Source organism: Oncorhynchus mykiss, chromosome 17, assembly GCF_057628025.1.
Source record: "Oncorhynchus mykiss isolate SJ-2025 chromosome 17, ASM5762802v1, whole genome shotgun sequence".
Classification (NCBI taxonomy): Eukaryota; Metazoa; Chordata; class Actinopteri; order Salmoniformes; family Salmonidae; genus Oncorhynchus; species Oncorhynchus mykiss.
This window is the reverse complement of record NC_143038.1, coordinates 19112128-19236720: the sequence shown is the minus strand read 5'-3', so window position 1 is coordinate 19236720 and position 124593 is coordinate 19112128. Positions and strand designations below refer to the sequence as shown.

The following is a 124593-nucleotide window of genomic DNA, read 5'->3' as shown; positions in this document are numbered from 1 at the left end:
TACAACATACAGAAGTGTGCTGGTTATCAAGGGGCAAGGTATTGACATGCCTTTTGAAATGAGACACAAGCTTAAAGTTTTTTTTACTGACCATAATTTTCACTTATCTGACCGCTTGCATGATGACAAGTTTCTCACACGATTGGCCTATCTGGGTGATGTTTTTTCTCGCCTGAATGATCTGAATCTAGGATTACAGGGACTCTCTGCAACTATATTCAATGTGCGGGACAAAATTGAGGCTATGACTAAGAAGTTGGAGCACTTCTCTGTCTGCAAGGACAACACACAGGTCGTTACATCATTGCATGATTTTTTGTGCGCAAATGAACTCAAGCTTATGGACAATGTCAAATATGATATAGCGAAGCAACTGAGTGAGTTGGGTGCGCAATTACACAGGTACTTTCCAAAAAGGGACGACACGAACAACTGGATTCGCTATCCGTTTCAAGCCCTGCCTCCAGTCCACTTATCGATATCTGAACAAGAGAGCCTCATCAAAATTGCAACCTACGGTTCTGTGAAAATGTAATTTAATCAGAAGCCATTGCAGATTTCTGGACAGGGCTGTGCTCAGAGTTTCTTGCCTTGGCAAATCGGGGTGTTAAGACACTGATGCCCTTTACAGCCACGTACCTAAACTCAGCAAAAAAAGAAACGTCCTCTCACTGTCAACTGCATTTATTTTCAGAAAACTTAACGTGTAAATATTTGTATGAACATAACAAGATTTGTCAACTGAGACAAACTGAACAAGTTCCACTGACATGTGACTCACAGAAATGGAATAATGTTTCCCTGAACAAAGGGGGGGGGTGGGTAAAAAGTAACAGTCAGTATCTGGTGTGGCCACCAGCTGCATTAAGTACTGCAGTGCATCTCCTCCTCATGGACTGCACCAGATTTGCCAGATCTTGCTGTGAGATGTTACCCCACTTTTCCACCAAGGCACCTGCAAGTTATTGGACATTTCCAGGGGTGAATGGCCCTAGCCCTCACTCTCCGATCCAACATATCCCAGACGTGCTCAATGGGATTGAGCACGACCATGACGGACCCTCCACCTCCAATCGAACCCGTTCCAGAGTACAGGCCTCGGTGTAATGCTCATTCCTTCGACAATAAACACAAATCCGACCATCACCCCTGGTGAGACAAAACCCGCGACTCGTCAGTGAAGAGGACTTTTTGCCAGTCCTGTCTGGTCCAGCGATGGTGAGTTTGTGCCCATAGGCGACGTTGTTGCCGGTGATGTCTGGTGAGGACCTGCCTTACAACAGGCCTAAAAGCCCTCAGTCCTGCCCCTCTCTGCCTATTGCGGACAGTCTGAGCACTGATGAACACTGATGTCACGCAGGTGTGAGGTTTGGATGTACCGATCCTGTGCAGGTGGTGTTACACGTGGTCTGCCACTGTGAGGATGATCAGCTGTCTGTTCTGTCTCCCTGTAGCACTGTTTTAGGCGTCTCACAGTACGGACATTGCAATCATGCCTCCTTGCAGCATGCCTAAGGCACGTTCACGCAGATGAGCAGGGATCCTGGGCATCTTTCTTTTGGTGTTTTTCAGAATCAGTAGAAAGGCCTCTTTAGTGTCCTACGTTTTCAGAACTGTGACCTTAATTGCCACCCGTCTGTAAGCTGTTGGTGTCTTAATGACCATTCCACAGGTGTATGTTCATTAATTGTGTATGGTTCATTAAACAAGCATGGGAAACCCTTTACAATGAAGATCTGTGAAGTTTTTACAAATTATCTTTGAAAGACAGGGTCCTGAAAAAGGTCCATTTTTGTGAGAGTGGATTCTCGGCCCTCACTAGCATGAAAACTAAATACAGGCACAGACTGTGTGTGGAAAATGATTTAAGACCGAGACTCTCTCCAATACAACCCAACATTGCAGAGATACAGTGCCTTGCGAAAGTATTCGTCCCCCTTGAACTTTGCGACCTTTTGCCACATTTCAGGCTTCAAACATAGATATAAAACTGTATTTTTTTGTGAAGAATCAACAACAAGTGGGACACAATCATGAAGTGGAACGACATTTGTTGGATATTTCAAACTTTTTAACAAATCAAAAACTGAAAAATTGGGCGTGCAAAATTATTCAGCCCCCTTAAGTTAATACTTTGTAGCGCCACCTTTTGCTGCGATTACAGCTGTAAGTCGCTTGGGGTATGTCTCTATCAGTTTTGCACATCGAGAGACTGACATTTTTTCCCATTCCTCCTTGCAAAACAGCTCGAGCTCAGTGAGGTTGGATGGAGAGCATTTGTGAACAGCAGTTTTCAGTTCTTTCCACAGATTCTCAATTGGATTCAGGTCTGGACATTGACTTGGCCATTCTAACACCTGGATATGTTTATTTTTGAACCATTCCATTGTAGATTTTGCTTTATATTTTGGATCATTGTCTTGTTGGAAGACAAATCTCCGTCCCAGTCTCAGGTCTTTTGCAGACTCCATCAGGTTTTCTTCCAGAATGTTCCTGTATTTGGCTCCATCCATCTTCCCATCAATTTTTACCATCTTCCCTGTCCCTGCTGAAGAAAAGCAGGCCCAAACCATGATGCTGCCACCACCATGTTTGACAGTGGGGATGGTGTGTTCAGCTGTGTTGCTTTTACGCCAAATCTAACATTTTGCATTGTTGCCAAAAAGTTCAATTTTGGTTTCATCTGACCAGAGCACCTTCTTCCACATGTTTGGTGTGTCTCCCAGGTGGCTTGTGGCAAACTTTAAACAACACTTTTTATGGATATCTTTAAGAAATGGCTTTCTTCTTGCCACTCTTCCATAAAGGCCAGATTTGTGCAATATACGACTGATTGTTGTCCTATGGACAGAGTCTCCCACCTCAGCTGTAGATCTCTGCAGTTCATCCAGAGTGATCATGGGCCTCTTGGCTGCATCTCTGATCAGTCTTCTCCTTGTATGAGCTGAAAGTTTAGAGGGGCGGCCAGGTCTTGGTAGATTTGCAGTGGTCTGATACTCCTTCCATTTCAATATTAGCGCTTGCAGCTCCTTGGGATGTTTAAAGCTTGGGAAATATTTTTGTATCCAAATCCGGCTTTAAACTTCTTCACAACAGTATCTCGGACCTGCCTGGTGTGTTCCTTGTTCTTCATGATGCTCTCTGCTCTTTTAACGGACCTCTGAGACTATCACAGTGCAGGTGCATTTATACGGAGACTTGATTACACACAGGTGGATTGTATTTATCATCATTAGTCATTTAGGTCAACATTGGATCATTCAGAGATCCTCACTGAACTTCTGAAGAGAGTTTGCTGCACTGAAAGTAAAGGGGCTGAATAATTTTGCACACCCAATTTTTAAGTTTTTGATTTGTTAAAAAAAGTTTGAAATATCTAATAAATGTCGTTCCACTTCATGATTGTGTCCCACTTGTTGTTGATTCTTCACAAAAAAATACAGTTTTATATCTTTATGTTTGAAGCCTGAAATGTGGCAAAAGGTCGCAAAGTTCAAGGGGGCCGAATACTTTCGCAAGGCACTGTATGTGCATCCTTTCCAAAACACCCTTCTCATTAACCTGTTGTGAGTTATTCACAATTTTAAATGAACAAATAAGGTGTTATATGTAAGATGGTTAAATAATTATTTGTGCCCTGGTCCTATAAGAGCTCTTTGTCACTTCCCACGAGCCGGGTTGTGACAAACACTCATTCTTAAGTTTAATAAATATATCGTATAGTGTGTGTTTGGCAGGCTTACAATGATGACAAAAAAACAACATTTGAGAGTGCACTGACCCTGGTGCTAGAGGGGGGTACGCAGACTATACAAGGTTAGGGAACCACTGGTCTATTGGTATAAGACATGCTTAAAAAAATGATGTCCAGCAAGTTATTCTAGTCTATCTTTTCCTGCCTGGAACTCCAAGAGCTAAGGAGCTCTCAGCGGAGAGTCAAAGGCAATAAGTTAGAAGCCTATTATGCATAACCCATCATTAATTAGACAAATATAAGGCTAATACTGCATTGAATGCATTACCTGAAAGAGGTAGGCTAGAACATCTATATATAGGGCTATATATCAATCTAGAACAGGAGTATCTATTTTGGATGCAATTTGAATGGAGTTGACAGAAAGACTGCGAGAGAGTGAACATGCGTGCACTGATTTAAAGCAATGATAGGCTGTTTTAAAACTCTGCAGCTATTATAAAAATATATATATATAATCTTTGCAATTAAAAAAACAAGGTGACACCTGAAAGTCAGATGGAGATGGATAAATTACACTCAAATGTGGTCTTTATATTACTGTAGCATAGGCTATCACAAGAAAAAAAAGTTACCATGATGAGATGATACTGTAGGTCTACATGCATTGTGAACAGCGCTCCATACAGAGATGGATGTCCCCACCCTGCGCATTGATTCATCATGCATAGGCCGTAGAGAAGCCAGATTTAGACATTGCATGTGTTTTAACAGTTACATTTCACGCAATGCTGTTCATATAAATCATTTATTATAATTAACCAGTTTTTCACAGTTATTTATCCGGCAAAAAGGGTTTGTTTTTGAGCGGTAAATCCTGTGGGATCTCGGAAACCGGGTTCCCTCCATTCAACCCTTGTGTGAATATTTTCTGATGGCACTTTACCTTGTCCATAATGTAAAGTGAAATGTGAGCTGACACCATAACTGCAATGTATCTAAACAACACGACTTTGTCCTCCAAACAACGCCCCTAACGCATGTTTCTCTTCTCTATGGTTTTTAAGTGGTCCCCGCGGCCTTCACACACAGCCCTATGCAGCTCAAGAGTGTTAATTCACACTCACAGCAGCTCATAACGCCTAGAATTGGTGTGAGCGGGGGGGTGGCTAACTATGCAGGTAACCTTCAAATAACTACATTCCTTTTTTTATCATTAATTCTGAGCCAGTTGGAATATCGCCAAATAGAAAGACGTAGCATATTATACCGCACAGTTATTTATAAAGCGTTAAAAGGCCTCGTGCTCAATGCATTAATACTGTATGCTCAAAGTAAAGTGTTACCATTAAGGCCATACAACATAGCTGGTAGGAATGTGACAGACAGAATGTGACAGTGTTTGTAGATTAATATAGATGATGAGAGACAGGGAGGCTGCACAAAATGACATTGAGCAGGTACTGTCAAAGGTAAGATTTGAACAAAGCTAAATTGGTAAGATTTAAATCTTTTCATCTTTAGCTGCAATTTTAGTGGCTTATATTTAAGCAATAAGGCCCGAGGGGTGTGGTAAATGGCCAATATACCACGGCTAAGGGCTGTTCTTAGGCACGATGCAACACGGAGTGCTAGGACACAGCCCTTAGCCATGGAATATTGGCCATATATCACAAACCCCCAAGGTGCCTTATTGCTATTATAAACTGGTTACCAACGTAATTAGAGTAGTAAATATAAATGTTTTGTCACATGGTACATGGTCTGATATACCACGGCTTTCAGCCAATCAGCAGGGACCGAACCACGCAGTTTATAATGCATAACATACTCTCTAGCTGTACTTAAAAGCATGGCAATGCTTTCTGTAGCGGAGTTTGGCGAGAAATACTAGAAGATATACAGTCTGTGTCTCAAATATACAGTCTCTATCCCCTATATAGTGCACTACTTTTGACCAGAGCAAGTGCACTATACAGGGAATAGTTAGCTAAATAACTGAATGTTTTTTGCACAGTCAATCTCCAGTGAAACTGATGCCGGAGGAATTTTTATCCACTATTCTTCATATTCTACATGAATACCGGTAACCAAGGTAAACATTGTCAGAGACAACAACTCCCCCTAATTGGGTAAGAAGATGCTGTATCATTTGCTTTTTCAATTTAGGTATTGAACAATCCACCTGGGGACTTCACTATTCCACAGTAGTCTTTACCTCCAAATCCAGATTGAAATCCAGAATGTGTCTGTTATACTCCTTATTAGGCTGTGAACAGTACACCTACCTACAGTATCTATCCCAAGGGACATTCAGGCAAAGCTGCTGAGTCATGGTCTGCCTCTTGGGGAGTAGTTTATCGTTATTTACGTTCCTCCTCCACCTCCCTACCGCCCACTGTACGCTCCTGCTGAATGTGCACACCCCTCACCCCGTCCACGACCCCCCCCCCCCCCCCCCCCACATTCAAAACCCCACATTAACTGGCAACCCGCAGTCGACTCCCACAATACCTGGCAACCACAGCAGTGATATAGCTGCAGTGGCGGTGCCTTGCTTTCTCTCTCCCAGTGTGGGGATGGGTCAGCATCTTGGCAGGGTCTGCAAAGGCCTGGGCCAGTTCCATGCCACATCATCTTAGCCCTCCGAAGCACTGCTGCAACCCGTTATGCTACACTTTTCTACCCCCAAATCACCCCTTTTCTTCGCAATGTCAGCAGTGTTTTAGAGGATTTTAAAACTAAGAAGGGGGTGGAAAAATGCCCTCTTTTCAGTTTTATGGGCATAGCTGAAAAGTGGAGGACCACCGTGTTGATAAAACCAGGAGGACAGAGAGGATGGAGGGAAAGGACTGCAATATTACATGTTATAAGCAGCCTTTATAATGTCTTATAATAAGGTTAATATGGTACATTTTATGCACCAATTCCTTAAAGTAGAACTGACAGCATTTTAATAACATGAAATCTTGTTCAAATCTGTTCATATACTACACCCCCCAGGAAGAATGACACTTTGTATTAAAAGAATTCTGGCAAGCAAGCGCTTAAATATGGTCATTTTCATAAATTCTTAATGTTTGGGAATTATGGATACTAAGACATTTGTGAAAATTCTACAGCAATATAGAGTGGGAAAGCGGCAGTGCGTTTGGACAATTAATAGAAACTGAACTGGGCTGTGTGTTTACAGGCAGTTGCAACAGCGCGACTTCAGATCATTAGAACGCATTCGTCAAAAGCCACAAAATACACCTGAATGGATTTATGTAAATATGTCAGTAACATTTATGCAAAAATGTCAATAACATTTGGGAACTTTACAGTCAATGAAAAGGTAGGCTCTCTCTCCCTCAGTAACGCACAACAAGATCAACAACTAATGCCAGTCAAAGCAAGATGACCTAAAATCTAATGAAGGAACATTATATAACCTTTTCAGCTAGTTGACCATCAAAATTACATTGATTAACGGTGGGGAAGTGTAGCCTACTCCTCCTTCTGCAGCTTGCCTGCACCCAAGCTAACTGGCTAAAATTGTCTAGCTTGCTAGCTAGCTACTGCCAGACGAATGAGAGAACACCTCACTCTGAACTGTTGTTGCTGTTTACATGTTATTTTTTATTTATTTGTATTTTTGAGTTGAGAACAAGTTCTCATTTACAATTGCGACCTGGCCAAGATAAAGCAAAGCAGTTCGACACATACAACGATACAGAGTTACACATGGAGTAAAACAAACATACAGTCAATAATACAGTATAAACAAGTCTATATACGATATGAGCAAATGAGGTGAGATAAGGGAGGTAAAGGCAAAAAAGGCCATGGTGGCAAAGTAAATACAATATAGCAAGTAAAACACCGGAATGGTACATTTGCAGTGGAAGAATGTGCAAAGTAGAAATAAAAATAATGGGGTACAAAGAAGCTAAATAAATAAAATAAATACAGTAGGGAAAGAGGTAGTTGTTTGGGCTAAATTATAGGTGGGCTATGTACAGGTGCAGTAATCTGTGAGCTGCTCTGACAGTTGGTGCTTAAAGCTAGTGAGGGAGATAAGTGTTTCCAGTTTGAGTTATCTAGAGCGTTTGTGACTAACTATAAAAAAAAAATTGCCTACATTTACTGACACCTGTCATATTCAACAGGTGTTGCGCGTTCGTAAATTCATTGTCTCTTCCTTGCCCTTTGTGCTGTTGTCTGTGCCCAATAATGTTTGTATCCTGTTTTGTGCTGCTACCATGTGCTGCTGCCATGTTGTGCTGCTACCATGCTGTGTTGTCATGTGTTGCTGCCTTGCTATGTTGTTGTCTTAGGTCTCTATGTAGTGTTGTCTCTCTTGTCTTCATGTGTTTTGTCCTATGTTTTTATTTAATGTATTTTCATTTTAATCCCAGTATATGGGCTCAAAGGTGGGTCATAGGTGCTTATGACAAGTCTCACAATGCATTATAACGCAGTACACCTGCCTACATTAAAGGGGCCATATGAGTGAAGTGTTACCGTTCCCTTTTCTTTCACTTCTCTATTTTTGTGCCAGCATGGTTAATTAAAGCGCAGCTTCTATTCGTGAGGCCAACCCCTCCTATTTTCTTCATACATCTCCATTTTATTACATTTGAAAACAGAAGTTCTATGGATTTTTTTGCCTGCCCAAGTATTTTTCTGACACTGAAAGAGGTCCACTGATATTTTATTGAATTACTTATTTGGATTCATTACTGCAATATATGCTTCCCAATGTGTTCATTATAGCAATTCTTGCACCATTACTAGAAGTTTACAATATCTAACAACATTTGAGTATATAACATATGTGAGGTTTCTTCATTCATATTCGCGTTATACGCGTCACAGACAATTGGCTGCATGGAGTCGCATGAACACTGGAATGTCTGGTGTAATCTAAACCTCTACTAGGCTGATAGAAATACCTCGTTATTTAGTTCAACCATTTTCAATGTGAGTGTCATTATTTGGTAGAAGCCCACACTTTCTCGTTCTGAACTTCTAGCTGGAGGTGGACTGCTGTGGCTTCGTGACAATGACCATAGAGCAGCCGCTCACTGATTTGACAGCTCCAACTTAGTTACACCTCGGTCATCTCGCCTAAATAAAAGCAATGATCTGCAGGTACCGGTTATCGCGGGTTAAAGCTGAACTGATTGAATCTAGGCCGGAGTGTTTTATGCCTGTTCAAAATAAAGCCATTGAATGCATGTATGTTGTACTATTTATTCTAACTACACACACACATCCACAAGTCCAGTCTCACCTACTGTAAGCCCAAATATGACCACTCTTGCGTATCGTGGCTTCCATTCCAAATGTGAGAACATTTTGGTTTTTTCACCCTGTAAACAGCCTGTCTATTTTACTCCTTCATGTGCACTCCGGCTACGTTGGAGCAGAACAGTATCCTGGCAAAGGATTCTGGGAAAGCAGGGAGGCCATTGGCACCAGCCAGACCCAGCCTGCCACTGAAACAAGAGTATACAATGTGAACATTGGTATTATTCATGTCTTATGGATGTTATTTCCTATTCAATCAAACACTCTGAAACCCATCTACAATAAATACATTTACAGTACTGGGTTTCAGGGAGAAGTCAACAACAATATTCCTCTTGAGCTGCAAAAATGATTGTTTGGATCCATGTTGCCTACGCAACAAAATCATGCTTATTGTGTGACATACAGCTACATGCATTCAAACATGTTTTCCTACTGTACAATATCCTGACAATCAGATTGAACCCTGGAACTCCGTTATCTCTATAATAATATGGCAGACTATCCACTCAATATCATCGTAATCACAAAATACGTAAATGAGGCATGTATATATAGGCCTACTTGGACTGTTCGGGAACACTTGACATATCTATTGAGAAGTGCGATTAATCCACATATAATGATTGAACAATTTTTCAGAGACCTGTGTGAACTCCAAGGTCACAAATCTATACTGAACAAAAATGTATCCACAACATTTTAAAGTGTTAGTCCCATATTTCATGAGCTGAAATAAAAGATCCCAGAAATGTTCAAATCAAATTTTATTTGTCACAGGCGCTGAATACAACAGGTTACAGTAAAATGCTTAAGACCTTAACCAACAATGCAGATAAGAAAATACAAAAAAGAGAGACAAAAGTAACAAATAATTAAAGAGCAGCAGTAAATTAACAATAGCGAGGCTATATCTAGGGGGCACTGTTAGAGTCAATGTGCGGGGGTGTCGAGGTAATATGTACATGTAGGTAGAGTTTTTAAAGTGACTACGTATAAATAATAACAGAGTAGCAGCATTGTAGAAGGGGGGGAGCAATGCAATTAGTCTGGGTATTAGATGTTTAGATGTTCAGTAGTCTTATGGGGGATCCCTAGTCAATTGTACAACTGAATGCATTCAACTGAAATGTGTCATTTAACCCAACCCGTATGAATCAGAGAGGTGCAGGGGGCTGCCATAATCAACATCCATGTCTTCAGAGTCTGGGGAACAGTGGGTTAACTGCCTTTCTCAGGGGCAGAATGACAGATTTTTACCTTGTCAGCTCTGGGATTTGAGCCAGCAACCTTTCGGTTACTGGCCCAACACTAACCACTAGGCTTGGGGGTAGAAGCTGTTTGGAAGCCTCTTGGACCTAGACTTGGCGCTCCGGTATCTTGCCATGCAGTACTGTGGTGGAGAAAACAGTCTATGACTAGGGTGGCAGGAGTCTTTGACAATTTTTAGGGCCTTCCTCTGACACCGCCTGGTATAGAGGTTCTGGATGGCAGGAAGCTTGGCCCCGGTGATGTACTTGGCCATGCGGTTGGAGGCCGAGCAGTTGCCATACCAGGCAGTAATGTAACCTGTCAGGATGTTAGGATGGTCTCGATGGTGCAGCTGTAAAACCTTTTGAGGATCTGAGGACCCATGACAAATATTTTCAGTCTCCTGAGGGGGAATAGGTTTGGTTGTGCCTTCTTCACGACTTTGGTGTTCATACGCACAAAAAGCTTATTTCTCCAATTTTGTGCACAAATTTGTTTACATCCCTGTTAGTGAGCATTTCTCTTTGCGAAGATAATCCATCCACCTGACAGGTGTGGCATATCAAGAAGCCGATTAAACAGCATGATCATTACAAAGGTGCACCTTGTGCTGGGGAAAATAAAAGGCCACACTGCAGTTTTGTCACAGATGTCTCAAGTTTTGAGAGATAGTTCAATTGGCATGCTGACTGCAGGAATATCCATCAGAACAGTTGCAAGAGAATATAATGTTCATTTCTCTCCCATAAGCCACCTCCAACGTCATTTTAGATCATTTGGCAGTACGTCCAACCGGCCTCACAACCGCAGACCACATGTAACCACACCAGCCCAGGACCTCCACATCCGGCTTCTTCACCTGCAGGATTGTCTGAGACCAGCCACCCAAACAGCTTATGAAACTGAGGAGTGTTTCTGTCTGTTGTAAAGCCCTTTTGTGGGGAAAAACTAATTCTGATTGGCTGTGCCTGGCTCCCCAGTGGGGGGGGGGGGCTATGCCCAGCCATGGCTATGCCCCTGCCCAGTCATGTGAAAGCCATAGATTTGGGCCTAATGAATTCATTTCAATTGACTGATTTCCTTATTTGAACTGTATAACTCAGTAAAATCATTGAAATTGTTCCATGTTGTGTTTATACTTTTTTCAATATAGTTTAATCATTACCTGAAGCTGAAGTGGTGATGGCGAATGAGGCATACATAGTTTCCATGGTTACCACCCCCAACCAGCTTTGTATCCAATCTGGAAGAAAAAAACGAACATCATATTCTATTCGATCATTCTCTATCAGTGGCTCAGTACATACAGAGGATCTTCTCAACTCGACTGTGAATCATCACAACCAACGTTCTCTCGCAAAAGAGACTATATGAGCAGACACCTCTTTTCACCAGGCTGTGAAAAGAGGTGTCTACTTAGTAGTTATATAATTGAAAAATGGTTCTGGGAACAGCGTAATTGACTATTACAGGTATAGACGTTATTGTCAGTCCTGTTAGAAAGGCAGTCTGTGGAAAGCAGCTGGTGCATCTGTGGACTGTGTATTGACAAGATGGACACCAGTGTGGGTTGGAGTGGAGTCTCACCTCGTCACATCTGGCTGTCAGGGACAAGAGGCACAGAGAGGAAGAGGCCTTATTGTTCACTGGGTTAGTTGTCATGGAAACACAGCCTTACTAGATGAAAACCAAACCCAGCACCTTAAAACCAGGGTGGCTCAAATATCTCAATTTCTCTCTATCACCAACTGTCTTTCCTTTTCTTTCTCTTCACTAGTTACATTTTCATCTCATAGGCGACAGATTGTGAATATTCTAAAATCCGCATAAAAGCAATATGCACATTTTCCCAACAGAGGGGTGTTTCCATCAAACTGACTTGTTGCAGATAAAAGCCTGTGCGTGATGACATAGTGCACATAAAAATTTAAATTTCCATGTGATGAATAAAAAATGGTTCTGCATCGCATTTTCAACTCTACTGATGGTTTTGTCGGTACAAATGTGTTATATAGCGAATGTGCCCACTCTGGTCTTGGCAGGTGCACTCTAACAGCTCGCAGATACACTGCAGATATAGCTTACATGATGAGATCGATCACCATGTCACCAGAATAAGACCCTCTGTAGTTATTGGAAAGAAGCGTCAAGCTCATCACTGTGCACTTTCACCACCCTGTGAAGTTCATCATCATTTATTTAATCTGTAGCCTAATAAACTGCATGCTTTCCCCGAGTCGAAGTGGGAGGACCACACAGCATGTAATCCCCTGACTTCAAATTCACTTCGATATGATGGTTATTATATCAACATTTGTGCATAAAGGCGTTTGCACTGCCATTTTTCGCAAAATACATTTTACAGAAAAATAAAATAAAATGTCTAGTGCATTTTGTTTTGTCGACATTTGGAAAGTTTACTGACTAATTAGCTGTTTCCACCAGGAAACAGCTAATTAGTTTCCTTTTTATCCGACGTACTTTACTCGCAGAATAAAGTTGGATGGAAACCTGGTCTTGTCTTTTCTTTCTCCTACTCGGTCTCTCTCTCTTTCGCTCTCTCTATGTGATAAGATACATGTGTGTAGCTACAGTAGGAGGCCTACTATTACCATTAATTGCTGAATAATGCATTACTACTTCATCTACATTTGCATACACCACCGGTCAAACATTTTAGAACACCTACTCAATCAAGGGTTTTTCTTTTTTTGTACTATTTTCTACATTGTAGAATAATTGTGAAGACATCAAAACTATGAAATAACACATATGGAGTCATGTAGTAACTAAAAAGGTGTTATAAAATGTTATATTTGAGATTCTTCAAATAGCCACCCTTTGGCTTGATGACAGCTTTGCAAATTCTTGGCATTCTCTCAACCAGCTTCATGAGGCAGTCACTTGGAATGCATTTCAATTAACAGGTGTGCCGTGTTAAAAGTTAATTTGTGGAATTACTTTCCTTAATGTGTTTGAGCCAATCAGCTGTGTTGTGACAAGGTAGGGGGGTATACAGAAGATAGCCCTATTTGGTAAAAGATCAAGTCCATATATTGGCAAGAACGGCTCAAATAAGCAAAGATAAATTAAAGTCATTACATTAAGACATAATTGTCAGTCAATCCGGAAAATGTCAAGAACTTTCAAAACCAGTTGCAAAAACCATCAAGCGCTATGATGAAACTGGAGAGTTCCAAGCCTCAGAAATTGCAGCCTAAATAAATGCTTCACAGAGTTCATGTAACAGACACATCTCAACATCAACTGTTCAGAGGAGACTGCGTGAATCAGGCCTTCATGGTCAAATTTCCGCAAACAAACCACTATTAAAGAACATCAATAATAAGAAGAGACTTGCTTGGGCCAAGAAACACTAGCAATGGACATTAGACCGGAGGAAATTTGAGAGTCCAAATTTGAGATTTTTGGTTCCAACCGGTGTATCTTTGTGAGAGGTGTGGGTGAACGGATGATCTCCGCATGTGTATTTCCCACTGTAAAGCATGGAGGAGGAGGTGTTATGGTGTGGTGATGCTTTGCTGGTGACACTGAGATTTATTTAGAATTCAAGGCACACTTCACCAGCATGGCTAAGACAGCATTCTGCAACGATATGCCATCTCATCTGATTTAGGATGGACAATGACCAAACACAGTTCCAGGCTGTGTTAGGGCTATTTTACTAAGAAGGAGAGTGATGGAGTGCTGCATCAGATGACCTGGCCTCCACAATCCCCCGACCTCAATCAAATTGAGATGGTTTGGGATGACTCGGATCGCAGAGTGAAAGAAAAGCAGCCAACGAAGTGCTCAGCATATGTGGGAACTCCTTCAAGACTGTTGGAAAAACATTCCAGGTGAAGATGGTTGAGAGAATGCCAAGAGTGTGCAAAGCTGTCATGAAGACAAATGGTGGCTGTTTGAAGAACCTCAAATATAAAATACAGTTGAAGTCGGAAGTTTACATACACTTAGGTTGGAGTCATTAAAACTCATTTTTCAACCACTCAACAAATTTCTTGTTAACAAACTATAGTTTTGGCAAGTCGGTTAGGACATCTACTTTGTGCATGACAAGTCATTTTTCCAACAATTGTAATTCACTATCACAATTCCAGTGGGTCAGAAGTTTCCATACACGAAGTTGACTATGCTTTTAAACAGCTTGGAAAATACCATAAAATGTTGTCATGGCTTTAGAAACCTCTGATAGGCTAATTTACATAATTTGAGTCAATTGGAGGTGTACATGTGGATGTATTTCAAGGCCTACCTTCAAATTCAGGGCCTCTTTGCTTGACATCATGGGAAAATCAAAAGAAATCAGCCAAGACCTCAGAAAAAAATGTAGACCTCCAAATTTCATCCTTTGGAGAAGTTTCCAACCTCCCGAAGGAGTTTGTACAAACAATAGTACGCAAGTATAAACACCATGGGACCATGCAGCCGTCATACCACTCAGGAAGGAGACACGCTCGTCTCTCCTAGAGACGTACTTGGTGTGAAATGTGCAAATCAATCCCAGAACAACAGCAAAGGACCTTGTGAAGATGCTGGAGGAAACAGGTACAAAAGTATCTATATCTACAGTAAAATAAGTCCTATATCGACATAACCTGAAAGGCCGTTCAGCAAGGAAGAAGCCACTGCTCCAAAACCGCCATAAAAAAAGCCAGACTACAGTTTGCAACTGCACATGTGGACAAAGATCATACTTTTTGGAGAAATGTCCTCCGGTTTGATGAAACAAAAATTAGACTGTTTGGCCATAATGACCATCGTTATGTTTGGAGGAAAAGGGGGGAGGCTTGCAAGCCGAAGAACACCATCCCAACCGTGAAGCACGGGGGTGGCAACATCATGTTGTGGGGGTGCTTTGCTGCAGGAGGGACTGGTGCACTTCACAAAATAGATGGCATCATGAGGCAGAAAAATTCTGTGGATATATTGAAGCAACATCTTAAGACATCAGTAAGGAAGTTAAAGCATGGTCGCAAATGGGTCTACCAAATGGACAATGACCCCAAGAGAATTGTTGTGGCAAAATGGCTTAAGGACAACAAAGTCAAGGTAATGGAGTGGCCATCACGAAACCCTGACCTCAATCCTATAGAACATTTGTGCTCAGAACTGAAAAAACATGTGCCAGCAAGGAAGCCTACAAACCTGACTGTTACACCAGCTTTGTCAGGAGGAATGGGCCACAATTTACCAAACTTATTGTGGGAAGCTTGTGGAAGGCTATCCAAAATGTTTGACCCAATGTTAAACAATTTCTACGCACTGCTACCAAATACTAATTGAGTGTATGTAAACTTCTGACCCACTGGGAATGTGATGAAAGAAATCAAAGCTGAAATAAATAATTCTCTCTACTATTATTCTGATATTTCACATTCTTAAAATAAAGTGGTGATCCTGACCTAAGACAGGGCATTCTTACTAGGATTAAATGTCAGGAATTGTGAAAAACTGAGTTTAAATGTATTTGGCTAAGGTGTATGTAAACTTCTGACTTCAAATTTATATTTAGTTTAAAACTTTTTTGGTTACTACATTATTCCATGTGTTATTTCATAGTTTTGATGTCTTCACTATTATTCTACACTGTAGAAAATAGTAAAAAATAAAGAAAAACCCTTTAATGAATAGTGGTTCTAAAACTTCTGACCGGTAGTGTATATTCAAAGTTCTGAATGACTTTACTCCAAATATGATCTACATTTGCTTGTAATAAATATGCATATTTCTGTAAGACAGGTTTTATGTATGTTACGACATATCATGCTCCATATAGTTTTACTAAAGGATTACCAAATCACAAGTCAGTATTTACCGCATGTGAGCTGATTCCGTCCTTTACCCTTTGGAGATAATCACAAATGATTAAAAAAAAATTGGTTCAACAAAACAATAAGGACTATATCATTAATTAAAAATGCATATATATGTACCAATCACAGATTGCCTCTTTAAGGTCTTAAAGGTAAACAACAATGTTGGGGTGGCAGGTAGCCTAGTGGTTAGCGATTTGGGCCAGCAACAGAAAGGTAGCTGGATCAAATCCCTGAGCTGACAAGGTAAAAATCTGTCATTCTGCCCCTGATCAAGGCAGTTAACCCACTCCCGGTTTGCTGTCATTGAAAAAAAATAATTGTTCTTAACTGACTTGCCTAGTTAAATAAATGGCTCAATGTAAAAAAAAATGTTATTACTGGTTATTACTAATATTTTTTATAACTAACTTCCCTTTTTATCGTGGTATTATTGCCATATTACATGGTTGGAAGTACAGTATTCCAATATATCTATAACTATACTTATTCCATTTCAAGTTGTAAAGTTTGACCACAGAGAACATAAATCCATATTTATGCAGAATATATGCATGTAAAAGTCTTGTTCAATTGTTGGTTTTCAGTCCTCAGTTTATGTGCCCACCACAAAACAAACATAATGAATATCGATTGAAGCCCTGGGTCTTTGGTTGTGGTTTATTTTAGAGAAAAGGTCAGGGATGGACTGGGACCAGAAATTGGCACAGGCATTTTTAATATACTGGTCTTATTTTTTTCCTCCAGGCCTCCATTATTAGCCCAATAAATATCATTCTGCTCATCTGGCCTTTGCCCGGAAGGCCACTCAGCCTCTGGAAGAGAGTGATTAAATGTAAAAGGTTGATATAAATTATATTGGCTGACAAAAAAGGTTTAGTACACACACACACGCACACACACACACACACACACACACACACACACACACACACACACACACACACACACACTGTGAATTACACCCCTGAGAGACACTGTATCAACCTATAGTAGAAGACTCGGTAGAATAAATTGAATAAAATGCCCCAACTAGCTTACTCTTAGCTTTAACCTCCATTCTACAGTGTATTAGTGCTAACAAATTATGAGTGTGTGGAGGAGATTCCTAGAGGAACACTGTTTTTGGCTGTCCTAGAGCCTGGTGTTTAAATTCAAAGTCATCAACCCCCCTGCCACTGCCGTTTTTGTGACATGACAACAACAAAGATGTTACTACAAACAACAAAACTATTTTAATTCCTCTGTCATTATTGGACACCATTGCAGGCGCGATACAACATGAGAGTATGTACTTACTATATGATTATGTCTTTTTTAGTCTTGGGCGAACTGTGGTGCTGTTTCACCTTTTGGGGATCTCAGCTTTAACCATTATTGGTGAAAATGCTAAATTAATCCAAGATCACCCTACTCCAGCTTATACCTCTGGGGGGATGGGTTCTTAAAGAGACTTTCCAGAAGATTTGCATACTTTTAGCCAGTAGTTCTGAAAGTAGCGCTCGAGCTAAAACGGGTCCCCGAAAATTGCATATATATCTGCAAATACTATATATGTGCAGTATGAAACTTTTCTCTCTCTCTTTCTCTCTGCTGTGTTACTGAGCCGTTGGGCCCGACCTGGAACATCATTGGATAATGCGGGGTAGGCCTGGGCCAGCCTTCTTTCACTGTGCAACTGTCAATGTGCATCATGCTAGCTGTCACTCAAATGGCAAGTGACTGAAGCTCATTGGCTGGAACTTGAATTGATAGGGGTCTGGACCACGTGGGCCATGCTTGCAGTACTCAAAATGGCGCTGCACAGCTTCCAGTAAACAGTCACTTTCAAACTAGGGATTTTGTTGCTAGATGAAACTGTATTGGCGCCCCTATTTTGACGCATTTCCTGCCCTAGAGTGTAAATAATTGTTTAGGTTTCACCTCCAGGCTCCTTATACAGTACCAGTCAAAAGTTTGGACAAACTCTACTCATTCCAGGGTTTTTCTTTATTTTGACTATTTTCTACATTGTAGAATAATAGTGAAGACATCAACACTATGAAATAACACATATGGAATCATGTAGTAACCAAGAAAGTGTTAAACAAATCAACATATATTTTCTATTTTAGATTCTTCGAAGTAGCCATCCTTTGGCTTGATGACAGCTTTGCACACTTTCCCACCCCTCATGAATTTGTGTGGGAAAGAATGTCCTGGTGATTCCCATGTGGACCAGAGAAACATCAACAAATAGGGAACTGGCAGCTGTCAGTGTAGCTAGCTAGCATGCTAACCATAGCTAGCTATATTCCTAACCTTAACCTTATCTTATCTAGCTAATATCGTCTGTTGTTGCTGTTTTTCTTTTTTAAGTACGTACACCCCATTCAAAAATGAGTCAGCTGGCTACTGGTTCTGGAGCTGGATCTGTCATAAATATAATAAGGAAAACTTTGCCACAAATGGAAACCAGTATCTTTGTCTTCTCCATCTATGGTTATCTCAAGTTTTGGCATCTTCCATAAGAGATGTGTTTTTGTACATTGTAAATAATACGGTGTCATCTTTGGTATGTAGGCTGCTGGCAGGCTTCGGCTATAGTGCAGCAAAGCCAAGTCAGCCCATGCTAATGGTTCTCACAGGGGAAGTGAAATGATAGGCTACAATGACTTTGCTTATGATGCACGTCGCAAATGACATGTGACAACATCTTGAGCGCATCGGACAGAAAACAACATTGCAAATGTAACAATAGTACAACAAAATAAATAAACATGTTCCTTGAATTTTCTTTAGTGGGTGCCTGGTCATTATATGATAGACACTTGGGGCGATGGGGGGAGCAGGGTTGCAAAATACAATAATATCATGCAATTATACCTTTTGTAAAATTGTCATTTTGTGAACATTTACACATTTTAAAATGGATGGTTCATTTTTAGGTAAAAAAGTGGAGGTGTGGGCCTCCCGAGTGTTGCAGCGGTCTAAGGCACTGCATTGCAGTGTTAGAGGTGTTACTATAACCCCGGGTTTGATTCCTGGCTGTATCACAACCGGCCGTGATCGGGAGTCCCATAGGGCGGCGCACAATTGGCCCAGAGTCGTCCAGGTTAGAGGAGGGTTTGGCCGGGGGGCTTTACTTGGCTCATTGCGCTCTCCTTGTGGCTGGCCGGGCGCCTGCAGGCTGACCTCAGTAGTCAGTTGAATGGTGTTTCCTCTGACACATTGGTGCAGCTGGCTTCCGGGTTAAGCAGGCGGGTGTTAAGAAGTGCGGTTTGGTGGGTCATGTTTTGGATGATGCATGATTTGACCATCGCCTTAGGCTCATTTGCGACTCGCGAAGATCAACAACTTTGCAGGTGTTTCTGATAAATAAACAATACCATGCTGGTGGGTGATAACATTCAAATAAAACCCAGCCCTGAAAGAAAACGTAGGCTAAAAATAATTTCCACATCATCTCATAGGAAAAGACACAACATTGACATGGATTTGCACGAAGTGGGCAGTTCGAATTTGTCACTTCAAGCCCAAATACCTGGTACTTTGACTAAACCGATGACTTATTGACAAATCATTGTGCAACATCATGGGTAAGCTCTGGACATCGTCTTTCAGCTCGAAAAAAGTGGATTTCTTCTGGTGTTAAAAAAAAGTATACTTACAAAGTAGCCAAAGTTCCCAAACATCTCTTTATAAGGGCCTTGAATATGGGCAAGGACTGTAATTCAAGCACTATAGAATAGTTGTATTATTTGCTTATGGCATTAGTTTGGAGCTTTAGGCAAATTGGGACAGTAACCTACCACATGAACACTAACTTATGAAGTACTTTGCTATTATTGCTTGAAAAAGACGAGTGGTTCTAACCTTGAACATAGTCTATTTCATTCGGTAATATAATTTTTAAAGATAGATTGCCAAACGTGGAGGAAATCATATGTACACTTTTTGTTTGTAGCCTTTAGGCTACACTGCAAATCAAACTATTGACTGTCAGTGTTTACATTGTTTATATATAGGCTATAAGAAAAACATTTGTTTTCACCTAATTTCCTTTTTGTTGTCAGGTGGCCGGAAGACGCTGAGGTAGGAGAATTGTGTTCATTGCAGATTCTTCTCTGCATTTCAATTGGCTTCTCAGAGAGGCAGGGTAGCCTCAGCAACGTGCACAGTCAGGGTCTCCGGCGCTCTACGAATCATTATATACGCCCAGCACTGCGATGATGTTACCTGGTAAAGGGCGGAAAAAATCTCCAAGCTCCACATGACAGTATTTCGGCAGAATGGTCAAGAAATCCGGCAACGGTGGTGTTTACCCGGGTCCAGCTGCGGAGAAAAAACTAAAAGTAGGCTTTGTCGGGATAGAACCTGGGGCTACGGACTCAAACAAAGATGCGGCGCTGCTCATAGCAGGTGCGGACGCCAAGGCAACAGCACGGGGCAGCATCCTTAGCAAACCGAGATCCAGCCTCTCCGGCAAACCCAAGCCTCCAAAGAGAACTGTATTCTACAGAAGACTGCAGAATTTTCTTTACAATGTTTTGGAGAGACCAAGAGGATGGGCATTCATTTACCACGCATACGTGTAAGTATTTGTTTAAATGGGTTAAAAGCAAGACCAGGGTGATAAAAAATAATGCCCCCAGCCACCAACACGGCCTCGAGAGGCGTCTGAAACATCGTTTCATTATTGTCTTCTTTATATAGGCGGTGAAGACATTCAAACGACGGACTCACCGGGAAGTATAGCGTGAGGGTTGTTGGGCGTGCAGTCATTCATGTATAGTTTCCCAACTGGGCATACCACGGTCATTTCAACGTGTATATTGGGTAATATCTGGTTAAGACATTGAGCAATGAGATTACAATTTACAGGTAACTGCCAAAATAAAGGAAACATTCAAGTTAATGAGGGATACAAAGTATTTTGAAAGCAGGTGCTTCCTGAGTTAATTAAGCAATTAACATCCCTTCGTGAATAGGGTCGTGTATAAAAATGTCCAGTTGCCCATTATTTTTGTTACCATGGCTAGAAGAAGAGATCTCAGTGACATTGAAAGGTGGGTCTCAAGGAAATGTAGGGGGTTTAAAGGGTGTGTGTGTGTGTGTGTGTGTGTGTGTGTGTGTGTGTACAGTACTAAACCTTTTTTTCAACCAATATAATTTATATCAACCTTTTACATTTAATCACTCTCTTCCAGAGGCTGAGTGGCCTTCCGGGCAAAGGCCAGATGATTTAGGGGGTTTTAAGGGTGTGTGTGTGTGTGTGTGCCACCAGATCTCAACCCAACTGAACACTTAAGGGAGATTTCTGGTGCAGCAACTGAGATGGTGTTTTCCACCACCATAAACAAAACACCAAATTATAGAATTTCTTGCGGAAGAATGGTGTCGCATCCCCCCAGTAGAGTTCCAGACACTTGTAGAATCTATGCCAAGGAGCATTGAAGCTCTTCTGGTAGCTCGTAGTGGCCAAATGTCCTATTAAGACACTTTGTTTGTGTTTCCTTTATTTTAGCAGTTATCTGTATATTCACCCAATCAAAAAGACAGCTAAAAGTTAGTTGAATTGCCAATGAGTTATCACTATGCTTTCAACCATCTAAAAGCTCAACCAAATTCCAATGGAAAAACAATGTCTGATTTTAGGTTTAGTCTCACTGCACTTTCAACCATTTAAAAGCACAGCAAAGTTTAAATGGGAATACAAAGTCAGATAGTTTGTTTATTTATACGACAGATGTTATAACAGTGCTGCATCTAATAGCAGAACCAATTACCTGGATTGTGGTTGAGGTTCCCTGGGTGGAAGGGATCAATGCCGTTTAAGATTCTGCACATTATTATTATTGCAGCAATTCTGAAGGTCCCCACAGACCTGCGACGACCTATGCATGCGATCTTGAACTTATCTTGAATATGATTACAGAATAAATGTGTAGTTACAGTAACCTAAATGTGGCCATGAATGTGTTACTCATTTTAAGGTTGAATGTTACATTAGTTTGTAAGACTAATTCACTGTATTACAAAAGTAATATTGAAATTGTGTTTGGTTGACAACGCAACCAAATATCAACATTTTAAAGGAGAAGCAGTAGATTCAGTGCATTCGTAAAGTATTCAGACCCCTTGACTTTTTCCACATTTTGTTACGTTACAGCCTTATTCTAAAATTGATTCAATAATCACACCACCTCCACCATGCTTCACGGTGGGAACCACACACACAGAGATCATCCGTTCACCTACTCTACGTCTCACAAAGACACGGCGGTTGGAACCAAAAATCTAAAATTTGGACTCATCATATCAAAGGACAGATTTCCACCAGTCTAATGTCCATTACTCGTGTTTCTTGGCCCAAGCAAGTCTCTTCTTATTATTGGTGTACTTCAGTCATGTGTTTTTTTTGCAACAATTCAACCATGGAGGCCTGATTCACGCAGTCTCCTCTGAACAGTTGATGTTGAGAGGTGTCTGTTACTTGAACTCTTTGAAGCATTTATTTTGGTTCCAATTTCTGGGGCTGGTAACGCTAATGAACTTATCCTCTGCAATCCTCTGTGGCAGTCCTCATGAGAGCCAGTTTCATCATAGCGTTTGATGGTTTTTGCGACTGGACTTGAAGAAACATTCAAAGTTCTAGAAATGTACTCGATTGGCTGACCTTCGTGTCTTAAAGTAATGATGAACTGTCGTTTCTCTTTGCTTATTTCAGCTGTTCTTGCCATAATATGGACTTGGTATTTTACAAAATAGGGCTATCTTCTGTATAACACCCCTACCTTGTCACAACACAATTGATTGGCTCAAGGAAAGAAAGAAATTCCACAAATTAACTTTTAACAAAGCACACCTGTTGATTGAAATCATGAAACTGATTGCAAGAATGCCAAGAGTGTGCAAAACTGTCATCAAGGCAAAGGGTGGCTACTTTGAAGAATCTTAAATAGAAAATATATGTTGATTTGTTTAACACTTTCTTGGATACTACATGATTCCAAATGTGTTATTTCACAGTTTTAATGTCTTCAGTAATATTCTACAGTCTAGATAATATTGTTTTACATTTAAAAAAAAACTTAATGAGTAGGTGTGTCCAAACTTTTGACTGGTACTGTGCATTATGCTCCATACATACATACATACAACATACACTGTATGCTACAGTTGAAACGAAAACACGATATACAGAAAATAAGGCACTTACTTTGATAGCAATGCACAGATGTCCAAAGTTATTATTTGTAAGGAAAACTTCAATGGAACAATGTGAGCGCCAGCCAGAAAATGTGCCAGTTCATGAAAGACTGCGCAAATGTCTGCATACTTGATGTGCGGAAGAAATGGGGAAGAGCTCTCCTCAAAAAGGGAAGTTTGTCCGGCTCAGTAAAGCCTCAAACATAAATTGTCCGTGAACACTGAAATGGGCTACTTCTATGTGAATTAATGAGGAGGCGGAACACACCTCAATTCAAACTGTTGTTAGAAAATACAACTTGTTAGAAAATAATTAGAAATGAACAAGTTGAAACATAGCCTATAGATAATGAGCATGCAGCGCTTGTTAACTAACATGTTGCGTAACAATCACGTTTTGGAATAGTGAGTGCGTTCTCACATCACGTGCTTAAAACCACTCATGCTGGGGCGACCATTAGAAATATTTGGAACTCACCTATGAAAAGGTTAAATGAAAGATGTTTGGAACCACCAGGACTCTTCCTAGAGCTGGCTGCCGAGTGGAACTGAGCAATCAGGGGAGAAGGGCCTTGGTCAGGGTGGTGACCAAGAACCCAATGGTCACTCTGACAGAGCTCCAGAGTTCCTCTGTGGAGATGGGAGAACCTTCCAGAAGGACAACTATCTCTGTAGCACTCCGCCAATCAGGCCTTTATGGTAGTGGCCAGACGGAAGCCACTCCTCAGTAAAAGGCACATGAAAGTCTGCTTGGAGGCATCTAAAGGACTCTCAGACCATGAGAAACAAGATTCTCTGGTCTGATGAAACCAAAATGTAACTCTTTGGCCTGAATGCCAAGCGCCATGTCTGAAGGAAACCTGGCATCATCCCTACGATGAAGCATGGTAGTGGCAGCATCATGCGGTGGAGATGTTTTTCAGTGGCAGGGACTGTGAGACTAGTCAGGATCCAGGGAAATATGAACAGAGAAAAGTACAGAGAGATCCTTGATGATAATCTGCTGCAGAGCACTCAGGATCTCAGGTCTGGGTGAAAAGGTTCACCTTCCAACAGGACAACGACCCTAAGCACACAGCCAATAGAATGCACGAGTGGCTTTAGGACAAGTCTCTTAATGTCCTTGAGTGGCCCAGCCAGAGTCCGGACTTGAACCTGATCGAACATCTTTGGAGAGACTTAAAACTAGCTTTGCAGCAACGCTCCCCATCCAACCTGACAGAGCTTGAGAAGAGTTGCAGAGAAGAATGGGATAAACTCCCCAAATACAGGTGTGCCAAGCATATAGAGTCATACCCAAGAAGACTGCCAAAGGTGCTTCAACAAAGTACTGAGTAAAGGGTCTGAATACTTATGTAAATGTCATATTTCATTTTTTTAAATATTTTTTTTATACATTTACAAACATTTCTAAAATACATTTTATTAAAAAAAATGTATATACATTTGCAAACATTTCTAAAATGCTTTGTCATTATGAGGTATTGTGTGTAGATTGAGGGGGGAAAAAACGATTTAATCCATTTTAAAATAAAATGTTAACGTCACAGCCAGTGCGCGTACAGTAGCTAATTGTGTGATGCAGCACTCGGCACACTTATCACGGCCGAACAGATACTGCCTGATCATGAAAACTCATTTGTGCTATTTGCTAGAATGTCACTACACTAGCTAGCTAGAGGGAGTATTCAGCATTGTGTGTGAACTGGCATTTTTAGCATCCCTTTTCATTATGGATTGATATGAGACTGGTTCAGCCAGCAAGCAGATGCAGGGTTGGGGAGTAACTGTTTACATGTAATCTGATTACAAAAAAAACTTTAACTGTAATCAGTTACGTTACCAGCAAAAATATTGCAATCAAATTACAGATACTTTTGAAAAACTAGATGATTACTTCTTGGATCACTTTTAAATGTTTGCGAAAAAAACCAATACATTATCACACCTTTCTGTTTTCTCAATGACTTTGAATTCAGCTTTGAAAAAAGGTGCAAGTTTAAGTTTGTTCCACCTGAGAAAATATTTTTTGTCTTCTTCTAATGCACCTTAAGGGGAAAGTAATCAAAAAGTAACAAAATAATCCGATTACATTACTGAATTTGGGTAATCCAAAAATTACCTTACTGATTACAATTTTGGACAGGTAACGAACTAGTATAGTTTACATTTAGAAAGTAACCTACCCAACAGATGCTAACGTTAGCTAGGTAGCACATAAATACTGATTCTACAACCACCAAACACCTTAGCTAAATGTAGGATTAAGTAGTGAATTTGCTCATGAAAAAAAAATGTTTTTGTGAAGATTAACTCTGACTTTTTTGATGATGAAAGGGGTTTCAGAGGATGATGTTGCCTTGGTGATATTTTTTAGTGTTAGAACAGCACATTGTAGCCACCCTCCTTATGAGCTACCCCATGAGTGTTTGCGAGTTATCAGACAGATCAGTGCAGATGGCCATGAGACAATGACCCTGGATGGGAGACCCAAAGGGTAGCTATAGATCCAGTAGGAGGTACTGCCCAAGTTATAGTTTAAAAAATATATATACTGGATATAACGTTGAAGATCTGACGTTGTTTCAAAGGTACAAATTCAACATATTTTATACAAGGATTGTCTCTGTTGAAATTTAGTTACAATGATGACATAATGTGGTTAAAATGTCACACTCAAAACAACGGTTTTGACTTTGGATGACTTTTTTTCAAATCCAATGTATTTTCCACTTAGATTCCACGTCACAATACATTGACAAATGACATTGAAACAACAATTGATCCAACCAGTTTGTGCCCAGTGGGTTGGGCAGAAATCATTTAAATATCATCATACTTTAATTAGGCATGTATGTAGCCTATTCCATACATATCCTTTATACGGGTGTGAATGGCGGTATGGGCTACATTGTTATTAGTTTGTAATAACAATCTAATCTGGGCTACTTGGCATCACTTTGAAATCTGTCATTCCTTGACATTTTTGTTAATGTTGTTGACATAGCGTTTTGATAGTACTTTATCCATTTAAATGGCAACCTAGGCGATCCATGCGATTATGCTTTTAGGAACGTGGATTATGCATTTTTACATCAGATCATAGGCTACTGCTGTGTTAGTGTGAATTCCTTAAATTACACAGATATGTCTCATGTTGAATTGTCAACACTTTACCAGTGGCAGTCACGCCAGAATTTCCCCTCTAACTATAGTTAATAGTCTCTTGATTTAATGTGATTCTAACTGAGCTAATTGAGTGTACTGCTGTAACCCTTCAAGGGCTTTTCCTAATTCAGCACCAAAAGCAACTGGACAGCTCCACTAGCTCCTACTTTGTGTTCCTGTAAAGCAAAGCACATGGCTCGAACACTATTGCATTTGCGCCTAGAGGCAAATGGTTCCTATGTTAGGAACCAAATGATTGAATCATGATATTGGGCTTTTTTTTCTGTTTGGCTGTTTTCATTTGTTTTTCAATGCAGTATGGATATTTTTTGTAACAGAGTAGAGCTTCTGATCAATGAGCATTTATACACTTTGTCTCTCTGTCTTGCCATCGCTCACATCCTATTTCCTCTATAAGTACTGTTGTGGCCTAAGTCAGAAATATGAGATTCACATCCTTAGGCAGTTTTTCTCTTTCTCTTTACCAATGAATACAGTAGGCTTTTGTCAAGTACTGATATCCAATAATACGCCTATGCTGTTTATCTCTCTTCCTCCTTCCTGTAGATTGAACATAGTATACTTTTATCAAGTCATATGCAGTTAGTCTCTCTCTTCCTCCTTCCCATAGACAATCACAGTAATAGGCTTTTATCAACATTGTTTCCTGCAAAAGCACTACGTCTACTCATTTGCAATCTTGGTCCTAGCAAATGGAGTGTACAGCCAATGCATTAGAGTCAGTCTGGGGATGAATAAAACATTGATTAGAGACAAATTAAAAGTCTTGCAAATGATATGGGCGTTTTCACACTGGCACAGAGTTCACCCTGTGGTGAACAGGCTAGTAGGTTCAGACCAATGATTTATATACACACTAGATCCGTGGTTCTAGTGTAGCCCTGAACTAGCACACCTGATTCACTAATCAAGGGCTTATAATGATTTTTAGACAAGTTGAATCAGGTGTGCTACCTCTGGAATAGTTAAAATACATGGAATGGCTGGGGGTCCCCAAGGAGAGGTTTGAGAACCACTGCACTAGACTGACGCTGTGTTATAGCCACCGTGCCTCCAACTTGGCACTCGCCCACCATTGTAAAAAAAAATATTTTGGAAGCTCTAGAAATGCATTTATTAATGTCTACATTTGTTTTTGCCACATGTATTATATTGCAGACAGCTTAATTCATACTTTTAAATTATATTATGTCAGCTAAACATAGATATAAAAATATATATATATAACATTTTCCTTAAAGTATAATTTTCAGAGATTGCTAATGTTATTGTCCCCACTACAACAGGAAAATGATTAAAAACATGTAATTTTGTCATTGAAGAATTTCATTGAAATACTATAGAATTCACCGGAGGTTGATGGCACCTTAATTGGGGAAGACGGGCATGTGGTAATGGCTAGAGTGGAATAAGTGGAAAGGTATCAACAACCTCAAACACATGGATTCCATGTGTTTTGATGCCATTCCATTCGCTCCTTTCCAGCCATTATTAAGAGCTGTCCTCCCCTTAGCAGCCTCAACTGGTAGAATTCCATTCAATCCTATGCAGGACTGCTTCTACTTGGGAGTGCCAATGTGGCCTCTCAATGTCCAATACATGGCATCAGCAATCCATGGTTTATATATGTCATTGGTTCAGACTCCTTGGCATTTTCGCTTTGAACCCAGGTTAACCTGCCCAGGGGTGAAATGGTCCATGTGGAAATGCTTATCAAACAGAAAATCTAATGACAAGAATACAGGCTGTATCACAACCGCCCGCGTTTGGGAGTCCCATAGGGCGGCACTCAATTGGCCCAGCGTCGTCTGGGTTTGGCATGTGTAGGCCGTCATTGTAAATAAGAATTTGTTCTTAACTGACTTGCCTAGTTAAATAAATAAAAAACAAACAACATGCCTTTATCTAGCATAAAACTGCTATCGATTCCAAGCTGACAATAACATAACTGTGAATGTTGTGTTGTTTTGTTTTAGTTTTCTTTTGCTAGAACTCTGTGTTGCCGCTTACACTCGTGTGCAAGCGGCAACATGGACCCTTTGCATTGACCAAACAAACACCTATGTATAGCTAGGCGTGTGCGCATACTGTACATGCATGAATTTGTATTGGGTGCTTGCTGTGACCAACCCAATGTCGCCGCATGGTTTATTTTACAGTGCTGGCGCAGTTATGGTCCCAGGGGGCCTTGAGGTCTATCCTGGGCTGTGCTGGGTCTGAGCTAGTGGCGCCTCAGCACTCTACTGATTAATGAGTCATTCGGGAGGTAGATAGTGAGCTCACCTGAGTAGAACTGATAAGACCAAGGCACTGCCTGCCAGCCTGACTATTACATCTGGCTGCCTGGAACACTAACACACCGCCTAGGAGATAACGACGGGACACATTGATTCCCCCTTCAACATGAGAACCGTGCCTGAAAGCCTGATTGGCGTTTGCAGTGATAAAGCAAGAGGAGAAAGAGAGAGATAAGGAATTGTCTGACAAGATTGTTGAGGGATGAGAGGAGAGTTTCACAGCAGTCTCGATACAGGAGACTATTGTCAGCATGCAACAGATTGTATCTAGAGGGGGACTGCATCCACAATTAAAGCTTTGAGTGATATAAATCTCTGTGTCCAGGTACTCCTGTCAAATTAGTCCAGGCACTCGATCAGATTAGATGTATTTCTGTTTTTGTTTCCTGATCACCCAATACTGATAAGTATTTTAAAACTTTTTAATGCACACTCAGTCATCCCAAAATATACATTTTGCCCCATTCTGCCTTAAGCTAAAAAAAAGGAGCTCAAAAGAACATTCAATGAACCCGACTTAGGTTTCATGTCCTTTTTCCACCTTGGGGATTTACATCGGTGCTTGGCCTAAAGATTCAGCCTTTTGTGTTTCCATGACTGAGGCTGGGGCCAAAGAAAAATATTGGACGGGCCCACATTGGTCCTACTTTGATTTAGTGCCATTGGGAAGTCTCATTATAATGTAGCCGAAGTGTGATTCATTTCAACTAAATTACCAAAATGTACAACAAAAATCTTCATGGGAACCAGGAGGTAGCATTGAGAAGGCGTAATAGCAGCTTGTAGAGGCAACATCTGTCTGGCAAAAGGCTGTGGGCCAAGTGCCTAATGAGGCTGAAAAACAGTGACTGCCATTGGGTAAGGGTGCTACCAGCTCCAGTCTCCCAGTTGGACTGGTGTGCTTGCCGAGCCCAGACTCCAGGCACTCTCACTGCTAACAAGGAAGATGTGTGCAGTATGTTGCAGGTGGTAGTGTGGCAATCCCGTTCCCAGACACTTCTGCCAAATGCTTTGCCCAATAGCCTGGGGACAAGGTTTTGTAGTGTGACAACACTTTACTTAAAGCCAACAGGTAGGTTATAATGCATTATGATGTGGTTATGTTTTGTAAGACTTGTCCTTAGCATATATGACCCTTTTATAATGACTTAGTATCTTTTCATAATAACTAAATGCCGGTCATTTTGAATAACTTAGCAGACGATTTTATCCAAAGTGATTTACAGTCATACATTTTACGAATGGGTTGTCCCGGGAATCAAACCCGCTACCCTGCCGTTACAAGCACCATGCTCTACCAACTGAGCTACAAAGGACCACTTTCATTGGTGGACTTGTCGTTAACATGCATGACCGTTTTATAATGACTTAGTGTCTTCTCATAATAACTAAATGGCGGCCATTTTGAATCAGTTGAAGTGCTGATACATGCACAGACCAAACCATACAGTATAAGCTTTATTATAACAAGTTCTAAACTATGATAGCTGAAGGCTTTAAGTAAGGGTTAGTGGTAGTTTTACTATACGTAGTTGTGTGTTTGTGCGTATGTTTGAGAGCATGTACAGTCTATGTGCGAGGCTGTACCTCTGAGTGTGCAACCATACTGACATTCGTGTGTTAATGTGTGCGTTCATGTGCGTGATGGCCACAATTTGGACCGCGTGGTAAAACCCAGGCCATTTTAATTTCATGCACGTTAACACTCACTTTGCACTATACACATGGCGATACACATAACATATAAAACACATATATGAATGCATACAATTTATCTGTATGGTCCCGTTTTTGTTTCTTATAACGCTTTCTCCATACATAACTTTATTGCAGAATGACAAGTCATGACATTTGTTATCATTGTTTCTCTATGTTGAGTGTACGCTTCATTGTTTACGTGGTAACAGTCACTGGTGTAATTTAACGCATCTAACTTTATAATTTAACCATTATTCTTCTCAAACAAACAGTCAAAGTTCTATGTGATGTCTTGTTTACCTCTGTGTTTCAGCAGAGTTACCGGCACCAGGCCTGTAGCATGTATGCCGCTGTGTTCTGTCTAGTAAAGGAGGTCCGACCGGAATCCCATTGCCTCTGTTCACCGCAGGGAAATGTGGATAATGAAGATAGAATATATAGTGAAATGGTATGAGAGGAGTATTTAATCAGAATAGGAGTAGCAACTACATTCTGCCTTAAATGTTTTGCTAAAGGCTCTAGCGACAAAATTAATAGCGTTGGGAATAGGCCATCTCCTTGTCTACATCCCCGAAAAATAGGGGATGAACTTGAGTGTATGCCATTAGTAGAAACCATAGCAACAGGGTTAGCATATAACACACGAACCATATCGATAAAATTATTTCCCAAACCAATTTTTTCCAAAACAGCCCACAAGTACTGCCATTGAAGCCTGTCAAAAGCCTTCTCAGCATCTAGACAACACAGCACACGGTGTGTCCAGCTGTTGTGGTTCATGTACTACATGCATTAATCGTGCATTAATTGTCAGCTGCAAGGCGACCTTTCATAAAACCTGACAGGTCCATGTGAATCGACTTTGATCCAAATACTTTTCCATCCGTAAGTAACTCCAATACTTTTAAACAACATTTTTGGTCCGAATTAATTAAAGATATCGGACAATAATTTGCACAGTCTGTGTTATCTTTCCCTTTCTTTGGCAGTAGAGAGGTTAATATATATATATATATATATATATATATTTTTTTTTTTTAACCCTTGTCGATGGCCGAATGAATTGACTCCAAAAATACTGGTCCTAAAATGTCCCAAAAATGTTGTAACAGCTCAGGTGGAATGCCATCCGGGCCAGGTGATTTACCCTTTTAGCACCTTTCAGTGCTGACTCCAGTTCCTCTAATGAGATGGGTCGGCCCCGATCCGCAGATTGCATCTCCTCCAATAAGGGCAAATCAAGATTATCTAAAAACTGCTTGCAGTTGTCTGGTTCAAACTGGATAGAAGGTTTATATAACTCCTGGTAAAAAGACTGAAATGTTGCATTCATTTCCTGTGGATGAGAAAGTAAACCTTTAACTGGTGATTGAATAGATTTTTTAGAAGTACAAGATTCACTTTGTTTCAATTTTAAGGCTAGAAGCCTGCTTGGTTTTCTCCCATTAAAATAATAGTTCTGCCTCACTCTATGCATGATGAACTCAGCTCACCTCCTTATTAAATCATTCAGTTCCAGTTTAAACACCCTAAAATCATTGCTGACATAATTTGAGTAATTCCTTTTCAGGATCTGTTCAAGTGATTCAATTTTTTTTCCAACAACTTGATTCTGTGATTCTTGGCTTTATTGAGGTGAGATGCAAAATAATATGTAAAGTCTCTGATAAACCCTTCAGTAGCCATCCATGTAAACCTTGGGTCCTCTACAGAGTCCTTTGTTTTTTAAATGTTTACATTTTACCTTTATTTAACTAGGCAAGTCAGTTAAGAACAAATTCTTATTTTCAATGATGGCCTAGGAACAGTGGGTTAACTGCCTTGTTCAAGGGCAGAATTATTTTGCTAAGAATTCAACTACTTTGGCTTGAAATTCAGCCACGAACAATTCGTTTTGAAGAAGGGTCGTATGTTTTATTTACCTTAAAGCTCACATCCACTTGAGTAACCTTGGGATTATGATCTGAAAGCGTGACAGGCACCATTTGCATTGGCGCGACGCACATACTTAGAGTACGTGAGAATAGAAAACAATCAATTCTAGAGTATGATTTGTGATATGCAGAAAAGCAGGTGTAATCTTTGATGCCCGGATTCTGAACTCGCCACACATCAGAGATGATTGAGATGTTCCGTCATTGCGTTCAACGCTAATGATGCTGATTGATGGGCATGTGAAAACGTTTACGTGGATCTATCAAGTTTGAGATTGCAAACTGCATTCATATCTGCCCCTATGACCAATTTCGTACTCCGAAAGTGATAACAATTCTCATGTAAGCCCAGGGAAAATGCTCTCCTCAAAAACAGCGGGTGCATAGATAGACACAAATGCTACTTTCTTGCCATATATAGACTTGTAAATGTAAGCTAAGCGGCCTGAAGTATCTTTGCTAGTCTTTTCGATAACTAAAGTTTAAATTCCTTTTTATCAAAATAACCACGCCTTTGGACTTAGAGGCTCCACTAGTCGAAGCAGCAACTTTATACACCTTATCCTGTAAGCAAATGAGATTACTGGATGAATGCAATAGCAATATTTTTGGTCTAAACATTTGAGTTCTCTTAATTTTTGCATTCAACCCACTGACATTCAGGCATAAAAGAGACCGTTTAACCATTGTCAAAAACAATCCTGGTAATTACGAGTTGAACTGAAAGTGGTTTAGATTTACCTTCGATAAGTAGTGACCGAGATTAAGAACCCTCCCCCCACCTGCCGCCAGAACCCCCGCCCTGTTTCTGAAAAGTGTGACATCCACACAACGCAGCTCTGTAGTTCTCTAGAACTCTGGCCTATTCCTCCTAAATAAAATATATTCCAATCAGTTTATCCAACATATCAAAAAAATATTTGAAAGTAGACAAGTTCAGGGTGATATAACCAAGCGAAATGACACTTGTGAAGCTGTGTAGCCAAACATGAAAACAAAACCTGGCTACAGTGGTTTAGGAAAATAGGGACACAATGAAGTGATGAATGTTAATCACCTCCAAAGCTATCAAACCCTACTAATTACGTTCCAACTTCAACATACCTCAATTTAAATGTTGTTGAAACGTTAGGTAGTCTGATGATTGCTGTAAATCCAAGAGTTCAAACAGTGAAAACATTACCATATTTTCTGTAATCCGGTACTAAATAATAATAATAATAATGAAGAAATCATATAAAGCATCCCAAATAAAGTCAACAGGTTAAACCAGCCTCCAGCTCCACTAGCCAGCTAATGTTAATCCTTAGCTCCAACAGTGAAGGACAGTGTCCTCCGTTTTCAGTCCCGGCACTAGGTGAAGTTCCTGTCCAAAATAAAGATACAGCGGGGAGAACAAGTATTTGATACACTGCCGATTTTGCAGGTTTTCCTACTTACAAAGCATGTAGAGGTCTGTCATTTTTTTTATCATAGGTACACTTCAACTGTGAGAGACGGAATCTAAAACAAAATTCCAGAAAATCACATTGTATGATTTTTAAGTAATTAATTTGCATTTTATTGCATGACATAAGTATTTGATCACCTACCAACCTGTAAGAATTCCGGCTCTCACAGACCTGTTAGTTTTTCTTTAAGAAGCCTCCTGTTCTACACTCATTACCTGTATTAACTGCACCTGTTTGAACTCGTTACCTGTATAAAAGACACCTGTCCACACACTCAATCAAACAGACTCCAACCTCTCCACAATGGCCAAGACCAGAGAGCTGTGTAAGGACATCAGGGATACAATTGTAGACCTGCACAAGGCTGGGATGGGCTACGGGACAATAGGCAAGCAGCTTAGTGAGAAGGCAACAACTGTTGGCGCAATTATTAGAAAATGGAAGAAGTTCAAGATGACGGTCAATCACCCTCGGTCTGGGGCTCCATGAAAGATCTCACCTCGTGGGGCATCAACGATCATGAGGAAGGTGAGGGATCAGCCCAGAACTACACTGCAGGACCTGGTCAATGACCTGAAGAGAGCTGTGACCACAGTCTCAAAGAAAACCATTAGTAACACACTACGCCGTCATAGATTAAAATCCTGCAGTGCACGCAAGGTCCCCCTGCTCAAGCCAGCGCATGTCCAGGCCCGTCTGAAGTTTGCCAATGACCATCTGGATGATCCAGAGGAGGAATGGGAGAAGGTCATGTGGTCTGATGAGACAAAAATAGAGCTTTTTGTTCTAAACTCCACTCGCCGTGTTTGGAGGAAGAAGAAGGATGAGTACAACCCCAAGAACACCACCCCAACTGTGAAGCATGGAGGTGGAAACATCATTCTTTGGGGATGCTTTTCTGCAAAGGGGACAGGATGACTGCACCGTATTGAGGGGAGGATGGATGGGGCCATGTATTGCGAGATCTTGGCCAACAACCTCCTTCCCTCAGTAAGAGCATTGAAGATGGGTCGTGGCTGGGTCTTCCAGCATGACAACGACCCGAAACACACAGCCAGGGCAACTAAGGAGTGGCTCCGTAAGAAGCATCTCAAGGTCCTGGAGTGGCCTAGCCAGTCTCCAGACCTGAACCTAATGGAAAATATTTGGAAGGAGCTGAAAGTCCGTATTGCCCAGCGACAGCCCCGAAACCTGAAGGATCTGGAGAAGGTCTGTATGTAGGAGTGGGCCAAAATCCCTGCTGCAGTGTGTGCAAACCTGGTCAAGAACTACAGGAAACGTATGATCTCTGTAATTGCAAACGCAGTTGTCTGTACCAAATATTACGTTCTGCTTTTCTGATGTATCAAATACTTATGTCATGCAATAAAATGCAAATGAATTGCTTAAAAATCATACAATGTGATTTTCTGGATTTTTGTTTTAGATTCTGTCTCTCACAGTTGAAGTGTACCTATGATCAAAAATTACAGACCTCTACATGCTTTGTAAGTAGGACACACTGCCGATTTTGCAGGTTATCAAATACTTGTTCTCCCCACTGTATATAAGAGTTGAGTAGTCAACTAAACGTTAGCTAGCCGGTTAACTGCATCTTTAGCGCCCAGTTGCTCCCGTTTCATTTTCCGCCTCCTTATCAACCTGCTGTCTGTTGAAAGTAAGTTGCAGGGTAACGGGATAGATCAGAAAATAGGGTATTTTCTGCGTGTACAACACCCTCTGGACATCTGCAAATGCTTTCCTTCGCTCATTTGTGAAGGCACTGTAGTCTGCATAAAACGTATGGTTCTCCCGGCATCTTGGATGGGCGCATTCTTTCTTGCTTCCCGCACTCCTTGTAGAATAGCATTGCGGTCTTGGTATCTGAGAACCTTGAAGACAATGTTCTGGGGGTTGTCCTTCTTTGCATTTTGGTTGTAGATCCTGTGGGACCTTTCCATTTGAATCGGAGTAGTAACACGTGACGCAATCCATTTCTTGCAGGAAAGCAATTGCATCACCTCCCTCCCGGTTTGTAGTAATCCCCGTGACCCTTGCGTTATTGCGTCTGTTTTGTTCCTCAAGCGACGCCATTTTGAAACGCATCTTCTCAAGTTCAGAAATGTAGATGTTCACCTCCCTTTTTAGGCCCTTTGCCTCAGTTTGAATGTGATCCACTTTTTCTATTAGTGCTCAAACTGATCCCACATGGGTGTCCAGTTTATCTTGCAAGGTAGCAACTTGTTCCTTCACTCCTTGAATTGCTGCACCAACAGCACGTGTAACCACCTCATCCTCTCTTGTTCAGCTAATGAGATGGCATTGCTAAAGCATCATTAGTAACCTCAGTTTTCTGGCGTTTATTTGCTATTTTGGTAGGTGAACCCGTATGTTTCTTGGCCCCAGACATTTCCACCAACATTTAAACTAGAAAGTATAAAACCTTGAAGTAGATAACCTCAACAAAATTTGGAATGAGGAATTATCGGCAGGAGCTTCAGAGTCTTCTGACCATTGCGTTTGTACGTCACATGACCCTCAAGACATTCTTACTATTTCTGTTTTTAGAGGGAGAGAAACCAAAATCCTACATCAGCGACCTCATAAAAGCTTTTTTGTAAGAACACAGTATATGGGATTCATTTTAAGAAATCTAGCTTTATTAGTATGATTAATATTATGGTGTTTCTATAAAAATAAAAAAACATAAACCCTCAGGGTTTCTGTTAGGAAAATATGGCGCTGTACAACATGACCTTTATTTAACTAGGCAAATCAGTTAAGAACAAATTCTTATTTACAATGACTGCCTACACTGGGCAAATCTGGATGACACTGAGCCATTTGTGTGCCGCCCTAAAGGACTCCCAATCAGCCCGGTTGTGACACAGCCAACCTAACTAAGAAATACATTTGACGATACAATTCTCCCCTTATCCTCCTTCTTGGCAAGAGTCTATTGTCCTGCTAATAGCCAATAATGGTGCTGAACAACGTGTCTGGTCGGGAGTAGGCTACACTACTATAGTAAGAGCAAAATAGTCCTAACATTTTCACACCCTAATTGTAGTCTAACCGAGATTCAGGGAAAATGCAAATCTTGATTTATCAAGACCAGTCCCCATGCTTGTCTGAGAGCAGTGCTGTCTTGACCTCTGAATGCTGTCTCTTTCATTAATTTAGAAAGAGTATTTTCCAGTAAGCAACTATTTGTTTACCTTCATTAGCCTACTTTGTTCCAATATTTCTGTCATTCAGTGATATTTATTCCCATAGGAATTCATTATGGATCCATAACGAAATAAACATCTGCATTTTGAAAGAGTATTTTTATAATTATTTTATTAACGAAAGAATACAGATGCTGATGAAGAGATACTGTACAGTATATGCTTTATCCAACATTTTGCGGTTGCATGAGGTCACACACACACTTTAAACATTTGGATAATAAAGCATTTAAGGCATATTGAAGATAGTTTTTGCATTTGTTTATTAGGCTACTGTGCAGTCTGACAAGTAAACAGCCTACAGTACATACTGTAGTAAACATGGTAAAGTGCCTAATTTCTTACATAAGGGAGAGCAGGCCATGTCCATACTTTCTCGGTGACCTCAAGTACTCATTAACTCTGTCTTTAATGCTTTTTCGGGTTGCACCAGTCTTGGGCAGAAACTTCTGAGACACAGTATTAATGATGAACACCTGGACGTTCACTGGCAAGCCACATTTGCCCCGGGATCCATCCCAGTTGGTATTCTGTGTCCACTCGTGGTATCTCGCTTCGGTTACACATCCTTGGAATAGCAGAACAGCATAACGGTACAGACAGACCTTGCTGTGCCTGGTAAGCAGTTTGTCAAGTTATTTTGTCAGAAGAGGAATGGAAATGTCAGTGTGAACCGACGACCTGATGAACCCGCCAGGTATGTTGACTGTTGGAGGTGGAGTTCCAGAGCTCACAGGTGTGCCTGGCATGGATTGTGACTCCATCTCGTTCCTTGCCCTCTTCAAAACATTATTCTCAGCCTGACTCTCCGCCAATGCCTCCTGATTCTCTGCCAATGACGAATGACTCTCTGCCAATACAGCCTGGCTCTGGACCAATGCATCAGCTGCCGCCCGTATCTCTACCCTCAGATAATGTTTCTCTTTCTGCTGGTCTGCCTTCAATGACTCGATTCAGTCTCGACTCAGTCTTCAAAGTTTAAATCTGATCCATGTGCACCTTCATCAGATGAGCAGAATGGTACAGCCCTGAGCCCCCATCGATTACAGTGGCCTATGATAGAAACGGTAGATCAATTAAGAATTAAAAGTACTCTAACACACATGCTGTGTACACATTTTAAGAATCTAGCAAAACAAACCGCTTTCTTGGCAACCATGCATTTTTTTTGGTGCGGCCCGCTGTCCAGCTCTTTGTCCACTGATCTCCACGCATGGTTGTCGGCATGGTTGTACGCTCTGCAAAAACACATTCCCGTTTTTCGTACACAATTATTTAGAATTGCACATTTTTTTTAACCTTTATTTAATTATTAATTTTGTTACACAGTATGACTACACATTGATAGGGTATATACATATTTGTTTAAGAAAATGCACTGAAACCAAAATACCTCTAGTTTTGGTGATCCTCTCAGCTCCGGCTCATTTTCAAGTCCTCTGGTGGTTACTGTCCTAACCCTGGAGTGGGTGGCAGCATAGAAAGAAGCTGGTTGACGAAAGCAATGTCCATTTTGTCTGTTCTCTTTGGTCACAATGTCATTTTTATTTGGATAAACAGCTCTTTTTTGAATGGTAACTGTGTTAAGGGTGGAGTTAGGGGCAGGGTGAGGAGTACTGGAAAGGTGTGACTTTCAGCTAACTATAAGTATACAGAAGATCACCTATTGTCCTCACTTTGATTTTGCTGTAACAACACCATGCACAGGATCTCAATTTAAGTGAGTAGATTAGGGCTTTCAGGAGGAACGGAAAATCTAGTACAGCCAATAAAGTTTTTAAAAAATCAATTAGTATATTTGAGTTTAAGGATTAAACTGAAATTGCAACCAACTTTCTATGGCTTGTTTAAAAAATAATTATATTTTGGAGATTATTTTGTTTACAAATTACCTAAAGTGAGCGAAAGTGTCTTGGACCACTGCACCACTCAGGAGGCCCCATGCACAAAGTTTTTAATGCTGATCAATTGCCTTGCCAACACCTCTCTGTATTTTGATACTTTGTGCAAGAGTCTATTGTCCTGCTAATAGCCCATAATGGGATATTATAATACATGGTGTCCAGGTCAGGATAACCAAAACATTTCTTTATTAAAGACTATCATAAAGAATGTTGGTACTTATTTATTTTGATCCAAAGAGTGAATGAATGAGTCACTCAGCTTTATGTAGGTGCCGAGGCTATATGACTGCGCCATCGACTTGATTATTTAGCAGACATCACTTAATTATATTCAGTCCACACATAAATTGAATATTATTGAACATTTTTGTTTCTCTTAGAATAAAAACCTTTTTCCAGTTTTCGTAAGTAATACTGACGAGTAGTAACAAAAAAATAAGTGTATTTTTCAGGGTGTGCGAATAGCAATTCTTACACTATTGTTCTAAATTCAATCACCTTTTTCATCCTCATCATTCAGTTAATAGAAATTCAATTTTGAAGTCGGGAACACATATCAGTTTCTATTTGGTTTTATGTCGCCCGTTCATTGTCAGTTAGAGACACATTAGCTCCTTGGGACCCAAAAGTATAATCTGTGCTCTAACTCCCCCTTGTGCTTGTCTGGAGCAATGAAGCAGTGACGCAGGGTACCATACTAAACCACAAATTACATCTAAGTCCCCCAGCGTAATCTCAAAACTTGTAGTTGAGCAACCACTGTACAATCAACGGCCAGGTCATCCATATGTCATCTTCAACCTAGGAGTCAAGTTTGATCTTTCTCTCTCCTTCGATGCCCACATAAAAATACAAAAATAAAAAATCCAGCTAAAAGATATACCATCACACTTTTCCAACCAGATGCAGAGAAACTCCTCCACGCCTTCATTTGCTCTCGGATTGACAATGTGCTGTTTTGGGGCCTCCCTGCCAAATCACCACAGAGGCTCCAACTAATCCAGAACAGTGCTGCTAGGGTCCTGACCAGGACCAAAAAGTCAGTCCACATCACACCGATCCTGGGCCAACTCCACTGGCTACCGGTCAACTACAGGATCGACTACAAAATTCTCATGCTTGTATTTAATGCCTTGAATGGATCGAGCTTCACCTACGTCAGCGACCTCAACTCAATCAGCGAGCCACAGTGCACTCTCCGCTCTAGCCACACCCTACTGATTCAAGTCCCCAAGACACATCTCTGAGCTATGGGGGACCGAGCCTTCTGCTTCCTTGCTCCTCACCCATGGAATGCTCTCCCTGACCATCTCGGAGCCTCTCCATCGATCGGAAATTTTAAAACAGGCCTTAAAATCCACCTCTACAGTCTTATTCATAGTCCTGATCCCAATCTAACATGTATTTTGCACCTACCTTACTATTGCTATTTTTACCTGCCTTAATTCTACATGTACGTCGTTTTTATTGTAATTTGTATTTGTTTTTCCTCTGTAATGAAAGCGCTGCACAAATGACATGTCTTATTAAATACAGCAGCCAAAAGAACTCGCTGTTTGAAAGAAGAGAAAACACACAATAGCAATAGGCTATAGAACAGAAGTGATTTATTTTGACCCATCACTCTTTTTGAAGAGAAACCCGTCTGCATCTTTTTATAGACCTATAGTATTCAAGCATGTCATTACAGTGATGAAGATAAGGATAACTGTTGAGAGCGAGGAAGGAAAGAAGCAACGACAGAGAGAAAGAGGTAATACCCACGTCGCACAACATTAGGCAAAATATTATAAAATTTAAGATAGTGCATCAGACTTTTTTATATTTTTTATAGACCATATTATGTTTCAAAATTAAACTCTAAATTGCAAGCCTAGGATTGTAACTTTGAAGGCCTGCACCAGCATCGCGTGTTTAATTTCAGTCCATATAAAATAATACAATACAGTAATACAGTCCACACTCTAAAATATTACTGGAGCTTGTTTCATGTACTTACCCAAGAGAGCATAGCCACATCATGGGCTTTTATGTTTTTCTATCGTCTGTAATGAGCCTATAACCTATGTATTTGTAACGGTCTGAGTGTAGTGGGTGAGGAGTCAGGCGCAGGAAGCAGAGAGTTCAGGGGAGTGCTATTTTAATGCACAGAGAAACGGTGAACAATAAGCCAACCCTCACGAAAACACAGGGCGTAAATGAACAAACAAATGCCCCAAACAGGGGGACTTAAACGGTCCAGGAAAACCCCACAAAATGGGAAAACGCAAAACCCATAGACGTGCACACAAGTACACCAAACCGACGGTCACAATAATTAATCCCGCACAAGGAACCATGCGGGCCGGCTGACTAATAAAGCCTTACTACTAACTACCTAACTCAAAACAGGTGCACTCAATAAACACATAAGGAGGGGGAGGAAATAATCAGTGGCAGCTAGTAGGCCGGCGACGACGACCGCCGAGCGCCACCCGAACGGGAAGGGGAGTGTCCTTCGGTCGGAGTCGTGACAGTATTGGATACAGTATCAGCGAAATTATTTGGGCTTTGCCTCATAAAATGTCTTTAATGTAGGGCTCAGGTTGCATCAGGCTTGAATTTTCATGTTGATAAAAGCTCTAATCATATCCAGACATATGTGTATGCTTTAGAGTGACATTCCCAGGTTTGTCAGGAAATAGCGGGTTTGACGACAACTCAGAGACCACTCTGATTACACAAAAATGCATTTGATGGATCCGTTTTGTCTCCTTGTAATGCCTTTTAAGAGTAATGCAAAATTAACTGAAAGTAATCAGATTACATTATGGAGATTGGAGATTTAACATTTTGGACAGGTAACTAGTAACTGTAACATATTTACATTTAGAAAGTAACTTACCCTGCACCCATACACACACCTCAATGTTGACCCCACAGCTGATTGTCTATTCAAACACAGAGTGCACTCCATGGCCAGCCACATCTGAGGTGTTTTGTAGATTCACGAGCCCGAGAGTACTTCAGCATGCTCGGAATATAAAACAGTCTGCTTCCCTTTAGAATATCTTTAAGCCATCCCTCAATCTCCGACCAGCTGCTTACAGATGAAGGGGGTGTGAATGCTCGAGGACTGTTGACTAATGAGTTTTGAATATGAATATGTTTATCACAGAGTAGAATTACTAAAGTATCTGGATGGATGGTATTATTTATTTACACAGTGTTTTTCCCATTGGAATAAATGATATCACACTTATAGACAGACGGCTGTATGCTCAGGAAGTGAGTAGAAGGCAATATTCTCAGTAAATTAAAGAGTTCTGAAATGGAGTGTCATGACTCGGTGGGATTCACCGAGTTATTTTTAACCAGTAATTTGAGATATCACTAAAAGTTACATTTTTTATATATATATAATTTTGATTATATAATTTTGATTAATTTCTCTACAATGTTCTTGGCCATTTGGTTTTTCTAAGACTGTTATTTGTAACAGCATGATTCCATTTTCATGGAGGTATTTTCAGAACTTTTCCTGTTTTGGTTTTAACCTCCATTGTCTTAGTCATACTTTACATCCCAAATGACACCCTGTTACCTACAAAGTGCCCTTCTTTTGACCCAAGCCCTATTGGCCTTAGTCATAAGTAGTACACTATGTAGGAAATAGGGTGTAGTTTGGGAAAAAGGCATACTGTTTTCCCTTAAAGGAAAACTCCAAAATCTTTTGATATTTGTTCCATTAGTCAATTTTTTCTCAACATTTTTGGACGAGTGACTAGTGAAACAAATACCACTAACAAATACAAACAAATGTTCCTTTAAGTGTAGTCAGAAGCCTCAATCAATATTGATTGTTGTTGATATTAACATCATATGGTCAGAGAGGTCAAGACAAGCCTGAATATTGATGACAGCCTTGTCATGGGATGTAATAATGCCCCTCTGTCCTCAGAGGTGGCCGTGTCAAGGAGAGGGCACACACACACCTCAAATGCACATCACCTCAAGGTTTTTGCTCTTATAGCTTAGGGAATGCCAGACAACATTGATCCATGTCACAACATATATTGAAAAAATATATAAACGCAACAATTTCAACAATTTTACAGAGTTACAGTTCATAGAAGGAAATCAGTCAATTTAAATAAATTCATTAAGCCCTAATCTATGGATTTCAAATGACTGGGCAGAAGCCCACCCACTTAGGAGCCAGGTCCAACCAATCAGAATTAGTTTTTCCCCACAAAAGGGCTTTATTACAGGAAAAAAACAACTCCTCAGCACCCCCTCTCCCCCTTCCCAGTTGATCCCGCAGGTGAAGAAGCCAGATGTGAAGGTCCTGGGCTGGCATGATTACACGTGGTCTGCAGTTGTGAGGCCGGTTGGATGTACTGGCAAATTCTCTAAAACAACGTTGGAGGCAGCTTATGGTAGAGAAATTAACATTCAATTCTCGGGCAACAGCTCTGGTGGATATTCCTGCAGTCAGCATGCCAATTGCACGCTCCCTCAAAACATGAGATCTCTGTGGCATTGTGTTGTGTAACAAAACGGCACATTTTATTGATGGAGAGGCTCCCTTTTATTGTCCCCATTACAAGGTGCACCTATGAAATGATCACGCTGTTTAATCAGATTCTTTATATGCCACACCTGCCAGGTTGATGGATTATCTTGGCAAAGGAGAAATGCTCACTAGCAGGGATGTAAACAATTTTGTGCACATGGAGCTTTTTTGGGAACTTTTATTTCAGCTCATGAAAAATGGGACCAACGCTTTACATGTTGTGTTTATATTTTTGTTCAGTATATATTAGAGATCATCAACTAGATGGGATGATTTCTTTCTTGAGCGCATGGTCGGGGGGCCGGAACATAATGACAAATAATTTGTAAACTGCAAATTGACCGCAAGAAGCCCAAACAGATATAATATTTGATTAAAATGTACTAATTTCGAACCTTGCACACATTTGCATATCATCATGTGTCTCTCTCTTATGGGTGGAAATACAGTTCTTGGGAACAGATCTCACAGGTCTGTGAGAGCCAGAAATCTTGCTTGTTTGTAGGTGACCAAATACTTATTTTCCACCATAATTTGCAAATAAATTCATAAAAAATCCTACAATGTGATTTTCTGGATTTCTTTTCTCATTTTGTCTGTCATAGTTGAAGTGTACCTATGATGAAACAGGCCTCTCTCATCTTTTTAAGTGGGAGAACTTGCACAATTGGTGGCTGACTAAATACTTTTTTGCCCCACTGTATATATATATACACTGTACACCTAATGCATCTTGATACTACAACACTTTCCAAAACAAACCTATCGTACAACTAGCGTTCGATTCAATGTACAGAGTGCTTTGTTTTCATGAATCCTCCCCATGTTAGTCTTTGACCATCAGATTAAACAGTTCACTACCACGTTCTCCATTTCCACCTTCCGGCTTATGCTACAACAACCTCACAGCACCAAACCTAGCCGATCGATCGCTCCAGCGAGCAACACTCCCTCGGAGTTCAAAGCGGGCCTCCATTTTAAACCGGGCTGTGTTCGACATGTACAAAAATACTTCAGACAGAAACGTTGGCGGTGGCACCAATTAGCTCGGTGTCCTCAAATCCAATCAAAGGCTTCGCCAGAGTCGCTGTGCTAAGATGGGAGCGCAAACCTTTAACCTGACACGACGCTCGTATTCCCTGATGGAGAGAGCTTTTCCATGAACTCATTTGCATGGCACATTGCGGCGGAGAAGTGCTCGGCTTACTGAGGGGACTCAGCCAGGAGCTTGTGGCTGTGGCTGCAGTAATTGATTGCTGCTTCACCAGTCACCTGCTTAACCACAGACAGTGTCACAGGGCGAAATTGATGTCTGGGATGACTAAAAACAAACACACCTATGCTCAATCTATTATTTGTATATTTCTTTATTCCATCATTTGACTATTAGATTTGTGTGATTTCTTAGATACTACTGCACTGTTGGAAATAGGAACACAAGCATTTCACTATACCCTTATTAACATCTGCTAAATAAGTGTATGTGACCAATACAATTTCATTTGATACACGCACACATGTGAATACACACGTATTTGTGCCGACATATTTGTGCACAGACACACACAAACACATTAATGGGCGGAAGACACAAAGACACACACACACACACACACACACACACACACACACACACACACACACACACACACACACACACACACACACACACACACACACACACACACACACACACACACACACACACACACAAACCAAAGTGAGACAACACTGCAGGGCTACCCTGCTGAGGGGGTAATGGATTTTCAGCTGTCTGTTATTTTTTTGGTGCGTTGAGTTGAAATATTGTTTTTGGTCCCCCGAGCTCCTAGCTGGAGGACTGGAACTGGAGCACTGTGGGGGCTTGTGTGGAGTGCACTCACTCTCTTTTTTTCTCTCTCTTTCTCCCCTTGCCCCCCCCACCTCTCCCCTCGGGGCTGGCAGGGATGGAGTGGAGCAGGTCTGAAACAGGCCAGGCTTTTCCTCTGGCTCCTGATCCTTGTACTCCCTGTGCTACTGCTGTTGCTGCCACGGTACTGATTCTGTTGCTGCTGCTGAGTGGGCTGTATTTCTTCCAGCCTGTCTGGCAGAATCTGTCTGAGCCCGAGGCGAGAGGGCGTGACTGCTTACTTTAGCTCACCCCACCGGCACTGTGAGAGAGAAAGAACAGCCTTCTACTACTTCAGAAACAGCCAGAGGAAGTGGTTTATCAATGACCAGAGCCTGGTGAAAGATAACAGAGAGGGGAGATAGAGAGGGAGAGAAAACAAGACCGAAAGAGGGAGAAAAAAATAAATAAATAAAAGGAGGGAGGGAGAGAGAGAGAGAGAGAGAGAAAGAAAGACCATTCTCTAGGACCCTGACTAATACGCTAAGGCAGAGATAAGCGATACAAAAGGAAAGGCCCCATCCGTTAAAACCCTGTTAGTCATCCTTTACAGAGGAGCAGGCCCAGACATGAAACAGAGCATGGCCTATAGAGCTTTAGGCTATATTCCTATTATCTCCCTCCAGCTAAACTTGCAACAAGCTAAGGCTTTTAAATGCTTGAAGGGGAGTGAACGAGTGTGCACTTCTGGAGAATGGTAAAGCCACAGTATCTCTTTTTCAGGGGAGACATGAATTGGTCTGGCTGGTCATGATTTTTTTTTTAAAGGATCTGTTTATCAATGACGGCAGTGCACCGATCCATTATCTTTTGATTTTATTAGTGTAATTGCACTTAGCATCCAGCATCTGTGCCAAGTTATTTGATGTTTCACATCCAAGCCTCTATCTTCTTGGTTGTGGTCCATACAGTAGACAGTGTTTTCAAAGACAAATGTAAGATTCTTAATAGGCACCAAACGGAAGCAAACAGACTGAAACATGGAATCGAAACTACCTGAACTTGCCCAATAAGACGCTTGTTTCCTTTTTACCGTGCAAAACAGTTTGTTACGGTGTGCCCTAATGAATACGACCAGGAGAAGGTGACCACCTTGGTGTACTCAGTGCACTCCGGGTCAAGGACATCCAATTTGCTGTTTCCTGTTTCCAGTGCCCTCATGTCAACCAATGTCATCTGTTCAGAATCAATGGGCTAAAATTAGAGGAGATATCTCTTCTCATCTGGAGTCATTTAATACAGTGTTCACTATGTCTGTATTCAGTTGCACTTCTATCTGAATTGACCCACACTGTAAACTGATCCACTGTATGGTTCAAATATGGAAATCCCAAAACAAGTGTTTCTAAAGATCAAGTAATTACTATCTTCGGTTTTTAAATGTTTTGTAGCCAACAGTTACATTGCACCACCCTTTGTGGGTCTTGAACCCAGGTCTCCTAGCCTGCAGGCATTTTTGATTCAGTTGAAATGTTGCTACATATAAACATAACACATAATAGTTATTACAAGCCATTGTAAATGTTCATACAGTCTTATAAAAAATTTATTATATGTACAGGTTTTAACTAGTGTTCTAACTTTTTTTTTTCTCTAGTCGTCCTTGACATAGCACTGCTCATCCAATGATTCATCAGTTTATTTTTCAAATGGTGACACTGTAAACACACTAACGTGGGATTTTTTTAACGACATACCCGACAACTGTTTCCGAGTAGTCGAGTGACCTATCGGGAGGCCTAATGAATCGTCTTGCAGCGACCATGTGCTTGCTAGAGCACTGGCTGTACTATATGGTTACATCCCAATTTGCACGTTATTCCCTATATAGTTCACTATAAATCTGGGAATAGGATGCCTTTTGGGACTCTGCCTCTGTCATGGTGACGAGCAAGTATCCATTTACCTGGTTTGTAATGTTTTGTGTCACACGTCGATGTGCCAAGGCAAGCATTGTCAGTCATAATAGATACTTCCTAGCAGATTTCTCGCTCAATGTCCTTGAAGGATATGACATTTTACAATGAAGTCATATGACATTTTGCAATGAAGTCATTTGACATTTTACAATGAAGTCATATGACATTTTACAATGAAGTCATATGACATTTTACAATGAAGTCAAATGACATTGTCAGTCATAATAGATACTTCCTAGCAGATTTCTCGCTCAATGTCCTTGAAGGATATGACATTTTACAATGAAGTCATATGACATTTTACAATGAAGTCATATGACATTTTACAATGAAGTCACGCTCTTAGAAAGTCTTCAGAGCAACTTACAATAAGTGTATTGACTGATACTGGCCAGAAGATTCTATCACTGAAAGGAAAACCTTCAAAGTAGCAGCTGCAGTGCCTTGCAAAAGTATTCACCCCCTTTGGCGTTTTTCCTATTTTGTTGCATTACAACCTGTCATTTTTATTTGAATTTCATATAATGGGCATACACAAAATAGTCCAAATTGATGAAGTTAAAAACATTTTTAAATACTTTTTTCAAAAACTATAAAAAAAATGAAAAACTGAAAAATGGTGCGTGCATATGTATTCACCCCCTTTGCTATGAAGCCCCTAAATAAGATCTGCTGCAACCAATTACCTTCAGAAGCCACATAATTAGTTAGATTGCAAACAGGCGGACTTTATTTAAGTGTCACATGATCCCAGTATATATGCACCTGTTCTAAAAGGCCCCAGAGTCTGCAACACCACTAAGCAAGGGGCACCACCAAGCAAGTGGCACCATGAAGACCAAGGAGCTCTCCAAACAGGTCATGGACAAAGTTGTGGAGAAGTCAGATCAGGGTTGGGTTATAAATAAAATATCAAAATCTTTGAACATCTCACGGAGCACCATTAAATCCATTATTAAAAAATGGAAAGAATATGGCACCACTACAAACCTGCCAAGAGAGGACTTGAAGGAGCTGCAAAGCTCAACAGCAGAGATTGGAGTATCTGTTCATACGACCACTTTAAGCCGTACACTCCACAGAGCTGGGCTTTACAGAAGTGTCCAGACAAAAATAAGCAAACATGTTTGGTGTTCGCCAAAAGGCATGTGGGAGACTCCCTAAACATATGAAAGAATGTACTCTGGTCAGATGAGACTAAAATTGAGCTTTTTGGCCATCAAGGAAAACTCTATGTCTGGTGCAAACCCAACACCTCTCATCACCCCGAGAATCCCATCCATGTGGTGGTAGCGTCATGCTGTGGGGATGTTTTTCATCTGCCGGGACTGGGAAACTGGTCAGAATTGAAGGAATGATGGATGGCGCTAAATACAGGGACATTTTTGAGGGAAACCTGTTTCATTCTTCCAGAGATTTGAGACTGGGACAGAGGTTCACCTTCCAGCAGGACAATGACCCTAAGCAGACTGCTAAAGCAACACCTGAGGGTTTAATGGAAACATTTAAATATCTTGGAATGGCCTAGTCAAAGCCCAGACCTAAATCCAATTGAGAATCTGTGGTATGACTTAAAGATTGCTGTACATCAGCAGAACCCATCCAACTTGAAGGAGCTGGAGCAGTTTTGCCTTGAAGAATGGGCAAAACTCCCAGTGGCTAGATGTGCCAAGCTTATAGAGTCATACCACAAGAGACTTGCAGCTGTAATTGCTGCTAAAGGTGGCTGTACAAAGTATTGACTTAAGTGTTATGTTTTTTTAGTCTTCTTGTTTGTTTCACAAGAGAAAATATATTGCAACTTCAAAGTGGAAGGCATGTTGTGTAAGTGAAATGATACTAATCCCCCAAAAGTCCATTTTATTTCCAGGTTGTAAGGCAACAAATTAGGAAAAATGCCAAGAGGGGTGAACACTTTCGCAAGACACTGTATCTGCCAAAGCAGTGTCAACGAGTAATGGGAAAGTTAATTGCAATTGTTATGGGGTGGGGGCCTCTATTTTGGATCCATTTTGGTTTAATATGTGTTTATGGAAAGCTTAGATCTGCATAAGGTGAAAGCACCACTGGTCGCCCTAGGCACATTTATTTATTTTTGTTGTTGTTGACTAAACGGAGCTGAGGAGCGCAGTGTGGTAAAAAAAAGAAGGTTAGGGTTAGGGTTAGTACATATGCAGTACATATTCTGCTGTACTATCGCGAGTGTAATGACGTCTGGGGGGAAAGAAAACAATGTCGGTGTTTGTCATAACTTTTTGTTGTAATATCCCGAAACAGACGTGGACGTTTCACGATGTATTTATTTTACCAGAAAGTTCTACACCTGTGGTCTAGTACTCTGGAAATACCCATTCTGTCTTCAATATTTTTCTTATTTTATTTCCTTTGCCTTTTTCAGTTTAGCTTCCTCTCCTCAAATGTCCTTGTCTCCCCCTTGCCCCAACCCCAACCCCGACCCCGACCTTCACATCACTGTCTACTGTAACACCCACTACTCACCATTTAAATCTATTTCACCAAATATTGAAAAATGACATCTGTCAATATATTGACTTTTTCCCTCCTCCCCAGCTCTGATCTATAGGACTCAAACCCTCTTGGGTTCCTAACCGTCTACTGTCAGACTAATCTCTTGTGTCTCCTACAATAGCTCATATGTCTCTTCATGACTTGGGAGAGGGATACAGTGAAGCTCAGCAATTCCATATTAATCAATTGAATTTGTTAAGCCTCTGAAACCCCATCAGACCTCTCTGTGTGAAATTGGTATTACTTGCAGGTTTATTGACTTGCCTGTGGTATATAGGGGTACTTATAGTAGTGGTGGAGACAGAAGACTATTTGTAATTGAAGTGTATTTTGATTGGATTGGACATGGTACAGATTGACCTTAATATGTTTTATCTTATCTTGTTATCCACAGTTTTCTGCTGGTCTTCTCCTGTCTGGTCCTCTCTGTGTTTTCCACCATTAAGGAGTATGAGAAGAGCTCTGAAGATGCCTTGTACATACTGGTAGGCACTTTTTCTCCCACTTACTGTATAGTTCATGAAATGTATAAGTAACACTGATGTATAGGGTGCATACAACCATCTCAGCTCTGCAGATTTTGCTGTAAAGAGACAGACTCATTAGATCACTGATTCTGGTATTGCTAGTACGTGGCTTGTTTCTGGTCACAGGTTATTGAATGGCTGAAAAATCACATTTACCTAAAATGAACCCTACAAATAGCACTGTTGGGAGATTTGGAAAGACATAGTCAAATCAATCAACAATATAAAAGTTGAAAAATATATGACACATGGAAATCAAAAGAAGGTGGTTTATGGAGATGGGTGGGATGGACTGAGAGTAGCTGAGGGGTGGGGTTTAAAAGTTCATATTGTATAATAGTAATGAAAAAAAAACATGATAGATCATTTATACTGTACAGCCCTCAAACTCAACTCTGGACCTTGATGCCAGTTCCACTGCATTTTTTCATTGTTACCATGTAATCAGGGACTGATTAAGACCTGGGACACCAGGTGGGTGCAATTAATTATCATCTAGAACAGAAAACCAGCAGGCTCCGGACCTCGTTTGTGGACTTCAGGAAACAGCAGAGGGAACACCCCCCTATCCACATCGATGGAACAGTAGTGGAGAAGGTAGTAAGTTTTAAGTTCCTCGGCGTACACATCACAGACAAACTGAATTGGTCCACCCACACAGACAGCATCGTGAAGAAGGCGCAGCAGCGCCTCTTCAACCTCAGGAGGCTGAAGAAATTCAGCTTGTCACCAAAAGCACTCACAAACTTCTACAGATGCACAATCGAGAGCATCCTGTCGGGCTGTATCACCGCCTGGTACGGCAACTGCTCCGCCCACAACCGTAAGGCTCTCCAGAGGGTAGTGAGGTCTGCACAACGCATCACCGGGGGCAAACTACCTGTCCTCCAGGACACCTACACCACCCGATGTCACAGGAAGGCCATAAAGAACAACCACCCGAGCCACTGCCTGTTCACCCCGCTATCATCCAGAAGGCGAGGTCAGTACAGGTGCATCAAAGCTGGGACCGAGAGACTGAAAAACAGCTTCCATCTCAAGGCCATCAGACTGTTAAACAGCCACCACTAACATTGAGTGGCTGCTGCCAACACACTGACTCAACTCCAGCCACTTTAATAATGGGAATTGATGGGAAATGATGTAAAATATATCACTAGCCACTTTAAACAATGCTACCTAATATAATGTTTACATACCCTACATTATTAATCTCATATGTATACGTATATACTGGACTCTATCATCTACTGCATCTTTATGTAATACATGTATCACTAGCCACTTTAACTATGCCACTTTGTTTACATACTCATCTCATATGTATATACTGTACTCAATACCATCTACTGTATCTTGCCTATGCTGCTCTGTACCATCACTCATTCATATATCTTTATGTACATATTCTTTATCCCCTTACACTTGTGTCTATAAGGTAGTAGTTTTGGAATTGTTAGCTAGATTACTTGTTGGTTATTACTGCATTGTTGGAACTAGAAGTACAAGCATTTCGCTACACTCGCATTAACATCTGCTAACCATGTGTATGTGACAAATAACATTTGATTTGATTTGATTCGTAGGGTGAGAGTTGAGTACCCCTGCTATACCAGTATGTGTTTGGGTACTGTCTATCCAAATGTGATGCATGTCAAGTAACTATATTCTTGCCAGGTAACTACTGTGAAGAAAAGAAAGAGAAGTGACATGTATGTAAAATGTAGAATGCACATGTAACAACAACAAAAAACACACCAGTAACACAGACACATGGGGTGAATGGCATGTATTAGCTGTTCATTAGATCACCTATTCATACCGTGTTGCTTATTGTTTGCCTCAGTTGGCTATATATGCACATGTAAAATATTATATGAATCCACTTACAAAATGACTTTGACAACCTTCAAAATGAAAGCATATACAGTGCCTTGCGAAAGTATTCGGCCCCCTTGAACTTTGCGACCTTTTGCCACATTTCAGGCTTCAAACATAAAGATATAAAACTGTATTTTTTTGTGAAGAATCAACAACAAGTGGGACACAATCATGAAGTGGAACGACATTTATTGGATATTTCAAACTTTTTTAACAAATCAAAAACTGAAAAATTGGGCGTGCAAAATGATTCAGCCCCCTTAAGTTAATACTTTGTAGCGCCACCTTTTGCTGCGATTACAGCTGTAAGTCGCTTGGGGTATGTCTCTATCAGTTTTGCACATCGAGAGACTGACATTTTTTCCCATTCCTCCTTGCAAAACAGCTCGAGCTCAGTGAGGTTGGATGGAGAGCATTTGTGAACAGCAGTTTTCAGTTCTTTCCACAGATTCTCGATTGGATTCAGGTCTGGACTTTGACTTGGCCATTCTAACACCTGGATATGTTTATTTTTGAACTATTCCATTGTAGATTTTGCTTTATGTTTTGGATCATTGTCTTGTTGGAAGACAAATCTCCGTCTCAGTCTCAGGTCTTTTGCAGACTCCATCAGGTTTTCTTCCAGAATGGTCCTGTATTTGGCTCCATCCATCTTCCCATCAATTTTAACCATCTTCCCTGTCCCTGCTGAAGAAAAGCAGTCCCAAACCATGATGCTGCCACCACCATGTTTGACAGTGGGGATGGTGTGTTCAGGGTGATGAGCTGTGTTGCTTTTACGCCAAACATAACGTTTTGCATTGTTGCCAAAAAGTTCAATTTTGGTTTCATTTGACCAGAGCACCTTCTTCCACATGTTTGGTGTGTCTCCCAGGTGGCTTGTGGCAAACTTTAAACAACACTTTTTATGGATATCTTTAAGAAATGGCTTTCTTCTTGCCACTCTTCCATAAAGGCCAGATTTGTGCAATATACGACTGATTGTTGTCCTATGGACAGAGTCTCCCACCTCAGCTGTAGATCTCTGCAGTTCATCCAGAGTGATCATGGGCCTCTTGGCTGCATCTCTGATCAGTCTTCTCCTTGTATGAGCTGAAAGTTTAGAGGGACGGCCAGGTCTTGGTAGATTTGCAGTGGTCTGATACTCCTTCCATTTCAATATTATCGCTTGCACAGTGCTCCTTGGGATGTTTAAAGCTTGGGAAATCTTTTTGTATCCAAATCCGGCTTTAAACTTCTTCACAACAGTATCTCAGACCTGCCTGGTGTGTTCCTTGTTCTTCATGATGCTCTCTGCGCTTTTAACGGACCTCTGAAACTATCACAGTGCAGGTGCATTTATACGGAGACTTGATTACACACAGGTGTATTGTATTTATCATCATTAGTCATTTAGGTCAACATTGGATCATTCAGAGATCCTCACTGAACTTCTGGAGAGAGTTTGCTGCACTGAAAGTAAAGGGGCTGAATAATTTTGCACGCCCAATTTTTCAGTTTTTGATTTGTTAAAAAAGTTTGAAATATCCAATAAATGTCGTTCCACTTCATGTTTGTGTCCCACTTGTTGTTGATTCTTCACAAAATAATACAGTTTTATATCTTTATGTTTGAAGCCTGAAATGTGGCAAAAGGTCGCAAAGTTCAAGGGGGCCGAATACTTTCGCAAGGCACTTTATCAAAGCATTATCATAATATTTAACATGTTTGGGCAACTCTGTGATAACAGGAAGCCTTTGTCTTTAGGAAATAGTCACCATCGTAGTGTTTGGTGTGGAGTACATAGTGAGGATATGGGCCGCCGGATGCTGCTGCAGATACAGAGGATGGAGTGGCCGTCTGAAATTTTCCCGCAAGCCCTTCTGTGTGATCGGTGAGTTTGAATGCAACCACCCCTGTGGTCTTCTGTGTCTCCCCTGCCTGTTCAGAGTCGTCAGTGAGATAAAACTGTCTACTAGTGGTCACTTAACCCTTCACACTCGTGGGAATTGATCTATATGGTTAGGGCTAAATTTAAATGTTTCTTACAGAGAAATATTAGCATGGTAGCAATTTAAAAGGGAACAGTTTGGAGAATATGGGAATATTATTAGATCAATGCTGAGGAGACAGCAGTACACCTGACACAAGACTGAATCCAAACATTACACTGTTGATTTTGATATGCATCTTACATTTACTGTACTTTTAGCTGCATTTGTTGATAAAGAAATCTGAAAATACTCTAGATACATTCAGTAACATAAGAATATTCCTGGAAAATGTGGGGTAGGTGCAAAACGAGACAACAAAAATGACAAGAGTTTGAGTGAGAGGACTAAAGAGTGTCTACAAGTGTGCACAGTTCCTAAGTCATTTCAAATCACTTTTATGGCCATCACCTCATGATAATGAGGTCACAAGGATCTGTACACAATTCCAGGAAGTTGAAATTGTCCCAGTTTTTCCATGACACTGCATACTCACCAGACATGTCACCAATTGAGCATGTTTGGAATGCTCTGGATCGACCTGTATGACAGCCTATTCCAGTTTGCGGCAATATCCAGCAACTTTGCACAGCCATTGAAGAGGAGTGTGACAAAATTCCACAGGCCACAATCAACAGCCTGATCAACTCTATGCAAAGGAGATGTATCTCGCTGCATGAGGCAAATGGTGGTAACACCAGATACTGACTGGTTTTCTGATCCACGGCCCTACCTTTTTAGGTACATTGAAGTCGGAAGTTTACATACATTTAGGTTGGAGTCATTAAAACTGGTTTTTCAACCACTCCACAAATATTTTGTTAACAAACTATAGTTTTGCTTAGTCGGTTAGGACATCTACTTTGTGCATGACACAAGTAATTTTTCCAACAATTGTTTACAGACAGATTATTTCACTTATAATTCACTGTATCACAATTCCAGTGGGTCAGAAGTTTACATACACTAAATTGACTCTGCCTTTAAAACAGCTTGGAAAATTCCAGAAAATGATGTCATGGCATTCGAAGCTTCTGATAGGCTAATTGACATCATTTGAGTCAATTGACATCATTTGAGTCAATTGGAGGTGTGTCTGTGGATGTATTTCAAGGCCTACCTTCAAACTCAGTGCCTCTTTGCTTGACGTCATGGGAAAATCAAAAGAAATCAGCCAAGACCTCAGGAAAAAAATTGGACACCTCCACAAGTCTGGTTCATCCTTGGGAGCAATTTCCAAATGCCTGAAGGTATAACGTTTATCTTTACAAACAATAGCACGCAAGTATAAACACCATGGGACCACGCAGCCATCATACCGCTCAGGAAGGAGACGCATTCTGTCTCCTAGAGATGAACGTACTTTGGTGCGAAAAGTGCAAATCAATCCCAGAACAACAGCAAAGGATCTTGTGAAGATGCTGGAGGAAAAATGAGTATTTGGTCACCTACAAACAAGCAAGATTTCTGGCTCTCACAGACCTGTAACTTCTTCTTTAAGAGGCTCCTCTGTCCTCCACTCGTTACCTGTATTAATGGCACCTGTATGAACTTGTTATTAGTATAAAAGACACCTGTCCACAACCTCAAACAGTCACACTCCAAACTCCACTATGGCCAAGACCAAAGAGATGTCATAGGACACCAGAAACAAAACTGTAGACCTGCACCAGGCTGGGAAGACTGAATCTGCAATAGGTAAGCAGCTTGCTTTGAAGAAATCAACTGTGGGAGCAATTATTAGGAAATGGAAGACATATAAGACCACTGATAATCTCCCTCGATCTGGGGCTCCACGCAAGGTCAAAATGATCACAAGAACGGTGAGCAAAAATCCCAGAACCACACTGGGGGACCAAGTAAATGACCTGCAGAGAGCTGGGAGTGGCTTCGTAAGAAGCATTTTAAGGTCCTGGAGTGACCTAGCCAGTCTCCAAATCTCAACCCCATAGAAAATCTTTGGAGGGAGTTGAAAGTCCGTGTTGCCCAGCAACAGCCCCAAAACATCACTGCTCTAGAGGAGATCTACATGGAGGAATGGGCCAAAATACCAGCAACAGTGTGTGAAAACCTTGTGAAGGCTTACAGAAAACGTTTGACCTCTGTCATTGCCAACAAAGGGTATATAACAAAGTATTGAGATAAACTTTTGTTATTGACCAAATACTTATTTTCCACCATAATTTGCTAATAAATTAATTAAAAATCCTACAATGTGATTTTCTGGATTTATTTTCCTAATTTTGTCTGTCATAGTTTAAGTGCACCTATGATGAAAATTACAGGCCTCTCTCATCTTTTTAAGTGGGAAACTTGCACAATTGGTGGCTGACTAAATACTTTTTTGCCCCACTGTAGGCTCGTACTTTTCAGAACAACCAATGGTTGTAGTGATCATAAACGTTGACGCTGTATATGAGCTTTATGATATGGAAATGTGAAGTGCACATTTGGATTCGTAGGTGTTTGGCTTGCTTGTATGACATCAAAGCAGTATTTATTATAATCTCTTAACGTCTCATTTTTCAAAATACATTGTGTCCTCTTAATATACAGCATTTTCCTTCACTCCAACAACAAAAAAATGTGCAAAAGTTTACCAATTAGCAGGAGGGATGGGGCAACATTTTGTCGCATGCAGTGCTCATGTTCAGAACGACTATCAGTCAATACCCATACAGTCCTGTGAAGCGCAGTCTGAGCTCTGACGTCAACCGACTCCGGAATGCTGGCCTTCTAGGCAGAGTTGCAAAGAAAAAGCCATATCTCAGACTGGCCAATAAAAATAAAATATTAAGATGGGGGGAAAAGAACACAGACACTGGACAGAGGACCTCTGCCTAGAAGGCCAGCATCCCGGAGTCGCCTCTTCACTGTTGTCGTTGAGACTGGTGTTTTGCTGGTACTATTTAATGAAGCTGCCAGTTGAGAACTTGTGAGGCATCTGTTTCTCAAACTAGACACTCAAATGTATTTGTCCTCTTGCTCAGTTGTGCACCGGGGCCTCCCACTCATCCCACTCCAGTTTGTGCTGTTCTGTGAAGGGAGTAGTACACAGTGTTGTACGAGATCTTTAGTTTCTTGGCAATTTCTCACATGGAATAGCCGTAATTTCTCAGAACAAGAATATACTGATGAGTTTCAGAAGAAATGGCTTTGTTTCTGGCCATTTTGAGCCTGTAATCGAACCCATAAATGCTGATACTCAACTAGTCTATAGAAAGCCAGTTGTATTGCTTCTTTAATCAGAACAACAGTTTTCAGCTGTGCTAAAAGGTTTTCTAATGATCAATTAGCCTTTTAAAAATGATGGACTTGGGATTAGCTAACACAAAGTGTCATTGGAACACAGGAGTGAACGTTGCTGAAAATGTAGATATTCCATAAATAATCTGCCGTTTCCAGCTACAATAGTCATTTACAACATGAACAATGTCTACATTGTATTTCTAATCAATTTTATGTTATTTTAATGGACACAATTTTTTGCTTTTCTTTAAAAAACAAGGACATTTCTAAGTGACCCCAAACTTTTGAAGTATATATATATATACAGTGCCTTGCGAAAGTATTCGGTCCCCTTGAACTTTGCGACCTTTTGCCACATTTCAGGCTTCAAACATAAAGATATAAAACTGTATTTTTTTGTGAAGAATCAACAACAAGTGGGACATAATCATGAAGTGGAACGACATTTATTGAATATTTCAAACTTTTTTAACAAATCAAAAACTGAAAAATTGGGCGTGCAAAATGATTCAGCCCCCTTAAGTTAATACTTTGTAGCGCCACCTTTTGCTGCGATTACAGCTGTAAGTCGCTTGGGGTATGTCTCTATCAGTTTTGCACATCGAGAGACTGACATTTTTTCCCATTCCTCCTTGCAAAACAGCTCGAGCTCAGTGAGGTTGGATGGAGAGCATTTGTGAACAGCAGTTTTCAGTTCTTTCCACAGATTCTCGATTGGATTCAGGTCTGGACTTTGACTTGGCCATTCTAACACCTGGATATGTTTATTTTTGAACCATTCCATTGTAGATATTGTTTTATGTTTTGGATCATTGTCTTGTTGGAAGACAAATCTCCGTCCCAGACTCAGGTCTTTTGCAGACTCCATCAGGTTTTCTTCCAGAATGGTCCTGTATTTGGCTCCATCCATCTTCCCATCAATTTTAACCATCTTCCCTGTCCCTGCTGAAGAAAAGCAGTCCCAAACCATGATGCTGCCACCACCATGTTTGACAGTGGGGATGGTGTGTTCAGGGTGATGAGCTGTGTTGCTTTTACGCCAAACATAACGTCTTGCATTATTGCCAAAAAGTTCAATTTTGGTTTCATCTGACCAGAGCACCTTCTTCCACATGTTTGGTGTGTCTCCCAGGTGGCTTGTGGCAAACTTTAAACAACACTTTTTATGGATATCTTTAAGAAATGGCTTTCTTCTTGCCACTCTTCCATAAAGGCCAGATTTGTGCAATATACGACTGATTGTTGTCCTATAGACAGAGTCTCCCACCTCAGCTGTAGATCTCTGCAGTTCATCCAGAGTGATCATGGGCCTCTTGGCTGCATCTCTGATCAGTCTTCTCCTTGTATGAGCTGAACGTTTAGAGGGACGGCCAGGTCTTGGTAGATTTGCAGTGGTCTGATACTCCTTCCATTTCAATATTATCGCTTGCACAGTGCTCCTTGGGATGTTTAAAGCTTGGGAAATCTTTTTGTATCCAAATCCGGCTTTAAACTTCTTCACAACAGTATCTCGGACCTGCCTGGTGTGTTCCTTGTTCTTCATGATGCTCTCTGCGCTTTTAACGGACCTCTGAGACTATCACAGTGCAGGTGCATTTATACGGAGACTAGATTACACACAGGTGGATTGTATTTATCATCATTAGTCATTTAGGTCAACATTGGATCATTCAGAGATCCTCACTGAACTTCTGGAGAGAGTTTGCTGCACTGAAAGTAAAGGGGCTGAATAATTTTGCACGCCCAATTTTTCAGTTTTTGATTTGTTAAAAAAGTTTGAAATATCCAATAAATGTCGTTCCACTTCATGATTGTGTCCCACTTGTTGTTGATTCTTCACAAAAAAATACAGTTTTATATCTTTATGTTTGAAGCCTGAAATGTGGCAAAAGATCGCAAAGTTCAAGGGGGCCGAATACTTTCGCAAGGCACTGTATATAATATGCACACAAATAAAAGTAAAATGTTTCTTTCCCAGACGTCATGGTTCTGATTGCGTCCATCTCTGTGCTGGCGGCTGGAACCCAGGGGAATGTCTTTGCTACTTCTGCCATCAGGAGTTTGAGGTTCCTGCAGATCTTGCGCATGATCCGGATGGACCGCCGTGGAGGCACCTGGAAACTCCTGGGATCTGTTGTTTACGCTCACAGCAAGGTAATAAATGACTGGGTGGGTGCTTGCGTGTGTGCGTACACGTGTATCTATGTGTGCATGTGTGTGAGATTTGATTCATTGAACTGTACCTCGCCACTCCAATCTGTCTCTTTGCCCGCATTGCAGCATGTGTCTATAAATCCAATTTCTGGACTTTTGCTTCCACAGACAAGTCAAGTCAACTGATACCACATGTCAAGTGTATTTATCCAACTTCATTGATCACACTGCCATATGACTGTCCCCTCCCCCTAACCAGATTGATTGACAGGCTGCTCAAACAAATAATAACTTCTAGAAACATTACGGCTCTCAGATTGTTCTACTACACCCGTAGCACAGAAAACAACACACTCATCATCGAGCTCTCCACGAGACATGCTGTGACCAATCCCATACCCACTATGACTAAATGTACCCTCCAATTTGTCAAAAGCTCATGAAGTTTAGGTTTGTATTCCAAATTGCATCTTATTCCATATGTAGTGCACTATTTTTTACCAGGACCTATATGGCTTTGGTAAAAAGTAGTACCCCATATAGAGAATAGGGTGCCATTCGGGACACACACTTGGTCTGATAAATGGAGCACTCTCAATTGGGAATTAAGAGTGTCTCCCTCTCCCAGTCCCAGAGATGCATAGCAGCAGAATCCCCATAGAGAGCCAGAGAGAAAGAGCAGAGGGCGGTGATGTGCAGAGAACCTAAAGGGATCTTCTGTTAGAGGAGTGTCAGGGCAAAATGGATCAGGTCCGGAGTCTGACACAGACAGAAGCCGAAGCGGCCATGGACTATTTCCTCTTATTGAATTTGGCTCGTCACACCGTGTCTTTCTTCTGTCTGTCTGTGAGATCGAACAGCTAGATTGCTGTGCAGCCTTGTCGTGATCTAATATATTAACAATGATGAAGGCAGTGTGTTTTTACTGTAAGTTGATCTTTAACAGAGCCTTGGGAGTATGAGCAGAATGCACCAAGGCAGCTGGTTGGGAGTGTTCTTACTGGTGTTCTGTCTAAGCTTAATGCATATTGTTGCTAATTGATTACCTCATAATATGCAGTGCATTCGGAAAGTATTCAGACCCCTTTTTCCATATTTTGTTACATTACATCCTTATTCTAAAATGAATGAATTAAAAAACGTGGTCAATCTACACACAATACCCTATAGTGACAAAGCAAAAACAGTTTTTTAGACATTTTTGCAAATGTATTAAAAATAAAAAACATTAATAACTTATTTACTTAAGTATTCAGACCCTTTGCTATGAGACTTGAAATTGAGCTCAGGTGCATCCTGTTTCTATTGATCATCCTTCAGATGTTTCTACAACTTGATTGGAGTCCACCTGTGGTAAATTCAATTGATTGGACATGTTTTGGAAAGGCACACACCTGTCTATATCAGGTCCCACAGTTGACTGTGCATGTCAGAGCAAAAACCAAGCCATGAGATCAAAGAAATTGACTATAGAACTCTGAGACAGGATTGTGTAGAGGCACAGATCTGGGGAAGGGTGCCAAAACATTTCTACAGCATTGAAGTTCCCCAAGAACACAGTGGTCTCTATCATTCTTAAATTGAAGAAGTTTGTAACCACAAAGACTCTTCCTAGAGCTGGCCGCCCGGCCAAACTGAACAATCGGGGGAGAAGGACCTTGGTCAGGGAGGTGGCCAAGAACCCGATGGTCACTCTGACAGAGCTCCAGAGTTCCTTTGTGGAGACGGGAGAACCTTCCATGTTGCTATGTGCATAATAGCAAAGTTCACCAGCATATTGGTGTTGAGAATAATGATGTGGTGGCAGCAGCGGAGTTAGGAGACGAGAAAACATCCCTTGCCTTAATCGTCTAAGAAAAGTGAGAAGAGAAGAAACTCAAACTTAATTAAGTCTATAATCAATAGCCTAACTGAAATGAGCCTGGCTTTATAAATCATCCATATATATCTATATAGCGACAGATCCTGCTCATGTTGCCTGTTTGAGTGTTTGTTTAATAGCCTACTGATATCTTTAGTATTATTTATATTTTATTTAGTGTTTTAAAAAAACTATTAATAATAAATCCTATTTTTTACTGATCTACTTATTGTTATTATTGAGCGCATCCTGTTTAGTCTTAAAACAAAGTGCATTCGGAAAGTATTCAGCCCCCTTGACTTTTTCCACATTTTGTTATGTTGCAGTCTTATTCTAAAATTGAATAAATTGTTTTTTTCCCTCATCAATGTACACACAATACCCCATAACGGTATTCATTAATCTGTTTAGCAAATGTATAAAATATGAAAAACTTATCATATTTACATAAGTATTCAGACCCTTTACTCAGCACTTTGTTGATGCACCTTTGGCAGCAATTACAGCCTTGAGTATTCCTGGGTATGATGCTACAAGCTTGGTGAACCTGTATTTGTGCAGTTTCTCCCATTCTTCTCTGCAGATCCTCTCAAGTTCTGTCAGGTTGGATGGGGAGCGTTGCTGCACAGATATTCTCAGGTCTCTCCAGAGATGTTCGATCGGGTTCAAGTCCAGGCTCTAGCTGGGCCACTCAAGGACATTCAGAGACTTGTCCCGAAGCCACTCCTGCGTTGTCTTGGCTGTGTGCTTAGGGTCGTTGTCCTGTTGGACGGGGAACCTTCGCCCCAGTCTGAGGTCCTGAGCGCTCTAGAGCAGGTTTTCATTAAGGATCTCTCTGTACTTTGCTCCGTTCATCTTTGCCTCGATCCTGACAATTCTCCCAGTGCCTGCCACTGAAACACATCCCCACAGCATGATGCTGCCACCACCATGCTTCACCGTAGGGATGGTGCCAGATTTTCTCCAGGCGTGATGCTTGGCATAAAGGCCAAAGAGTTCAATCTTGGTTTCATCAGACCCGAGAATCTTGTCAGACACAGTCCTGTCTCGGGGCTCTGCAGACAATTCCTTCGACCTCATGGCTTGGTTTTTGCTCTGACATGCACTGTCAACTGTGGGACCTTATATAGACAGGTGTATGCCTTTCCAAATCATGTCCAGTCAATTACATTTACCACAGGTGGACTCAATCAAGTTGTAAAAACATCTCAAGTACAATCAATGGAAACAGGATGCACCTGAGTTCAATTTCGAGTCTCATTGCAAAGGACCTGAAATACTTATGTAAATAAGGTATTTCTGTTTTATATTTTTTATACATTTGCAAGCAATTAAAAAAACCTGTTTTCACTTTGTCATTATGGGGTATTGTATGTAGATTGATGAGGATTTATTTTATTGTATCAATTTTAGAATAAGGCTGTAGCTTAACGAAATGTGGAAAAAGTCATGGGGTTTGAATACTTTCCGAATGCACTGTATTTTTCAATACTTATTATATAGGCTACAGTACTGTATCAATCAATCATTAATTCGTTCATGCCATCATACAGGATATGAGTCATTCATGATTTGAAATACAATCAAGGGACCCTTGAATAATTTGTGTAAACAATAAATAAACAGATCCATTTCGGAAATTACATTCACGAATGAATGCAACTACTTTTAGTCTGCTTACAACAGACTCACTGGTACACTTTATTTAGTGTTTACATTGTTCCAAACGGTCTGAAAAATTATATTGTAATCTAACAGCACCTGTTTGACACACAACGCTTGCTCCTTACCTTCTTTTTCTTGATCTCCAGTATCTTTCCGCAACTATTCAAATGTATTACACACATCTGACTTCCCCCTTGCCTCCTGACCAACCAGTAAACATTCCCCTGTTTTGAGTTTATTTGTCACATCTGTATCCATTTTATTGTCACGTGTGTTCGGAGTTTGTTATAACCGATTTATTGATGTGATTATGATCTGCTAAATGTCAGGTTCTATTTCTCACGTGCATGTGATTGATGCATGTTTCACGTAAATAGAGCAAGGGTTGAGGGATTAGGGAATGTTAAAGAAATGAGGGATTTTGGTATCAGAACTTTTCATTCAGAATTGGCTGTAATTTTGTTGCATCTTAAGCAACAGACAATAAACACTGTTGATGTTGAATTTGTCTCCCAGTGTCTGTTGAAAAGCAGACTGAACCAGGTTTTCCTCTCGTATTTAGCCTGTGCTTAGCTTTATTCCGTTTAGTTTTATCCTAAAAAGTGCCTTGTTGCAGACAGAATGCCTGTTTTGGAATATATTTATTCTGTACAGACTTCCTTTTTATCATTCTGTCATTTAGATGAGTATTGTGGAGTAACTACAATGTTGTTGATCCATCCTCAGTTTTCTCATATCACAACCATTAAACTCTGTAACTGTTTTAAAATCACTATTGACCTCATGGTGAAATCCCTAAGTAGTTTCTTTCCTACCCAGCAACTGAGTTAGGAAGGACACCAGTATCTTTATAATGATTTGGTATATTGATTGAAAGGGAAAGGGATTTTCATTGTCTGCTTTTTTTGTTTGTTTTACACATTTACCAATCGGTGCCTTTCTTTGTGAGGCATTGAACAACTTCACTGGTTGAATCTGTGCTTAAAATTCTCTACTCAATTGAGGGACCTTACAATAATATGTATGTGTGGGGTACAGCGAGAGGGTAGTGATTCAAAAATAATGTTAACCACTATTATTGAACATGGACTGAGTCCATGCAACTTATTATGTGATTTGTTAAGCACATTTTTGTTCCTGAACTTATTTAGGCTTGCCATGACAAAGGGGTTGAATACTTATTGACTCAATCATTTCACCGTTACATTTGTTATTAAATCCTAACATTTTCTACAAACAAAATTCCACTGACATTATAGGGTATTGTGTGTAGATCAGTGACACATTCAATCTCAATTTAATCATTTTAAAATACAGGTTGTAACATAACAAAATGTGGAAAAACAAAAGAGGTTTCAATACTTTCTGAACGCACGATAGACTATGATCTATCAATGACTGATGCAGGCTCTCTTACGCGTTGTGTCCTCACAAACCTGGTACAGAATTCCACGTGAACCAGCCCAGAAAGTGGAGGCTATTTTTAGCCCAGCTAATTCTGTTTGCTAGTTCGTTTTTGTCGTCTCAGCAGTTTCCCGTCTTTTCTAAACCAGCGCTTGCCACATGGGGAATAGGGAAGCTGTTGTGTCAGTGAGAAAAACCCAGTACATTTCTACGTGTCCTTTTTAGGTGTAAAAAAAAATCCCAACTCTGCCAACACTGAAGGGATAAGCCAGGGAATCAGGGATAATTAACCACCATGTCTGTCTCTGTGATGTTGAGCTGTGCCTATTTCCACACAGCCATCTGTCAGGGTCATGACTATTTTGCCACATTGATGTTTCACATCCAGGATGCCCCCTCAATCAGTCCAATCAGTTTATTGTTCCTCTCACTCTCTCTGTTTCTCTCTCTTTCTCCATCTCATCTCTGTCTCTCTGTCACTTATTCTGCCTCTGTCTCTCTCCCTTTCGCTTACCTCCTCCCTCTCTCTCCATCTCATCCCCAATTCTGTCTCTCTATCTCTCTCCTCCCCATGGTTAAATATGGACAACAGTGGCATCGGGGGAGCTGCCTCAGCAGCCGAAATGATAGGTAATGCCAGGGAATGCCATTCTCTTTGAAGAGGGGCAGAGTGCCCATTTCTCAGAGTAGCCAACCACAGTATTTCCTTGTGTTGACTTCAGCACCAGTCAGTCCCTCAAACAAAGTGGACCTGATACTCTATCCAGCACTGGATCTTTTATTACCAAATTATAACCTGACATATTTATAGGTTACAACATTTGCTGGATTGAAAAACACATTTGGTTTCAGAGAATTTCCTGTGGTACAAAATCGGACTTTTAGTTTATGCATTTTGGGTTTACGGACAGGTTTTAATCATGTTAGTCGTTGCTCAGTGATTCCGAATAAAAGGGTTGTTTCTCATCAATAGTAAAAAGTTGAGTTTTACAGCACCTTGACAATTGATATTGGCCTTCATTTCCCTCATGTAGGAACTTCACTAAATTAGGTATTTACTCCTAAACCTCATTCTTTGGGTTGACCGTTTTTATTGAAGGACATGGTCCCTCTGTGTATGTGAGTTGTAGGTCAAACCTATTACATCAGGTTGTTCTTATATTGATTAATCACTAATAGTGTTTACTATACCGTGTACACTGAGTGCACAAAACATTAGGCACACCGTCCTAATATTGAGTTGCACCCCCTTTTGGCCTCAGAAAAGACTCAAATTGTCGGGGCATGGACTACGAGGTGTAGAAAGCATTCCACATGGATGCTGGCCCATGTTGACTCCAATGCTTCCCATACATGTGTCAAGTTGGCTGGATGTCCTTTGGGTGGTTGACCATTCTTGACACACACGGGAAACTGTTGAGTGTGGAAAAACCCAGCAGTGTTGCAGTTCTTGAGACTCAAACCGGTGTTCCTGGCACCTACTACCATACCCCGTTCAAAGGCACTTCAATATTTTGTCCTCTGAATGGCACACATACACAATCCATGTCTCAATTGTCTCGAGGATTAAAAATCCTTCTTTTAACCTGTCTCCTGCCCTTCACCTACACTGATTGTAGTGGATTTAACAGGTGACACCAAAAAGGGACCATAGCTTTCCCCTGGATTCACCTAGTCAGTCTATGTCATGGAAAGAGCAGGTGTTCCTAATGTTTTGTACACTCAGTGTATAACCTCATGTAGCTGTGGCATTCTGTTCTCTCAATATTTGATCACGTAGGTGAATATAACAGTGATAAAATGTCTTAGTTACATCAATTGTTTTGGGACATGATACGGTGTGCAATAAATACTTTCATACACATTTGGGACTGGTGTTGGGAACACTTGGAGATGTTGAACTGTCCATTTAGACTATAGGAACTAATTCTTAGTGTATGACTCCTCTGGCAATTTCATTCAATTATAAATCCAATGTAACCACACTCCCATCCTCTTGTTCCATACAAAAAAAATATATATATTTTTTTATCCCTTTCCACTCACAGCCAGTGTCATCCCATAAAGGGTTGAAAATGTCAGATTTTGTCACTGATAAGTGCCTAAATTGCAATGCAGTGGCTGTACAGTGCCTCCATTCCTCCCACTGATTAGGCAACTTCTACACATTTTGTTGTTGTGAGGGAAATGCTGTAAATCACTGTGTTCTGAAAGATGACACGTTGAGGATTATAATAAATACCATACAAACAAACCACACGCCCCCGTTAGTCCAAATGTGCACTTCACTTTTCCTTATTTAAAAGCTCATGTGATTTACAGTATCAACATTTATGATCGCTATGTTTGATCCACAGTTACAAGGATGACATGCAGACTGCTTGTGCTTTTAATAGTCCTTCTTTTAGAAACGTTTACATTCGGCCCTCTCCATATAGGCCGATTTCCACGAGTGTAAAAGGTTAAGTTAATAATGCTTTGGTACTCTGGTCATAACGTAAATACGTATATACCTGGCATATATTGATTTGATAAAGCAAGGTTTTCCTTGCTGATAAGTATTATTGTTTGGATACTCTGTCCCTGAACTAAATGAAGGAGCTACAGTATATTGTTTAGTCCTTCCTGACACCTTGACGTTTTTGCAGGAGCTGATCACAGCGTGGTACATTGGCTTCCTCTGCCTCATCCTGGCGTCCTTCCTGGTTTATCTGGCAGAGAAAGAGGACAACGACCAGTTTGAGACCTACGCAGACGCGCTGTGGTGGGGCCTGGTAAGTCATCACTCTAAGCCTTGTTTCACCGGTCCTCACAAACCACGCTCAGCAGTTGTTAATAGGACAATGTTAGCATGTCCCCCAAAAAAAACACAGTGGCTGGACAGGAGATTGTCAGCAGGTCCCACAAAACACTCAGCGCTAATTTTTATAAGATCATTTCTGCGTGTCTCCACAAAACATTCAACACTTGTTTAAAGCCAAATATCTGCATGTCCCCATACAAATATCCAGTGCTTGACAGAAGAATTTCATCATGTCCCCACAACCCAGCATTTCTTAATAGGATCATTTCTATAGGTTCTCATAAAACACCCAGTATTTGTGTGAAGTCTAAAGGATACTAGTGTGATTCAACTTTGGTGACTTAACATGCCGGTGGTATTTAACCCACTTGTGTCACACTTCCACAATTACCATGAAAGTGAATTACATTCAATAGCTATTTTTTATTAAACTAGGCAAGTCAGTTTAGAACAAATTCTTATTTACAATGACGGCCAAACCCGGACAATGCTGGGCCAATTGTGTGCCGCCCTATGGGACTCCCAATCACAGCCTGAATTCAAACCAGGGACTGTAGTGACGCCTCTTGCACTGAGATGCAGTGTCTTAGACCGCTGTGCCACTCGGGAGCCCAGATGAAGAAACACTTTGAATATTGATAAAATATGTAATTCAAGATGTCTGCCGATTGCCTTCTCAGATCACCCTGACTACCATTGGGTATGGAGACAAGTTTCCCATAACGTGGAACGGGCGTCTTCTGGCCGCAACCTTCACCTTGATTGGAGTGTCTTTCTTTGCACTTCCAGCAGTAAGTTAAAGACTATTGATTTGTGAAGAAATGGCTGAGCTAACTTATTAATGTGCACTGAATGCAAGGAAATGGAGTGCTGATAGGAAACTCAGAATGAGTGCCTGAAGCATCTGCAATTTGATAGTCAAGTGTTACTCTGAAGTAATTCAATGGACTTGGCAATTTTAATTGTGAATCGATAATGTTTTCCAAAGGCTTGTTGTTGTGACTAATGGTTTCTCTGTATCTTTAAGGGGATCTTGGGCTCCGGCTTTGCCTTGAAGGTCCAGGAGCAACATCGACAAAAACACTTTGAGAAGCGTCGGAATCCTGCGGCAGGGCTTATTCAGGTGAACAAAGCAGGGCGCTTACCCTCTAAAAAACATTTAGAGTGTTGGTATCCTGGTGGAGTACCTTAGACCATTACTGGGAATTTCACAATATACTCTTTGATCTACAAGAGCTGAAAATAACGGTTTCAGGGTCCACTTTTCAAGACGCATTGTACATGATGTTTCCATGCTCACTTGTTTATATGTCGCAAAAAGTCCCATGTGGCACACACCTTGTCACAATGCCTGGTACTCTAGTCCTTGGATCCTGGACCCACCTCTTAGTCAACTTCTATAATTCATTTTTGGGCAGTATTCTTTTTTCTTTTACAAAAACCTAACACCCTTGCCTTTCTTGCACTGACACTCATGCCTTGTCTTTTCTAGCACTGACTTTGCTGATAGCTGCTTTATTGAAACGTTTTTCTTGCTATGACTGGGATATGTGGTTGTCACACCTCGCTACCTTAAAGTAACTGTCCAGCGTTTCCAGATTTCTATGAAATACGACCTGTAATTAATTGCAATACTAGTGAAATAGTTTTCCTTCCAAAAAAAAGGTAATACTGTACACGTAAAGATTTGTATGATCTCGTTCATTTCAAAGCACTCTCAGAGCACCGAGATAGATAGCAGCAAAGTGAACATAAAGAAACCGCTGTATTCATTACCTACCCTTCAAAACCATGACCTGCTCTCTCTCGCGTTCTATTTTTCTTACTCCCATTCCCTCACTCTCTCTATTTGTCTCTATCTCTTCCATGTATTATTCATCCATCTCTCTATCCTTCTCTATTTCACCTCTCTCTCTCTCTCTCTCTCTCTCGCTTTCTCTCTCCCCCCTCAGGCCGCGTGGCGCTTCTACGCCACCAATCTCACCCGGCCAGACCTGGAGTCGACGTGGGATTATTACGAGCGCACCGTGTCCGTGCCGATGTACAGGTATTGATCATATAGCAAATCAGCGGCAAGATTTACATTGGGCCTGTCTGCACCTCTCTAGTGTCCAGGATCGATCCCAGCTTTAACCTTTTCCCACTGCTTTTTCCCTCTCAAACTGAAGGTTAATGAAGCCGTCCAATCAGGATCTGCGTAGGGGCTAAGGGGCTGATGGATTCCTAGTCCAAGCCAATAGACATTTACCTCATTTATAATAAAAAATTCCATTCAGCAGCTTTTATCCGAGGTAACTCACAACAACCGTGCGCTATCAGCTCAACCACAAAGGACCATGTGAATTCATTTCTAAAGCATGACATTATTATTATTATTATTATCATTATTATAGAAATACAGTGCCTTCAAAAAGTATTTAACAAATCAAATCAAATGTATTTATATAGCCCTTCGTACATCAGCTGATATCTCAAAGTGCTGTACAGAAACCCAGCCTAAAACCCCAAACAGCAAGCAATGCAGGTGTAGAAGTACGGTGGCTAGGAAAAACTCCCTAGAAAGGCCAAAACCTAGGAAGAAACCTAGAGAGGGGTGGCCAGTCCTCTTCTGGCTGTGCCGGGTGGAGATTATAACAGAACATGGCCAAGATGTTCAAATGTTCATAAATGACCAGCATGGCCCAATAATAATAAGGCAGAACAGTTGAAACTGGAGCAGCAGCACAGCCAGGTGGACTGGGGACAGCAAGGAGTCATCATGTCAGGTAGTCCTGAGGCATGGTCCTAGGGCTCAGGTCCTCCGGGAGGGAGAGAGAATTAGAGGGAGCATACTTAAATTCACACAGGATACCGGATAAGACAGGATAAATACTCCAGATATAAGACAGACCCTAGCCCCCCGACACATAAACTATTGCAGCATAAATACTGGAGGCTGAGACAGGAGGGGTCAGGAGACACTGTGGCCCTGTCCGACAAAACCCCTGGACAGGGCCAACCAGGCAGTATATAACCCCACCCACTTTGCTTAATGACACGCCCCCACACCACCAGAGGGATATCTTCAAACACCAACTTACCCTGAGATAAGGCAGGGTATAGCCCACAAAGATTTCCCCCACGGCATGAACCTGAGGGGGGCGCCAAACCCGGACAGGAAGATCACGTCAGTGATTCAACCCACTCAAGTGATGCACCCCTCCTAGGGATGGGATGGAAGAACACCAGTGACTCAGCCCCCATAATAGGGTTAGAGGCAGAGAATCCCGGTGTAGAGAGGGGAACCGGCCAGGCGGAGACAGCAAGGGTGGTTCGTCGCTCCAGTGCCTCTCTGTTTACCTTCACACCCCTCGGCCAAATCGGAGAGATGGGTAGCAGCAAGCCCATGTAATGTTTTGTAGGTTAGCAGTAAAACTTTGAAATCAGCCCTTGCCTTAACAGGAAGGCAGTGTAGAGGCTAGCACTGGAGCAATATGATCTAATTTTTGGTTCTTGTCAAGATTCTAGCAGCCGTGTTTAGAGCTAACTGAAGTTGATTTACTGCTTTATCCGGGTAGCCAGAAAGTAGAGAATTCCAGTAGTCTAGTCTAGAAGTGACAAAAGCATGGATTAATTTATCTGAATCATTTTGGTTCCCTATCCACCGGATGTGTGCCAATGAAACATACAGTTGATTTGTCAGAGGACAAACCATCTACAGAGACAAACTGATATCTTTCCGACAGATAAGATCTAAACCAGGCCAGAACTTGTCCTTGTAGACCAATTTGGATTTCCAATCTCTCCAAAATAATGTGGTGTCAAAAGCAGCATTAAGGTCTAGGAGCATGAGGACAGATGCAGAGCCTTGGTCTGACGCTATTAAAAGGTCATTTACCACCTTCACGAGTGTCGTCTCAGTGCTTTGATGGGGTCTAAAACCAGACTGAAGCGTTTCGTATAAATTGTTTGTCTTCAGATAGGCAGTGAGTTGCTGTGCAACAGCTTTTCAAAGGTTTTTGAGAGGAAAGGGAGATTCGATAATGTTTCATTTTCTGGGTGAAGTTTTGGCTTTTTCAAGAGAGGCTTTATAACTGCCACTTTTAGTGAGTTTGGTACACATCCGGTGGATAGGGAACCATTTATTATGTTCAACATAGGAGGGCCAAGCACAGGAAGCTCTTTCAGTAGTTTTGTCGGAATAGGGTCCAGTATGCAGCTTGAAGGTTTAGAGGCCATTACTATTTTCATGAATGTGTCAAGCGATATAGGATTAAAAAATTTGAGTGTCTCCCTTGATCCTAGGTCCTGGCAGTGTTGTGCAGACTCAGGACAACTGAGCGTTGGAGAAATACGCAGATTTTAAAAAGGAGTCCGGTAAAATAATGGCACAGGACTTATAAGCATATCTTTTCAGCTAAATGAACAAGCCTATGGCATTGAGCATTGCCAGATAACATACAGTAGACCAACTCATATTCTGTTCTTATAAAATAAATTGTTATTCATATCATAATGTTTCTTTAGACCTGAATAAATAAATAATGTATTTATTGTGATGGTGTATATTAAATATATTCAAATTTATTCAACTTTTTAAATGTAGATGTTCTAAAGGTGCACATCGGCGGCTTGAATGCAGCTTGTATGGGTGGAGGCCTGTAGATACTTAATACTTAACTTGTTTATGTTAATTAACAGGCTATTACCGTGAGACCGCCACAGCCCTAGATGGAGCCAGTCAAGATGCTCTCAATGGTGCAGCTGTAGAACTTTTTGAGGATCTGAGGGCCCATGACAAGTATTTTCGGCCTCCTGAGGGGGAAGAGGCATTGTCGTGCTTTCTTCACAACTTTGTTGGTGTTTGTGGACCATGATAAGTCCTTAGTCATGTGGACACCGAGGAACTTGAAGCTCGCGACCTGCTCCACTACAGCCTTCAATGTAGATGGGGGCGTGCTCGGCCTTCCGTTTCCTGTAGTCCGCTATCAGCTCCTTTGTCTTGCTGACGTTGAGAGAGAGATTGTTGTCCTGGCACTACACTGCCAGCTCACTGACCTCATCCCTATAGGCTGTCTCATCGTCAGTGATCAGGCCAACCGTCATCAGCAAACTTAATGATGGTGTTGGAGTCTTGCGTGACCATGCAGTCGTGGGTGAACAGGGAGTACAGGAGTGGATTAAGCACGCAATCCTAAGGGGCCCCCGTGTTGAGAGTCAGTGTGGCGGATGTGTTGTTGCCTACCCTCACCACCTGGGGGCCCTGTCAGGAAGTCCAGGATCCAGTTGCAGAGGGAAGGTGTTCAGTCCCAGGGTCCTGAGCTGCTTGGAGGGCAGCATGGTGTTGAATGCTGATATTACAGAATGGGAGAGGTTTAAAATGTCAGTGAAGACACTTGCCAGCTGGTCAACGCATGCTCTGAGTACGCATCCTGGTAATCCGTCTGGCCCTGCTGCCTTGTGAATAGTAACCTGTTTAAAGGTCTTTCTCACATCGGCTACGGAGAGCGAGATCACACAGTCATCCGGAACAGCTGGTGTTCTCATGCATGGTTGCTTGCCTCAAAGCGAGCATAGAAGAAATATAGCTTTTCTGGTAGGCTCGCATCACTGGGCAGCTAGCAGCTGGGTTTTCTTTTGTAATCTGTGATAGTTTGCAAACCCTGCCATATCCAACGAGCATCAGAGCCGACGTATTAGGATTAGATCTTAGTCATGTATTGATTTGTATGTACATACGGTCACTGTGGGGACGACGTTGTCAATGCACTTATTAATGAAGTCGGTGACTGATTTGGTAATGTTATCAGATGAATCCGGAACATGTTCCAGTCTGTGCTATCGAAATGGTTCTGTAGCCTAACATTCGCTTCATCGGGCCACTTCCATATTGAGCGCGTCACTGGTACTTTCTGTTAAAGTTTTTGGTAGACCTTACTGTGAAATGCTTACTTACAAGCCCTTAACCAACAATGCAGTTTTAAGAAAATATAGTTAAGAACTGAGGTTAATGATCACTGTTCTGATGTCCAGGAGATGTTTTTGGTCATAGGAAATTATGGTAGAAATATTATGTGCAAAAAAAGTTAAGATCAGCATAAAGAAAGCACACAAAATAGCAGAATTGGTCAGCTATCCACTGCAGCACCATCTTATCATATTTGATATCCAGTAGCGCACGCACACAATCACACTCACTGTCGCTCTCTCTCTCTATCTTGCTCTCGCTTTCATGGCATAGCACACACACACACAGCACGGCATAACATTACACACAGACAGGCAGACAGGCAGACAGGCAGACAGGCAGGCAGACAGACAGACAGGCAGACAGACAGACAAATGAAAAAGACGTTTTCCAATTTAAAGAATTCTGGTTCATAATTTTAGTTAGTTTGTGACTATTTGGTCCCCTGTGTGATGTCACAGGCTTGTCTAAGTGTATTGGTAGTGATTAGTCTTTGTTAATGTGAATGTTCTATGCCAGGTGTATAGATGGCTAACTTGAGCTTGAGTATTGATTGATTGCTGAAGGGAAAAAGGCAAACGGGACTGCAACTGGGCCATATCTGATTGTCGCATAGTGGGCCCAAAGCCGAAGGACTAGGTACTTTTTATCTCATATGCAGAAAAAGGTTTCCATTGGATAGGTACTGCAAGTCTTCGATAAATTAATGTGCCTGTCTCATAAAGAACAACAAGCTACTTTGAAAGTTGGGGTGTCAAATTGAATTCAAAGGCTGTATGACTACAGTGAAGTTTAATGAAACATTATATTACGTAAGTATCTTTTACAAAACTTTGGACGATTAATGAATGGGATAGTAATTGCAGTGGTTTGTTACTGTGTCACATTCTCTTATCTGCATTCCCCCAAAAAATATGAAAATTCCATCTTAGTTCTGGTTACAGGGCAATTGAAAACATCCTCACAGAATTCAAGCTCTTGGTAAGGAGGCATTTGAAATCAAGTAAAATTGAAATCTACTACCTACTACCCATAAATGGCCTACTACCCATACATGGCAGTGATTGCATCGGGAATAATATACGTTCATATAGAACATTTGAAACAAAACCAAGCCATTCTATATGCAGTAAAGCTGTGCTGGGGTATGTTTTTCTCTTCTTCCTTGTAACACCAACACATATTTTGTCTTTTATTTATAAGTAGACTGATCCCGCCACTAAATCAACTGGATCTACTAAGAAATCTGAAGAGCAAGTCGGGACTGTCATTCAGGTCAGAAACTAAATCTGAATTCATCATTCATGGAAAATATAGTGTGCTACCTATATCTATAAAAATTATAGCATCAATACTACTATATCAGATTTGACAGATTATTGACAATATAATGTACTCTGTGTGTGTGTGTGTGTGTGTGTCTTTTGTGTTTCCTGACCAAACAGGAAGGAACCCCAACCGGAGTCCTCCCCAAGGTCAGTATCAAAACATAATTTTACAACGAGGTCAAAATAATCTATTTCACTCATCTCCAACCCAAATTTCTGGTCAGTTCCAAAGTCGACACTGAACCTGAAGACTGTTCAAAACAGTCACCAACAATGAGAGTACCAGACATGTCACTGAGGTGACCAACACTCGACCAAACAAGTCCTACTCTTTCTAGTTTATCACATATGGACTATTTCACGGTTATATGGTCAGGTGCAGCAAAGAATAACATAAGAAAGTGTTAGCTGGCCCAGAATAGAGCAGCACACCTTGCCCTTCACTGTACTTAGTGGGTTCATATCAACACTATACAAATTTAACGCAACGCACAATGTTACAGTGCGTTCACACCTCTTGACTTTTTCCACATTTTGTTGTGTTACAGCTTGATTTGAAAATGGATTAAAATTAGATTTTTTTTTGTCACACACATTACCCCATAATGTCAAAGTGGAAGTATGTTTTTCAAAACAAAACATTAACAAATGAATAAAAATGGAAAGCTGAAATGTCTTGAGTCAATAAGTATTCAACACCCTTGTTTTGGCAAGCCTAAATAAGTTCAGGAGTAAAAATGTGCTTAACAAGTCACATAATAAGTTGCACTGACTCACGCTGTGTGCGATAATAGTGATTAACATGATTTTTGAATGACTTTCGCATCTCTGTACCCCACACAAACAATTATCGGTGAGGTCCATCAGTCGAGCAGTGAATTTCCAACACAGATTCAACCTCAAAGACCAGGGAGATTTTCCAATGCCTCACGAAGAAGGGCACTTATTGGTAGTAAAAATTTAAAAAGCGGACATTGAATATCCCTTTGAGCATGGTGAAGTTATTAATTACAGTCGTGGCCAAATATTTTGAGAATGACACAAATATTAATTCACACAAAGTTTTCTGCTTCAGTGTCTTTAGACATTTTTGTCAGATGTTACTATGGAATACTTTTATTGACAATTTCATGAAGTTGATGCAAAGAGTCAATATTTGCAGTGTTGACCCTTCTTTTTCAAGACCTCTGCAATCCGCTGATGGCAGCCCATTCTTGCATAATCAATGTTTGGAGTTTGTCTTAATTTGTGGGTTTTTGTTTGTCCACCCGCCTCTTGAGGACTGACCACAAGTTCTCAATGGAATTAAGGTCTGGGCCACTTAGTTATCACTTTTAGTTTCACTTTTGCCTTATGGCAAGGTGCTCCATTATGCTGGAAAAGGCATTGTTCGTCACCAAACTGTTCCTGGATGGTTGGGAGAAGTTGCTCTCAGAGGATGTGTTGGTACCAATCTTTATTCATGGCTGTGTTCTTAGGCAAAATTGTGAGCCCACTCCCTTGACTGAGAAGCAACCCCACACTTGAATGGTCTCAGGATGCTTTACTGTTGGCATGACACAGGACTGATGGTAGCACTCACCTTGTCTTCTCCGGACAAGCTTTTTTTCCAGATGCCCCAAACAATCGGAAAGGGGATTCATCAGAGAAAATGACTTTACCCCAGTCCTCAGAAGTCCAATCCCAGTACCTGTTGCAGAATATCAGTCTGTCCCTGATGTTTTTCCTGGAGAGAAGTGGCTTCTTTGCTACCCTTCTTGACACCATGCCATCCTCCAAAAGTCTTTCCCTCACTGTGCGTGCAGATGCACTCACACCTGCCTGCTGCCATTTTTGAGCAAGCTCTGTACTGGTGGTGCCCCGATCCCACAGCTGAATCGACTTTAGGAGACGGTCCTGGCGCTTGCTGGACTTTCTTGGGCGACCTGAAGCCTTCTTCTCAACAGTTGAACCGCTCTCCTTGAAGTTCTTGATGATCCAATAAATGGTTGATTCAGGTGCAATCTTACTGGCAGCAATATCCTTGTCTGTGAAGCCCCCTTTTTGTGCAAAGCAATGATGACGGCACGTTTCCTTGCTTGACAGAGGAAGAACAATGATTTCAAGCACCACCCACCCTCCTTTTGAAGCTTCCGGTCTGTTATTCGAACTCAATCAGTATGACAGAGTGATCTCCAGCCTTGTCCTCGTCAACACTCACACCTGTGTTAACAAGAGAATCACTGACATGATATCAGCTGGTCCTTTTGTGGCAGGGCTGAAATGCAGTGGAAATGTTTTTTGGGGATTCAGTTCGTTTGCATGGCAAAAAGGGACTTTGCAATTAATTGCAATTCATCTGATCACTCTTTATAACATTCTGGAGTATATGCAAATGTCCATCATACAAACTGAGGCAGCAGACTTTGTGAAAATTAATATTTGTGTCATTCTCAACTTTTGGCCACGACTGTACACTTTGGATGGCGTATCAATACATAGAGTCACTACAAAGATACAGGAGTCCTTAACTCAGTTGCCAGAGAGGAAGGAAACCTTTTGTCATGAATACAAAGTGTTATGTTTGCGGCAAATCCAATACAACACATTACTGAGTACCACTCATATTTCCAAGCATAGTGGTTGCTTTATCATGTTATCGGTATGCTTGTAATCGTTAAGGACAGGCACATTTTTCAGGAAGAATAGAAACGTAATAGAGCCAAGATCAGGCAAATTCCTAAAGGAAAACCTGGTAAAGTCTGCTTTCCACGAGACAATGGGCGATGTATTCACCTTTCAGCAGGACAATGACCTAAAACACGAGGCCAAATCTACACTGGAGTTACTTAAGAAGAATGTTGGCCGTGTTACAGTTTTGACTTAAATCTACGTTGAAATCTATTGCAAGACCTGAAAATGGTTGTCTAGCAATGATCAACAACCATTTTGACAGAGCTTGAAGAATGTTCACAATCCAGGTGTGGAAAACTCTTAGAAATGTACCCAGAAAGACTCACAGCTGTAATCACTTCTAAAAGTGCTTCTACAAAGTATTGACTCAGGGGTGTGAATACTTATGTAAATGAGATATTTCTGTATTTAATTTTCAATACATGTGCAAAAATGTTTTTGTAGATGAGAGAATGTTTTTTATCAATTTAATCCATTTGGAATTCAGGCTGTAACACAACAAAGTGTGGAATAAGTCAAGGGGTATGAACACTTTCTGAATGATTTTTATATAGAGACATGGTCACATGGAACTCCCATCTCATTTTACAATCTGCAAAATGAGCTTTAAAAAACAGATAAAACAGTACCACTTGACCCACGCCTCTCCCCGCTCTGACCTAAATAACTTGTTTGTATATACAGTGCACCGCTTAACTTTTAACCACATTTTGTTACATTACATCCTATTCTAAAATGTATTTTATATATTTTTTGCCCTTCTCAATCTGCACACAATACCCCATAATGACAAAGCGAAGACATGTTTAGAAATTTTTGCAAATGTATTGCAAAGAAAAAACAGAAATAGCTTATTTGCATATGTTTTCAGACCCTTTGCTATGAGACTTGAAATTGAGCTCAGGTGGATCATGTTTCCATTGAACATGGTTGATGTTTCTACAACTTGCACACACCTGACTATATAATGTCCCACAGTTGACTGTGCATGTCAGAGCAAAACCCAAGCCATGAGGTCGAAGGAAAAGCTCCGAGATGGGATTGTGTCAAGGCGCAGATTTGGGGAAGGGTACCAAAAGAATTCTGCAGCATTGGAGATCCCCAAAAACACAGTGGCCTCCATCATTCATAAATAGAAGAAGTTTGGAACCACCAAGATCCTTCCTAGAGCTGGCCGCCTGGCCAAACTGAGCAATCGGGGGAGAAGGGCCTTGGTCAGGGAGGTGACCAAGAACCCGATGGTCACTGACAGAGCTCCAGAGGTCCTCTGAGGAGATGGGAGAACCTTCCAGAAGGACAACCATCTTTGTAGCACTTCACCAATCAGGCCTTTATGGTAGAGTGGCCAGACGGAAGCCCCTCCTCAGTAGAAGGCACATGAAAGCCTGCTTGTAGTTTGCCATAAGGCACCTAAAGGACTCTCAGACCATGAGAAACAAGGTTCTCTGGTCAGCTGAAACCAAGATTGAACTCTTTGGCCTGAATACCAAGCGTCACATCTGGAGGAAATCTGGCACCATCCCTATGGAGAACCATGGTTGTGGCAGCATCATGCTGTGGGGATGTTTTTCAGCGACAGGGACGGGGAGAATAGTCAGGTTTGAGGAAATGATGAACAGGGTCAAAGTACAGAGAGATCCTTGACGAAAACCTGCTTCAGAGTGCTCAGGACCTCCAGATTGTGGCAAAGGTTCACCTTCCAACAGGAAAACAACCCTAAGAACACAGCCAAGTCGATGCAGGAGTGGTTTCGGGACAAGTCTCTGAATGTCCTTGAGTGGCCCAGCCAGAGCCTGGACTTGAACCTGATCTAACATCTCTGGAGAGACCTGAAAATAGCTGTGCAGCGACACTCCCCATCCAACCTGACAGAGTTTGAGATGATCTGCAGAGAAGAATGGGAGAAACTCCAATACTCAAGAAGACTTGAGGCTGTAATCGCTGCCACAGGTGCTTCAACAAAGGGACTGAATACTTATGTAAATGTGATATATATATATATACAGTATTTTGTTTTTGTTTTATATATTTGTGATAATTTCAAAACCTGCTTTTGCTTTGTCATTATGTGGTATTGTGTGTAGATTGATGAGGGGAAAATAAACAATTTAATACATTTTAGAATAATGCTGTTATGTAGCAAAATATAGAAAAAGTCAAGGGGTCTGAATACTTTCCGACTGCATTGTAGATGTTGAAATGTATATATGCAGAATGGTATGCTGATGTGTGTGATATAGATATGTATGCTGATATGTACGCTACCGTTCAAAAGTTTGGGGTCACTTAGAAATGTTGTTGTTTTTGAAAGAAAAGCAACATTTTTAGGCGTACAGAGGCCCATTATCAACAACCATCACTCCTGTGTTCCAATGGCACATTGTGTTAACTAATCCAAGTTTATAATTTTAAAAGGCTAATTGATCATTACAAAACCATTTTGCAATTATGTTAGCACACCTGAAAACTGTTGTACTGATAATAAAAAAACAATAAAACTGGCCTTCTTTAGACTAGTTGAGTATCTGGAGCATCAGCATTTGTGGGTTCGATTACAGGCTCAAAATGGCTTTCTTCTGAAACTCGTCAGTCGATTCTTGTTCTGAGAAATTAAAGCTATTCCATGCGAGAAATTGCCAAGAAACTGAACATCTCGTACAACGCTGTGTACTTCTCCCTTCACAGAAGAGCGCAAACTGGCTTTAACCAGAATAGAAAGAGGTTTGGGAGGACAAATACATTTGAGTGTCTAGTTTGAGAAACAGACGCCTCACAAGTCCTCAACTGGCAGCTTCATTAAATAGTACCCGCAAAACACCAGTCTCAACATCAATAGCGAAGAGGCGACTCAGGGATGCTGGCCATCTAAATCTTTTATTTTGGCCAGTCTGAGATATGGATTTTTCTTTGTAACTCAGCCTAGAAGACCAGCATCCCGGAGTCGCCTCTTCACTGTTGATGTTGAGACTGGTGTTTTGGAGGCACTATTTAATGAAGCTGCCAGTTGAGGACTTGTGAGGAGTCTGTTTCTCACTCAATATTATTATTTTACACGACTCATTCAGGACAATCCGTTACCATGGTAGCATCCACATTAACGTAGAAGTGTAATCTGAAACACAGCCAAAACCAACAGCAAATGCATCCAACATGTTTGTAGAGTCACAAGCTTGATGTCATCATTGGGTGCAAGGAATGTGGGACCAAATGCTAAACTTTTGACTACTTTTAATACACATGCAGTGCATTCGGAAAGTATTCAGACCCCTCGACTATTTCCACATTTTGTTACGTTACAGCCTCTAAAATTCTAAAATGAATTAAATTGTTTGTTTTTTCCTCATTCATCTCTACACAATACCCCGTAATGACAAAGTGAAAACAGGTTTCAGACGTATTAGTCTGATTTGTATGTAGCTCTGTCCTTGAGCTGTTTTTGTCTATCGATGATTTGTATTATGTTATGTTTTGTATGTTGTGTGGACCCCAGGAAGACTAGCTGCTGCATAAGCAACAGCTAATGGGGATCCTAATAAATAAACAAACAAACTGCTTTGCATTCAAGGAATGCGTCCCAAATGGCACCCTATTCCCTATATAGTGCACTACTTAGAAATTCGCAACATAGGGAAGAGGGTGCTATTTGGGACACAAACAAGGACACAACAACACAGAGAGCCTGTGGGCTACCTACTGACACTCCTTTTTTTTTTTTTACCCATCCAATTTCTGACTAATGCTGCATGACGGCGTGGCGTCAATGACAACGTTATTTATGAGCGTGGCACAATGTTGTGCTCTGACCTTGTCCTCTCATGAACTCGTGGCCATGCTCATAAGCAGTGCACATACTTACTCAGGAGATTTAGTCATACGGTCACCACTATGTTGAGCTTGTGAGTGTGAAAAGGTCTGGGTAAGGTGTTTGTGTTTTAGACAAGTCCTATAAAATGAGATTTATTGAAAGGCATATTTTAACTGATTACTTACTGCCAAGTAATTAGAGTAACTTGTCTGTTGTGGTACTCCGACAATATTCAGTTGGGGCTGAGTGAATGCAATACCAAAACATTGTACGGCTAGTAAACCACTAAACATTGCAACATCAATAGCATCTGATTACCATAACTGCAAGTTGGTAAATAAAGGTCTGCATGAATACACAGAACAAAACTGACCTGTATTGATTGAGTGGCGATCACATGACATCTCCTCTCAACGTCTCTTGATCCCCTGACCCCTCCAGTCAGAAGGTCAGCCTGAAGGAGCGTGTTTTCTCCAGTCCCCGGAGCTCAGGGACCAAAGGGAAAGGTTCACCCCAGGGCCCCAGTGGACAAGGCAGCCAGGGTCAAGGCCAAGGCCAACCCATTCACAGGTCCCCCAGCGTCGACAACAGCAATGAAGACAGCCCCAACAAAGTGCCCAAGAGCTGGAGTTTCGGAGAACGCAGCCGGGCACGTCAAGCCTTCCGCATTAAGGGCGCCGCCTCGCGCCAAAACTCGGAAGGTAGGAGTATCTTTACACAGTGTGTTTCTGTGGTACTTGATATGTTGAGTTCCGTCTAGCTTTTGAATGATGTGTTATTCTTTGTGGCTTTAGTGTTGCAATGTCATCCAAGCGGCCGTCTTGGAAATGAGCTTGTTGTGTGGTGTGATGTGCTGTGCTGTGAGAGTTCAAATTGCATGTTGTGTTATGTGCTGTATCTATTGTGGCCCTGTTCTTTCCCGGGTGTCACACTTTTTTGTCTATTATCTGTGGTATCTTTGTTTACCTTTCTGTTTGGTTCATTTGAAACAGACCTGGAACAGTACAATTAGAGAAAGACATACAGCGTGGTGATTATGTTCTGCTGATGTCGTTGATGTTTTAAAGTGACAGAGACAAGTTATAACAATGGTCATAATGCCACTTAATGCTATCATAAGGATTTGGTTGGCTACATTACTCTGACTATAACAGGTTATAACAAACCTTTGAACTGATGATGACAGTGTAAAAACGGCTGTCCTCTATATAGCTCTATGAAACAGTTTCATGACGAACTCATGAGTTCTCATTACCTGTCTTATAACAATCCTAGTGGTAGTATATTCTGAGCATTGTCACCACCCCTCAAAGTATTTAGATGTTCAAGTCTTAAAGTGTTTAAGTGTTACTGTTAATTAAGCATAGATATTAATCATGAAGTAAACAGCATGGCAGCATATGTTTGCCCTACACGAGGCAGTTCTGTGAAACATGTCCGGTCTGTTTTATGTGTCTGTGTTCATGCAATTGTTGCTCTCGATGGCGTTTTCTCTGTACGTTGACAGAAAACAATCATTTGATGCACGCTAGGCAAAACGCAATCCTCATCGATTCCTTTTCGTTTCTCTATTTGACGGTGTGCTAAAGTGCTGATTGAGATGCAGGATGAAGAATTCAGACAGAAGAGCTCACCAGGTCAGGCAAACAGAGATGCGTGTTTCAACATCCACGATCAACACACCGTTAAGCAATATAGAAAGGGATTTATTACCTCATGTACAGATATGCTATCATGTTTTGTTTTTGGTTTGGTGTGCATTTTGGGCTGATTTCCCAGACACAGAAGCCCAGTCTCTGACTAAAAAGCATGCTCAATGAAGAATCTCCATTTTTAAAGTGTCTTCCAGTCCAGGATTAGGCTTGATCTGTGTCTGAGAACCCAGCCCATGTTTGGAATTAGTTTTTTTTAATTTGTTCCATTTGGCAAACAGCTGTAAAGACGTTAGAAAATAGTACAGGATAACGTCTATTTTTATTTGCTCGCAATGTTATCACCTTCCTGTTGTCTGTTTGATTTACTTTGTTTTTGAATATGATAACATCATCATAAACCATGTACTGTCAATACTAATCACCAGAACTCATGTGAGTAATCAGATTTAGACATATTTTTCTAATTTCCTGTCCAAATTCTCCCAAAGTGTGTAAATGTATTGTGTAGCTCAGTGGTTCCCAAACTTGTTTATTGTCCTGTACCCCTTCAAACATTCAACCTCCAGCTGCGTACCTCCTCTAGCACCAGGGTCAGCGCACTCTCAAATGTTGTTTTTTTGCCATCATTGTAAGCCTGCCACACACACACTATACCTTTATTAAACATAAGAATGAGTGTGAGTTTTTGTCACAACCCGGCTCGTGAGAAGTGACAAAGAGCTCTTATAGGACCAGGGCACAAATAAAGTAACTTTACTGAGCTACACCAGGTATTCCCTAACCCCCCAGGGGTACATCAGGGGTACACCAAGTAAAAATGTGATTCACAATTATTTTATTTTTTTAAACAAAAAAACAAAAAACGTTTTATTTTTATTCACATTTTCAAACAGTCCATTTATATTTTCCAACGGGGCTATACACTTGGGTGAGTTTTTTCTCTCTCGCCTGAGTAGCCTTGTTTCACTGCCAAAAATAAAATTAAACCATCTAGTTTTCAGCCGAAATAACAACACAATGTCAAATACAGGTAGCCTAGTCAAATAATTAACATCCAATCAAATTAACCGTTACTCTCTCGTGGGAAATCCGTATGTAGCCAAACATAGCTGCTGCTCATTCCTTTTGCTCGGAAATTGATAAATGGGTAAAAAAAAGTAAGGCCCGCGTCCATAGAGATATACCAGCTCTACTGGTAGTACTGCTACTACCACTGTCGACGACACAAGTTGTTCTGCTTCCATGAGCACATCCAATGCTGGCATCAGTAATTTTACAAACAGTGGGGCAAAAAAGTATTTAGTCAGCCACCAATTGTGCAAGTTCTCCTACTTAAAAAGATGAGAGAGGCCTGTAATTTTCATCATAGGTACACTTCAACTATGACAGACAAAATGAGGAAATAAAATCCAGAAAATCACATTGTAGGATTTTTAATGAATTTATTTGCAAATTATGGTGGAAAATAAGTATTTGGTCACCTACAAACAAGCAAGATTTCTGGCTCTCGCAGACCTGTAACTTCTTTTTTAAGGGGCTCCTCTGTCCTCCACTCGTTACCTGTTTTAATTATTAAACTGCAGCGTTGGAAACACAGTTTTTGCTCTCCTGCGTCTGACTTCTCTGCCGCCAGTACGCACCCATTACCCAACTCACACTCATTCTTCTGTTTAATAAAGGTATCGTATAGTGTGTGTGTGGCAGGCTTACAATGATGGCAAAAAACAACATTTAAGAGTGCGCTGACCTTGGTGCTAGAGGAGGTACACAGCTGGAGGTTGAATGTTTGAAGGGTTATGGGACTATAAAAGTTTGGGAACCATTGAGCTACACAATACATTTTAGACACTGGGAGGATTTGGACATGAAATGAGAGAAATCTGTCTAAATTTTGATCAACCAGATCAAAATAACGCTAAATGATGCTTAAAACAATTTTCTAAAGTTATTATATGGAGTTAAATTAGTGCCAAAAACCAAGTGTGCATGTAATCAGTGTTGTGCACATATCAGTCTCTCATTGATTTCAGTCTCATGCCATTAGCTGATAACTGTTGCAAAATTATTTGGCTAAATTACAGCAATCATTTAGTAGCATGGTTAAGGTATCATCTCAACCTCAGTAACAAGCCTTAACAATCTGTCAGTTTATAGTAATGACTGTTACTGACCTCTGTTGATATGTCTGTTACGTCATGATAATTATTAGCTTGGTAAAACAGCAATTCATTTTGGATTCCCAGGCAAGTAAAAAAAAATATAAAAAAATTGATAGGACTCAAGTTAACTGTTACATTTCAGTTAGCCTGACAACGATGCCTCTATAACACGATCATGACAAATTTTAGTGTCAAAATGATGACATAAAGCCTGTCACGATATGTCATTACCATTTTGCAAAGTGACATAACACTTACAAAGCGAGAACTGTAAGACATTTTAATCTGATTGTATGTTTCGACACTTCATAATGCCATCTGGGCTTACATGTAATGGTATACTGTAGCAGGCCTTATGCCACTTCTATGGCAGCCTTATGAAGGCATTATGATGCTGCATTTACTGATTTCCACTGCCTGTAACTCAAATGCAGCAACCCGTTGTGACTTGGGAGGAATCCTCAACTGCACACCTTTGGAAAACAAAAGATCCGACATGCTTACATGTTACAAAGTGCAGTTGTGAGAGACCTACTGATCATTTATCACAAAACCTACAAATATGTTTCATAGCTGTAACACTATGCACATAATATGTTCAAGTATGTGACATTAGATTGATCCATCCTTTGGGGAAGTACTTTTGCATATATACTGATTTGGCACTATTTGAATATTGTACAATTTATCACATCTTGTCATATCTGAGCATTGGAATGAATTCAAATCTGACAAATATACCAATGTGTATACTTGTAAATAAGTTGGCTGCTTTACAGAGTTGCTGCTTTAGCCTCGTTTTGATACTGTGTCAGTTGGGTCATGTTCATATGAAGCCTTAGCTTAAACGGCTTTGGAACCTTGTTTTCAGAGTGACATTTTAATTGAGTTTGCGTGGTAACTTATTTTAACATCCCGATGCAAATGTCCACCGCTTTGTCACTGGTTGCTGCATGACAGTGTAGGGTTTTCACTGTCAAATGACCATTGTCACAACATTCCTTTTCACAATTTTGCTTTAGAAACAGTGACTGCAACTAGTATGAAAATCTTGGTAACACTTTCTGTGAATGCCCTAATCATGAGGAAATGTAAGCGCCTATGTTTTGCATTATAATGGATTTTGCGTATTTCTTAAGGGGTTATTAAATCCTGTTGCAGCAGTCCTTTCTTCTTCAGTCCATTCCACTAATTACTGTCCCAAACTACATTTGATGCCCATCATTTTTTACTCATCGCCCTTCCCTTTCACGATGCAGATCTGGCCAATACCCCTGCTCTCCATATTGCATTGTACCTTCAGAGAGATTCTGTAATACATGACAAGATACCCACTGAGACAACTGAATATCACCACTGCCCTCGGGTTCTTTACATCATGATATTGTATATAATTTCCTAATAAGCCTGGTTTTTGGTGATTGTATTATGATTTTATCCCACAATTTAACCAGGTTTATTTAATTGTCTTTTCCTTCTCCTCTCCACCTCCTTTGCAGCAATTGAGGGGTTAATCAGTAAGAAACAAATCCCATGTCTGCTTGGGGAATGGCCACCAGATCAAAATGAATAGAAACAAGTGTTTATATGATTGAAGCAATATAATGCATGCCCAACTGTAGACCCATTCCATGAGCACAGTAATGGGTGGGCCCCATCATTTTCATAATAGCCCACTCCAACTACAAGCAAGCAGCCCGAAAGCCATGCACTCAACTCAAAATGGCTGCCGCTGTTGCATTCTAACCTGCATGAAGGAAGCTGTCTGATCTGTCAGTTGGCCTTCGGCGCCCACTAAGGGTCTTTTAAGCACAGCACTATAGAACCGTGACACTAGATCCCCTCCCCTAAAAATGGAAGCCATGTTGGGGAAGACGTGATGCAGTTTCACGGCTCTGTATTTTGGCATTAGGCGCACAATGTTTTTTGTCTGTTGGAGTGAAACTGGGATAGGTCAATGCTGTGGCCCAAAATTATTGACACCTTCAGGCAAGTTCAAGCTCTTTATATGTCAATACATATATCTACCTCAAATTTCTTGAGCTCAGAGTTCACATACTTGAGCTCATAGACATACTTGATTATGCTGGATACACATACTACATACACTAGATACACAGAACTAAAGATGAACAAAGCCTCTTGCGCACCATAAACCATTATGGTCTTGAAAAGGGAGAAATCCTTACCATCTCAAATACAACACCAACATTGAAATATATAGGGAAAGATTTACTCAGCCTTGTCACCAGTATGAACCTCCTATTTCTCTGATGCAAATTGCTGCCGACTTGAGTCTGGCCTTTAGATCCCAAAAATAGAAAAGCAACTATTACAATAATTGAAAGTTAAATGTGTGACTGCACAAGCCAATATCCAAACTCATTCTCTGCTCCCCCCTGCCAGTCAAATTTACAATAAATCCAGTGACTCAGCCACACATAAAAAAGTTTGATATTGAAAGGGGTATATTTTATGCCAAATATAATGAATTATATACAGTAGGACCGGTTTACAGTGTTACACTGTTTCCATTATTAAGTTTACTTTCAAGATATAGCTAGATATATTGATTGCGGAGTTAGCTGTCCTGCTATGGCTTGTATATAGATGCTTATTGAACATCCATGTTTTGTACTGTTACGTCTCTGCATTGAACCTCATATAGGCACATAGTCCCCCTTCTGCCATAATAGGCATTCAGCAGTTTTGAAATACTTTAACAACTTTCTCTGTATCCCACTCTGAATAGGCCTACACCTTGAACTCAAGTGTCTCAAACTGCAGATTGACTAGGCTGTGGTCCACTGCAGTGGCCTGTCTGCTGACTGTCTCAGTGTCATGCACAACGATGCTAGCTGCTAGCGTAGCTTAAGATAAGAGCACACTGGCTTCGACACGCCACGTCACGCCTCCGTATTTAATATTTTTGGGCCACAGTAGTCAGGTGAAGCCATTAACCTCAGAAACTTGTACCGCTATGTCCCCCCCCCCCCCTCCCCCTCTACCTCTTTCCTTTTCCTTATCCTGCATCAGCCAATGAGATGAACCGACACTGCCATTAACCTGCCCTCGATTCGACGCACAATCCCACACTGTAACCCTGGGCTGTGCAAGTTAATAGCCATGCCTTCGCTTGGTTCCTTGCAGACTGACATCCTTAAAGACTGAATGAGTCGAGGTTAGGGGAGAGTGCAGGTGACAGTTCAGTGTTTCCATCCGCCCCATGCCACAGGAACACGCTAACACCGGAGCTCTCGTGTGCTTGTTGTGTTTCGTAGAAGCCAGCCTCCCTGGAGAGGACATAGCAGACGACAATAAGAGCTGCCACTGTGAGTTTGTCCCTCAGGACCTAACTCCCGGACTCAAGGTCACTATCAGGTCCATTTGGTAAGCCAAGACAAGTTTTGTCTTTCAGAGTGAGTCTGGGTCAGGTCAATCTCTATTTCTCATTATCTGTATGATTTATTTTACCCAGCGCTGGTATATTCAAGTTTGGGATATTCTTATCAACCTCCTGCTCTTCAATCTCAATCTGGGGAAATCGGTTTACACTGTTATACAGACATGTCAAAAGTTGAATTGAGATACAGTGCCTTGCGAAAGTATTCGGCCCCCTTGAACTTTGCGACCTTTTGCCACATTTCAGGCTTCAAACATAAAGATATAAAACTGTATTTTTTTGTGAAGAATCAACAACAAGTGGGACACAATCATGAAGTGGAACGACATTTATTGGATATTTCAAACTTTTTTAACAAATCAAAAACTGAAAAATTGGGCGTGCAAAATTATTCAGCCCCCTTAAGTTAATACTATGTAGCGCCACCTTTTGCTGCGATTACAGCTGTAAGTCGCTTGGGGTATGTCTCTATCAGTTTTGCACATCGAGAGACTGACATTTTTTCCCATTCCTCCTTGCAAAACAGCTCGAGCTCAGTGAGGTTGGATGGAGAGCATTTGTGAACAGCAGTTTTCAGTTGTTTCCACAGATTCTCGATTGGATTCAGGTCTGGACTTTGACTTGGCCATTCTAACACCTGGATATGTTTATTTTTGAACCATTCCATTGTAGATTTTGCTTTATGTTTTGGATCATTGTCTTGTTGGAAGATAAATCTCCGTCCCAGTCTCAGGTCTTTTGCAGACTCCATCAGGTTTTCTTCCAGAATGGTCCTGTATTTGGCTCCATCCATCTTCCCATCAATTTTAACCATCTTCCCTGTCCCTGCTGAAGAAAATCAGGCCCAAACCATGATGCTGCCACCACCATGTTTGACAGTGGGGATGGTGTGTTCAGCTGTGTTGCTTTTACGCCAAACATAACGTTTTGCATTGTTGCCAAAAAGTTCAATTTTGGTTTCATCTGACCAGAGCACCTTCTTCCACATGTTTGGTGTGTCTCCCAGGTGGCTTGTGGCAAACTTTAAACAACACTTTTTATGGATAGCTTTAAGAAATGGCTTTCTTCTTGCCACTCTTCCATAAAGGCCAGATTTGTGCAATATACGACTGATTGTTGTCCTATGGACAGAGTCTCCCACCTCAGCTGTAGATCTCTGCAGTTCATCCAGAGTGATCATGGGCCTCTTGGCTGCATCTCTGATCAGTCTTCTCCTTGTATGAGCTGAACGTTTAGAGGGACGGCCAGGTCTTGGTAGATTTGCAGTGGTCTGATACTCCTTCCATTTCAATATTATCGCTTGCACAGTGCTCCTTGGGATGTTTAAAGCTTGGGAAATCTTTTTGTATCCAAATCCGGCTTTAAACTTCTTCACAACAGTATCTCGACCTGCCTGGTGTGTTCCTTGTTCTTCATGATGCTCTCTGCGCTTTTAACGGACCTCTGAGACTATCACAGTGCAGGTGCATTTATACGGAGACTAGATTACACACAGGTGGATTGTATTTATCATCATTAGTCATTTAGGTCAACATTGGATCATTCAGAGATCCTCATTGAACTTCTGGAGAGAGTTTGCTGCACTGAAAGTAAAGGGGCTGAATAATTTTGCACGCCCAATTTTTCAGTTTTTGTTTTGTTAAAAAAGTTTGAAATATCCAATAAATGTAGTTCCACTTCATGATTGTGTCCCACTTGTTGTTGATTCTTCACAAAAAAATACAGTTTTATATCTTTATGTTTGAAGCCTGAAATGTGGCAAAAGGTCGCAAAGTTCAAGGGGGCCGAATACTTTCGCAAGGCACTGTATCTCATGGCCCACATAGTTGTCCCCAACCCAATATAATGATCGATGAAATGTCCCATTAAAATATCCTATTGAGGTTGTGTTCATATCGCAAACGTCTCTCTCCTCAGCATTATGAGGTTCATGGTCTCCAAGAGGAAGTTCAAAGAGAGCCTGCGGCCGTATGACGTGATGGATGTCATAGAGCAGTATTCAGCCGGCCACTTGGACATGCTGGCCCGCATCAAAAATCTCCAGTCCAGGCAAGATACCCTCCCTCCTATTCTCTGTCTCTTATTTCCTATCTCACTCTGAGACCTGTATTGATTGTGTATGTCTTCACACCGCAGGGGTAATACTGGGTGGAAGCACCTTTTGAAACCATTGCAACTGTGAATCATTTTGAAAAGATTCTACCAACCTTCACAGTACATCAAAATTGCTCAAGCTCAGTACATTTAGATGGGAATCATTGATGGACAGCAATATTCAAACCATGTCTCCGATTTTCAAGCAGATTTAAGTCAGAACTCAGACTGAACCACTCACGAACAATCAATACCTCATGGAAAGCCATTCAAAGGTTTGGCATTAAAATATGTGTAATTGTCCTGCTATTTTAACTCTATCCCAGGGTTAGGTTTTCAGAAGACTACGGTGGGTTTTCTTCTAACTTTTTACCTTACTTTGCTACTTTCAGTCAATTGGACTGAAATAGGTGCCGGTACTATTTTGACTGCAATTATGATTGTCTGTGTATTTCATATCCTCAAATAGTTAAAATACTGTCAGTTCCACAAGCATTTGGCTACACCTGCAATAACATCGCTAAAACACGTGAAGGGGACCAATAACATTTGATTTGATTTGAATGCTAAAGACACACCAGAATGGCTTTGCCAGAGGTTTTGAGTGTTCCTGAGTGTTCCACAGGGGCGTGGGCGTGGGTGGGCAAAGGCCCAACCAATCAGATTAAGCAAAGAAAATATATATAAAACATATAAATTATTTTGCTCTACTTGTCAGTGTTATTTGTATTTTTTACCAGGAGCTCACCGGAACTGAGTACCTTGTTCTTCTGCTTGACTTCTTGCACCTCCTATAGAATATTAGCTCAAAAGTATTGAGGAGTTTCTGCACCTAAATATAAACGGTACAGACACCTATTTCAGTCCAAGTCAAGCACTAGCCTAAACATGCACAGCAGTGGGATAGGGGTGGGGAAACAAAAAGGGATATGTATTGACAATAATAATACTAAATTGTATTTGGCAGATGCCTTTCAGGACACGCAAGGACTTCTTTCATAAAATCTAGTGCTGTACTTAAAATCTATTTATTTTAGGGCTATGTATTGAATTTGAATTATGCTTGATTATTTACATGGAAAAAAACAGTAAAAGGAAGTTGTTAAAAAATACTATAATCTTATCAATTTCAAAATAATGGGTGGGTTCACTTCGCACTGATACAATATGCAGTAAACAGTAGCTATCGCTGTGTAGGCTAGGCTACACTGTGTAGGCTACTCACCGTTAGCTTGTTAGCTAAATGTCCAAACAAAGCTCACTGTTAAACATTTTAAAAGGATGTTGAAGAATTTGCGAAGTTATGTGATATCAGTGATTTTACCATGAAGGTCCTCCAGTCCCCCTCTATATCGATCACTGATTGCATTGATCTAATCGAGGGCCTTAAAGACAGTGTCAGAATAATCAGAGACCATGATCAGCATCCCAAAGGCCAGCATTGTTACGGTGCGTGAATGAGGACCCAAAAGCGAATCAACTTAAACAGAGCTTCTTTAATTACCACACACAGGTAGGCTCAGATGGACCGGCAGATTCCGACAGGACAGGACAAGGTTACAGCAAACATGACGACAGTCTGGTTCAGGCATGAATGACACAAACAAACAAGAATCCGACAAGGACAGGAGCAGAAACAGAGACAGATATAGGGACCTAATCAGAGGGAAAAAGGGAACAGGTGGGGAACGGGGTGAATGGGTAATTAGGAGGAGACAAGGCACAGCTGGGGAAAAGAGGGGGAGAAAAGGTAACATAACAACGACCAGCAGAGGGAGACAGGGTGAAGGGAAAGGACAGAGACAAGACAACATGACAGTACCCCCCCACTCACCGAGCGCCTCCTGGCGCACTCGAGGAGGAAGCCTGGCGGCAACGGAGGAAATCATCGATCAGCGCACGGTCCAGCACGTCCCGAGAGGGAACCCAACTCCTCTCCTCAGGACCGTACCCCTCCCAATCTACTAGGTACTGATGACCACGGCCCCGAGGACGCATGTCCAAAATCCTACGGACCCTGTAGATGGGTGCGCCCTCGACAAGGATGGGGGGGGGGGGGGAAGACGAGCGGGGGCGCGAAGAACGGGCTTGACACAGGAGACATGGAAGACCGGGTGGACGCGACGAAGATATCGCGGCAGAAGAAGTCGCACTGCGACAGGGTTAATGATTTGAGAGATACGGAATGGACCAATGAACCGCGGGGTCAACTTGCGAGAAGCCGTCTTAAGGGGAAGGTTCTGAGTGGAGAGCCAAACTCTCTGACCGCGACAATATCTAGGGCTCTTCGTTCTACGCTTATTAGCAGCTCTCACAGTCTGCGCCCTATAACGGCAAAGTGCAGACCTGACCCTCTTCCAGGTGCGCTCGCAACGTTGGACAAAAGCCTGAGCGGAGGGGACGCTGGACTCGGCGAACTGAGATGAGAACAACGGAGGCTGGTACCCGAGGCTACTCTGAAAAGGAGATAGCCCGGTCGCAGACGAAGGAAGCGAGTTGTGGGCGTATTCTGCCCAGGGGAGCTGTTCTGACCAAGACGCAGGGTTGCGAAAAGAAAGACTGCGTAAGATGCGACCAATAGTCTGATTGGCCCGTTCTGCTTGACCGTTAGACTGGGGGTGAAAGCCGGAAGAGAGACTGACGGAAGCCCCAATCAAACGGCAAAACTCCCTCCAAAATTGAGACGTGAATTGCGGACCTCTGTCCGAAACGACGTCTGACGGAAGGCCATGAATTCTGAAAACATTCTCGATGATGATTTGTGCCGTCTCTTTAGCAGAAGGAAGCTTAGCAAGGGGAATGAAATGAGCCGCCTTAGAGAACCTATCGACAACCGTAAGAATAACAGTCTTCCCCGCTGACGAAGGCAGTCCGGTGACAAAATCTAAGGCGATGTGAGACCACGGTCGAGAGGGAATAGGAAGCGGCCTGAGACGGCCGGCAGGAGGAGAGTTACCGGACTTAGTCTGCGCGCAGACCGAACAAGCAGCCACGAAACGACGCGTGTCATGCTCCCGGGTGGGCCACCAGAAACGCTGGCGAATGGAAGCAAGCGTACCCCGAACGCCAGGGTGACCGGCTAACTTGGCAGAGTGAGCCCACTGAAGAACGGCCAGACGAGTAGGAACGGGAACGAAAAGAAGGTTCCTAGGACAAGCGCGCGGCGACGGAGTTTGAGTGAGTGCTTGCTTTACCTGCCTCTCAATTCCCCAGACAGTCAACCCGACAACACGCCCCTCAGGGAGAATCCCCTCGGGGTCAGTGGAGGCTACTGAAGAACTGAAGAGACGAGACAAAGCATCAGGCTTGGTGTTCTTAGAGCCCGGACGATAAGAAATCACGAACTCGAAACGAGCGAAAAACAGCGCCCAACGCGCCTGACGCGCATTAAGTCGTTTGGCAGAACGGATGTACTCAAGGTTCCTATGGTCAGTCCAAACGACAAAAGGAACGGTCGCCCCCTCCAACCACTGTCGCCATTCGCCTAGGGCTAACCGGATGGCGAGCAGTTCGCGGTTACCCACATCATAGTTACGTTCCGACGGCGACAGGCGATGAGAAAAATACGCGCATGGGTGGACCTTGTCGTCAGAGAGGGAGCGCTGAGAAAGGATGGCTCCCACTCCCACCTCTGACGCGTCAACCTCGACAACGAACTGTCTAGAGACGTCAGGTGTAACAAGGATAGGAGCGGATGTAAAACGATTCTTGAGGAGATCAAAAGCTCCCTGGGCGGAAACGGACCACTTAAAGCACGTCTTGACAGAAGTAAGGGCTGTGAGAGGAGCTGCCACCTGACCGAAATTACGGATGAAACGACGATAGAAGTTCGCGAAGCCGAGAAAGCGCTGCAGCTCGACGCGTGACTTAGGGACGGGCCAATCAATGACAGCTTGGACCTTAGCGGGATCCATCTTAATGCCTTCAGCGGAAATAACAGAACCGAGAAATGTGACGGAGGAGGCATGAAAAGTGCACTTCTCAGCCTTCACGAAAAGACAATTCTCTAAAAGGCGCTGGAGGACACGTCGAACGTGCTGAACATGAATCTGGAGTGACGGTGAAAAAATCAGGATATCGTCAAGGTAAACGAAAACAAAGATGTTCAGCATGTCTCTCAGGACATCATTGACTAATGCCTGAAAGACAGCTGGAGCGTTAGCGAGGCCGAAAGGAAGAACCCGGTATTCAAAGTGCCCTAACGGAGTGTTAAACGCCGTCTTCCACTCGTCCCCCTCCCTGATGCGCACGAGATGGTAAGCGTTACGAAGGTCCAACTTAGTGAAAAACCTGGCTCCCTGCAGGATCTCGAAGGCTGAAGACATAAGAGGAAGCGGATAACGATTCTTCACTGTTATGTCATTCAGCCCTCGATAATCTATGCAGGGGCGCAGAGACCCGTCCTTCTTCTTGACAAAAAAAAACCCCGCTCCGGCGGGAGAGGAGGAGGGGACTATGGTACCGGCGTCAAGAGCTACAGACAAATAATCTTCGAGAGCCTTACGTTCGGGAGCCGACAGAGAGTATAGTCTACCCCGGGGGGGGGTGGTTCCCGGAAGGAGATCAATACTACAATCATACGACCGGTGTGGAGGAAGAGAGGTGGCCCTGGACCGACTGAACACCGTGCGCAGATCGTGATATTCCTCCGGCACCCCTGTCAAATCACCAGGCTCCTCCTGTGAAGAAGAGACAGAGGAAACAGGAGGGATAGCAGACATTAAACATTTCACATGACAAGAGACGTTCCAGGAGAGGATAGAATTACTAGACCAATTAATGGAAGGATTATGACAAACTAGCCAGGGATGGCCCAAAACAACAGGTGTAAAAGGTGAACGAAAAATTAAAAAAGAAATGGTTTCACTATGATTACCAGAAACAGTGAGGGTTAAAGGTAGCGTCTCACGCTGAATCCTGGGGAGAGGACTACCATCCAGGGCGAACAAGGCCGTGGGCTCCTTTAACTGTCTGAGAGGAATGTCATGTTCCCGAGCCCAGGTCTCGTCCATAAAACAGCCCTCCGCCCCAGAGTCTATTAAGGCACTGCAGGAAGCTGACGAACCGGTCCAGCGTAGATGGACCGACAAGGTAGTGCAGGATCTTGAAGGAGAGACAGGAGTAGTAGCGCTCACCAGTAGCCCTCCGCTTACTGACGAGCTCTGGCCTTTTACTGGACATGAAGTGGCAAAATGACCAGCGGAACCGCAATAGAGACAGAGGCGGTTGGTGATTCTCCGTTCCCTCTCCTTAGTCGAGATGCGGATACCTCCCAGCTGCATGGGCTCAGCACCCGAGCCGGCAGAGGAAGATGGTAGTGATGCGGAGAGGGAGGCGACGGAGAGCGCGAGCTCCTTTCCACGAGCTCGGTGACGAAGATCAACCCGTCGCTCAATGCGAATAGCGAGTTCAATCAAGGAATCCACGCTGGAAGGAACCTCCCGGGAGAGAATCTCATCCTTTACCTCTGCGCGGAAACCCTCCAGAAGACGAGCGAGCAAGGCCGGCTCGTTCCAGCCACTGGAGACAGCAAGAGTGCGAAACTCAATAGAGTAGTCTGTTATGGATCGATTGCCTTGACATAGGGAAGACAGGGCCCTGGAAGCCTCCTCCCCAAAAACAGATCGATCAAAAACCCGTATCATCTCCTCCTTAAAGTCTTGATACTGGTTAATACACTCAGCCCTTGCCTCCCAGATTGCCGTGCCCCACTCACGAGCCCGTCCAGTAAGGAGAGATATGACGTAGGCGACACGAGCAGTGCTCCTGGAGTAAGTGTTGGGCTGGAGAGAAAACACAATATCACACTGGGTGAGGAACGAGCGGCATTCAGTGGGCTCCCCAGAGTAACACGGCGGGTTATTGATTCTGGGCTCCGGAGATTCGAAAGCCCTGGAAGTGGCCGGTGGATCGAGGCGGAGATGGTGAACCTGTTCTGTGAGGTTGGAGACTTGGGTGGCCAGGGTCTCAACGGCATGTCGAGCAGCAGACAATTCCTGCTTGTGTCTGCCTAGCATCGCTCCCTGGATCTCGACGGCTGAGTGGAGAGGATCCGAAGTCGCTGGGTCCATTCTTGGTCGGATTCTTCTGTTACGGTGCGTGAATGAGGACCCAAAAGCGAATCAACTTAAACAGAGCTTCTTTAATTACCACACACAGGTAGGCTCAGATGGACCGGCAGATTCCGACAGGACAGGACAAGGTTACAGCAAACATGACGACAGTCTGGTTCAGGCATGAATGACACAAACAAACAAGAATCCGACAAGGACAGGAGCAGAAACAGAGACAGATATAGGGACCTAATCAGAGGGAAAAAGGGAACAGGTGGGGAACGGGGTGAATGGGTAATTAGGAGGAGACAAGGCACAGCTGGGGAAAAGAGGGGGAGAAAAGGTAACATAACAACGACCAGCAGAGGGAGACAGGGTGAAGGGAAAGGACAGAGACAAGACAACATGACAAGCATCCCGTCGCCTCTACACTGTTTACGTTGAGACTGGTGTTTTGCAGGTACTATTTAAGGAAGCTGCCAGTTTAGGACATGTGAGGCATCTGTTTCTCAAACTAGACACTCTAATGTACTTGTCCTCTTGCTCAGTTGTGCACCAGGGCCTCCCACTCCTCTTTCTATTCTGGTTAGAGCCATTTTTTGCGCTGTTCTGTGAAGGGGGTAGTACACAGTGTTGTACGAGATCTTCAGTTTCTTGGCAATTTATCACATGGAATAGCATTCATTTCTCAGAACAAGAATAGACTGATGTTGTTTCTGACCATTTTGAGCCTGTAATCGAAACCACAAATGCTGATGCTCCAGATACTCAACTAGTCTAAAGAAGGCCAGCACAGTTTTCAGCTGTGCTAACATAATTGCAAAATGGTTTTCTGATGATCAGTTAGCCTTTTAAAATGATAAACTTGGATTAGCTAACACAGCATGCCATTGGAACACAGGAGTGATGGTTGCTGAAAATGGGCCTCTGTACGCCTATGTAGATATTCCATAAAGAATCTTCCGTTTCCAGCTGCAATAGGGATTTAGGACATTAACAATGTCTACACTGTATTTCTGATCAAGTTGATGTAATTTTAATGGACAAGTTTTTTTTGCTTTTCATTTAAAAATAAGGACATTTCTAAGTGACCCCAACTTTTTTGAACAGTAGTGTAATTACAAAAAAATGTGTAGACAATCACATGTACTGTATGATGCGTGGGAATACTTTGAAACAGATTTCCAAAATGAAATCACTTTTCTGGTGTTTTTACTGTCTTTTATGTCCAACAATAAAAAAAAAGATTCAGGGGCCAAATCAAATACTGTTACTTTTACTTAACCAGGTAAGTTACTGAGAACACATTCTCTTTTTATAATAACAACCTAAAATAATTATACTTGAGTCAGTGCCATGCTTTGCTGTCACACAATTCATAGCTAAATTCAATTCCTTAAACCTATTGTTGACTATGTTATGATAGTCTGTCAATCAAATATTCCTAAACCAAATGGCATGTTGTTAATGGCGTGAGCAAACAACAGCCCCTGTTGGCTGGAATCATTGGATGATTGATAATTCATGATATTCCTGAGTCCCACCCACATCACTGGATAGGCTACTGTACCTCAAATAATTACAAGAAAAGATCAACTCACGGATGATGATACAGATGACGATTCAGTGACGATAAGTGGTTATTTCAATGAAACGTTGATGTAGTCTGTTTCTTTCTAACTGTCCCGTATGCATGTTAATACAACTCTTATCAAGCCAATTAGCATTTGGCCTGACCTGCTTCATGCATATTTTATGATGTTAAGAGACTTACCATAAAGGGTCCAATATCCAGAGACACAACCCTGATAACCATGACCAAGCTCATTTTCCATGAGGTGTGAACCCAGAATTTTTTTTGTTGAACCCAGAATTTTTTTTGTGGTTGCAATTATGGAGTTGTGAGTTTTGTTCCCCCAAAGGTCAGAACGCATTGAATCTGAATTCAACGTCTATACGCATTATACAACAATAGTAAGTGTCTGTCCACCATGGATAACACAAGGCGAGATCTTGAGCATTCAGTCTCATCTCAGGGGCATCGTTGTCAAATAAGTACAATATATGTTGTGAGTTTACAAATGGTACCACATATATGTAAATATATTCCTACTTAGAAGATGAAAAAAAAATACTTTAAAATCTCCTCACTTTCTTAATATGATGGCTTCACTGTCATATCATACAACTACAGTATAGTGGCCAATTTAATTTACCAAATGAAAACAGCAATTTGCTGTTTTACTATTGGCAAATATGTCTGGAATATATTTTCACTTATTTGTCCTTGTCTTTTGTCTCCTGGTTCTGTTGTTTTGGTTTCGTTCATTTGATGTGTGCCTGTCGGACTGGTCCTTGTTGCGCCGTCATCCTGCATTGTGCTGGTGTCTTCTCTATTCACTTTGCCAGGATAGATATGATTGTTGGTCCCCCTGGACCCTCAACTCCCCGCCATAAGAAGTATTCAACTGATGGACCCAAAGAGTCACCAAAAAACTCTCCTAGGTTAGGCCTCACCAGACTACATCTCTCTCATCAAGAGCTTATCCCTTAGTTCATTATCGATTCTCTTGACAAGCAGCGAGAAACCTTTTTTTGTCTCGGCCTACTGTGACAGCGTGTGACTAGTTGTGTCTATATCGCAATGTGATGCAGTGACTTGATCAAAGTAGCAAGCATCTTGCAGCAATTATTCAGTTATTCTCAGCAAATAATCACTCAAACTCAGTGATTCATAGTCTCTTTGACACCCTTTGAGTGCTGATCAGCTTTATATACGTGTGTATACACATACACTGAATGTACAAAACATTAGGAACACTTTCCTAAAATTGAGTTGCACCTGCTTTTACCTTCAGAACAGCCCAATTCGTTAGGGCATGAACTATACAAGGTGTAGAAAGCTGATGTTGACTCCAATGTTTCCCACAGTTGTGTTAAGTTGGCTGGATGTCCTTTGGGTAGTGGACCATTCTTGATACACACGGGAAACTGTTGAGTTTGAAAAACCCAGCAGCATTGCAGTTCTTCACACACTCAAACCGGTGCGCCTGGCACCTACTAGCATACAATGTTCAAAGGCACTTCAATCTTTAGTCTTGCCCATTTACCCTCTGAATGGCACACATACACAATCCATGTGTCAATTGTCTCAAGACTTAACAATAATTTTTTAACCCTTCATCTACACTGATTTGAAGTGGATTTAACAAGTGACATCAATAAGGGGACATAGTTTCCACCTGGATTCACCTGGTCAGTCTGTCATGGAAAGAGCAGATGTTCCTGATGTTTTGTGCACTCGGTGTATCGAACACGTAAAATTCCTATTTTTCTTGCACTATACTGTGACAATCGTACTAGAGAATTAATGGAAAGTACAATTAAAGTAAAAGAAGACTAACATGGTTTATCCAATAGTTAAGAATATGGTAAATGCTCCTGTAGGACATAGGAGAAGTGAAGCTCATGGGTAAGTAGTCAAGTCATGTAGCCGAGCAAAAAAGGGTTGCGCTGCAGATGTAAACATTTCTTTATAAATACATTTGATTAATTGATATTGCCTGCAACACATTGACAATGTGAAGGGCTTATATGTAAAGATAGCAAAATTCATTTACAGCCTATGACCTGTGAGGTGCCTATGAACAATACAGTAAATTCTTCGGTTTTGGATGCATGTTGGCATGAAGTGTATTGAAGCATGCCACATGATGCACAATCAACATTTTAGAAGTTGCATATTTTTCTAATCTTGGCCGATTCGGATGTTTGCAAAATTGGTAAGCATGTTTTGCCTGACCATGGAGCCGTTCTGTGAATATTTTTTTTTCTAGGATATTGCTCTCTTATTCAGATGTTTAAAATGTCTAGTTCAGTGCCAACTGTCTTATAAATAGGCCTCAGTCAGTTTTCAATCTTGCATAGATGTTATGGATGGTTTTTATACGGTTCATGGTGCTTTACAACCTGGTCTCAGAGCATTTAGTATTATTCTGTATGTAAATCCGAAACACTCCGTTTAGTATAATATGTTACGTTTGTCTGGTATGTATTAATCTGTGGATGTGCATCATCCATTTCGTATGATATGTTGCAAATGACAATTTGTTTTATGTGTTACAATTTGCTAAATGTACAATATGTTACGAATTTGCAAACTTACATGTTACCAATTCCAATTTGTTGTAGCTACATTAGCTACCTGACTAATGTTAGCTAGGCTAGAGGTTAGGGTTAAGTTTAGTAGTTAGGAGTTAGGTTCAAGGGTTAAAATTAGGGTTAGCTAAAAGGGTCAGGGTTAGGCTTAGGGGAAGGGTTAACTAAAATGTAAATAGTTGCAAAGTATCTAAAAAGTATTAACGTTAGCTAGTTTAACAACAAACAGTGCCAACAATGCCACAGTGCTGGGAGCTAACCAACCATGTTCAATGTTAGCTAGCTAACATTAGGCTCTAACTAGAACAGCACACAGATCTGGGAAAAGAATGTCAGCTAGGGAGCCAGCCAGCTAACGTTAGCTAGCTAGCTAACAGTACACTTTAGCTTAAGACATATAGCTTGCTAGCTAGGTAAACAATGTACCTAGTTAGGTAAACAAAGTGTAAGTTCACACACCTCACAAAACGTTAACTAACGAGCCAGCCAGCTAACGTTAGCTAGTCAAACAACAATGCCACAGTGCTGGAAGATAACTAACCATATTCAATGTTAGCTAGCTCACATTAGGCTCTAACTAGAACAGCAAGCGTCTCTGGGAAAAAAATAATAACATCAGCTAGGGAGCCAGCCAGCTAATGTTAGCTCTAAATTAAACCCCTTTCTGTCAAAATTAGAAAACGTGTAATATCTGAACATTTCATGTTAGCTAGCTATCGCTAGACTATCTTACCTGTATACATCATTGTGCATGGATGCGTCTCCCTGTCAGGAATGCCATGCCACGGTTGCCCTTAGTTTGAAGATGAAATCTGGAGACAGGTGTTTCCTCCATCTCTTTCGCTATCATACTCGAATTCCACTGATTTAAAAATATGATCCTCCAGAAAGTGGAGAGCCACACTTATGCAGCTGCACACAATACATTTTTTAAAAGTTGCGTTCGAGAGAATTACCAACCCAGACTGACGAGCTTCTATGGCAGACCAATCCAAACTCCTCTCTCGACATGTCCAGCCCACGCATTATCTCAGCCAATCATGGCTAGTGGGAAGGTTGCTAACTTTTTCTGTGGCTTAACCAAAAAGGTTTGTAATTTAACAATTGTATTCATATTTACAGATGACATACAAGTTTGTTATTAAGGCACATGAAAGTTCGCATTTCTGTCAAGAAAAACACATTTTGATTTAAAAAAATAATAATTATGCTCAAACGACTCTCGTGTTAAGTCATGACTTGCGACATACGCCTAGTTTCCTGAATCTATTCATATTTGAGTATCCCGGATTTACATTTACTATGTTACTTCTAGTCTGAGACCAGGCTGTGCTTTAGGGCAATAAGTATAGCTGATCCAATATGTCCAAGCAATTTTTCAGTGACACTTTACTTGAAACAACCTTCCCTTGAAGTGTAAACATTCGATTCACACTTTACTTTCAGAACGCGTACAGAACCTTTGTCATAGCAGTCATAGATCCCTTGTCATGACTGATTGTGACAACTTGTTTTACACTTCTGACAACTGGCATAACAATGTTATAAAGCAGACCGTCTGTGGCAACTATATCACCATCCCTGGCAACTTCATAGGGTGTTACGTCCTTTGTTAGAACCTGTAATACCCACTTAAGACAGGTATTATGTCATTCTTATAACAGCTTTAAGTAGGCATACAAACGTAAAGTAATGTATTGCTGTATTGTCTTGCTGGGTTCAAGAGCCAATGAATGGCAATGATGAGTAGTTGAAAGAAAAGATGACCCTAACCCTGCACCCTGTAAGGCCCTGGGTCCTCCTCCTGCATCTCTCCGTATGCCATCACATGCATGTGCCCATCCTACTCCCACTCCCACTGTGCTCAGCGCTAGGCAGGTGAGAGATATACCTGAGTGTGTGGTGCTCTCCTCTCTAAACCTGCACTCATCTACCTATTGCAATAGGGTCAGAGAATGTCTGGGGTTATATACATCCTTTTTCTTTACAATTGTGGAGATAACTTTTGAAGGTTGATTTTAAAAAAATGTTGCCGGCTGTGTCAATTTCAAACAGGTTTTATTCAACTCTATTGGCTTTATTCTAGACATTTCCCGTTTTGTGTTTTGAACCGGTAGAGTTGACCAGATTGTTGGTCGAGGTACTCCGATCACAGATAAAGACCGTCCCAAAGGAACCACAGACGGGGGGGTTGAGGAGGACCCAAGCATGATGGGGCGTTTGGGGAAAGTGGAGAAAAAGGTAAGGTATTCTATTTAGCAATTAATGGCAGTATTGACTGTGTCAATGTCTGTCCCTTGGGCTTTCCAATTCTCCATCATGTCATGGTGTCTTTCCTTCTGGGCAGGTCATGTCAATGGAAAGAAAGCTGGACTTCTTGGTGAACATCTACATCCAGCGCATGGGCATCCCCCAGTCGGAGACTGACGCCTACTTTGGGTCCAAAGAGCCCGACCCGGCACCGCCCTACCACAGCCCAGTGGACCACATGGCGAAGAGTGGCTCCATCACCAAAATTATCCGCTCCAACAGCTCGGCCGGACAGAAGAACTTTGACCCCCCACCAGCCTGTTCCGGCCTAGGGGGACACTGCCCCCCCTCCACCTCCTGGCAGCAGCACCCCATCAGCGAGGTACACCAGCGCAGCCAGGACAACTCCCCCTCCCCCGTAGGCGATCCCTCCCTGGTCCGCATCCCTCCTCCACCGGCCCATGAGCGCTCATCTGGAGGCCACAGTGGGAGCAATCGGGGGTCCCACCGCAACAGCGGTGGTGGCAGTGGTGAGGGGTATAGAGAGGGCAAGGCAGACAGTGACACGTCCATCTCTATCCCCTCGGTGGACCACGAGGAACTCGAGCGCTCGTTCAGCGGCTTCAGCATCTCCCAGTCCAAGGAAAATCTGGACTTCCTGAACAACAGCTACTTCAGTGTTGTAGCCCGCTGCGCCAAAGTAAGGCCCTACATCGCAGAAGGTGAATCCGACACTGACTCGGACCTCTGTGCCCCCTCGCCCCACTCTGCCACCGGGGAAGGCGCTTACGGGGGCAGAGGGTGGTCAGGATCCAAGTAGGCCGAAACTGGAACTGCTCATATAAATGGTCACTCTGCCTTAGAATTCAGAGTTGACTGCCCAATATGCTAGGTGTTACCACCATTGGTACTTGTGAGAACTGAAAAACCTGGCTCCTCTTGAATGACGGCAGCAGAGAGTGAGAAAAAAGGTTATCAGACCACGCTCCAACGGTTTTTGCTGAGAAAGCGCCTGTAGTTTTTCATGCTGGGAATGTTTGCGGCAACTTGACTTAAAGCACATACATTTGTTCTCAAGTATTCGCACACTCATTAACTCAAGGTTAAGTCTGTCAGTGATTGTTTTGATCTTTTACTCGGGAACGGAATGCATATTAATTGCCAACCTTATATTATCATTGAGATGGTTACAGATTTAAAGAAGGCACTTGAATTTGTTCAAAACTATGACATCCATATTCTTTTGTTGCATTTGATAGTTTTTTGTGGCATAAGAGATTCCCAATTTCATCTAACTTGTCATGTATTGTATTTACATCCCAAATTACTTAGTTATTTACAGTGGATAACAGATTACATGTTTTGCTTTATGGTTGATCAGCTAAATATGTTTATTTCAAAGGAATGTAATTTTATAGTCAACATTATGGCTCGTGTCCATAAACCCTATTGGATATAGGGACATGTGATAACCAGTTCTATGTGCACTATTTTAGCAGTAATTGTGGTACACAACCCTTTAAGGCTTCTTTGCATAAATGTGCACAAGGCACAAACGCAATGACGATGTTCACATTACACTACTCACTATAGAGATTGTACATATTCGATACCCACAATATTATATTTGTGATATCCACAGAGATGCTTTCTTTGGCAAGTGGTGGAGTACAACCAATATTGGGACATTTTGTTTGGTCTTTATGATCTGTAAAGATGTATTTTATTGATTTTTTTTATATCACATAATTGTAATTATATTTATTTGTTTATTCATTTGCTGTAAGACAAATGTGTGAGGTTTTTGGAAAACAAGCTGCATTTGCAAGCACAAACACCTTGCAGCTGTTTGCCAAATAGTATTCAAATGCACTATTTGCCAACTACATCCATAATATGACACAACTGGAAACATTAACAGAATTCACTAACATAAAATTACAACAGCTATAGTTAGATGAACGCTTTATATTTTGTTGATTGCATCACATTTTTATGAAAGTATATAATATCATTTCATGATGATAGAAATGTTAACAAAATATTCAGGCATGTTATTTAATTAACATTTCATATTTTTTGCAAAAGCCTTACTCACAGGCTTTGACATGATATTTGATTTAAGCCAAATGGGGGCATTTAACAAACTGTTTTATCCTTTGAAAAGCCCCTTTATCCATTGATATTTCAACATATAATTTAAAAAAATAATAATTGTGTTCCGTTATTGTCCTTTCCAAGGCAAAAACATTTAAGAATGTATGTGTAATGTTTTACTTTTACTTTATGATTATTTTAGTCAAACTTCGCTCTGCCAATATTTTTGCTGCTGTTTTCCCTCCATTTTCTCCAGTGCCGATCAGAATATCTAGACAAATATTGATGGCAAAGGTACACACGTATGAATTACTGACAGCAGACATTTTGTATTCACACTCTGTATTGTGGATACACAATGATTGAACAGATACATTCTGCAACTGGATCTAAATAGGTTTATCCAGAGATTAAATTACTCCATAAATTATTAAATGAATCATCAAATAGAGAGCTACCTTCAAACCCTTTTAAAATGCAGACTTGCGTGAGATAAAATGATCTTTTCAGCAACTGCCTTGTAAATGTCCTGGTGACATATCTTCACTCCTGTCATTCTAAACGAAAAGACCCAGAAGACGCAAAGCAATTATATTTCCTAGGTTCAACTGGCAACACAATTTACTGCAGGGAAGAATACACATTTTCAACAATTATCATCTCCACAAAAATATCAAGAAATATCCTGTTTGTTTTGTTTGTTACATATTTTCACATCTACGCTGCCTTGCTTGCTTATTTACATTCAATTATTTTCCAAAGAGTATACTTCTCAAATGCCTTGGATGTCTTTTATGGATTTTTTTTACAACCTTTGTTACAGGCCACGTTTGAAAGAGCTATTCTGAACACAAAATATGCTTGTGAATGTATTTTTGAATGTTGTCTCACTCAAGGTATTACCATCACTGTTAGCGCACAGCATGCTTAAACATAGTTATTTGGAGCAAAACAGAAACAAATAAGTATTAGAAAGAGTTCTGAAAAATGACTACAGACAGAGCGATACTTCATGGCACTTGTATTTTGCAACCCATGCAAGCTTACATTTTTTTTGAGAGGGGGGGGGGGGACTTATATGTGTTTACAGGATATATTAATTTTATTTTACTGAAAGTATCAATTTCACAGTCACATGGATTTTGTGACATGCTGTAAGCAATCAAGCAGCCCCCAAATGTTTTTATGTTTTTTTGACACACCAAAGTTTTTAGAAAAAAAAGACGAAGAATTCAGCAAAAAAAAAATATAGAATCTGTATTTCTACAAATAAAAAAAGAGGCATGTGATTGTGTCTCAATGTAATCAAGCTATGAAATTATTGTTATTTTGAAATGCAATGTATTTTTGGGCTTAGTAGTGGTCAATTTGCAGTGCAAGTTATTATTATTTTCCTTCCCCCCCGACCATTCACTCTGACAAAAATCGGGCCACAGCTGAATCTAGTTGCCTAACACTGCTGTAAGCATTTCAAAGCTGTTATGAAAATGTTGACTCTATGATTTCAGTCATTATTGTTTTAGTTTTTTAACTGAAATACTCCATCTTTTGGAATCAATGCTTGCTAAACTGGGTGGTTCGAGCCCTGAATGCAGTTTGGCTGACAGCCGTGGTATATCAGGTATGACAAAACATAGATTTTACTGCTCTAATTACGTTGATAACCAGTTTATAATAGCAATAAGGCCCCTCGGGGGTTTGCGGTATATGGCCAATATACCACGGCTAAGGGCTGTATCCAGGCACTCCGCATTGCGTCTTGCTTAATAACAGCCCTTAGCCGTGGTATATTGGCCATATACCACACCCCCTCGTGCCTTATTGCTTAAGTATACCTTGAATATATATTTTACTTATTATGTAGCATTGCCATTAAGTAACACTCTAATCCGTGAACCTAATGAAAACTGTATAATAAACGTTGTTTATCATAAGATTGTTTTCATTGATTCGATCAATATGGTGCGAGTACAGTGAATGCTTCAGTCTCTAACTAACCAGACTTAATTTATAAATCAAATCAAATGCTATTGGTCACATACACATGGTTAGCAGATGTTAATGCGAGTGTAGCGAAATGCTTGTGCTTCTAGTTCCGACCATGCATTAATATCTAACAAGTAATCTAACAATTTCACAACAACTACCTTATACACACAAGTGTAATGGAATGAATAAGAATATGTACATATGTACATATGGTCGGAACTAGAAGCACAAGCATTTCACTACACTCGCATTAACATCTGCTAACCATGTGTATGTGACCAATAGCATTTGATTTGATTTATAAATTAAGTCTGGTTATATGGATGAACGATAGCCGAACGGCATAGGCAAGACGCAGTAGATGGTATAGAGTACAGTATATACATATGAGATGAGTAATGTAGGGTATGTAAACATTATATAAAGTGGCATTGACTAGTGATACATTATTACATCCAATTTTTCATTTTTAAAGGGGCTAGAGATTTGAGTCAGTACGTTGGCAGCAGCCACTCAATGTTAGTGATGGCTGTTTTAACAGTCTGATGGCCTTGAGATAGAAGCTGTTATTCAGTCTCTCGATCCCAGCTTTGATGCACCTGTACTGACCTCTCCTTCTGGATGATAGCGGGGTGAACAGGCAGTGGCTCAGGTGGTTGTTGTCCTTGATGATCTTTTTGGCCTTCCTGTGACATCGGGTGGTGTAGGTGTCTTGGAGAGCAGGTAGTTTGCCCCCAGTGATGCGTTGTGCAGACCTCACTACCCTCCTGGAGAGCCTTGCGGTTGTGGGCGGAGCAGTTGCAGTACCAGGCGGTGATACAGCCCGACAGGATGCTCTCGATTGTGCATCTGTAAAGGTTTGTGAGGGTTTTTGGTGACAAGCCAAATTTCTTCAGCCTCCTATGATTGAAGAGGCGCTGTTGCGCCTTCTTCACCATGCTGTCTGTGTGGGTTGACCATTTCAGTTTGTCCGTGATGTGTACGCCGAGGAACTTAAAACTTTCCACCTCCACTACTGTCCCGTCGATGTGGATAGGGGGGTGCTCCCTCTGCTGTTTCCTGAAGTCCATGATCATCTCCTTTGTTTTGGTTGACGTTGAATGTGAGGTTGTTTTCCTGACACCACACTCCGAGGGCCCTCACCTCCTCCCTGTAGGCCGTCTCGTCGTTGTTGGTAACCAAGCCTACCACTGTAGTGTCGTCTGCAAACTTGATGATTCAGTTGGAGGTGTGCATCGCCACACAGTCAAGGGTGAACAGGGAGTACAGGAGAGAGCTGAGAACTTACCCTTGTGGGGCCCCAGTGTTGAGGATCATCGGGGTAGCGATGTTGTTTCCTACCCTCACCACCTGTGGGCGGCCCATCAGAAAGGCAGGACCCAGTTGCATAGGGCAGGGTCGAGACCCAGAGTTTGGAGGATACTATGGTGTTAAATGCTGAGCTGTAGTCGATGAACAGCATTCTTACATAGGTATTCCTCTTGTCCAGATGGGTTAGGGCAGTGTGCAGTGTGATTGCGATTGCATCGTCTGTGGACCTATTGGGGCGGTAAGCAAATTGGAGTGGGTCTAGGGTGTCAGGTAGGGTGGAGGTGATATGATCCTTAACTAGTCTCTCAAAGCACTTCATGATTACGGTGAGTGCTACAGGGCGATATTCGTTTAGCTCAGTTACCTTAGCTTTCTTGTGTACAGGAACAATGGTGCCCCTTTTGAAGCATGTGGGAACAGCAGACTGAGATAGGGATTGATTGAATATGTCCGTAAACACACCAGCCAGCTGGTCTGCGCATGCTCTGAGGACACGGCTAGGGATGCTGTCTGGGCCTGCAGCCTTGCGAGGGTTAACACGTTTAAATGTTTCACTCATGTTGCCTGCGGTGAAGGAGAGTCCGCAGGTTTTGGTAGCGGGCCGTGTCGGTGGCACTTTATTGTCCTCAAAGCGAGCAAAGAAGTTGTTTAGTTTGTCTGGGAGCAAGACACCTGGGTCCGCGACGGGGCTGGTTTTCTTTTTGTAGTCTGTGATTGACTGTAAACCCTGCCACATTCCTCTCATGTCTGAGCTGTTGTATTGCGACTCTACTTTGTCTCTATACTGACGCTTAGCTTGTTTGATTGCCTTGCGAAGGGAATAGCTACACTGTTTGTATTTGGTCATGTTTCCGGTCGCCTTGCCCTGATTAAAAGCAGTGGTTCGCGCTTTCAGTTTTGTGCGAATGCTGCCATAAATCCACGGTTTCTGGTTGGGGAAGGTTTTAATAGTTGCTGTTGGTACAACATCACCGATGCACTTGCTAATAAACTCACTCACTGAATCAGCGTATACATCAATGTTGTTGTTCGACGCTATCCGGAACATATCCCAGTTCACATGATCGAAGCAATCTTGAAGCGTGGAATCAGATTGGTTGGACCAGCATTGAACAGACCTGAGCACGGGCGTTTCCTGTTTTACTTTCTGTCTATAGGCTGTTACAGAGAAACAAGACTCGACATGTGAAAACAAACAAAATCACAGAGTGCAAGTTATTCCAAATTCATCTCATGAAGGTGAGTTTCACCACATCCCAGAATTAGATTAGACACATGATTAAAACCTGAAGTTATGCTTCTGACCAATGGCACAGGAGCTGGAGCCCTGCCAATTGTTAGAAGCAGGTTAAATGGTCCTCCCCAATAAATAAATGAATAATTTTGAAAAACGAGTCGCTGTATTCCTCGAGGGACATTTATTTTCAAAAGGCATCTGCTGCTAGAAAGTGAGTAACTTCTCCCGCCTCCACTGACTGCTTCATTCTCACTCTCGGTTGGTTGTTACCAGCAGTGAGGCAGTGTGTGAGTGAGAGAAAAAGCACTGTGCTGGATAAAATTAAATTATATTTGTAACATGCTTTGTAAACAACAGGTGCAGAGAGGAAAAAGAATGTAACAATTACTGCATAACACGAGGAGTAAATACATAATGAGTAACGATAACTTGGGTATATACATGGGGTACCAGTACTGAGTCGAGGCAGATAGGTAGGGATAACGTGACTAGTCAACAGGATAGATACAGTGGTTGCGAAAGTATTCACTCCCCTTGGTATTTTTCCTATGTTGTTGCCTTACAACCTGGAATTAAAATAGATTTTTGGGGGGGAGTTGCATCATTTGATTTACACATGCCTACCACTTTGAAGATGCAAAGTATTTTTATGTGAATCAAGCAAGAAATAAGACAAAAAATACAGAAAGCTTGAGTGTGCATAACTATTCACCAAAGTCAATACTTTGTAGAGCCACCTTTTTTGCAGCAATTACAACTGCAAGAATCTTGGGGTATGTCTCTATAAGCTAGGCACATCTAGCCACTGGGATTTGTGCCCATTCTTCAAGGCAAAACTGCCCCAGCTCCTTCAAGTTGGATGGGTTCCACTAGTGTACAGTCATACCACAGATTCTAAATTGGGTTGGGGTCTGAGCTTTACTAGGCCATTCCAAGACATTTCAATGTTTCCCCTTCAACCACTCGAGTGTTGCTTTAGCAGTATACTTAGGGTCATTGTCCTGCTGGAAGGTGAACCTCCGTCCCAGTCTCAAATCTCTGGAAGACTGAAACAGGTTTCCCTCAAGAATGTCCCTGTATTTAGTGCCATCCATCATTCCTTCAACTCTGACCAGTTTCCCAGTCCCTGCCGATGAACAACATCCTCACAGCATGATGATGCCACCACCATGCTTCACTGTGGGGATGGTGTTCTCGGGGTGATGAGAGATGTTGGGTTTGCGCCAGACATAGCGTTTTCCTTGATAGCCAAAAAGCTCCATTTTAGTCTCATCTGACCAGAGTACCTTCTTCCATATGTTTGGGGAGTCTCCCACATCCATTTTGGCGAACACCAAACGTGCTTGCTTATTTTTTTCCTTTAAGCAATGGCTAGCCCAGCTATGTGGGGTGTACGTCTTTGCAGCTCCTTCAGGGTTACCTTTGGTCTCTTTTGTTGCCTCTCTGATTAACCCTTGCACAAACACAGTGCCTATAAAGTTATGTCCAGAATGTGAGCAGTTTATTTTTGAATGCAATGTTCATATATTCACAGGAGTATCTATAGCATAACACAATCATCCAAATCGGGAAAATGTAGGCTACATTTGTCCTAGCGCTAACTGAGGAAAGATTGACGCAACACAAGCGGTTATATTTTATAACTCTTGGCTGACATAAACTACAATATGAATTAGCTAATAGCAATTGCTATTTTGTCATGTCCTGACCATAGAGAGCCCTTATTTTCTATGGTAGAGTAGGTCAGGAAGTGACTGGGGGTTAGTCTAGTTTATTATTTCTATGTGGGGTTCCAGTTTTGTTTTTCTATGTTGGTAATTTTGTATGATTCCCAATTAGAGGCCGCTGCTAATCGTTGTCTCTAATTGGGGATTATATTTAAGTATAATTTTTTCCACCTGTGTTTGATGGGATATTGTTTTGAGTTAGTGCACGTAGCACCTCTGTAGTCACGGTTCGTTGTTAGTTTATTGTTTATTTGTTTTTGTCTTTGCTAAGTTTCACGTTATCGTTAAATTATGTGCAACTCAACATCCGCTGTGCCTTGGTCCGATATTTATTCCAGCGAACGAGACATATTTATAATTAATCACATCCCATCACGCTCACCATTGATCTAAATAATTGAGTAAAACATTTTCTAAAAATCGAAAGTAATCCGACGATGATTAGTTTCAGCACGCCGCCATGCTTTTTTTCCTCACAGAAATCAAAGATAAGAGAAGACAAGATGAGTTTTGTCTGTTTATAGTATGCATTTTGAAGGGGTGTGTCGTCTACCATTGCTCACATCCCACCATTCACTTCCTGAAGTTCTCAAAAAATTAGTGAACCCTTACTCACCTAATTTTGTTATAGCATCTTTGGTTTGACAGACGATTACGTGAAACCCAGAATGCATTGTATGTCAACAAACATGGCTCCACACATAGCTGGAATTAACTCAGCTCATCATAATCAGTACAACCTTCAAAAAACTATTTTACACACATAATATGTGCCCATTACAATATATGCAAGAATCGGAATGCATGATGTATCACCGTTACTTGAAAACGTGAATAAAACAGTAATTATATCAATTACCACACTAAACATTTTCTGATAGTGATTTATTGATACAAATAGTGCATGCATGCAGTCAATCACATAACCTCTCATTCTTATTCACCGGTTCCCATGCTTTTAAAATAACGGTTCTGTTCCAGATCAGTATTGATCACTTTTGTTCTTGGTTCTGATTCTGTTGTGTGTTCTTTTCTGGTTTTCAGTTCTGTGCCCTGAACCGGTTCCAAACCCTGATTATAAGTTGAAAATATTACATTTTGTTTCAACACATACAGTATGTAGAGCAGCAGTAGTAACAACCTGACAACAGGGAAGTGAAAAAAATACTAGGAAATGAATCATACAGTAGCAGACAAAGAGTACAAAATTGTTGCTTAATTTAATATATCCACATTACCCTTTGATGTGTATGATCACATATCAAATCAAAACCAATCAAATCAAATCAAATTGTATTTGTCACATACACATGGTTAGCAGATGTTAATGCGAGTGTAGCGAAATGCTTGTGCTTCTAGTTCCGACAATGCAGTAATAACCAACAAGTAATCTAACTAACAATTCCAAAACTACTATCTTGTACACAGTGTAAGGGGATAAAGAATATGTACATAAGGATATATGAATGAGTGATGGTACAGAGCAGCATAGGCAAGATACAGTAGATGGTATCGAGTACAGTATATACATATGAGATGAGTATGTAAACAAAGTGGCATAGTTAAAGTGGCTAGTGATACATGTATTACATAAGAATACAGTCGATGGTATAGAGTACAGTATATACGTATGCATATGAGATGAATGATGTAGGGTAAGTAACATTATATAAGGTAGCATTGTTTAAAGTGGCTAGTGATATGGCTAGTGATATATTTACATAATTTCCCATCAATTCCCATTATTAAATATTTGTGATCATTGTTGAGTGGTCCCTGCAGCATCGCAAATATGTGATTAGAACAGTAACAACAGAACGTATGATGCAACACATGTATCTAAACAGCATTGTTGTCTGAAAAGCATCTAAACAATGTTTTGTACTGAAGATCTTTACAACTTTATTTCATTTTTTTTGTAAAAGAAACATTCAAACTTCATCATCAAAACATCACACGGAAAACATCCACAGCCAAACCACTCTAAATAACAGGTTGCGGGGACAAAATAAATAACTAAACATAATATAAAATTGTTTACAATGTACCACATCTGTGGTGAGCACAAGGGGAAATTAGTATTGTTTAGAAAATAGATCAATTATTTATGATAGCAGCCATGTTTGTTTATGTTTGACAAGCAAAAACTCCCTAATCCCAGAATGCCATTCACTGTAAGACGCAAATAAACAAAGTCAAAGTCAAAGATGGCTGTGTCCATTGCCTGAAAAATATGAATTTAGTTTGGCCACTTTTCAGCATATTACGAATCTCGATGTACAGTATAGTCAAAAGTTTGGACACGCCTACTCATGCCAGGGTTTTGGAATTTTCTACATTGTAAAATAATAGTGAAGACATCAAAACTATGAAATAACGAGGCCAGGTCATCTGATATATGGAATTGTGTAATAACCAAAAAAGTGTAAAATAATAAATAAAATAAAATACAGCCAACCACTGTGTCTTTGGGAGACGCAGAGTATGTGAACGGATTATCTCTGCATGTATGGTTCCCACCGTGAAGCATGGAGGAGGAGGTTTGATGGTGTTGTTTTTTTGCTGGTGAGTGTCAGGGATTAATTTAGAATTCAAGGCACACTTGACCAGCATGGCTACCACAGCATTCTGCAGCAATACGCCATCCCACTTGTCTTGCACTTGGACTATCATTTGTTTTTCAACAGGGCAATGACCCAACACACCTCCAGGCTGTGTAAGGGCTATTTGACCAAGAAGGAGAGTGATGGAGTTCTGCATCAGATGACCTGGCCTCCAGAACCACCCGACCTCAACCCAATTGTAACAGTTTGGGATGAGTTGGACCACAGAGTGAAGGAAAAGTAGCCAACAAGTGCTCAACATATGTGGGAACTCCTTCAAGACTGTTGGAAATGTATTCCAGGTGAAGCTGGTTGAGAGAATACCAAGAAAGTACAAAGCTGTCATCAAGGTAAAGGGTGGCTATTTTGAAGAATCTCAAATATAAAATATAGTTGGATTTGTTTAACACTTTTTCTTTGGTTACTACATGATTCTATATGTGCTATTTCATTGTGTTGATGTCTTTGCTATTATTCTACAATGTAGAAAATAGTAAAAATAAAGAAAACTCTTGAAAGAGTAGGTGTGTCCAAACTTTTGACTGGTACTGCATATCATATTGACAGGTGTGTGCCTTTCCAAAACATGTCCAATCAATTGAATTTACCACAGGTGGACTCCAATCAAGTTGTAGGAACATCTCAAGGATGATCAATGGAAACAGGATGCACCTGAGCTCCATTTTGAGTCTCATAGCAAAGGTTCTGAATACTTATGTAAAAAAAGTATTTCAGTTTTTGTAATTTTTTTATACATTTGAAAACATTTCTAAAAACCTGCATTCACTTTGTTATTATGGAGTATTGTGTGTAGATTGATGAGATGTTTTATTTAATCCATTTTAGAATAATGCTGTAACATAACAAAATGTGGAAAAAGGGAAGGGGTTTGAATACTTTCCGAATTCACTGTACCTACATATGGTATGCTACAGTAGATAGGAATGCAAAGTTATTATTTATAAGGAAAACAACAATGAAGGCAATGTGGGCTCCAGCCAGAAAATGTGCCAGGGGGAAAAGGTTTTTGCAAGGCCTGTTCTGACTAGAGATGTGCAAATGTCTGCATACTTGATCTGGGGAAATTATGGGGAAGTGCTTGGGCTTTCGTCAAAGAGAGAAGTTTGTGCAATCTCTAGCGTAGCGCTCTGGAGGGGGTTCTCGGGAAGCCGGGGTTGGGGAGACTCTCTGCTGACAGTGGGGTTGCTGGGAGGGTACTGTTGTGTCTGGTTGCGTAATAGATAATCCGCAGAAATGCTCCAGCAATGTATTGAAAGCGCAGTCATGGCGTTCCGCCAAGGTCTGGAATCCTTCCATAAGATTTTGAAGTAACTCCTCGTATTTTCCAATGGTGGCTCCTTGGGAGGAGACGGCGTTGCGGAGCTGGTCCGAGTCTGCTGGATCAGTCATGGCCAGATGTTTATTACAAAACGGGGCAGGCAACCGGCAGGTCAAGGGCAGGCAGAGGTCAGTAATCTAAGGCAGCATCAATCAAGGACAGAACGGCAGGCAGGCTCGAGGTCAGGTTAGGCAGAATGGTCAGGACCGGGAAGACGACAACTATGTGTTGTGTTACATGAACAATAATTCTTAGAATGACTATACTTTAAGCAGAAAGAAATCAATGCCGGTGATGTTTGGTGAGAACCTGCCTTACAACAGGCCTACAAACCCTCAGTCCAGCCTCTCCCAGCCTATTGCGGACAGTCTGAGTACTGTGCGTTCCTGGTGTAACTTGAGCAGTTGTTGTTGCCATCCTGTACCTGTCCCGCAGGTGTGATGTTCGGATGTACCAATCCTGTGCAGGTGTTGTTACACGTGGTCTGCCACTGCGAGGACGATCAGCTGTCCGTCCTGTCTCCCTGTAGCGCTGTCTTAGGCGTCTCACAGTACGGACATTGCAATTTATTTCCCTGGCCACATCTGCAGTCCTCATGCCTCCTTGCAGCATGCCTAAGGCATGTTCACGCAGATGAGCAAGGACCCTGGGCATCTTTCTTTTGGTGTTTTTCAGAGGTAGTAGAAAGGCCTCTTTAGTGTCCTACGTTTTCATAACTGTGACCATAGTTGCCTACCGTCTGTAAGCTGTTAGCGTCTTAACGACCGTTCCACAGGTGCATGTTCAATAATTGTTTATGGATCATTGAACAAGCATGGGAAACAGTGTTTAAACCCTTTACGATGAAGATCTGTGAAGTTATTTTGGATTTCTACTAATTACCTTTGAAAGACAGTGTCCTGAAAAAGGGACGTTACTTTTTTTGCTGAGTTTACATGTCGACTATTACTCAATTCTTCACAATATTGTTTTCTGAACAAAATGCTCAAGCTTTCAGAGCAGCATACAGGTTGATACAGCATACATGTTGTTTTCTAGTTGTATTGTCACAAAATGGAGGGTTAGTCAGTCTTCCTCTTCTCTGAGAAAAACAAAAACTGGTTTTCCTTATTCTCAAGCGCACTGTGATGTTTTCACCTATAGCTGTGAACAAAACTGTAGTATGCCCCTGTTTTTGCTGATGGAAAGACTTGGTATACTCTAATACTGCAAATGCATGACTCCTATCAGGACAATACAGAACATGCCTTAACAGTGACATCATTTCTTGTTGATGTAGAGTAAAGATGGACTGAACAATATAATTTGTGCAATGTACATTCAAATGAACAGTTTTGACCAGGGAAATACATTTGTTGAACACATGATCAAATATAAATTGTATATAAAATGTTCCATCTAATTAAAAAAAGTATTATATTGTATGAAAAAATTTAAAAAATATTAAAAGGGATGAATTTTCAATAGATAATGGCAAGCATACAATACAGTACAATGTACCAACCCATTTGAAGTGATCGTGTAAGTGCCTTAGGGTTGAGTGTCCTGGGTTGAATGAGGACAGGGACTGGCAGCATTTGTCTTGTGTTTTAGGGAAAGGCAGTCCCCTCTATAGTGTACAGAGAGAGTGAGATGATCTGACAGCGTGGTGACACAAAGTGACAATGGATGGCAGTCAGTTTTTTGTGTCGCCTGCATTTTGTGCTAAAGAGGAGTTTGAATTCCAAAGGAATGTAGTCAAAATAAAATCAACATACAAAGGGAGATGACACTCATGAAGAGTGAAAAGAGAAAATATATCACTAATAATAATGTGAACGTATCATGAAAAGAAATGGCACAGAAGGTGAACATGTAAATATTTGAAGATGAGTGGATGGAAGCAAATCTGGGTAAAAAAAGAAGTTCACATAGTCGAGAAAATGTCTTCGGTAGTGTTATCATCATGTAGGAATTTTAATGGTCTCTGCTTGCTCTTCAAGGTAAGTCAGTTTGAAACAAATGTGTTATTGATATCTTTATGATAACTGTGATGCACACAGACATTGTAGAAAGTACTAAATTAGAATAAATGTGGATTCTACTTTGTCTTGTGTTTAGTATACTGGTGATTTACTGTATAACAATTTCAGAAATTATACTACTGCTTATAGTTACTAGTGAGACAGACTCAGAAGTTTCAGTGGCTCTCATGACCTTTCCCTAGTTTCTCCCCTTTTTCTCTACAAATTCTCTCAACCTCTGTCAGGTTGGATGGGGAGCGTCGCTGCACAGCTATTTGCAGGTCTCTCCAGAGACGTTAGATTGGGTTCAAGTCAAGGCTCTGGCTGGGCCACTCAAGGACATTCAATGACTTGTCCCGAAGCCACTCCTGGGTTTTCTTGGCTATGTGCTTAGGGTTGTTGTCCTGTTGAAAGATAAACCTTCACCCCAGTCTGAGGTCCTGAGCGCTCAGGAGCTGTACTTTGCTCCATTCATCTTTCCCTCGATCCTGACTTGTCTCCCAGTCCCTGCTGCTGAAAAACAACACCACAGCATTTATTTTTTTACCTTTATTTAAATATGCAAGTCAGTTAAGAACAAATTCTTATTTACAATGACTGCCTAGGAACAGTGGGTTAACTGCCTTGTTCAGGGGCAGAACAACAGATTTTTACCTTGTCAGCTCGGGATTTGATCTAGGCTAAATTAATGAAAACAAATGATACTGACATGATGTGACAAAACACTCATATCTGGTGAGAAAGGGAAAAAAACGTGTTGAAATGTGTTCAGCGTGTCTCCTATCTGGAAGCGGTGATCAAATTTGAAGTAACGAGAGGCGGGAAGAAGCAAAAGGTAGTAGAGCCACCACGACGACAAGGTTTCTCATCAACCGAGGGATAGTGAAATGCTGCATGTTAAAAAAGGGGACTTTGTATTATTCATTTGAATGGTCATAAACTGTACAACACAAGCGGAAAAGAAGTCTAAGAAAATTGGAATCATTGTGAATGCCGCTGAACGTTTTTGGGGCTGTGCAATAAATTCTGTCGGTGAATGTAGCCTCATCACAGGCCCCTGAGCCTGTGTAGTGATGTATTTTGGAGTGGACAGTGATTGAAGTATGATGTTTTATTTTATTTATTTATTTAAACAATTTTTAGTTAACGTGTTTTATTTTTGTTTGAAGTCGTTTTACCCCTTTCCCGGAATGTATTTTTGTTGTTTCTTGTTCAATGCCTCGTCCAGCTGCCGGCGGTAATGGATCATTAACATTGGATGCCAACCGCCGTTAAACCCCATCGAAGAAGAAGTACCACAGTGCATTGCTTTATCAGCTACTTCCTAAATACTGATGGCCACCGTGTTTACACCCAAATTAGTTGAGATAAAATAATATCCATCTGTCAAGGTAGCTAGATGACATTTTGTCGACATAGCTCATCCTTTTAGCTTGATTTCCTTATGCAGTTTGTAAGTTGCTGAAGGTTGTCCGCTCGCAAATCTCGTTTTACACGCAGTAGCACTAACTTGAGCTAGACAGTTAACTAACGTTGGCTAGCATTAGCAAGCTACTGCACTGTAGCTAGCCAGGTATTTGTGCCTTGATTGGCGCATTATATTTCACTTTAGTATTTGGTGGCAGTAAGTCAGCTAGCTAGTATCGATTACGGACAGGTAATGTTAGCTTGCTTGCCTCAAACCACAGGCAAATAGCTAGTCATAACAACAGCTAGCTAACTTGACTTGCTAACGTGGCTAGCCATACAGCTGAATATTTCCACAATGTGAGTTGTCTATTGTCTTGCGCATCATCAGCAAGTGTTTATTTTTTGTATATATATTTTTTTTTTACAATTCGAAGATGTACACCTTATTATCTGGTCTGTACAAATACGTGTTCCAGAAGGACGAATACTGCATCTTGATCCTAGGACTTGACAATGCAGGAAAAACCGTAAGTCTGTCTCATAGCAGTTTTCTCTCGTTGGAAGAGCACACTGAGCACCGCGCATTGCCCTTGATTGTCTCTGTTGGATGAACTGCTGCTGCTTGTTTGATTTAGTCATGTATGTTCTACACACAGACATTTTTGGAACAGACCAAGACCAAGTTCAGTAAGAACTACAAGGGAATGAATTTGTCCAAGATCACCACTACAGTTGGACTTAACAGTAAGTATATCCAACCAGTAAGACTGAGCTTGTTGTGTTGCATTCAATTGTAGCACATTGGTTTTCAAGAGTCCATGCCATTCTAATATGTTCTTCTGACTGCTTCCTTCACGCAGTCGGCACAATCGATGTGGGCAAAGCTCGTCTAATGTTCTGGGACCTTGGTGGTCAAGATGAGCTTCAGTCGCTATGGGACAAAGTGAGCAGCACCGAGAAATTACACACACACACACACCATATCTAGCTAGATGTCATGTCTGTTTTTGTCATTCAAGTACAATGATTTGAGGTTGACTACTGAAACATGGCTTTGTGAATCCACAGTACTACGCCGAGTCCCACGGTGTGATCTATGTTATAGACTCCACCGATGAGGAGCGACTAGCAGAATCAAAAGAGGCATTTGGTGAGTTCCTCACTAGCTTGCCTGAAACATTTAGAGAAGAATGCCAAATGTCAACAGGGCACATAGAGTGGTATTTGTCATGGGCTACAGTCTGATTGACTAACTGAATGTACACTCCACATTATGGATGTAAAAGGAATATACTGGTGTGAGAAATATGGTGGAAACTCCCTAGCCCCTGCTTGCACCAATATAACAACTTTAAAGGGATAGTTCATTCAATCGTTTAGTATTTTATTCACTGTTAATACAATCAGAGAGAGTGTGAGATTCACAATTGGATAATCACAAAAAACACATCACCATAGCTAGTGGTTGTGAACCTCGAGGGAAGCGGGAATGGGGTGGGGGCAGCTATGAGCAACGGCTATGAGCTGGTGGCTGGGGCGCAGTCGGCTGTGTAGTAGCCGATGAGGGATGCCTGAAAGGGGCAGCCAATTACCAAAGTGCCGCTATAGCCGGCTGCCAAATCTTGCCTAATCCTACCAATGCAATGCAGCGACCCTAATTGTGCATGTCAGCAGTCAAGTTTTCAAGACCGAGCAGTACAAAGCAAAAACGGTGATGTTGTGTTTTAGCATCTCATGAGAGGGAGTCAGCAAATCCAGTCAATCGAGTATTGAACCATAGCTTGGACTGACGGTTCCATTTTTCTTTTTTCCAGAGAAAATGATCAGCAGTGAGGTGTTGGAAGGTGTGCCTCTCCTGGTGCTCGCCAACAAGCAGGATGTGGAGGTAGGCCTATATAATCCAGTCTGGGGTTGTTTTGAAAAGAAGTCTAAACTAACCATGCCTTGTATAAACTAAAATATGACAAGGCGTGAGTATCAAGAATGGTCCGCCACCCAAAGGACATCCAGCCAACTTGACACAACTTTGGGAAACATTGGAGTTAACATGGGCCAGCATCCCAACTTGTGAATAACCCAACAAATTGAGTCTGTTCTGAGGGCAAAAGGTGGGGAGGGGGGTGCAACTCAATATTAGGAAGATGTACCTAATGTTTGGTATACTCCGTGTTCAAGCTCACCTTAATGCGGCGTTATTGTACTCTTGAAATAAATGTGATTGACAATTTCCACCACATACAGCTATCCCTTTGCTAGGTCAATTCTGTCTCTTTGAAAATCTATAAGATCATATCCATTTAGGCATATTTCTTTGTGTTTTTTCGGTAGAACTGTATGTCTGTGCCGGACATCAAAACCGCTTTTAGCGACTGCGCTCCAAAGATCGGTAAACGAGATTGCCTGGTGCAGCCTTGCACAGCCCTAACAGGGTAAGAACAGTTTTCTATTCCACTTTACTCTCTGTTGTGCATCTGGTCTGAGAGAACTCTTGTGTGTGCGAGAGAGAAATGTGAAATTTACTCTTTGTCATCTTTGCTTTAAGAAAAGCAGTACTCTGCTCATAATGAGTTCTCTCTCAGGCAGGGGGTTAACGAAGGCATCGAGTGGATGGTGAAGTGCGTCATCAGAAACATTCACCGGCCACCGAGACTGAAGGACATCACATAGAGCAAGCCATGGCTTCCCCACTAGGGCTCCCGAAACCGGGTCCTATTCATTAGGCACCAAATGGTAGAAAACGTACTGAAACAAGAAGGGACTACTTAGACTGCCAGTCCAATAAAAATCATTTCCAGTTGAAATATGCTTTAAAAGATTTTTCTACGTTCTGCCCTGTTGAATATGACCCAGGCGCCCGTTTTGCTACAGTGTGACTTTCAGAAACCGAGATGGATTCTATCCATGCCCTGGCAATGAACTTCTCTCTCTCTCATCCTATTTGAGTGGGTGCTGTGAACTCAAGTCTATTTTTCAGATACAGCTTAGCATCAGGGGTAAACAATTGGGAAACTATTGATTATTGTATGTTATTTGGATATGTACTCTGATTTGGGTGAAATGTTTTTTGAGGCATTCTGATCTAAGCGTAAGTGTCAAGTCGATCAAGTCTTTATCTGGCTCAAGTACCTCCGTTTCCCTTCGGTAGTATAATCCGTATTCATAAAGCGTCTCAGAGTAGGGTGCTGATCTAGTATCAACTTTTCATTTTAGATCATATGAATCAAATTGATTATTTTACTTTTCATCCCAATGCTTATTTTTTAAGTACGAGGATGAACCTTGGCACAACCTTGAGTTGTTATTTATATTATGCAAAGATGCTACATGTAATGGAATTGTACAGAGGGTCAATGATATATGAATGACTTCCCTTTCATTGACAGGAGCTGTTTAAATACTAGTTTTATAGTTTGAAATTGTGTGTGTGTGGTGTATGTGTACAGTCGAGTCCCAAATGGAACACTATTCCCTATTTAGGGAATAGGTGTCCCCCCAGCGGCATCCTCTCTCTTTTTACTCTGTCTAACCTGGTGACGTATGCAAAGTATCTCCAATGATCAGGCTGAAAGCCTATTTGAATGACATTATGAAGATGTAATAAACAGTTGACACTTTTGTTTGACTTGTTTTGCTTTTAGATGTTAGTGTGGTGAAGAAATGTAAAGAAAGTCAGCTGCTTTCTATTAATCACATCAAAATTCCGTTTCCTTTATTCATATTTTAGTTGTTTACAAAACTGTAGGAAAGTAGAGTGGGTTACACATGAAGAGAGGAAAACAGACATGAAAGGAGGATATTCAAACCCTTGTCACCAGGGTGGAGTATGGTATTACGTCATCTGTGGTTTGTTTATTCACAAAAAAATTGACTCACCTGAATGTAATACCCACCGGAAAATGTAATAAGTTAATACATTATCTGTTCACGTTTACTACGTTATCTGTCAATGTTTTACATTAACTAGTTTGATTATATTATAGAAGTTATTACATTATGCCAAGTTGTTATGGTATGCGGTGTTATTACATTATCTGTTCCAGGGTGTAAATCTGATTTGGCCACCAATCTCTTATTACAGACATTAAACAAATGCATGCGTTTCTAAACATTGGACTGAGCAAAGGAGTGGTGGTCTCCCGTCGCTTCCTAACTTAGTGGCAAGACAAAGTATGCGAATCCTTTGGAATTACCTGGATTTCTGCATAAACTTGTCATACAATTTGATCTGATCTTCATCTAAGTCACAATAATAGACACACAGTGTGCTTAAACTAAACACAAATTATTGTATTTTTCTTGTCTTATTGAATACATAATTTAAACATTCACAGTGTAGGTTGGAAAAAGTATGTGAACCCCTAGGCTAATGACTTCTCCAAAAGCTAATTGGAGTCAGCTAACCTGGAGTACAATCAATGAGATGAGATTGGAGGTGTTGGTTAGAGCTGCCCAACAAAATTTGAGTTTGCTACTCACAAGAAAGGTTGACTAATGTGAACCATGCCTCGAACAAAGGAGATCTGAGGAGACCTAAGCCTTGATGTTCATCAGTCCACAGTAAGACATTGTCTATAAATGGAGAAAGTTCAGCACTGTTGCTACTCTCCCTAGGAGTGACCGTAAGGCAATGATGACTGCAAGAGTACAGCGCAGAATGCTCAATGAAGTTAAGAAGAATCCTAGAGTGTCAGCTAAAGACTTACAGAAATCTCTGGAACATGGTAACATCTCTGTTGACGAGTCTACTATATGTAAAACACTAAATAAGAATCTGTTTGACCTTGCACATCAATATTTCACACTTACCCACCCATGCAACGATGACACCAACACATGTATTGCATGTTATGGAACCCACCGTATAAAATGACCAAACCATTGTGGTGTGTATCACATCTAGTGTGCTACACGTCAGTCACAGTGGTGTGTGGGCATTTCAGGAAGTGCTGCTGCAGTATTTATGCTGTGGATCAACAACCACTAGATTGTTACCTAGCAACAATGACACTACACTTCCTTTGTCAGTTTTGGCAGAAATTAAACCTAGAACATAGGTTTCACAAAAGGTGAAAATAGAGCATAGATTTCTTAGAATATGAACTGTTGAGATACTGTCCACCACACCTGGGGGTTGGCTTTGCAGATAAATCTTGTTTCCTTTACCAGGAAGGAATGTAATCAATGTGAGGTCATTCTTTGGTCACATGCAAAACTGGCACAGTTATATAATCATAAAGTCAGCAAAACATTGTATAATAAAAAATCCAGCAAATAAAAATATATATATATATTTGTATTTAAAGCACCCTTGGGAAAATCTAATGTATTTCAACAGAATTCTCACTATTCTATAGTTACTGCTTTAAGGTCTTTACTCATACTAGGGTTGGACAGTACCAGATTTTCATAACGTCATACCATTTCTTTTCCATACTGGGGTTTACAGTATTACCGGAAGTGCACACAAGGGGCACTATTTCAACAGCAAAAAATTGATGCACAAAACAATTTGGATCTTGATCCAGGAGGGATTTGAATGTCTCTGCTGTAACCAAGAAGCTTGATCTTGACATCAGCCACTTAGCTAGCAAGTTAACAAACCAAATGCACAGCTGGAGTCCTGAGTTGGATGTCATTTATTTGACACATCTTAGATTTCTTATAGTTATACGCAACTTACAGTTAAAAGCAGTGGCGTAGCACTGATCCCTGCGAGGTGGATTTGACCAATTTAAAAAATTTATTTGTATACCTTAATTTATGAACAAAAGGCTAAAATAGTCATATTTACTTAATAGTTACTTGGAAACAACTTTGACTGACAAGTAAGAGCATGTCACTAAGGGATGACACAATACAGATAAGCCACAGGTGTGTCAGAAGGGTTAAAACATGCTTTGACAGGAAATGCCACGTCAGTTGTGTAACCAAAAAAATCTGATGATTTGATCAAATTACTTCTATAGATATAAACTTTAGGACAGGAAAGGGTTGCAA

At 41.3% G+C, this 124593-nt stretch overlaps 2 protein-coding genes across 9 annotated transcripts; both read left to right on the top strand.

Moving 5' to 3' along the window:
• The first annotated feature begins 20130 nt into the window (after positions 1-20130).
• Positions 20131-106911, top strand: LOC110493908 (potassium voltage-gated channel subfamily KQT member 2). Of its 5 annotated transcripts, XM_090205016.1 has the most exons (17): positions 20186-20650; positions 50236-50326; positions 53996-54122; positions 59447-59622; positions 67201-67326; positions 68036-68146; positions 68383-68478; positions 69308-69402; positions 74506-74577; positions 74748-74777; positions 81550-81809; positions 82698-82745; positions 88204-88312; positions 90243-90374; positions 98882-98977; positions 102748-102871; positions 102978-106286. In XM_090205016.1, exons 1-17 carry the CDS (start codon positions 20349-20351, stop codon positions 103698-103700), a joined length of 2718 nt encoding a protein of 905 aa, XP_090061142.1. In that variant the 5' UTR covers positions 20186-20348; the 3' UTR covers positions 103701-106286. The 5 variants fall into 5 exon arrangements, with proteins under 5 accessions (XP_036805794.2, XP_090061142.1, XP_036805795.2 ...); XM_036949899.2 differs by lacking the exon at positions 98882-98977 and having other exon boundaries at positions 20131-20650; positions 102978-106911; XM_036949900.2 differs by lacking the exon at positions 98882-98977 and having other exon boundaries at positions 74509-74577; positions 102978-106911.
• Positions 106912-118459: 11548 nt separating this feature from the next.
• On the top strand, positions 118460-122212 carry LOC110493909 (ADP-ribosylation factor-related protein 1). 4 transcript variants are annotated; one of them, XM_021568506.3, is made up of 8 exons: positions 118467-118577; positions 119031-119123; positions 119253-119340; positions 119457-119539; positions 119665-119746; positions 120411-120481; positions 120925-121025; positions 121176-122212. In XM_021568506.3, exons 2-8 carry the CDS (start codon positions 119031-119033, stop codon positions 121261-121263), a joined length of 606 nt encoding a protein of 201 aa, XP_021424181.1. In that variant the 5' UTR covers positions 118467-118577; the 3' UTR covers positions 121264-122212. The 4 variants fall into 4 exon arrangements, with proteins under 4 accessions (XP_021424180.1, XP_021424181.1, XP_021424182.1 ...); XM_021568507.3 differs by having other exon boundaries at positions 118468-118953; positions 119073-119123; XM_036949903.2 differs by having other exon boundaries at positions 118473-118953.
• Positions 122213-124593: the final 2381 nt, after the last annotated feature.

Excerpts from the sequence above, each read along its gene's own strand:
- LOC110493908 (XM_090205016.1), top strand. The coding sequence starts at position 20,349 with ATGGTCAAGAAATCCGGCAACGGTGGTGTTTACCCGGGTCCAGCTGCG. Across the intron at positions 81,810-82,697 it reads CTCGCGCCAAAACTCGGAAG|TGCTGATTGAGATGCAGGAT; the intron begins GTAGGAGTATCT and ends GGTGTGCTAAAG. Across the intron at positions 88,313-90,242 it reads GTCACTATCAGGTCCATTTG|CATTATGAGGTTCATGGTCT; the intron begins GTAAGCCAAGAC and ends CTCTCTCCTCAG.
- LOC110493909 (XM_021568505.3), top strand. The coding sequence starts at position 119,031 with ATGTACACCTTATTATCTGGTCTGTACAAATACGTGTTCCAGAAGGAC. Across the intron at positions 120,482-120,924 it reads CCAACAAGCAGGATGTGGAG|AACTGTATGTCTGTGCCGGA; the intron begins GTAGGCCTATAT and ends TTTTTTCGGTAG. Across the intron at positions 121,026-121,175 it reads CCTTGCACAGCCCTAACAGG|GCAGGGGGTTAACGAAGGCA; the intron begins GTAAGAACAGTT and ends GTTCTCTCTCAG.